Here is a 131,431-nt window from a genome sequence, read left to right on the forward strand (position 1 = left end):
TTTCTTTTCCTTCTCCATTTATCTTTTTTTTCCCTATTAAACTCAATAATTTAGGCATATTTTCAAGCCTGAAGTATTACTCCTTTGGGTATGCTCTCCTTCTCAAGGGTGGGGTTTGATTTGCTTTCAATCCTATTTTTTGTAAAAATCGATCTATATGTATGGAATGATTACAATAGAATTAATAAAAAAAACCAAATTCGAGTTTAATCTCATAGTTTATTTTGTTGAAATTTCATCTTTAATCTCATATTTTATTTCATCGAAATTTCAACTTTGATCTCAAGATTTTGACTTTTACCTCGTAGTTATTTCGTCGTTAATGTAGCACAGTGTAATCTTCATCTTGAAGTCTGTTTAATTTACTAGCTCCCCCCATCACTAACCATTGTACTATACAGTACAGCTACAATCACTTGACTTATTTAATTCAACATTCCATGGCTGGTTCTAGCACATCTATAGCCTTAGGCAACTTTTCCACTGTGCTGCTTGGTTAATTTTAGGATTAAGAGCTGAAGTGGGTCCTGTCAGCATAGACACTCGTACATCTGCAGACTGGGACTCTCCTCCCCACCCCTACATCGCTTATTATTCTCGTGTCTTTGCACACCCTTCATAGCTATGCACACTATTTTAATGTTACCCATTTTTAAACAAGAATTTACTTTGTATGCTGTGAAATAGGATTTATATAAACACCTCACATTTCACAGTAAGGAAAGTGGAGACTGTTAGAACTAATTACATTTCTGAAGCGGGTTAATTCAGTCTTACAGTTGCTGGAGGCTATTCCAGTAGCGTTGGATGCAGTTGGCTTCAGACCATTGAATAGTAGCACTTGCTTTCACTCCCAAACCCCCCCCCCCCCCCCCCCCCCCACCACACCAACAACTCATTTTAGTAGCACCAGTTAGCAGCCAATCTGGCTGGGTATAATGTGCTCACGCCAGCCATCAGTCCAGGCACAGATTTGAATCCACAGTCTTAGAAATGCTGTTTTTTTTTAATGGCATTTTATGACCCTTTACTGGGTTGTGTGGTTCCTCTTAGAGCACCATTTCATTCTGGGAAGGGTTCTGCATATGAAGTTGTTTTTTTGTGCTTTGAAAAACTTCCTAATATGTAGAAAAAAGCCTGAAATCTTTAATGTATGGTAGGCTACCAAGCAGGACACTAACAGATTAAGAAAACCTGAACTTAGCCTTTGTTATTTTATGTATGCAAGAAGAATCCATTTAAAGTCAGGACCTACTTGTATTTCACAAAGCTGTTTCCATCTATTACCTCTTCTACACGGTGGTGTGCTGGGGAGGCAGCATTAAGAAGAAAGACGCCTAACGCCTGGACAAACTGGTGAGGAAGGCAGGCTCTATTGTTGGCACGGAGCTGGACAGTCTGACATCCGTGGCAGAGCGACGGGCACTGAGCAGGCTCCTGTCAATCATGGAAAATCTACTGCATCTACTAAACAGTATCATCTGCAGACAGAGGAGCAGCTTCAGCGACACACTGCTGTCACCGTCCTGCTCCACTGACAGACTGAGGAGATCGTTCCTCCCCCAAACTATGCGACTCTTCAATTCCACCCGGGGGAGTAAACGTTAACATTATATAAAGTTATTGTCTGTTTTTACCTGCATTATTATCAATCTTTAATTTAATATTGTTTTTTGTATCAGTAAGGTGCTGCTGGAGTATGTGAATTTCCCCTTGGGATTAATAAAGTATCTATCTATCTATCTATCTATCTATCTATCTATCTATCTATCTATCTATCTATCTATCTATCTATCTATCTATCTATCTATCTATCGGTTATTCACCTTACGGGGCCTGTTACAGATCTAACGAAAGGCAGATTCTTTCTGGAACATTCATGCAGATGGATCAATTTGGGAAGCAAAAATGGTTCCCCATGTGGCTGATATGTAGAAAACGAACAAGACATGATGGCATCTGAACTAATCTGAATTGTGCTTTTACAGCTACATTTATTTGTTTAAGATTTTAATTAAAATGTAAAAATTACTTGCTTCCTGCCTTGCACCTGATCCAGCCGGGATAGACTTGCAACCCTGAATTAGATGATGGAGTTGGAGAATTTTATTACAAGTTTTTGCATAATTTTAAATAACTGTTTTGATTGTCCTTATATTTAATGTATCATTCCACTTTGCAAAATGATTTTAACAGTTTATTCGTTCTGAGCCCCATGACAGATAGTGGAGATTCATACAGTAAAATAATGGATGACTGTCATCTTCATTCATTACGCCTAAAGCAAATGTCACACTGTATGAGACAATATTAGAAAGTTATTGCTATTTTCACATAAGTGTGTGCTTAATTTGAATAGAGTAGTAGTTTCACATAGTTACTTAGTTGATAGTATAATCTCTTAAAACCTGAAAGTTAGCATGCAATAGCTAGTTATTCTGACCGTCTCCTGAAAATTTGGTTTACAAACTTTTACAGAACATATGAACATTTGAAGGTATTGACTGTATGACCATTGTGACCACTAGGTAGCATTGCAGCACCCCAAACCCCAGACACAACCTCACAACCACAAGTCCCGGGTGCAAATACCCGTTTCATTTATTTACAAATACCTCTCACAGGCTTCTTCCAAAGTTGCATAAGAAAAATTACAGAAAGTCTTCTTCCTTCTCACTGTCTCATCACTCCTTCCACTCCTCCCAAGGACGCTTTGTGTTTCTTCCACCCACTCGTTGAGGTTGAGTGGCTTCTTTCATGTTGGACCCAGGAGTACTTTCAGTGCTAGGGCACAGCCTGATGGAAGCACTTCCGGGTCAAACTGCAAAACTGTCCTGCAAAGTAGGGGTGATGGATCCCTGCAGTATTCCTGTGGCATGAAACCCGACAAGACTGCCCTAAGGGACTACAGTTGAAGCCTGCCTTGTGGGTGCCTGTAGCTTGTTGAGTTTTCTCCCCTTGACCTTCCACTACACTGGCCTTCCACTGTACTGTTCCAACCCTGCCAGGACGCCAATGTACCCACTGCCGCACTGGCATCTTCACACTGTCTCTTGTGCCATTGAAGACCTTGCGTCCCATCCAGGTAGGGAATTTTGGCCCATCCCAGGCCACAACACTCGCCCATGTGCACCGTCCACCACAACATATATACAGAGAACTTTAACAAAGTGAGCCTTAAGGAGAACATTCTTTATATAAGAACTTTTCCTCTTTTTGTAATATCAACTATTTGCTTTGAATGTTAGTAGTAGGGTGTTGTACCGTGTTAGCCATTATGAATGCAATGAGAAGTTAAGCAAAATGACACCTTTTATTGGCTAACTAAAAAGATTACAATATGCCAGCTTTCAAGGCAGCTCATGCCCCTTCTTCAGGCAAGATGCCAATAAAAGGTGTCATTTTACTTGACTTTACATTGCTTTGAATTTCACAAAAACGTTTACAAGGAAATACTTGGATTGTGGAATTATTTGAACATGCATCACACCACTGCCTGAATTGCTCTATGAGGTAAGCTAAAGCTGCAAAAACTCAAAGGTTCTGAACAATTGCAGCTACAAAATTTATACAACGTTTAGTTGGAGGGGGTGTCAAACTGGATGACTGCATTTGCTGATCTTATCACCTGGGGATGTCAGATCACACAACTAGAAATCACAGAGGATGATAAATTAGATGGTTTTCCAGCTTAGTTGCACATTTCCAAAGTAGGGTGAGCTCACTCCTTTTTCTGACAGTTAATAATGTGCTGCTAAACGGAGCCAGTGCTTTACAAGTAGAGCGAGTTTAGCTGAACTCTTGTACGTGAAACAAGAAACAGTAGAAACATAAGTTTCTCTTCTTTTTGTGAGGTACAAAACATCCACGTTCCTTATTCCTCGTCACATTGTACTGCTGGGTGGGCCCTCATTGGTTCTCAACTCTTACACACAGAGACCACGCCTACAATTTAAGAGAGAATCTAACCTGTTTCAGGTAATTGGCTGATGTCAAGGTCACATGACTAGAAGTCATGGTAGCATAATGAGACTGCCTCTGACTTACTAAGATTATTAAAAAATGAAGGCTATGACTGAAAAATTGCTGGAAAAGTCACGTAATGTGACAGGACCTTAAATTTCAAGAAGATGTGACACATCTTCCTGGCATGATTTGAGCAGCATGGTGGCACAGTGGATACAAGAGAAGGGATAACTAAACCCTTAGCTTGCATAAAAAGGCACGCAAAGAATTTCTTATGAATAAAGGATTTATTAACAAACTAAATAAGTAAGGCCAAAATATTATGCAGAGCATGAAAATAGCAAACAGTCCCATCCACAAACCAGAAGATGATGCCAATAACAAAGCGAAAGATAATAAAAAAAATGTATATCCAAAGAGACCACAATACTTACAAGAAACTCCTTGATAAATGAATGACCTCCAGCTCCTGGGTCTTCCCAGCAGACTCATACAGCTAAAGGAAGGGCACAGGAGAGGTGAGGTCAGGGTGGTCCTGCCTCTTGGGACTCCTCACACAAAGCACAAGGAACACATCCACATGTATGGGGGAGGTACTCAGAAAACAGTAATAAGCAAAATCAACAAAAGTAACATAAAAGTATGAAAAATAATAACACAAAGACAACAATATAATATCTATTATATAGTGTCTTTCATATCTATCTATTTATCTATCTATTAAATGGCGTATTTTGTATGTATGTATGTATCTATCTATCTATCTCTTATAGTGCCTTTCATATCTATTATATTGTGTATTTCGTATCTATCTATCTATTATATGGCATATTTCGTATCTATCTATTATATGGTGTATTTCGTATCTATCTATCTATCTATCTATCTATCTATCTATCTATCTATCTATCTATCTATCTATCTATCTATCTTTCTTTCTCTTATAGTGCCTTTCATATCTATCTATCTATCTATCTATTATATGGCGTATTTCGTATCTAGTATATGGTTATTTCGTATGTATGTATGTATCTATCTATCTATTATATGGTGTATTTCGTATCTATCTAGTATATGGTGTATTTCGTATCTATGTATCTATCTATCTAATGTAAATCCTCAAACTACAAGTGGCAGAGATTCAGGATTTAGTGGACTGTACTTACTTAAACAACGAACACTATAGCTTAGAGTTTGGGGGATCTATTTCCTGACATACACAGTGTCTCTTAGGGATTAGTGGTGGGGTTCCTAGTATTTTTCCATTAACGTAACTCCTCAAAACCCAGTCAATCTTGTTCATGGTCATGTGGAGCCAGAGCCCAACAACAATGGGCACTGTGTACTTACCAATCTACTCACTTACTTGTTTACCATCCTGGTACAATTTAAATTTCAATATTACTATGGAGTCGTGGTTACAGGGCTTAATTAATATTGACAGGAAGGTGATGCATTAGACAGGCTGGAAAGCAGGATCTGGCCAATCATTAAACCAGTGATTCAGAAGCAGCAATGCGAATTCCATCATGGCTGAGAAATGGCAGAGCAGTTCTTTCCCCATCTTAATTATGTGGTCATTAGAGTTTACACATTCTATTTGCACTTGTATTACCAACCTGGAGATGGGTTATGACACATTCTGTCAGAACATAGAGTTTGGTGCTGGTGTGATCTATTGTAGTACTCATGCTTGCAGAGCTGTGCCTGCATTCATGGTGCTCAGTTCAGGAATATGGTGTTTGGTCACATTCATTTAAGTTGGCTGAAACACTCCACCAAGGTTGCATGATGACTCTGTTGTATTTGTGATTTCCATGATCGAGATATCAAAGGGTTGATTCATATCCAGTATGGGACACTGAGGCTGGTTCAGGAGGATTCTAACCTTTTTGTGTCATCTGACTGTGATCTCCGGCCAACATTGGTAATGACGTGGTCAAAATGAAAGTGAACACCTACAAATCTAAGAGTACAGTCCTCTTCTAGAAAAAAAAGGCCAGCGTGCAGGCAAAAGAGCAGGGAGCAGCTGCTGTAAGTGGAGGAGTTTAACTAGCATGGGGTCTTGTTCATGAGTAAAAGTAGACATGATCATGAAATTGAACAGTCAGTGGGTATTACGGCAGACATTGTGCTGGAAGGAACTGAACAAAGCAACTGAAATGAGATTCTTCTTCAAGGTTTTGGGGTTCAGAATAGAGTAGGAAGATTGTTGAGGAAGAGATTAGAATGCTGGCACTGCTAGATTAAGAGAAGCCACTTAAAATGGATGAGAACAAGGGACATTTGCAAGAAATGTATCTTTGGAATGGTCAATGCACAGTTGGGAATTCCCCAGAAGAAACTGGAGGCTGTTTCTAGGAAAATGCAGTTAGGCTGAATTTAAATCAAGGGACATTATGCCTCGGCTCTGTGGTGCACTAGTGGAATCACTTCTGGAGTGATGCAAGCGGTTTTAACGAAATTGCTGCAAAGACGACATAGCAGTTTTATAAAGCTGTGGAGGGAAGAACAACCAAGTGCATTCTTAGACTAAAGGGGTGTCCTGGGAATTAAACTTCTTTAGTCCTGAGTAGTAAGGGCTACATGGTGAACTCGTCCTGCTTTTTAAAATTCTCAAAAGCATCCACAAAATTGATCCAGCAGCATTCTTTCAGTTAAACAGTGAATTACATATTTGAGGACACTAGTGCAAAATAGGCGGTCAAGGATATAAGAAATTAAACACTTATTTACACAAAGTGCTGTGAGAATCCAGAATAAATGATGTAGTGATGTTGTTAAGGAGAATACTTTTTAAAAGCAGCTGGATGACACAATGTAGTAATTAGCTAACCTGGCGAGCTTGAGGTCTCCTCTCGTTTGTAAAACTTCTTTCGTTCTTACAGTACGCTATTTCAGTGGCTCTCACAGAGACAAGGCACTACAGAGAACAAATTGAAATGTGAAGATTTACGCTTCCATCTGATCAGACAAACAGCAAACACAGAGTGAAGTCAGCAAATATATTTATTTAAGATTACACAACAAACACCAGAATTCTAAAGACTCCACATCCCTTTGGCTAAGCATAACAGTACTTTGATTCTACTGCCCAAAAATCACCAACAGCAAATCAAAATAAATTAAAAAAAGCCATTAATGTCAACAGAACAGACCAAATAAAGGGACATCAATTCCTCTGTGCTCCCCACCAAAATGAAGTGTGTCAACTGAATACCCAAATCAGTTCCTATTAATAAAGCTTGCCCATTTTATCTCAGTCATCCTAATATGTTTTTATTCAGAAAATGTGTTTAGTAGTTTTCTTCAACATTTCAAAGAAAATAATCTCTCCAAATTATTATTTTATGATAATAATCTGTTTCAGAAAATAATGTGTGTCCATACAGAACTGCAGCACAGGTGTAGTTAAGCATACATTTATATTTGACCACTTTTTCAAATTTAATAATGCACAAATCTGGTGTATTGCGTGTTAATTTGGCAAGAAGTGTCAATTCAGCAAATTCTGCAAATCGAATTTGATAAAACCTTAATACAAGAAGGGATTTATAATACCATTCAATATTAAAGTCTGCACAAACATAAAAGAAAATCCAGATGATAAACATACGATAATATGGAATTTAAGTGACTTGATGCAATCCTTTATCTTAAGTTTTTTTTTTTGTCATTATGGTAAACTCCTACATTTAATGTTTGATACGTTAATGCTGTTTTAACCATATTATTGATGAAGTACATCATTCTCTCATTTGGTGGAGTTTATATATATTTTTTTGCAATTTGTATTAGTTATCTACATTTCTGTTTATGCATCACACCTAGGTGAATTTGTAGGAGTTGGGTCTTAATCATAAAAATAAGGCAAAGTTAAAAGGATTTTGAAATCAGTTGCCGTTAACTTTGTGCTTCATTAATGCTTGGTCTTTTTGTTCTGCTGCTGGTGTTGCAATCTTCAATTAATACATGCCAAGAAGCAGCCACTGAAAGAAAAGAAAGGAACAGGAAGACCATTCAGAACAGTGATGAAGACGTGTCAGCTTGATAATAATATAACTTGTCCTAAGCACAATGAATAATACCAACTACTGTAAAGCCATATTATAAAGGTGCAAAGTATAATGGCACAGCAAGTAGATTGACTCTCAAAATGGTCCAGCATGAGTTAGTACAGTATGTCCTATGATGGACTGGCATCCCATTCCGAATTGGATGTTTCACTTCTTGGGAATGATGCAACCAAGGGAAACCCAAGTTTCTCACAACGCTACAATGGAATAAATGGCTTTAGAGAATCGATAATACAGATATTTCTAATGGACACAGGTAACATGGAGGTTTACTGAGAACCAGGCACTGCTTGTGTGAAGAACGAAAGAAAGCCTATGAGGAAAAATGTGAAAATTCTACCCAAACCTCACGCCTGGACAAACTGGTGAGGAAGGCAGGCTCTATTGTTGGCATGGAGCTGGACAGTTTAACATCTGTGGCAGAGCGAAGGGTGCTCAGCAGGCTCCTGTCAATTATGGAGAATCCACTGCATCCACTAAATAGTGTCATCTCCAGACAGAGGAGCAGCTTCAGCGACAGACAGCTGTCACCATCCTGCTCCACTGAAAGATTGAGGAGATCGTTCCTCCCCCAAACTATGCGACTCTTCAATTCCACCCGGGGGGGGTAAACGTTAACATTTAACATTATACAAAGTTATTGTCTGTTTTTCACCTGCATTATTATCATTCTTTAATTTAATATTATTTATTGTATCATTATGCTGCTGCTGGAGAATGTGAATTTCCCATTGGGATTAATAAAGTATCTATCTATCTATCTATCTATCAATCAATCAATCAAACGGTGTTAAGGATTTTTAGTGATTTCAGCCCAGTCCTCTGCTGCTTTGAAGATGATGCTCTAACTAATGTATTTAATATCACCTCATAATATCCTAGCCGTACTTATTTCATATACTGATCACTTTCAGGTGGAAGCTGAAAATTTATCATAACGGCTATGTGACCAGGCTAAGCGTATGGCTTTTTAACATTTAGAAAGTGACATTTTTTGTTAGATCTATCATTTTTTTACAGCTCTTTTTAATTATCTAGTATGGGATGCCCGTTTATCTCAGGGCATATTAGACTACACTACCACACTACATTTATCTAACCTGCACATCTTCAGGTTGGTGGAGGATTCCCTTGCAACTGGAGAAAATGTGTGTGTGTGAGTGTGTGTGTGTGTGAGTGTGTGTGTGTGTGAGTGGATGAGTGTGGGAATCCACACAAGCAATGACTAGGCCAAAGCAGCAGTCTTATGGGCATTTCATCTGTCTAGAGTTCTGGTGAACGGAGTGGTTTTCTTCTTAGGTACTGAGGAGTTATTAAGAGCTACTTCATTACAACAGTATAGCCATGCCTCATTTCTTTCTTCTTTGTAAATCTCCTGGAGCATTCACTCTGTCTGTAATCCTTTGCGATGCATGCTCAGTGGAGGCTACTCTATCGAACATACAGGGGCAATACTAGTGTTTTTTTCATTTATCTTGTAGTACTAAGGTGTTGTACCATGTTAGCCATTATGGATTTAATCAGAAGTCAAGCAAAATGACACATTTTATTGGTTAACTGAATAGATTGCAATATGCAAGCTTTTGAGGCAGCTCAGATCCCTTCTTCAGACAGGTTGTAATCACACTGCCTCAAAAACTTGCATACTGTGATCGGTTCAGTTAAATCTAAATTCTGAACAGAGTGTCAGTCCAGTGCTGGGTGAACATGCTCACACTCAAACACACACTAGGGACAATTTAGCAATGCCAATTCACCTAACCGGAATGTCTTTGGACAGTAGGTGGGCACCCACCTGTGCACAGGGTGAACACGCAATCTCCACATAGGGAGCAACCAAGACATGAACCCCAGTCTCCTTGTTGTAAGGCAGCAGTGCTACCACTGTGCCACCATATGTATGTATGTAATTATGACAAGTCAAGCAAAATGACACCTTTTATTGGCTAACTAAAAAGAGTACAATATGTAAGCTTTCGAGGCAACTCAGGCCCCATCTTCAGGCAAGATTATCTTGCCTGAAGAAGGAGCTTGAGTTGCTTCGATAGCTTGAATATTGTAATCTTTTTAGCTAGCCAATAAAAGGTGTCATTTTACTTGACTTCTCACTACATTTATAATAGTTGTTCTAGCAGCAATGGGCAGAAGGCAGCAAAGAGCTCTTGACTATCTATCTGATACATACACTGGATGAATTTAATATACCTTTGCTCCCATCAACAAATTTTATCTGATTTAGAAAACTCAAATTCAATACCCCAATCTCTGCCCTGTGCTTGCTTACTGTATCTTTTTTCATTTGCCATATATTTATTTTTGTTATTTTGTAGTTTTCAGGATCAGTAAATATATCCATAGACAATGAAAAATAAAACATAGAAAAGCAAGAGTAACTTACCTGCCCCAAGGTCAGCTGAATGGTTCCACTTTTAGTCGTATCTACTATGTTAAACATTTCTGTGAAGAAAGAAAATAAGGAAGTAATTTTAACCAGACTGTAAAAGGGGGACATGCATTCATACTTAAGTGGCAGCTTAAACATTAGTGATTAAAACATTAGTAACCCAGCCACAGGGGATCCACAAGCCAGTGTTTTTCTTTGTACCGGTCCCAAACCCGGATAAATGGGGAGTGTTACATCAGAAAATGCATCCGGTGTAACACTTTGCCAAATCAATATGCAGACAACAATACAAATTTCCATACCGGATCAGTCGAGCCCCAGGTTAACAACAACCGCCACCAGTACTATTAGCCAACAGGGTGCTGGCGGAAATTGGGCTACAGTTGGCCGAAGAAGGAGAAGGAGAAGAAGAGGGGGGAGACATGTCCAGAGGCAGGCGGAGAGGAGGAAGGTAAAGAGAGTGGAACTGAGGGTAGGAACTTTGAATGTTGGCAGTATGACTGGTAAGGGGAGAGAGTTAGCAGATATGATGGAGAGAAGGAAGGTTGATATATTGTGTTTGCAAGAGACTAAATGGAAGGGGAGTAAGGCCAGGTGGATCGCAGGGGGATTCAAGTTGTTCTATCATGGTGTGGATGGGAGGAGAAATGGGGTAGGGGTTATTCTGAAGGAACAGTATGTCAAGAGTGTTTTGGAGGTGAAAAGAGTGTCAGGCAGAGTGATTATTATGAAGCTGGAAATTGGAGGTGTGATGATGAATGTTGTTAGTGCATATGCCCTGCACGTTGGGTGTGTGATGGATGAGAAAGAAGAATTTTGGAGTGAGTTGGATGAAGTGATGAACAGTGTACCCAAGGGACAGAAAGTGCTGATTGGAGCGGATTTCAATGGACATGTTGGTGAAGGGAACAGAAGAGATGAGGAGGTGATGGGTAGGTATGGTGTCAAGGAGAGGAATGAAGAAGGTCAGATGATAGTGGACTTTGCCAAAAGGATGGACATGGCTGTGGTGAATACGTATTTTAAGAAGAGGGAGGAACATAGGGTGACGTACAAGAGTGGAGGAAGATGCACACAGGTGAATTACATCCTTTGCAGAAGAATCAATCTGAAGGAGATTGAAGACTGCAAAGTGGTGGCAGGGGAAAGTGTAGTTAAGCAGCATAGGATGGTGGTCTGTAGGATGACGTTGGAGATCGAGAAGAGGAAGAGAGTGAGGGCAGAGCCAAGGATCAAATGGTGGACGTTGAAAAAGGAAGACTGCAAGGTTGAGTTTAGGCAGGAAGTGAGACAGGCACTGGGTGGCAGTGAAGAATTACCAGACAGCTGGGAAACTACAGCAGATGTAGTACAGATGACAGCAAGAAGGGTGCTTGGCGTGACATCTGGACAGAGGAAGGAGGAAAAGGAAACCTGGTGGTGGAATGAGGAAATACAGGAGAGTATACAGAGGTTGAGGATGGCAAAGAAGGAAGTGGGATAGTCAGAGAGATGCAGAAAGTAGACAGGAGTTCAAGGAGATAAGGCGCATGGTGAAGAGAGAGGTGGCAAAGGCTAAAGAAAAGGCGTATGATGAGTTGTATGAGAGGTTGGACACTAAGGAGGGAGAAAAGGACCTGTACCGATTGGCTAGACAGAGGGACCGAGCTGGGAAAGATGCGCAGCAGGTTAGGGTGACAAAGGATAAAGATGGAAACGTACTCACAAGCAAGGAGAGTGTGTTGAGCAGATGGAAAGAGTACTTTGAGAGGCTGATGAATGAAGAGAACAAGAGAGAGAGAAGGTTGGATGATGTGGAGATAGCGAATCAGGAAGTGCAACGGATTAGCTAGGAGGAAGTAAGGACAGCTATAAAGAGGATGAAAAATGGAAAGGCCGTTGGTCCAGATGACATACATGTGGAAGCATGAAGGTGTTTAGGAGAGATGGCAGTGGAGTTTTTAACCAGATTGTTTAATGGAATCTTGGAAGGTGCCGATATTTAAGAATAAGGGGGTGTGCAGGACTGTAGTAACTACAGGGGGATAAAATTGATGAGCCACAGCATGAAGTTATGGGAAAGAGTAGTGGAAGCTAGGTTAAAAAGTGAGGTGATGATTAGTGAGCATGGTTTCATGCCAAGAAAGAGCACCACAGATGCGATGTTTGCTCTGAGGATGTTGATGGAGAAGTATAGAGAAGGCCAGAAGGAGTTGCATTATATCTTTGTGGTCCTGGAGAAAGCATATGACAGAGTGCCTCGAGAGGAGCTGTGGTATTGTATGAGGAAGTCGGGAGTGGCAGAGAAGTATGCAAGAGTTGATGGTCAGAATGCAGGGAGTAGAGTTGGCGAAGGTGGATGAGTTTAAATACTTGGGATCAACAGTACAGAGTAATGAGGATTGTGGAAGAGAGGTGAAAAGAGAGTGCAGGCAGGGTGGAATGGGTGGAGAAGAGTGTCAGGAGTAATTTGTGACAGACGGGTATCAGCAAGAGTGAAAGGGAAGGTCTACAGTACGGTAGTGAGACCAGCTATGTTATATGGGTTGGAGACGGTGGCACTGGCCAGAAAGCAGGAGACAGAGCTGGAGGTAGCAGAGTTAAAGATGTTAAGATTTGCATTGGGTGTGAAGAGGATGGATAGGATTAGAAATGAGGACATTAGAGGGTCAGCTCAAGTTGGACGGTTGGGAGACAAAGTCAGAGAGGCGAGATTGCGTTGGTTTGGACATGTGCAGAGGAGAGATGCTGGGTATATTGAGAAAAGGATGTTAAGGATAGAGCTGCCAGGTAAGAGGAAAAGAGGAAGGCTTAAGAGGAGGTTTATGGATGTAGTGAGAGAGGACATGCAGGTGATGAGTGTAACAGAACAAGATGCAGAGGACAGGAAGATATGGAAGAAGATGATCCACTGTGGCAACCCCTAACGGGAGCAGCCGAAAGAAGAAGATGATGATAATGTGACAAGCTCTCTTACATATCAAGGATTCACTTAGAAGATGCTTTTATCCACCACGACTTACGAAAGAAGGGAACATAGTCAAGCAAGCTCAGTCTGGGGGACTGTTCTGGAATTAGTGTCATAGGACAAGGCTACAAAAATTGTTTATCACAAGTGTAGAGCTTTGAACAAGACTGAACAAGAATTTTCACTTAGCCTGGTATTAAAAGTATAATCAATTATAAAGATATTCACAGAGCAAGAATGTCATGAAACACACTGAGGGAGTCACCAGTTCAGATGAAGGTTGGCAGCTTATTACCATACCAGCTAGGAACTACACATAAAAAGAACCATTTTAATCTATTTGAGTGATACATGCATGTATCAGAGGCGAAACTTCTATATATATATAGTTTGTGGTAGAAATAAACATCTTAAATAAGAAAAAGAAACTTATCCTCTAATGAGACAAGTCTGATCAAACCTTTTGGTCAGTAATCAGCCAGGAGAAAAGCCATTCATTTCATCATTTATTAATCTTCAGCTAATGCTCGAACAGGGAGCATTGATCAGAATGGCCAAAGAATAAAAAGAATAGAGGTTCATTTTATAAACTACTATGCATACATTTACTATGTTTGGGTCGTTGGTTAACACCCAAAAGATCAATATGAAATAAAAGTCTATTCTTATTCCCATAAACGGCAAAAGTGACACTACTCCGTTGGGCCCTTGAGCACGGCCCTTAACCTGCAATTGCTCCATCCTGGGTATGACGTTAATCTGCATACAGCCCAACTTGCAGGGAAACCCGGAGGTTGGTGGCAAGATTGGCACTCCAGCACGTTGCACAGCTGCACTCGGATCTCAATGTGGGTGGTTTACCATTTGGTGGGTGCAGCAACGTGCTGTAATCAGCGCATGCTCCCAACCCCTTCCTCTTATTCCTTTACCCTTTGGATTGAGCTACCACCCTTGAAATTTCTGTGTATGTAATAACTGTCCATCTTCTGATTTCTTAGTCATCTTTCACTACATTTTGTGTATGACATCTTTGTCTTTGTTGTTCACTTGACCTTTATCTGGTTTCCTGATATACCTGAACAGGTTTCTGACATTTATTAACCATTTATGCTATTTCCTTAAGATGAATGGTATAATTTAATATGGACAGCATATCAAAACACTTTATCCTAATGAGTATGTGACCCCATGTCTAATTTTTTTCCACAAATTTCACTAGAGGCAGATGCTGAGAGCTGAAGGGAGAGAAATCTGGCTAGGCTGCCTAAAGAAATTTTAAAAAAGAATAACACAAGTGAATAATAAAAAATAATACCCTTGGCTTGGTAAAAAAAAATCAAAAGATTCAAATAGGTAATGTTTTGTAGAAAAGCATTTTGATGGTCTTAACTATAAAAAGTGTCTCAAAAATTGTTAATGACTAAAGAGAAAGTCAAGAGTGTGGCCACACTTTCATTATTACAACAAATGCATCTTTTCATTTGCAGAAAGTGAATTCCTGGCATTGGAAAGCAGTTGCTGATATGTAAATATTGTACAAAAAAGGCCTTATACTGTATACAAGCAAAACATTATTTGAAAAAATTTGTTTTCATGGAAGGACTCAAGCATTTTCCACCAGAAACAAAATGTAAACAAACCGATAATTGTATTTTCTACCTTTGGAATCTCAGTATTTAGTTAACTGCATTTTAAATTTAAAGTTTGTGCCAGTTCAGTTAAAAATCTGGTTTACATTTACATAAAAGTTTCAGATTACTAAAGCTTGCTGAGTTTAGACCCTCTATCACATACTTTTCTCTCCTTAATGAAATATTAAAAATCAGCTAACTTTTGAAAATGCAGCAGAATTTTTCTCACCAGTTGGCTGATATAGAATGTTACCTTACATTTTTCTAGAAGTTGCACAGATAAACAGTAGTGAATTAAAAAATGAATACACAGTACAGTATTTTAATTTATAGCATATGAAGTGTCTCATTTTCATACCAAACTGTATACAAATTTTAATAAATAGCAGAAATGTACATACTGCATATATAGTAGACCTAAAATATCATGTACAACTTACTACTGAATTATCACCTCTGCCTACCCCAGGGTTACTGTGAGGAGCTTTACTCAAAGAAAACAACTCCACCGAGTTCTAATTCTGACCCACTGACTGATTGTGTGGGGTCTGCACATTCTCCCCACATAGTCACAAAATGAGGCTACATTGTATTTTTCTCCTGGTATTTTGATTTTCCTTCCACGTCACAAAGATTTTAAATTAATTGACCCTGTATGACTGAATAAGGATGATTACACATTAAGAACACAATTTAAAAATAGACTGTGAAAATAAACAATATACAGGGATATGTTTACTTCTTTGCACACTTTAAATAGCTAGATATACTTTATATTACAAGGTCTTTTTCTTTTAAGCATTTTATGTTTTAGTCAACAATTACCCTAATATACACATATTTAAGGAAAATTGGAGTAGTTACAATTATGTAAACTCATGTTGGCATGAAGGGAATGTGTGAACTCCTCACAGATAGTGCTCAGAGCAGCATTTTCATCCAAAAAATGGGGCTGTTAGGCAGCACCACTAAGCACTGTTCCACTAATCCGTCTATTTTGTATTAACAGTTCTATATTTGTAAATCTGTGCAGTATTTATGTGCTTGTAAATTGAAGTGTGCAATATAAAGATAACTGTGGTGGGTTGGCACCCTGCCCGGGATTGGTTCCTGCCTTGTGCTCTGTGTTGGCTGGGATTGGCTCCAGCAGACCCCCGTGACCCTGTGTTCGGATTCAGCGGGTTGGAAAATGGATGGATGGATGGAATATAAAGATAAACAAAAATTAATGCAATATTCTGACTGAGAAAAAAACTATCCAATTTAATAACGGACAAGTGTCTGGGTACCTGTCTGTCCATCTGGGCTATGTCTCTGTTATATGCCATTTGATATGGGATTCGTGAAAGTAGTGCTAATGTTTGTGATGCGCCATCTGTTGGAATGAAATGTGCAATGTGTTTTAATTCTACAAATATTTGTGATGCACAATCTATTGGATTGAAAAATGCAATTAGTTTTAGTCCTACATGCATTACAAAATAATTGATGGTACACTGCAAGTTTTAACATCGAATATGCTGAGGTCTGTGTTGATTACTTAGATTTCAACCAGTTTTAGACGGGCAGCACAGCTAATCTGAAATAATTTGAATGGCTTTCTTCATACACTCACATTGGGAATTTCTTTTTTTAATATAGTAATTTCATTTGGATAAATAACAATTATATTTCAGGATTAACATTAAGACTGTTAATTATACTGAGAGAAAGCTTTACTTTGTTAAGTAAGAATGGAAAATGGGTGTTGCAGTGATTCTAAACTAGGCATTCTGAATATTCTGCTATATCTGAAAGACATATGTTTTTGATAAATTGGCAACTTGAAATTGGCCCATTATGAGTGAGTAAGTGAGTGTGCACTGAGTTCAAGTTAAGTTTTCGTTTGCATTTTCCTCTTAATTTTTACTTTGTGTTTTAATTTTTTCCCGTTTGTGATTTGTGGCTTGGGGCCACCTTAGGCACCCCATTCCTGGTCTCATCTTACAACTGGTGCTGCAAGGATGACGTCTTTCAACTCTGAGCTGGACATGTGGTTTAGAAAATGCATGAATGAAGAAGGGAAAATGACAGAATGGTAACACATACTCTTTTGTACAGCAGTAAATAGTTAATTTCTAAAGTGTGGGGATGGTCACTGAAGAAAAGTGAAAAACAAGTAGGACACATGAATCACAACAAGGGAGACCAGGTTTGGTGTCAGACAGTTGCTGCAGGTTGTGAGCTGCCAATGCCATATGCATTTTTTTTTTCTTACAGTGGTACCACAATACTTTATAACAAAATCACAAATTATTCTTTGCTCAAAAAAGAAGTTAAGATGTGAATTAGGAATTGTTTTTCTATTATTAACTGTAACTAACCAGCAACTCTCGCTTTAGCCTTCAGAAAGAGCCATAGTTAAGTTAAAAATATCTTACTGAAAAGCATCTCCAGACGAATAAGACATCCCACAAAACTGTCAAAGTCAACGGAAAAAGTGTCATCCGAAAACCGATGAACAACAGCTTGTATTAATTCATTGTTGAGCTGGAAACCTGCAATTGTAAAATATAATAATGTACTGAGCACACCGGAGAAAAGTAAAAGATATATTGAAGTGCTCAAATGTTTACCATTTGAAATATAAAAATGAATTTTTTTGAGTCAGATATGGTTGGATTTAAAATAAAAAACTAAAAAACTTTTTTCCAGTTGTACATAAATACAAAGTTAACACTCTGATATCACTGGTTCTATAATTACCACTCTTATGGCTAATATGAAAGTGCCACAAACACAGATGTCAATGTCTCAGGAGAGTTTGGGTTCTAAGGATACTCAGTCATACCTGCTTCCAGTACTGCCCCTCTCATTTCATGAGAACTCATGGTACCAGATCCATCAGTATCAAATTTTTTAAAGATTTCCTGAAAAATTAAAAAAGTAAGCACTAACTTCTCATTTTTCAATATACAGTGCATTTAGAAAGTATGTAGACACCTTCACATTTTGTTATACTGCAGTCTTATACTAAAATTGGTTTAAATTTATTTTACTCTAATCAAGCAATTCTCAGTGCTACAGAATAACAAAAGGAAAACAGGATTGTGGTAAAGCTGCTCCTCACTGACACTCTGCTGGCCAGTAAGCAAAGCACCTCCATCCACAGAGTACTACAGACTCCGAGTAGGACAAATAAAAAAATAACGAAGATTGAGAAAGAAAGACAACAGGGGAGACAATTTGGAAAGGTGAGATTGCATCGGGAGTGTGAGCCAGTGTAGTGGATCGAAGGCAGCAGGCTGAGAAATGGCAGTCCATGGGCAGGTCGCTGCTGCTTAGGAATATGGAACAGGAGTGGTCAAGTGCTCCAGGGGTGCTGCTGAACCGAAGACAGGTGGAAGGGCAATGGAGACCGGCTCCAGAGGTGGCGGGGATGAGAGCCGGAGTGGGGATTATGCTTGCTGACATCTTGGCCCCACTGTGAAGACGCGATGGGTGAGTGGGGACGGAGGGAGAGAGGGACGCACATGGGCTTGTTGTCCATCCCAGTCATGACTATTGATGCCCTGGGAAATGGATGATGCCAAGGCTGCAGGCAACCCGGGGCATCACACGAATTTTAGAATTTTAATACAAATTTATTAAAAATACAAAACTGAAATGTCACCTATATATATATATATATATATATATATATATATATATATATATATATATATATATATATATATATATATATACACTATATTACAATTGGATCTATTAATTTCATTTGTTCATGATGTATAGTGAACTGCAACTTTTACTTACTTTAATGAAACATATTATGACTTCAATCTGTTTTTATTTCAAGTTGGTAATCTAAATTTAAGTATGGAAGTTAAAACTCAGAATACCACTAGAAGGAACACCTGGAAATGCAAATAGAAATTATTCTACTACATTAAAACAGTTGTCTAGTTGCACAAAAACAAACATGGAAATAATAAACTTTACCAGATAGATCCTAAGCTTCTCCCAAAGAATAGTAAATTCCACCAGTCCTAGGGTGCCATTTCCATCTTTCTAAATACTGTTAAAGAAAATGGTATGTAAATCAAATATTACAAACTGCGGTTATTTGCTTGCTGATGCAGTCTATGATGGAATATCTCTGACAAAATTAAATAAATAAATAAGCAAACAAATACATATATTGTGAAATGTGACAATATATAAATAAAACAGAAAGATACGTGAGCATAACTCTTTATGAATCTATTTAATTATTTCTTCATTTACTTATTTCAGTGACAATGGACACAACATGAAAGTTTCCTTCAAATGAAAACTGTGAGAAGGTGCCAGTCTTGACTGTTTAAGCTGAGAGGGTGGTCTCTAGTGAGTCCTCTGTTTTGATTGGTGAATCGTTGGTGGTAAGTAAAACAACGTTTATTTAAACAAGTCCAGTAAAATAGGTTCTCGGTCATACACAAAAGGACTATAGAAAAAGTGGCAAAATTCAAAAGAGCAAGAATTAGTACAGTTCAAAAAATCAGGCAGCACATTAAAGCCTACAGATCCAAAAATATCAAAGACAACAGACAAGAAGCTCTAAGTCCAAATGACAAAGCAAGATCCTAAAATACACTGGGACATTGCTAAAAAGCAACACATTGAAGGGAGCCTGAAAGCTGGCTGGCACAAATGCTTGAGCAATGCCACCACCAGAAGTTCTGCTTTGGTTATTTTGCGAGTGTGGTGAGGGCAGAAGGCACGTAGAAGGAGTGACTAGATGCAGAGCTCCAGCCAGTTCCTGACACATTCAAGTTATGCAATAAAAAAGCGCATTTAGACTATTCTTTTCTAGGTGCACATCTAGTTTTGTTCTGTCTGATAATATTACATGATAATGTCTTAATTTTCACTTCAAACCACAAAACCACCTTCTGTCTCTTGGGGTAAATGATAGATATTATTTAATCTGGGATACTTCAACATCAAGAGTCAGTTGTTATTTTGGGTATCCTGTAATCTGGTGCACATGTGATTAAACCAATGCTTTGTGTATGATGCCGCCAGACTCCAGCCATCTGTGAACACATGTGGAATTAAGTGGATTTTGGCTACATTAGGGTATGAATGGTTATGTTAATAAATAGAAATGCCAGTAATACAAAATGAATGTTAAAAACTAAAGGATACATCCAGAAGACTGATTATGTTTCGACATGTTTCGAGTGTGAAGCCATCACACTTGATGTCAGCTCCTGGAACACAATATTTGGTGTTAAAGCATGGTATGTGTTCATATTAACCCCAAGCATGCATAATCATTACAGAAAAAAAACAAAAGCCAGTATAGAACTTCTTACGTTGTTTAGTAACTTGGTTCAAAATCTGAATCAGCTCAAATACAGTGATTTCTGAATCCTGTCACGGAAAACAAATAAATATATAGGTGTAATCAATAATCAAAGAAGAGATGGAAGTTCATCTACAACAGTTTATCAAAAGCTACATCATCATGTGTGCTATTAAAATGATTGTTAACATTATCAGTGTGAATTTTGGACTTTCTTAAGTGTTTTTAAAATTAAAATTCCTTCATTGAACTTATGGCCATCCTTGATTTAGTCTGTAGATAAAAAGTAAAATGTCAAAAGTGTCAACAAGTTAGAGCTCTCTTTTCTTCACACAGTAGCTATTAAGATGTCAGAGTGGATTTTATTTTCACTAGAATAAAGACTTGAAATTAAAGTATTCAGCAAACTATTTTAAATAAATCTGTTCAGCTTTTAGTCACTCTCTGATTTTTCTGGCATGAAATTATGACTACTGCTTTGCAAGTGCTTTAAGGCTCATTAAAGTTACAAAATTAAGATTACCCCCAACATTTTACGAAAGTGACATAAGCTAAATTCTTTCTTGTCTTAAAGGCTATTCATGCAAGAGAAGTACATTTTTACATCATGAAATGGGAAATGCAGTTCCTGACTTTTCAAAGAGAAAGTGCGATACTAGTGATGGAAACACAACACTTACTTTGCCTGCTACTTGCATGAACAGCTGTCTGAAATGGGGATCAATTTCACGTTCTGTAATTTCAGGCTAGGAGAAAGAACACAGAAATGTATTTTGCAAATGTTTCACCATTACAGTTTCACTCCCATTTGAAATGATATACACTTCTCAAAACAATTAAGGGAACACTTAACCATTACAGTCTTACAAGTCTAACATCAAGTCAATTAAGCTTCAGGGATATCAATCTATCCAAATAAGAAGCAGAAGTGATTGTGAATTAGCTTCACCTGCTTTGGTGCAAATGAAAGTGACAACAGGTGCTCTGGAGAGGCAACATCAAGATATCCCCCAATTGCTCTCTCCTTATCCTTCCTGACTGACTCTTCTCTAGTTGTTCATTGCGCTAGTGTCCTTGTCACTACTGGTAGCATGAGGCGATACCTGCAGCCAATTTAGGTTGCACTGGTAGTCCAGCTCCTCCAAAATGGCACATCCATAAGTGCCCATTGCAAGAAGGTCTGAAGAGCATGGTGGAGATACCAGGAGACAGAACATTACACAAGGAGAGCTGGACAGGGCCATAGAAGGGCATCAACCCAGCAGCAGGACCAGTATCTGCTCCTTTGTGCTCCTCTAGCCACAGCCCTACAAAATGACCTCCAGCTGGATACTGGTTTGAATGCTTCTGACCAAACTGACTCAATGATAGTGGCATGAGGGCCCGAAGTCCTCTAATGGGACCTGTGCTCACAGCCCATCACCACGTAGCTTGATTGGCATTCACTGATTCATTGAGATGTATTTAACTTTTTACATCACAAATAATTTTTGGAAATATTTATGAGTGAGAATGACTTACACCAATAATCAACTCTGTAAATATTAACTGATAGTATAGAAAATGTATAAAACCTAATCTTAAAAGATGTAATTCATAAAAAATGCATTATACCTCAAAGATTTTAGCATCAATAGGATGTTCCATTCGGCTAAAAGAAAAGGAGCAGAGAGATAATTTAGACTTCACACTTTCAGTTAAGAAAAGTACTGATATCTAAAATTACATGGTGAAGTGATATGACTGTTTATAACTATTAGAAAAGTAGCCACATTTTTTAGAGCACAAAAATCTCATCCCACACATTTTCAGAGTGGTTGGTGATCCTAGGATACAGTTCTACGACAGGTGAACTGCGATGCTACTTCTATCGCCCTTCTTGTTCAGGCCCTGTGGTACCCGGCTGGGGTTCATGCCCGGCCAGGATGCCCAGGAGGACCGGAGGAGGGCTTGTGCCTCCTCCAGAACACAAGGGGGCGCCCGCCCTGGTTGCTTTGGGGGCCATGGGTACAGAGCTTGGGAAGCTCAACCCTGTAGGGGCCCGTGGTCACCGCCAGGGGGCGTCCCGATGCCTTGGGAGCCCTGGACCTCAGCGCTTCCGCCACACCCGGAAGTGCTGGGGGGAAGAGGATTGGGGACACCCGGAGGACTTCTGGATACAGCGCCAGAGCTTCCGCCACACAGGGGTGTGGCTACAGAAGCTCCTCAGGATGCACCTGGAGTACATCCGGGGTGTATAAAAGAGGCCGCCTCACCTCTGGTCAATGACAAGATTCGGATGGAAGTGGACGAGGCTTGGTGGAGAGGAGTGGAGGCGGACCAGAGACTGTGAGAAGGTATTGTGTTGTGGCCAAGGACTTGAGGGGTGATTGGTGCTGCGGCACTGGGTTTGTGCTCACTATTACTTGTACATAATGTATAATAAATGTGTGTGTGGTGAAACCATCTTGTCTACCTGTCTGTGTTCCCCACAGCCCATATATATTTATGTTCTTCCATAAGTGGGTGTTCATTCTGGACGCTGATACTTTTTTTTTTTGTAGATTTTATTTAAAGAATTTAACATTCCATACAATCGAGACTTATGTTAACAAAAAAGAAAGTAACATTACGTACAATCGAGTCAGACTTAGCAAACCTAAAATCAATCCCCACCTGAGAGTAAGACAGGACAGCCAACAAGAGCAATTCTTTAAAAGGAGAATATTGTTTCCCCAATATAAAAGCTTAATCTAAAATGTTATTAATTAGGTCTTGCCATATTTTAAAACAGTTCTGAACTTATCCTCGAAGTAAGAATTAAATTTTTTATAGAACATCAGAACGAACATCCTGGACCCTGATAATAAAGAGGTGGACTTCTATATCTGGCAGGATGAGATGCCGTCATTTTGAGAACTATTGTCTTATGTCTTGCTATCCCCTTATTTTTGTTTTTGATTGTTTAAAAATTCACAGTAGGAGCAAATGGACAGGAAAATAAACTAAGAGAACAGTAGTTCTAGTCACTGATCAGAGATGGTTTGCAAGTTGATTAACACACGCAAATAAGAATTTCACTGTACTCTGTACATGCGACAGTAATGAGCCTATTAACCTATAAAAAAAATTCTACTCTACAAATAAAAGAACTTATCAAGTGTGTAACATGACTTGTTGCATTTAAAGGGACACTTTCCACCTGCCTATATGAAAATCACTCATAAAAACAAGTTCTACTCATTTGTAATTTAAATAACTGCAATATAATGATACGTCAGAGTTAATCTTATTTTCGTCCTTACCTTGCAACAGCATTCTTTTCAAAACAGAATCGAAGAACGAAGTTGCCATTTTTGTGTGGCTCAAATGTCGATGGTACAACAATATACTCTCCTGGAGGAAGCTTAAAACGGTCACACTGCTCTCGTAGGTTGATGAATGCGCTGCTCATGGCTACAGCCTTCTGCCTTAAGAGGACATCTGCTCCCAAATGAACGTTTGAGCAACCCTTGAACTACATTAATAATTGGAAAAGTTACAAATCATTTTCAATTTTGCTATAATATTTCAAGCAAGCAAAAACACATATCAACTATAGTTATTTACTGAATTTCAGATCTGATATTTACATCCATAAGTGGTTTTATGGCATACATTTTGTTTTTGTCTTTTTAGTGTTCTTTGACCTGAATGACTTTCCTGTTGTTTACATTGTTATTTTTCTTAATTATACAGTAAAAAGTGTTTGCAACTTTACTTCATGTTGGTAAATGTTGCTCTGTTTATTTTGGTAGGTCAGGATACTTCGTGTGTATTGTATGTCTGTCATCTTGAAGGTGAGTTTGCAGCACTCCCAGTTGTGAAATTACACGTACATCCCCATAGCGATTGTGTGTAGCTAGCTCTTAGTGATCATTTTACTTTAAAACAAATTTTTTTCCAGTTTGCTTTCCAGTGTATTATAGCTTGAACAATGAGGAGGGTCATCAGGTAAGAACAAGTGAAATGTTCACTAGTCTGTTATTTTTGGTCACAGGGTGGTGTTATGCTTGTGCCAAAGATTTAGTTTGGACTTGCAGGGGGCTTTTAAGGGGAAATCCAGAAGAGTGGTCAGACAGCCTGTGTCAGATCTCACTAAGTTAATGTGGCAGACAAAGCCAAAAGATAGAAAAGAATCAGTAGCTGTCAAGATTACATTTTTATTTTATTTTGCACTCTTTTTTGGTTGATTGCATGTGTTGTTTCTCAACATAGTGTTTTTGTTTATGGAGAATTCACTTATGTCATTTATTATACTTTTGGTTTTGTTTTGACAAAGTTAAAATTGAAATTAATTTATGTCTTGCTGTCTGTTATCACATTCTGGGTTGCCCTTTTGTGCTCATTTGTTTATGGTTTCTGGCTTGGTTACTATGCTGGGTTGACTGGAAGCCCACAGCCCATGATTCATCATTGCAATGGTATACTGTATTAGTGTTTTGTACAGTATTTCCAATTTGTGCAAAATTCTCAATTTTTACAAAAGCATTTACTTTAGTTTTTACAGTGTTTAACTTTTGGCTCTGCTCCTTTTGATCTTGACTTTCTGTTTCGTGTTTTGGGTTTGGGGCTTGGAATTTTCTGTCTTATTGAACTACACTGCAAAAGTAAACCTAAAAATAACTTTACCAAAGTTTCTTTGTTAGATTTCTAGAGACAGTGCATTACTCAGGATTTGGTCCAAAGTCTTAGCAGGCATGCTGTGTGCATGGTATCATTATTTGGTATTACTTACCAAATAATTTTGCCATTATTATCAATTGTAAGAACATCCATCCATCCATTTTCCAACCCGCTGAATCCGAACACAGGGTCACGGGGGTCTGCTGGAGCCAATCCCAGCCAACACAGGGCACAAGGCAGGAACCAATCCCGGGCAGGGTGCCAACCCACCGCAGGACGAACACAAACACACCCACACACCAAGCACACACTAGGGCCAATTTAGAATCACCAATCCACCTAACCTGCATGTCTTTGGACTGTGGGAGGAAACCGGAGCACCCGGAGGAAACCCACGCAGACACGGGGAGAACATGCAAACTCCACAAAGGGAGGACCTGGGAAGCAAACCCAGGTCCCCAGATCACCCAACTGTGAGGCAGCACTACCCACTGCGCCACCGTGCCACCCTTGTAAGAACATATTTTCACTAATTAAAACTACTAAAACCAAATATAAAAGCATACTAACTGTTAAAAATCTTGGCAATGAATTAACTGTTGCAATATCTAGCATCTCAGTTTAAAACAGTAGTCACCTTGTTACTGATTTGTGCACTAAAATGCTATTAGTTATAACAAAAGATAATCATTCATTCCATCCGAAACTTCATGCCCCCTTGACAAATTTAGTACTGAGTTTGTCATTCATTTGCTTTGCAGAGGTGAGTGTGGAAAATAAATGGTTGACTAGACTTCAGACGTTTCTAGTAAAGGCATTCAGGTATCATCAGGGCAGCACTCATTTGTTATTTGCCCTGCTTTAAAATATATTTACAATGTAAGGATAAACATTGAGCGGCACGGTGGCGCAGTGGGTAGCGCTCCTGCTCGCAGTTGGGAGACCTGGGGACCTGGGTTCACTTCCCGGGTCCTCCCTGCGTGGAGTTTGCATGTTCTCCCCGTGTCTGTGTGGGTTTCCTCCCACAGTCCAAAGACATGCAGGTTAGGTGGATTGGCGATTCTAAATTGGCCCTGTGGTGTGTGGGTGTGTTTGTGTGTGTCCTGCGGTGGGTTGGCACCCTGCCCGGGATTGGTTCCTGCCTTGTGCCCTGTGTTGGCTGGGACTGGCTCCAGCAGACCCCCGTGACCCTGTGTTTGGATTCAGAGGGTTGGAAAATGGATGGATGGATGGATAAACATTAGTGAATTGTAAATATAAGGAAAAACTCTATCATGTGTTACAATAAAACTAGGTAATGCAATATGTTTTGCCTTTCTAATGTCATTGTGTTTTTGTAACATATGATACCTTACCAAAATAACCTCACAGGTTCAGTCTAAATGAATTAAAATGAACTGACCATTTTTAAAATCCACCCTTCTTTACATTACCTTCTCAGGAACCTGGAAATAAAAAAAAAAGAAAAGTTGTTAACATGGTGATAACGTGACATAACTTCATTACACACACGAATTTTATTAGTGCTTATTAAAAAATAATCAAAATGGATGAACAAGGTACAATACACAGGAGAAGAACATACCACAGTTGCACACGAGAGACCCTAAAACACATTCAAAATAACACAAACTAAGAAGTTTAAATGAAAGAGGCTAAATTAAAAATAGACTTTTGCATTTGTTCTTCAGAAGAGTCATGGAAAGATAAAGTTTAATCTGATTGCATTAAGCAAAAGACAGAAATCAGAACTGGGTGAGATGCAAGCCCCTCATGGGACACATACTGTATGCACCTGCAGAGCGGCAGTTTAGACCCACCAATTAGCCTGACATTTCAAGATTCAAGAGTATTTATTGTCATTTCATCCATATCCTGTAGTACAGCATACAGTGAAACAAAACAACGTTCCTCCAGGACCATGGTGCTACATAAAACACAGGACAACGAAGAATCCATGACACATAACATAAAGACACATAATATATAACAAGGTGCATGTGAGTCAAATGTGCAACCATGTGCAACACTGAAGAACAGAACACATATATCGGATATCAGTCCAGTCCACGAGTGTTCAGGAGTCTGACTGCATGGGGGAAGAAACTGTTACACATTCTGGTGGTGAGGGCCCAAATGCTTCGGTACCTTTTTCTCAATGGTAGGAGTGTAAACAGTGAATGTGAAGGGTGTGTTGGATCATTCACAATGCTGGTTGCTTTGCAAATGCAGCGTGTGGTGTAAATGTCCATGATGGAGGGAAGAGAGACACCGATGATCTTCTCAGCTGTCTTCACTATCTGTTGTAGGGCTTTGCGATCCCTGACCGTGCAATTTCCAAACCAGACAGTGATGCAGTTGCTCAGGATGCTCTCTATGGCTCCTCTGTAGAATGTTGTTAGAATAGCTGGTGAAGATGGGCTTTCCTCAGCCTACGCAGGAAGTAGAGCCGCTGCTGGGCTTTCTTGGCTAAAGAGCTGGTGTTGTGGGACCAGGTGAGGTTCTCTGCCAGGTGGACACTTAGGAATTTGGTGCTATTGATGACCTCCACAGTTGAGCTGTCAATGTTCAGTGGCAGATGGTCACTCTTAGTCTTCCTAAAGTCAACGATCATCTCCTTTGTTTTGTCTACATTCAGAGACAGGTTATTGGCTTTACACCAGTCCGTTAACTGCTGCACCTCCTCTCTGTACCTTTTTGTACCCAGTGAGCCTTTGGGCTGTGTGGGGTTACGATGTTGCCAAAAAAAAAACGTCTTTAGGCTTAGAAATATTTCTTTTAAATTTCTTCAAAGTTTCCTTTGGTTTTGAAAACTGCTCATTTTAGTGTGACTTTTGTTTTATTCCTCCATTTTGTTTTAAGACTTGATATTTTATTTTATTGTTATATCACAACACCATTTATTTATGTTATGGGCACTACCATTTTGCCGACTACATTGCCATGTCTCAGCCTCCTGGATGTCAAGGTACCTGACTTGAAAAACCTAACGCAATGTCACATATCATTCAGTTGTCCAAGGTGCAGATATCTGTCAAACACTTTAGTGGGCACTCCCAGATTTTGTGTTAACAACTTTCTGTCTAAGTGGTCTGACTTTGAATTTCAATTCACATATTAATTTGGATGAACGTTCTGCTGTCCTTCCTATTTTAACCCCTGCCTTTCCTTTGACTAAGATTTCATCTCCTGGTCCTATTTACTTTGTCGCCTTCGTGGCCAGCCAAGTCCATCTTGGCAGGACAGTGGGAGGCAATCAGTGAAAATCACAAAAGCCCAGGAAGAAAGTGCTTACTCCATACAGACAGTGACTGAGCTGCCCATCACACCCAATAACAGAACATACTGCATTACGTTATTTTAAATTGAGCAAAATTGACTTCTTTAGTAGTTATATCTATTTGTCATTTGGGTGAATGTTCTTTATGCTGTTTAGCTTTGCATTTTATAGCGAACAATTAACCTGAATATTCCTTCATGTCACAGCAAGCTGGATGTTCAAAAGATCATCTAAATGGGAGCCTTGCTTTAATTGCTGCTCTGAGAATCTTAATAGATTTGTAAATAGAGCAATGAAGAGAAATGATTCTGACATTTCTCTTGTTTGTATAATAATGCCTGAAGTCCCTCAAATCACAACCAGCAAAGGAATTCTATACGTTCCCAAAAAATCATGAGAGATCATGCTTACAGACTATATAGTCAATATAATTCCTTTCTTAAATTGACAGAAATTCCAACACATTTTGCACTCATTAGCAAAGGTAAGAACTTAAAGAAACCTTGTAGATTGCAAATCCAATGGTGTTCAGATCCCGTCCAAATCTCTTCTCCTTTCTGGTGTTTTTTTGCATGAGACCAAGCAGAAAACTGCATCCGCTCACATTGTCATAGTGTTCATCATCTTCTTCATCGAGTTTGAAGGTAAACTGGGGGTTGGAGCAGAAGGTGGCTGTAGAAAGACATGTTACTTATTTGATTACAGCTTCCAACCAGAGATGTGAAAAGCTGTTGGCTAATACTTAATAAATTAGTGTTTTTATATTCAATAACTTCACATATTATGACTGACTTAGTGAAAAAAGTGAGGTAAGAACTATTAGCTAAAAACATACAGTCATGAGATGCTTACATTTTTGTACATACGCAGGCTTTGTATATATCACTAATGCCCCCAAAAAAATGAAATCTAAGCAAGTGAAAATTTTATATCAAACCATTAAATCTTGCTTTCCTTATTGTAAGAGTTATCGACTTGACAAGAAATTTGTATTTAAGATTAGTTAGCTTACTTTAAGAACAATAAAAGCAGAACAACTTCCATTTCAAGTTTGTTTTTTTCCTTAAATTTTTGCATGTGCATTTTTTGCGGTGCTCATGTTTGCCAGTTTATCAGTTGACACTTGAAAACTTGTTTGGTTTTAAGGTGCTGATAAGGTGGTGATGTAAGTGGAACTACCTTTCCACAATGTATCTGTGTACCTGTGAAGCTAATCCTCCTTGCTGGACAAATGAACTGTGGTGCCTTCAAAATGGTAGGGCCGGGGCAGAGAGCATGCACAGGGCATTACCTTCCCCAGATCGATAGATGGCAGTCTCCCATGAGTTGCAGCGGTGCCCCATAGTCTCACAGAGCATCATGGGAGTTTGAGGTCTTCAGCTCAGCTGTGCTGGGTTCCATGGGTGTTGTGGGAACTGGGGAGCCCTACTTTGTTGGGCTCCAACCTCACCTGGAAGTGTTCCTGTGCCAGTCTTTTGGGATACTGGAAGTACTCCCAGGCATTGCATAAAAGAAGCCTGCTGCCTCAACTCAGGGAGCCAGAGTCAGGAGGAAGAAGGATGAAAGTTGCCAGGAGGAGCGGAGGAGGTAGAGGAAGAGAAGATAGAAAGATACAGAGTGCTTTATTGTCATTGTGCTTTGTAACTGTGGCTGTGGTGGGAAACACTTATTGGAAGGTTTTCCCACGTAAAAAATCCTGTTTGCTGTGACTTGTGTTTGCAGAGCTGGAGTGCCCCCTGGTGGCCACAAAAACAATATTTTAATTGTTCATTTTTAATATGTGGTATTTTTATAAACAACTACAGGTAACTTGTCTGCAAAAGCTTTTACTTATCCTGTAAAATTCCAAGTTCCAGAAGCTACCAACCTCACAATGTATAATATCACAAGGTTAAAGTTTTTTTTTTTACTGTTTATTCCAAGTTCAATTATAGAAAACATTAAATGAAATACCTGGGCTGTTTATGCACCCTCCTGCAGTGGAGCCTACTCGCCAGTTCCCCTCAAAAACAGCCATGGTCCATTTGTGGAGGCTGTCATCAGACAGGGTATCAGGAGAAAGGTTGCAGATCTCCAGTTTTGAATAATGTGTCAGAAAATCTGAGTAGGACATCCTGCAAATCAAAACAGATTTTTTGAATAAAATAAATAGCAAGTTGTTTTCAGTTGTACATCATTTTCTCTTTGCTTAAAATATTTACTAACTGCATGAAACAAGTTAGAGGCAAACAATCTCAGAGTGTATAATAAACGGTGTAAATTATTTAAGTATGATTGACTTACCAAAATTCGCCATCTTCTGCTTTGCAGTCCAGTTTTGATTTTTCCTCTGGAGTAACATAATTCCACTCTGGAGCACTAAATAAAATCATCCAAAATATTAGCCTTACAACTACAGCAGAAGCTTGTACAGTATGTGAATAGGAACAATCCAGTGAAGTTAACATTCACTTTTCAAAAACAAATAGCTATGGCAATACTGTAAAATACAAAAAAGGGAAATAAAATGAATCACAGTAATCAGTGAATAAATTCATAATACAAAATTGAGAGTGACAGCTGACATTAGAGTCAGAAAAGAATACTTCCATAAAAACATGAATAGGCAACTGAAGTAGCAGGCAACAGCAAAGCATACAATGTGCAATTGAGACTTTCAAAAAGCTTTTGACACTGAAGATTAATCCTAAAAACAAAACACGTTTGCTCCAGCAGTAACTTTGAAATTACAATGCATCATGGCCAATCGTGTTGAAAGTCCCCGATTGTAAATTTGTGTATTTGGGCAAGATCTTTGCATTAAATATGCTTATCACTTTCATTATTGTTACAGGGGACCTTTGGATTTTAGACTAATCCTTCAAGAATAACCCAAACACCTAGCTGGAATAGAATTAGACAATTAATCAAGAACATGAGCTCAGTGAAGGAATGGCTCACTGACCACAGCTGCTTTGTGATGCCGTCAGGAAAGACTCCTGCCCCTCACAACCTTGAATTGGATTAAATAGGTTTAGGACTGTCACAATGTAGCGGGGCCACATAGGTATTGTTGTTTATAGTGTTTGCACCCAGTCATGTCTTGTCACAGCACCCCGTTTAAAGTAATATGTGTCTGTTTAAATGTCGTCCCCATAATGAGAAACGAAGGATTTCGTGTATGCAGCGACCCCTGGACACATCAGTACTGGAGGTTTTTCAGTTACATCCGGCTCTTCATTATTTAAATGATCAGGAGGGAAAGAGGAGGAAGGAGAGAGATGGAGATTTCACTACCGACAACAGATCATCATTTTTCTGCAGTTATTTACATCACGCCTTGTTCCCATTTTACGTCTCATTCTGCCGGAATCTTTACAACACAGTCATCACCAGATACCCCGGGGTTGGACATTATCATCCACCATTCGCAGAGGAAGCACGGTGAGATTGTTCCATTTTTATTCTGGAGATTCAAACACAACCATTTTTGATCAGTCATCCGTATTCTGGACAGTGATTTACCCAGACTCAATTTTACGTTCATTGTCATTCAGTACTCATCCATGGCTATTATTTGTGTTTTGTGTTTGTTATACATTTGCAGGGGCAAGGGAGGTTTTGTTATTGTATATGTGGTGTTTTCACTTTGCTGCTTTGGTGGAGGGATATACATATACTGATATATTCTACGTTGGGTATATGTATTATTGTGTTTTATTTAATATATTTATACACTTATTTTACATATCTGCTTTTGTTTGCTTGTGTTTAACCGTCGATTGAGGGGAAAATATTATTTGTCAGAGGTACGGCTTGGTATAGGTAGGTTTTCTCAGTAATTCATCCAGGCCACAGGTCCTGGTAGTGTGGCTGCCAGCTGGGTAAGGGGTCGGCTGTTACAACATTACAGTATGTTATTAGGATTACAGAAGTCCTTATTCATGTACAATAAAACAAACATCAAACATGAACTGATTAGTTCTCTGTCTTAAAGATAACAAAATGTTACAAGTGGTTTTTCTTTTTAGTTCTTGTTCAAAGAACTAAGCATCTTTGGATACACCGTTTGCCTTAGAACCACTAGTACAAAGTAGTAATGATTCTTAGTCTTTTTATTTTTTGATTTTTAGCTAGTAACTGCCCTTTTTTCTAGTGGTTTTTCAGGTCCCATGGAGAGACTTTTCTGGTATATTTGTAAGCAGAGCTCGCTTTGTGTTTTCATCATTGGCCTCTTGTTATCTTGCTGTTCCTTGTAGTGTCTATAGTGTTTAATCTGCTGAGGGATTAGTGATCAGTTAGCCTTTTTCAATAACCAGATGAATGCACTCTTGTTATGTACTGTATGGTTTCTTTGTCTTTTTAGCCTTAATTCGTCACTGAGGACAGATTATGCAACACCAAAGTCAAAGTCAAAGTGAACTTTATTGTCATCTCAACCATATACAAGTATACAGATAGACCACATTGTGAAGCTCAGGGTCCACAGTGTAACAACATGATGTGCGAATAATAATTTAAAAATAGAATTAAAATTTAAATTTAAATTTAAAATGATCAGTGTATGATAGTAGTTGTTTAAGACATGTAAACAATGACAGGTCAGAATGTTTCACAGCAGAAGGATAACAAGAGTGTCAAAATACTTAAAGGTCAGTTGGAGATTTTCAGTTCTTTTCTACCTGCACACTCGTCTTTGCAGGACAGTGGCTCACATGTATAAAAGTTCTGTTTTTAGAGGTGGTTGAGGCCGTGTGGAAGGTCCCAGGGGGCAGCCTGGTGTTAAGGAGTCTAACAGCTTGGGGGTAAAAACTCTCCTGTAGCCTGGCAGATCTGGCTCTGATGCTGCAGTATCTTCTCTTGGATGGCAGAACTGTGAAAAGTCCATGTGAGGGGTGTAAGGGGTCCTGCACAACTGCTGCAGGCCTTGCGGACACTGCATTTGTAAAATATGTCCTGTAGTGAAGGGAGAGACACCCCAATAATGTTCTCTGCTGTCTTCACTATCCTTTGCAGGCGCTTGCGGTCGGATATGTTGCAGTTGCCATACCAGACAGTGTGTCTTCAACTTTCCCCTATGGAGTAAAGTGGTGCTTAACCCTTTTCCTCTGGACTGTGCTTTTGGGAAGGGAAATGTGCAGGATCCTGCTGCACAGCCTGCTGCATGAAGTTTTAAACAGAAGGAGGAACTCTTATGTTGGATTTGTTATCATATTCTGAGTGAGGAAAAATCCAAACTTTTGGGTATTAATTGATGCATAAGGTTGTCCATGGGCGGCACGGTGGCGCAGTGGGTAGTGCTGCTGCCTCGCAGTTGGGAGACCTGGGGACCTGGGTTCGCTTCCCGGGTCCTCCCTGCGTGGAGTTTGCATGTTCTCCCCGTGTCTGCGTGGGTTTCCTCCGGGCGCCCCCACAGTCCAAAGACATGCAGGTTAGGTGGATTGGCGATTCTAAATTGGCCCTAGTGTGTGCTTGGTGTGTGGGTGTGTTTGTGTGTGTCCTGCGGTGGGTTGGCACCCTGCCCGGGATTGGTTCCTGCCTTGTGCCCTGTGTTGGCTGGGATTGGCTCCAGCAGACCCCCGTGACCCTGTGTTCGGATTCAGCGGGTTGGAAAATGGATGGATGGATGGAAGGTTGTCCATTAAGGTGCTCTTCTTGGTGACCAGTTAAAAAAGAGTTGCCCACTCTGTCTGTGACTCTTTATTACCAGATATTGCAGGTTACATACAGTATGTACTGTATATCAGGAGGCCCAAGTTACCAACTATTATATTTAAATTACACTAGAAATTTCAGATAGAAGTAGGAATTGATTTTAAAAATGAAACCTGGAAAAATGAAATCTGCTTTAAAAAGCTGAAGAAAAGAGGCAGATGTCTGTTTGGTGCAACGCTGGCAAAAATCCAAAGAACAGATAGAAGCAATGGGTGCCTGCTTCACATCGGGAAGGGTTATCAATTGATCAATGGATAGTTTTATTAACTATCAAATTGAGATTTAGGTTCTAGCATTTACTGTTCATTTATGCAACAAAAATGTGAATTTTATTTACGCTTCTATCTGGATATACTGTACACATATAGACATATATATTTTTTAAGATAAAATATACTTTGTGCTTGTGTTTGTAACATTTCTTACATCTTAACCAAAAAGACATTTTAATAAAATGAAATATTTCTTATCACACTTGTAGCTGTTCATACAGGCTGTTCTGGACTTACTTGTCACTCCAGGCTCCTGTCCATTCCACTTGACCCCAGGGGTTTCTAATTCGAACAATTTTTTCTTTTCCACTTCGGTAGCTAACCTTTTAACATAGAAAGAGCAGGATGCATTTTTAGTACACTTATACTCTAATCTACCAGCCAAGAGGTGTTCAAAACCTCTTACTTTGAGTCAACATTATTTGATAACCAATGCCTTCAAATTTTATTTTGAATTTTGGATTTTGCTAGGAAGATCTGTGGGCTTTGTTAAATGTTACCCTGTCATTTCAATTATGCTTCATTATTACTGATAACAATAGGTTTAATTTTTAGTACATACTTGTACAATCATTATTCTTAATATGTACAAAATTATGCAGTACTTAACCCATTTCCGGCCTCTTTGTTAGTCTAGTTGAAAGGGTACGTGTAGGACTAATGTGTGGGCAAAGCAAAGCAACATTTTAGTCAGAGCAGTTTCAGAGGTATCTTTTCACATATTTCTTATTAGGTTCAAATGTTACAATGATTTGTTTTTTTAATACATTTGTAAACCTGTCTGAAAAAATGATTTCACTAGATAGATAGATAGATAGATAGATAGATAGATAGATAGATAGATAGATAGATAGATAGATAGATAGATAGATAGATACTTTATTAATCCCAATGGGAAATTCACATATGGGTTGAGTGAAGATTGATGGGCAAAAATGGCAATTGTATCCATTTAAAATTAAATCTACATCACAGTAAAGTGTGCAGAAAGTGAAGGGGTGTAAATACTTTCTGAATTCGCTGCATTTGTTCTCTTCCTTTTGCAGATTTCTGCCTGAATTGACATTATTCTTAATTTTATGTGATTTGCATGTCTGTTGTATTTGAATTCATACAAACCAACTACAATCTACAACTGTCCATCATGCTTCTATCTAAACTGATCTGAAATGTTTTCTTGTTTATTACAATAAAGAAATTCTAGGCTTGTGCCAGAGGGCAGCAATTAGTCCACTTGGCATTGCAATACGGGTCTCAGCATAAAACCCTGATCAAGTAACATACCTGAACTACAAGTCTGTGAATATTTACATTTATTTACTACAGCACATGTAAAGGGCTTTAGGATGATACTCCCCAAATAGTGGTATATAAATTAACAATGATGTTAAGGTACAGAGTCACAAGGATTACTGTGAGCAGTCAAAGAAATCAGGAGATGCAAAATAAAAAATAACAAAGTCAGAAAAGGCAAAAAGTAAGAATGGGGAGGTTATTCAGGAGATCAGAAACTGACAATCAAGAACAAAAGAGTGAGACAGGAAGTGAAATTAACAACTGAAAGCAAAGTTGAATCCAAACCTAATTTTAGGGCTTACTTGTATTTCAAACTAACTGCACTAAAGATCTTTAGGAAGTGGCTTTTTATCCAATAAGAGAGAGAGTGCATACCGAAGATGCCAGCATATTTATATCATCACATCCTTAATGTCAAAATCGCGCTGATTACAATCATGTGATGCATCCAAAAAATCGTCACATAAACAATGAAAAACAAGAACAAATAAAAACTTTAAAAACAAATCTAAATTAAATTTAAGCTTCAGAAACATAACCCTAATAATAAAAGACTGCTTATAGCGACAAAAATACACTTGAAAAACATGCTAATATCATAGATGAGATGTGTGTGTTTTTAAGATTAATTTTCATTTCACTTTGTATCAGTCATGTTAATAATGAGCTGTCCAAGGTTCCACAGTAGGACAGTGCAGCTTGCTTTTTCAAGAGGCTTTTAATAAGTTGCAGAGTTTCCAAAATTAATTGCCTTTGCACATATAAAAGTGTGTCTTTGCTTTGAGATATTAACAATTTCTGACAATGACAATTCTTCTTGCTAAAGGCAGATTATTAGCACGAAATCCGTTCTTTCCTAGATACCTGGTTTGCAAACATGCCATTGGCCTCTCACTGCACCCTGAACACTTTCTCCAATTGCTACCATTTTCTTTATAGATACATTCATGTCACGTTGACAGGTGACATTTTATAAGTAAAGGTTATATTCTAAGATTTTCCGGATAAGGAAGACAGTAGTTTAGAGGGAAGGAAGACAAACGTTTTGAGATACGATTATTATGCTCACTAATCATGGCAGCAGAGTATGAAAAGACATTGAATGTGGATTAGCACGTTTAAGTAAGAATTTCACTGTATTTCGTACATGTGACAATAATGACCCTGTAAAGCTACACTTTATAAACGTATAAACTTATAACAATACTACTACTATTACTATTCATGCAGTATAAATATCACAAAAGTCCACCTTACCTCCTCTGCACCCGTGAGGGAATATGCATGTCCTTTGACCAACTTCTGAAAGGTTACAGCTTCAGTGTCACGAGCACTGGTGATCTATAAAGAAATACAGTGTAAGCTTATTTAGAAATAATAAGATGTCATGTACCCAAGGGGCTTGCAGCATCTACTACAGTTGGGTCCTCATTAGATACTTCCTTTCAGATCATATTAGATTAGTTTGTGTTAACACTTATGCTTTGTTATTTCAGTCTTTAATAAAAATGACATAGTACATTTCAAATTTTTGGCCCCAGTTTTTTAAGAAGTCATGGATGGCCTGGAAGAAGATGTTTTCAACTATAGAAGAACTGAATTCCTTTGGAAAAGAATCAGGGAAGGCTATTGAGAAGGAAACAATCCATCTCAGGTAATGGTATTGGAATACCATTGAAGCTGCCAGCAAATCTGTATCTCCTTGTGTGCAACACCCAGGATACACACACAGCGAGGACCTCTATTGGTCAAAGAGGTCCAGTTTTCACAGGAGTGAACAACAGGGGTGACCTGAATGTAATTAGTAACTGAACCGGTAGCTTTTGACACAAATCAAGAGTGTATATTTCACTGGAGTTGTTATGTCTGACAGAGTCTAAGATGCAAGATGGGTAAAAAAAATAAATAGTGTAAAGCACTGTACTGCCATAAATGCTTAGAAAACCACCTCCATATGGAGCTCTACTGAACCTGAAACTTAAAAAAGAGTGGAAAAGCTCAAAGAAGAGAGCAGAATAAAGATAGATGGGAACTGAGATACAGAAAAAGTGGATATTGTTTTCTGCGGTTGTATCACCCTCCACTTATAAAAAGGAATTATACTGTTGATTTTCTTTTGTTTTCCTTTTGTATATATGCTACTGTTGCATGAAGCTATGATATAGTTGAGTGCACAAAACCAACTACAAGTAATTCAGCAAAACAAAGATTGTATTGCTGGTTTATCAGTTCCCTTAGTAACTGAATGAAATTACAATCGAATTTAAGTAAAGGATGTGGCATTTCTCATTTCTGAAATGCTCTTGTATAATTTATAACAAAAGATTATTGTATATCACATAATTGGCAAGTGCCTGTCTTTACACCTGACCAATGAATCAAATTTTGTGTACTTTCAAACATCACAAAAAGAGGATGTTAATTGTTTAACAAATACAGCACTAACTAAATAACTAATTGGTTAAGGACTTCAAACCATGAGGCTGTGGGTTCAAATCCCACTACTGACACTGTGCAACCATGAAAAAGTCACTTCACCTGCCTGTGCTCTAAAAGGAAAAACAAATGTTGCAAGTTGCCTTGGATAAAGGCGTCAGCCTAATAATATTTTCACTATAGATTTTCCAGGTAATTTTCATAATTTGAAACTTTTAAAACAATATTTGAACTGTTCTAACAGCTGTGTGAGACACAAGAAATTTCACACATTTGGATTTCTATTTGGTTTTGCGTTTACTCTATTTCAGAATGACGTCAAAGTGAATGCTGCTTTAAGATAAAACATCTCTCACAAATGGTGGTGGTGGTGGAGATGAGGGTGCATATCTAGTTTGACACTGTTTGAAACTTGCATGAAGATATTATAGATAGATAAGTTTAAGATTTTTATTAGTAATATCCATTCATAATTGATTTGTTTTTTGGCACATCACAAGCTTGTGCCCACATAAACTGTTTTGTGCTCCCAGAAATTAACGGACAGACTTTTGAATTTTGTCAGGTGGTGGTGCAGGCGTTAGTGTCACTACCCGCTCCTAGCCCTGTCACGGTCTTCTCAGCTGTTTCTCTCACAATACAAAGATGGCATGTATAAGTGTGCCCTGTAACTGTCTAGTGTCCTGTATGAGGCTGATTCTTGCCTTGCTGCTGCTAGTACTGAAATAATCTCTGGCTATGAGCAAGCTTACATTTATATTAAGTAGGTCTGGAGAACAGATAAATTACATTTGAATTTTTAAAAGTAGATAATATTACTAAGTCCGATGATTTTTTTTTCTCTGAAATAGGACAAAGTTGTACATTTAACAGACATTGAATAAGTTTTATTTTTTGGATTTTAACACAATATTTGACTTGATATTTAGGCTGAGGCAGCCAGGTGGCCCAGTGTTTAGTGCTGCCTCACAGCTCCAAAGATCTACATTTAAAATGCAAGCTATTCACCATCTGTGAAGAGCTACATGTTCTTCAGTTGGATATTTCTGTGGGTACACCAATTTCCTCCCCATCCCAAACAAATGCAACTCTAAATTGACCAGTTATAAGTGAGTGTGAGTGTGTGCCCAGAAACATGCAAGTGTCCCATCCAGGGCTGGATCCTGTTATATTTTTCATTGCTACCAATGGAAGTTACACCTTCCTGTGATCATGTAATGGAATAAGCAAAGTGGAAAATAGTGGAAGTAAAGAAGTGGGTACTTGGAGTCATTTCTGGTCAGTTAAAATTTGATCAGATTTAGTACACACACAAGGGCTTAAGCATTTATAGTCAGCTCTGCACTTGCAGCACTGACAAATGTAAATAAAAGGACTGCAGCAACATAATAATCATTCGCATGACATTAGCTAATCCCAGGATGGCACTATAGATGTCAAGTTAAACAGTTACAGAATTGCATTGATTGCGAGCAGAGAGATGTGTATTGTGATCCCTTTTTATTGACAATTATGCTGCAAAAAACATTGATTTGGTCAGTTAATATGGCAACTTGCTGATTAACTCAGCTATCATCCTTATTAGTAAATAATAAGTTAATAGTTCCTTATTGTAAATATTTGCATATTTGTACACAAATATAGGAGAAATAAGTATGTTGACTTTGGGTACATCACTAGATTTTCATCATAATATTTTAATCACCGTCCTAAGCAATGTGCAGAAGCAATTAAAAAGGCAAATAAACTGTTAGGTTATATCATAAAAACTTGAGTATAAATCAAGAGAAATTATGGTCATACTATATAATGCAATGATGATACCACATCTTGAGTGTTGTGTGCAGTTCTGGTCGCCACGTTACAAGAAATACACAGCAGCACATGAAGCTGTGCAAAGGAGAGCAACCATGTGCATCTCAGGCCATAAGGACATGTCGTCCTGTGACAGAGGAGACTGTGTAGGGACCTAATGCAGGTCTGTAATATCCTCAAAGGCATTGATAAAGTAAATCCAGCAGAATTCTTTCAACTTAAAGATGAATCACATACTTGTGGAGAACAGTGGAAATTAATGGGAACTGCACTTAAGACTGAAGCCAGGAAGCATTTCTTTACTCAGAGAGTTATGAGAATCTACAAAAAAACTACTGAGGAATGAGGCTGAAGCAGAAATCTTGACAGCCTTTAAGAAGTGTCTGCATGAGATATTGGGATGGCTTAGCTATCAGCTAAACAAAAGAGCTGAATGGAATGAATAATCACCTCTCATTTGTCAAATTTCTTATGCTTTTATGTGTGGGCCCAATGGTGGACTGGCATCCTGTTCAGGGTTGCCTATTCTATGTGTTCAGTGCTGCTGGGATAGATGCTGGTCCCCTCCATCCTGAATTCAATTAAGAGGGTTTGAGATTTCATGAAAAATCTGTGTCTAGCTTATGAGTTTTCCAACATAAAGCTGTGAGTTTGAAAATATGACTATGTCCTGATACATTCATCATCAAACTCCATTCTTCCTCCTTGTGAAGGCAAACTGGGGAGCACAGGGAAAAACCCTGGGCAATCACACAAGTAACTCCAGGTACCTTAAACACATCACAAATGGTCCGAATAGCACACAGCCAGTGAGGGAAGTGAAATTTCCTGGGAGTGGATCATCTTGTGAGGTTGGAAGTACTGTAAGCAGCATGGCCCTGTCTCTTCAGTACACCCACTATAACACAAGTAGCCAGATGCAGAGAGTTCAGTTTACTTTCAGCTATGAATGAATGAATAAATCTGTCCCACCTTAGGTGTAATTTCTCTAAGAGGGATCCTAGCCTTGGTAATTAGGGAAATTCCATAATTTTCGATGGGGAGAATGACATAGGACTATGAGGTACCCTGGCAACCGATGACTTTTATAAGCTCAGGGCAACACAATTACAGAGAAGTTTAATGAGTCTGAAGCTCTGAAAACTTCAGCAGACTTGATAACTTTTTATCCTTGTACTGAGGATATCTTCATTGTGATTTAATGAAGTCATGAAGCCGAATCCAAAACATTTACAGATTTCTGGAATGTGTTTGTACAACACAGGTGACCAAAACAGCCTGATGGACTGAATGGTCATCTGTTTATATATAAAATATCTTACAACTCCAAACCAGACATGAGGCTAAATACTCTTACTCTGTGTAGCCAATAAATTAGTGAATTAATTTTTTTTTTAAATACACATCATCTTCTAAGAAAAACAAGAGAAGAACAATTAGCAGATGAGGAACACACAGAAAAGAGAACAAAAGTAAAAAATGAGTTTCATGTCTGTGAAGATTTTCAGTTATCCAGGTCATGGCACTGTACAACAATTAGCAGTAAGTCATAAGCAATTGGACTGATTGTGTGTTCTTGAGAACTTTTCACCACCCATCTAAGAAGTGAAATAGAAGTGGCACTGATGAGCGGTGAAACATCCTCAAGAATTAATATCAAGTCAAGTTGCCACTGATTTACAGAGAAGTGGACTCATTTTGGACTTAAATAAAGACCTTGAAAGTGCATATCATACAGACCTGGAGAAATATAAACTATGCATATTAATTACCAGTCATGAAGAAAGTTCTACTTAGTTATGAAATTCTTACATCAATGGAACAGCCCAGGAGAGATCCAGCTGAAAGAGCTTTGCAGATGACTTTAAAGAGGTGTGGCGGTGCTTTGTGCAGCATATACAGCTCTGAAATTCCACCAGTGAAATCCTCAAAACCTTCAATAGTGGAGCCTCCACTCAGTGCTTCATAGCTGCCATTCAGCCTGTGGTAACAAGGCAAATGAAAGAGTTAAATGTTAAGAGGAGACTGACAGCTCAGTTTCAACCATGTAAGACTGTGAGGCACAAAGGTGCTAAGGGAAGTGGTTTATGCAAAAGATCCCATAAGCCCTGAGCAACCTGAACAGGTGGTGATATTAGCATTGTTGGGTCACAGTGGATTCAAATTCTAGCCTGGACACTGTTTGAGTGGAGTGGAGTATACCGCCTATAAAAAGTACGCATCCACCATAGAAACGTTTATCTTTAATTATTTTGCAAATTGAATCACAGTTGATTGAATTAGGCTTTTTTGACACTCATCAACAGAAAAAGATTCAAATGCAAATGTGAAAACAAACTAATAAAAACTAACTTATTTTAATTATTAAAATCAAAATACAGTGGAACCTCGGTTCACGACCATAATTCATTCCAAAACTCTGGTCGTAAACCGATTTGGTCGTGAACCGAAGCAATTTCCCCCATAGGATTGTATGTAAATACAATTAATCCGTTCCAGACCATAAGAACTGTATGTAAATATATATATTTTTAAGTTTTTAAGCATAAATATAGTTAATTAAACCATAGAATGAACAGCGTAATAGTAAACTAAATGTAAAAGATTGAATAACACTGAGAAAACCTTGAACAACAGAGAAAACTAACACTGCAATAGTTTGCGCTATAGCGCTACCAACTGCTGGCTAAAAACACTTTTTTTTTAAATGAGTTTTAAGCACAGGGAAAAAAATAAACATTTGAAAAAATCCGTAATTTAATAAACCACCAAGAAAAGTAACATTGCAACAGTGCACGCTACGAACCAATCGCTGTAAACAGAAGTGAAAACAAAATCAAGCCGAGTGCATTCTTTAACTGCCTTCCTACCTTATGAGTCCAGCACTCTCTCTCTCTCGTGCTGCCTGTGTGTGTACGTCTGTCTCTCTCTCTCTCTCTCCCACGCTGCCTGTGTGTGTGTGTGTGTGTGTGTCGCGCTCTCTTGCTCGCTGCACAGGAAATGCACAGGGAGAGACTGAACATGTACAAACCGAAAGGGAAACTGGCTTGTTTGTATACCGAGGTGTGTGGTCGTGAACCGAGGCAAAAGTTTGGCAAACTTTTTGGTCGTAAACCAATTTGTACGTGTACCGAGACGTTCGTGAACCGAAGTTCCACTGTAATTGATTTCCTAATTATTCGCCCCTTTACTATGATACGCCTAAATTATAGCAGTGCAGTCAGTTGGTTTTACAAGTCACATATTTAGTTAAATGGAGATCACCTGTGTGCATTCAAGACGTTCCTAGTGATTTTAGCACAAATACACCTGCATCTGGAAGGTCCAGCTGCTGGTCAGTTAGTTTCATGGCAAACGACTACAGCGTGAAGACAGAAGAAAATGCCAAACAACTTTGTGACAAGGTAACAGATGGATACAAGAACATTGCCAAGGCCAGATCTGTGTGTCCAGATATGCAAAGCTGATAAACACCTGTGCACACAGACTTAAGGCTGTCATTGGTCTACTAAATATTTACTTGAAAGGCGTGAATACTTATTATTTTGTTTGTAATGATAGTAAAAAATGTAGATCAATTTGTAGAGAGTCTTTTTTTGATGATGAGTGCCATTAAAGTCTAATTAAATTCACTCTGATTTAATACTGATAAACAACAAAACATGAAAAGGCACAAAGTAAGTGAACACGTCTTATAGGCACATGTCTCCTTAGGGCTTTCATCCTATATACTACAGAGATCTGTGTAGGGATGTGTTTAATTGGGCCTTTCAATGGACTGGCTTGCTATTCAGGGTTGTTCCTTGTCTTGTACCTGATGCTGCTGAGTTAGACTCCAGCTCCCTGTCAACTCACACTTGTTATGTTAGGTTCAGTAGACTTTAATTGTCTCAGACAGAAATTAATTTGCAGCAGGAAAGTACAAAGCATAAGACACTCTTACACAAATATAAGAAAATAAGCAACAACACAGCAACTGACAGTTATCTTAAGTATACATATTCAACTTAACCAGTACACAATAAAAACTCAGAATTCAGCTGCATCCCCATAAATAACAGAAATGCTAATAGCTCTAGAAATACAAGAACTCATAAATCTGTTGTTCTAAATCAGCGTTTCCCAAACCCGGTCCTGGGGACCCCCTGTGGCTGCTGGTTTTTGTTCCAACCGGATTCCTAATCAGTGACAACACCTGATATCACTGATTTCATTTAATAAGCTGGTATTTTTTTTTCTTTTATTCGACATTCAGAAAAGCATAGCAGCATGATTTTAATATGTACAAGACATTTAGAAATATTTCTGCTTTTGCTATAGATTTAAATGCTTAACTCTCTTTTGTTGATTTCATTATATTTTGCCCATTTTCTGTGCAGTTTTTCCCCCTTCGTTGTATCTTAATAATGACAATTTAAAACGAGCAGAGCAGACACCCAGGCAAACAACACTGAAAAATCAAAGGCTGCAACTACTTTAGAGTCAGACCCACTAATTAGTAAATAATGGATTAATTAAACAATTAGAACACCTAGAAAAGCAGAATGAAAATCAAGATGAAAATACTGTTAAAAAGAAAAAAAAAAATACATTATTCCTAAATAACTGCTTGGTACATTTTAATTTTTTTTTAGCAAACAGTGTTCTAATTTCTATATTGTTCCCTAAACACAGAACTTGGGAAATAACACATCACTTAATTAGCCCAGGAGTTCAATTAAAAACAGAAGCTGGTTGGAACAAAAACCTGCAGTTACAGGGGGTCCACAGGACCGAGTTTGGGAAACACTGATCCAGATCTTCAGCCTGATGGCAACAGTTGAAATTTAGGAAAAAAAGAATGGCTACTGTCTAACAGAATTTACTTGTTTGTAATACATCTCAGTGACAGAAATCTGCTGCAAAATAATAATTGCACTGCTATTTTTTCACAATATTGTTAAGATAGTATATATTCTCAATGCTGAGATTGCCAAACCAACATATAAAAGAAAATGTAACAACAGATTCAATAAAAGCCTTATAAACTAACTTCATTATGGTATTGTCCACTATAAAGCAACTGAGTTTCCTAAGAAAGAATAGCTGGGTCTCACCCTTGTTACAAATGTATTCTGTGCTAAGATCAAAGTTTAGCCTGCTATCAATGATTGCCCCAAGATATCTGTTGTGCTGTACCATCTCCTTTTAATTAATTTTGAGAGAAGGAACAACCATTGAACAAACTCAACAACAAAAGGTCCACAGCTGTCCTTCTTATCTTGTTAAAGACTCGTAATGACAGAGTCATCTGCAAATTTCAGGATATGTCTGTAATTGAGTGAACTCCTGCAGTCATTTGTATATAAGATAAACAGAAGAGGAGACAGATAGCCAACCTTGAAGTGAATCAACAGATAAGTTAAGACCACCAGAAATACAGCCTTTAACATTCACTGTTTGTGTTCTGTTATTTAGTTAGGGTCTCACTGGAATTTATCAATCAGTTTCTTAATTAAAATGTGGGGCTAGATTGTATTAAAATGACAAGAAATCTATAAACAGAAATAATAGAGGATTTTTTGTCCTTCCAAGTGCTCATACAGTAAATTCAGAACTTAATTTGTTCAGATAATGGCTAGCCGGATCACATGGTTGCCAATGAATATGTACACAGTGTTCTTTTGACTATTTCCCATTACCTCACGTCTTCACAAAAGAGGGCTCCTTTTTCATTTATTCGTGCTCGTACTAAAGGATGACTTATACTCAGGTGCAGTTCTTTTCTCTTTATGATTTTCTCCTTGTGCACTCATAGACAACTGTCAGCAGTCCGGCCTTTTTTTTTTAAGTCAAAAACAGGTTGGCTTTTACATTGTTGCCCACTTAGGTTCCCACAAACCAAATGCAAAGCTTTCATTTATCCACTGAACAAAAGGTGCCGTCAAATCTCATGTTTACCAACTGGGTGGTTTGATTAGATGTGTGGGCCATCTGTTCACTGATCTGAAGTCTTTGATTTTCTCTGGTAAAAGAACATCAAATATTTGATGCTTTGTCTTCAATTAACATGGACCTTCTGTACAGTGGTCTTTGTGGTATCTATTCAAACAAGAAAGATTCATACATGTTTCCAGTTTTAGTTAATGCAGCTCCTTTTTTTCAAATACAATGAAAAGGAAGCATTTGAAATTGGGAACATTAGGTCACCGTTAGGGTGGAAGACTTGGAAAACCCTGCTGTAGTATTATATTAATAAACGTAAGGGCATACACAGAGGCAAATTATACCAGGTCTTGTTTCTCCCATAATAAAGACAGAGGCTGCAACCTGGACATTAGGTAGCCTAGGAATTATCCATCCATCCATCCATTATCCAACCTACTATATCCTAACTACAGGGTCATGGGGGTCTGCTGGAGCCAATCCCAGCCAACACAGGACACAAGGCAGGAAACAAACCCTGGGCAGGGCACCAGCCCACCACAGGGCACACACACACACACACACCAAGTACACACTAGGGACAGTTTAGAATCGCCAATACACCTAACCTGCATGTCTTTGGACTGTGGGAGGAAACCGGAGCACCCGAAGGAAACCCACGCAGACACGGGGAGAACATGCAAACTCCACGCAGGGAGGACCCGGGAAGCGAACCCAGGTCTCCTGGGTTCCTACCACTACCACTGCGCCACCGTGCCGCCCCCTAGGAGTTATTATAGATGAATACTGTATATGACGTAAAAGAGAAAACAAGTTTAAACAATTTATGACAATGGCATAATTCAGGTGCGTTCTTCAACTAAGTTAACTGATACAGTATGTTACATTTTTGAGTCACAACTGATAACAGAATGCAATTCCATGTGTTAGTAGACTCAATTAATTATGCACTTTAGTTAAAATGGAGCACAAAGAATCTGGTGGTGGATCAATAGATTTCATACACAGCAGATTACAATGCAAGTGATGTGAAAATAGCATCTATCGATGTGTCTTAGTGGTCGAGAAACTGTGACTAATTGTTGTTCAATTTTCTTGAACGTAACATTTGTGAAAATATACCCAATAGAGTAGTAGGGCTGTTCAACTGGCGGCCCACCAGCCACGACTGGCCCATAAACATGCATTTATCACCACAGATAAACCTGTTTCTGAGCACCTATACACAGAATTTAAATTCCTGGAATAGTAAATGGCTTGTTCTCTTTGCTCTGCCCCTTGCTTTCACACCAGGCTTAGATGCCTCTGAAGTGCACAACCCAAAGCTTTGCTAGATGCAAAGATTCCACAACTTTTTAGGGTAGCAAATATCTACAAATATGTCTTTCTCAACTTTAAAAAAAAGAGAAGAGTTGACAACAAAAATAGGCAGTTTAATAATAATTGGAGTAAGATCCAAACAACTCTGTTGCTGTCACAAAAAATACAATTTGAAAGGGCACTTTAATATAAACCACTCAAACCTTGACACAAATTTTCAGATATCCGTGGACATAGAGTGCAATGTCTAGACAGTAGACAAGCTATCCTGGTTCTGTTTCCTGTTCTGAGCAGAGAAATGCTACATCAGCCTTCCTCCATATAGCATGGACTCTCAGAAAAAAGAAAAAACAAAAAACATTCACTGTCTCCAAGACTGGGAAAGAATACATGTTAGCTACTATAGAAGAGATAGTGACAGACAACAAAGTATGGAGGAGCCTAACTTCATCCATTCAGATTAATGCTAATGTCTGATACCACAACCATGAGAAGAGTTGAAGTACTAGCAAGTGATGTTTTCGAAACCCGTTTAGAAAAATTGAAAAAGGCTGATGTAATGTCACCAGCTGCTGAGGAATCCACCAATGGCGGTGACATCGCACAACTATTTCTATATATGTGAGGTTCATGAGGAGTGCTTTTGTGAGGACTTGCTCAGTCTAATTCTACTGGAGGGACAGACAACAGGAGAAATCATTTTTCAGAAAATTGTTTTATATTTTAATGAAAAGAGACTAGATCTGCAATGAGTAAACCTGCTAGTAACAGACGGTGCCCCTTTAATGACAGGAAGTGTATGGGGTCTGTCAGCCTACCTGGCTGAACTTGTGCCACAGATGAAATCTTTACATTGCCTGATACATCAAAACAAAACTAAGTGATGAGTTGAAAGACACAATGGAAAGTGTTATTTATGTTGATGATCAATTTCATCAGAACAACTTTGAGCCAACAATGTACACTTCTGTCTGATATGTCAGCCAAGCACAATTATTAACTTGTGGATAATCATGTTAGATGGCTAAGTAAGGGCAACGCACTTAAATAGGTTTGTGAACTCAGGTAATTGTTTGTTGCTTTTCTCTGCGGGTGTCATCTTAAAAAAGCAGAGGCATTTATATCCAAAATGCTAGACAAGAAGTTCATGGCAGAAGTGTTCTTCCTGAATGACATTTTCCAACATTTAAATGGACTTAATCTTGGTTTGCAAGGAAAGGACAAAACAGTCTATGATCTTTTGGAAAAACTTAACCGATTTAAAAAGAAACTGGACTTGTTTTCAAATGATTGAACTACAGGAAAAATGCTTTATTTCCCAACACTGAGTGATTTAATAAATAACTCAGCATCTGCACAAATTACAATCACAATGACAGAATTTTTAGACAAGTTAAGGGCAAACTTTGCTGTGAGGTCTGACAGCTTTGATATTCCCACTGATGTAATCAATCAATGATTAAAATGGGAAGAGAGTTTGCATCAAAAGCTAAACAGGTGCTTGTGTCACTTGATGAAGGTTTCCCTGCAATTAGAACTGATGGGCATGCAAGAATCATCTGAATTGAAACAGGTGCTTTGATCTGTGGAATGTGTACAATTTTGGATAGAACTGATCCAGGTGCAGCTCCCAAACACTAAAAGGTTCGCTATTTTTCTTCTAACAATGTTTGGTATGATGTATACATGCAAGTCAAGCTTATTGCATATGAATACAATAAAAACGAACACTCATTCCCCCCTTACAAGCACCCACCTCCATCAATGTCTACGAATTGCTCTCACTTCATATGAACCTAATTTTAATGCTCTTACAAAGTCAAGAAAGTGCAATTTGAAAACGAACATGCAGTAGTACTGGTTGTTAAATATGTACCATACTGTATATCAGGGGTGGCCAACTCCAATCCTGGAGAGCCACAGTGGCTACAGATTTTCATTCTAATTAGCGACTAGTTTTTCCTACTAATTGACTTTATTTAGTTTATTTGCTCTTTAAGACTCTCATGCTTTAAATCAGGGCTGAGCAACATCAGTCCTGGAGGGCCGCAGCGGCTTCAGGTTTTTGTTCCAACCCAAATGCTTCATGAGAAATTATTTATTGCTGATGAAGAATTTATTGCTCAAGTGACATTTTTCTGCTTCATTTTAATTTTCTCTCTTGTTAAGATTTTGAACCCTTAATTGCTTATGTTAGTCCTAAACAGACGTATTCGATGTTTTAACTGCTCCTTATTAACAATAAGATGCAAATGAAAAAGGAACCTACACTTCTACATCTAGCTTGTCTCCATTTCCACCTGTGTGTATTCATCATTCACTATTTGGTTTAATTAAGTACTCAGAAGGAAACTGAAGAGAAATTGAAGAACTTAAAATTACTCATTCATTTAGGCCTCAAATAACTTGGATGATACATGTATCATTAGAGAAAAAAAATAAAATCTATGATTTAAGAATAGACTGACATGGTTGAGTTAAAACACTAACAAGCCATGAAATTAAATAAGATCTGTTATTGATGAGGCTTGGCTTCTAATTAAGCAACTGGGTTGGAATAAAATCCTGCAGCCACTGCGGATCTCCAGGGTCGGAGTTGACCAACCTTGCTATATACAAACAAAATAAAAGAGAGATAAAGAAAAAAAGAAGGAGCGTTGACTGATATTGGGAACTTTTTTTTTTTAACATTTTTTCTAACCCTAACACCTAACCCTGTGGATGTATTTGGTTTTAACTAAAATGAAATGTGATTTTATCCAATGTATAAAATCTGTATATATAAACTTCATTTGGATCTTGATCTTTGTTTGTCCGCGAATTAATCAGAAGAAGAAGCACTAGATGGCAGTAGAGAGACAGCTAAAACATAGGCATTGCATTCAGAATCTCCTCCAGGCTTATACTACTGAAGACTGTAGTACTCTAGTCACACCTCAAAACACAGACATTCAAACTAAACAAATTGTTGTGCTTTAAATTAACTAATCTTTATATATAATCTTCATTTGGATCTTGATCTTTGTTTGTCCACGAATTTATGTTCCCCTGACACTGCCTTGGTTGTTACTTTTCTTTACAAACACTGTCAATACCACTCTTTGTGTTTAGATCTGACATCGACACCATGCTTTGTGTTTAGATCTGGCGTCGACACCTCCTTCGTTGTCGAGACTGTGGTTTTTTCTGTTTCTATCCACCGTCGTTGGCAGCACTTCGACCAAATCGAATGTTCCCCCGCTTCTTGGAGTCGGCAGTCAGAGTATATAAGTCGGACACACTTCTGTGATTTTCCATTAGTCGACATTTGGAGTTCAAAAAAGAAACATTAGTTCTTCCTTACTCTTTGGATTGCCACAAAGCAACCTGCGAGACTGGAGAAAGGTTGAGAAGAGATCGTGAGAGGAAACGACAGTGTCGTGAAAACGAGATGGACTGTGAATGGAGAGAAGCAGAAATGCTCCTCCACCACCACATAATTACTATTCGGACAGTGATTCCGAGTAGGCTGTTCCTATCGAATCAGTGTCCAAGGGTTTTGTTTTGTAATTTTGTTTCCCTTATAAAAAATCATAATGCTGTGCGATGAAGGGCCCAGTTCACGACTGGCAGTCGCGTTTAAACAGGGAGCCCTTCACAGACAACTTTAACACGTGCAACGTAGTTGGGCGCACATGGCTAGTGTAATTATAAAAATCAAACAAAAAGCAATACAGTATGTATATATATATATATATATATATATATATATATATATATATACACACACTGTATATACTGATAGTCCAGACCATTGTTACTCAGTTAAATGGCATTCCAAGGTAAATCTGTAAGATTTTTTTTGTGCCTGTGTAAATTACAAATCATATCTATAAAAAATATCAATAATAATAATAATAATAATCATAAAATGTTCAATGTTAATGTCAATAAACACCCTGTGATACACAGTATTATATTTAGTGTTGTTTATCTCATTCACATGTAAATTCTGAGAGCTAAGAATTATGCTTGGCCCTCCCAACATTTAACATTTGGTAATCTGTCCCTCAGGAGAACCCTGCAACAGACTATAAATTAGCAGTTGAAAAATATCTGTTAATACAAAATGACCTATACAAGCATAAAATCAGTATCAATATTAGCCTATGAAAGGAGAAGATGAACTGAAATAAGTTCCATGTTAAGTTAAAACACAGTAATTTGTTAAAATGATATATAGTAAGTAAGTAATAACTTGGAAAGGACCAGATTTATTGGAAAACAAGAATACCAGTTGTACGTGCAAGAAGGTCAACGGCTTGCTGCTTTTGTACGCGTATCCCTGGGACTGAAAAATCAGGGGCTTAAGCCACTGTAGCCACTCACCTACCGATGCCATTGTCCATTTTTAAACTCGTCCTCTTTTTATATCAGTTTAGGCAGGTGCACCTTTCCCATGTTATTAGTTCAAATGCCATTTAGCTGCAGGTTGATAACATCGGTTCTTTACAATAATAACCTGCAGATAATTGTCAATTGAGTCTTATACATGCTTACATAATTGCTTTCTTCTTCTGTTTACTTCCAGACTAGTGACTTTTTTTGTATTCTAGTAGTCCATTTTCCTAAAACAGTAGGAGAAGGATGCTGCTGTGTTGAGCAGTTTGGGCGTACAGTCTGCCTGTCATATGACTCGCAATGGGCATCCAAGCAGCTGTTTGACAGGTGAAAGTAGAAAATATACAAAATATACAATCTGAAAAGGACCACTCTAGAGGTACAATTGAAACAGTAAACAAATTCTTAGTTGAAATCGCACTGAATGTTTGTCTGTTTTAAGATGGACAGGTTTGTAAACTTGCCAATACTTTTCAATGGGAAATTTTAAAATTTTAAAAATTCATGCAGTGTGATCTGTTTCAGCTTTCCAAAAGAAAATTGAACTGTCTCAACAAATTTCTTTAAAGAATAACTGTGCCAAATCTCAACAGAATTGGTCCATGGGTGGCTGAATTGTTTCATGCGGACAGACAGGCAGACATTAATACATTCACAATAGATGGTTCGCACATTAAACGCAAACGTACCTAAACGCAAGATGCAAACCTGAGGATACTCACAAACTGCAGTGGATACTCAGAGGCCTTAAATAAAGAAAACTTCTAATATCCACCCATTTCCTGAGCATGTTTTATCATCCAGGAGAGCTGGAACCTATCCCAGTAGCATTAGGCTTAAAGAAGATGCCATTATTGAAATAAAGATAAAACTAGAATGCTTAAACATGAGAAGAATTTACAAACCCCACACATTAAAACCATTATTGCAAGAATGTAGACAAGTACAGCTCATTGGGCATTACAAACATGTCAGTCCTATTTATCTAATTTCTCCAAAAAACATCAGGTTGAAATCTAAAGGTCCCAAACTTCCTACACTCTAACACACTACTTATTTTATGTGTCTTTGGTTCTCCATGAAGAAAACGTTTCTAATGTTTGTGTGAAATTTACCCTTAAGAAGTTTCCATTTGAGTCCCCAGGTTCTTTTGGAGGTGACAGCTTGGGTCCACGTTTATGTATTAGCCATTGTTTCATCTATGGCTCAAGTACTTTTCCGTTTATTTAATCTTTTTATTGTCTTTTAAATATTATTTTGCATATTGTATTATTGGTTCTGTTTTAGGTTTTGTTCCTTATGCATGTTATTTATGCAATATTATGTTGTTTATTAATTATTTGGATATGTTGTATTAGGTTAATATATGTATTAGTTTTACTTGATTTCTATCCTTTCCCCTATCCTTTCTATCCTTAGCTTTGTGTTCCTCTGAGGTAAACCTCTGATAGTTTTTAAGATATGTAGCTACATCTATGAACAGCTTTAATTTTGCAAGTCTGTTTACCATAAACTAGTCATAGTTCTTCAGGCTGACAGCCCTGCCTTTCAGATGTACTTACTTAGCATAAGCTTTCTCCAGCAGAGCACTCCAGAATTCAGTTCCTTCAGCAGAGTGGACAAATAACAGTTCTCCATTTCTTGTGGGTAGTCGATCATCAATGACCACATCAACCCACTCCCCATACTGCCAGAACTGAAAAATAAATGTTACACAAAATACACTGTCATCAAATCACATCACATCAAAATTGTTTGACTGATTGATCACAATTTAGTATGGTTAAAGGACACTCCGAGAACATTCACTAGCAAAACTGGCATGGCTTTTACAATATTTTTAACCCCTAAGAAGGCAATTTGTCAATTTACTATTCACATAAGCATTTCATATGATGCATGCTAAGCAGCATTTTAACTTCTTCTGTGCCACTAATCTTTAACAGTAGCCAAATTTTCCCCATCAAACAAGATACCCCACACCACCCAAAAGCCAACAGTTGTCTCTACAGAACAGCATGAAAAGTACATCAAGACACATAAAATCCTGTATTTGAGAAAATATGGCAATGCTAGAAGATCAGAGAAACTATATATATACTGTATATATATAAACATCATTCAAAAGAGTTTTAGTAACATTTATGGGGAAAAAGTTCATGAACCCTTTGTATTTTTCTGGATTCCTACATAAAGGTAATCTTTACCTTGGTCATAATAATACATAAAAAGTTTGATTATACAAACAGAACACACAAAAATCGCACATTGTTTATTGTCACATCTTAGCCTGAATCTTTTACCTGGAAGTGAAATATTCCTGCATAGTTTTCTTGAAAACTTTGTCCACTGGGAACAACACGGGCCAGGATTTCCTCATCAAGGGTCAAGGATGCAATTGCAGCCAAGAGCCAGCAGTCACCTAGCACAGGAACAGACAGAAGCTTCAGACTTATTTATTCCATTTAGCTGTTACCATTCAAAGAAATGCATCCATTTTTATATGGTGTCTTTGATTTACTTTATCATTAATAGTATTGTTAATAAAAAAGCAAGCTTCATTATACTCTTAGACTAAACATGAAGAAAAGTGAGTGTCAGTCCCCTATTTCATGTTAGATGAATGCAAACAGACAACAAGACATTTGGGATGTGTCTTTGCCCTCAAATCTAAGCTCACTTGTGTCCAAACACTGTAAAGAAGAACAGAACCAAAGGAAAGAACTTTAAAAGGGAGGTTAAATGAATACTAACATGATCTCTTTAAATATGAGGATTTGCAATGCTGAGCTGAAGCTAAATTAGACATGAACAAGGGGCCATGTTCAAGCTGGCAAAAATCTTGGAAATGCAATCACAGTTAAAGAGCTGGGAAATTCAAAAAACAGGTCTGGGCAAAAATCCAAAGTAGAACTAAGCCAAAAAATGGCAACAATGGCCATAACAGAGCAGTGAAATTTGAGAGAACAATATAAAAGTTTGATGTAATACTAGAATGAAGCAGCAAAGCGGAAAGTCTGCTTAAATCCATAATTATAATTTTCTGTCAAACAGAGTGCATGGCCAAAGATCAACAATATGTGAAAGATACTACAATGACTGTGTCTAATGTGCTATGGGAAGTGTTTATAAAGACACAGTTTAATAAAGTCAGCATTAAAGCTCAGATCTTTAGATGTTTTACTTTGATGTTGCTTCTTTTCAGGGTTGTTTATTTGCTCTTCAGCCACTATAGTCATTACTACATTAAGTATAACTGTGACTCAGGCATATATTTACCATGTGATGTCTTTTTATGAAAAATAAAGTAATATATTAATGCAGCATTTCTTTTAAGAACACCTGTAGGTGGAAACAGTACTTATCTGTCTATTTCTGTGTACTTACTGACAGCCTGGCCTAGTGTTAAGATGTTGGGCTTTACATCTTAAGCTGCCATATGTATTTTAAAGGGGTCAATGTCCTTTAAAAAATTTTTTTTTTTTACCTAATGCTAGCTCAAAACACTTAAACACAACCCAAAACATCTCACTGCAAAGTTATTTACAACATTAGCCCAATAGAGGATACGATTTCATATACACCCCTCCTTTGGGCTCTGTAAAAAAGACACTCTGGTAAAATGACGCATTCTTTCACAGAACCCCATTCGCAGCTGATATAGTGTATCATATTACTAAAATCCTTATGAATGGGTTTAGACAGTATGTGTATGCTACAGCTATATGTAAATATAACAAAAACTCATATACATATCTGCATTTCAATTTAAAGCATAAATCACAGAGATATTCACAGTAGGTATTTTGGGGTCTTGCTATTTCAGTGCACTGTCCAATTAATTCATATAAAAGAGAATGTCCAGTATAAATAATCGCACACCCTTAAACTCTGATCTCTCAATGCACCTTCCACCTACTATTTGTGACATTTTGATACTGCTACGCAAGATCTTGCATGTTGCAAAAATAAGAATGTTAGTATTTATTCTTGTAGCCTTTGTGAAAGATGTGCACCAGTTCCATTCTGTACATTTTATTCATGCTTTGAAGAATGGGGAGAACCTGCCAGAGGGGACAGAATGAGAGAGGCATCAGGAAAGAATGAAAGTCTACTGGTGTGCATCTTGAGTAAAACAGTGCTGTCAGAGCATGCCATGTGCTGGCCGGCCATAGGTCAGTGAAGGAAGGTCTGTCCAGGGGTCAAAAATCCAATCTGTGTGTGTGATCTCAATGACTGGAACCTGGAGTACCATAATCACTAGCGTGTGATGTTGGGGAGACACCCTAGTGGTTCTACAAACATACACAGAAGCCCAAGCATGTTTGTCAAATGTACTACTGAAGCCCAGGTAGCACATAATTTAACTTAATGCTTTGCCCTTTCAGAGGCGTAGCTATAGTTTTCAGCGCCCGGGGACAACTGAAGACTTCACGCCCCCTCCTGTTTGCCAAAATGCAATGGGGAAGGGAAAGAAAATTTAAAAATGGCGCCCCCTGGATGCTGCGCCCGGGGACAGATGTCCCCCCTTGCCCCCCCTAGCTACGCCACTGTGCCCTTTTGGAAATTATCTGGGCTCAGGCTTGCAGAATTAAGCAGGACCAACAGAGAGTGCAGAAACCTGACAGCCCTGTATTTCTGAAGGGTTAATGTACTGGTGGGGTGGTTGTCTGCCTCCACTGTAATTCCATGTTTAATACAATCACCACAGGGCCATCCAGTGGTCACAATGTAAAAACGATTTCCTTTATAAAACAAACAAAAAATCCAACAAACTAACCAACAAACTCTCCAGAAAAACTCGCTCACACATGCGGCAGCATGAACACAACCAAAAAACCTCTTCTTCTTTGAAACTGAAACACAACACACTATGTTGCACGTTTGCTCTTGAAAAGGAACACAGAAGTTTAGGCTTAACATTTCAACAGTTAAACTCCTGGACACCTACTGCCAGATCTAGTGATGATACAAGTTAGCAAAAAGCAAATGGTGGTCACTGGCAATAAGGAAGGATAGACAGATACTTATGACAAAAAGGAAAATGTGACAGAGAGATGAGGAGACAGCGAACAAGAAGGCTGAGCAGACAAGCTGTTTATCCTTTTCCTTTGTGTTTGCACTATTCTATAAAGAATGCCTCAAACTCAAACCTCTGTCGACCTCTAAATTTATTTTGACATCAGTTGCTAGGTTTGGCCCATCCTGGTGACAGAGACTATTTTTTAGTTATGTTCATATGTAAAGTCATGTGCAAAATGTGTAAAGCATCTCCTGCAAATACCATGCCTGCCTGTCAGAGGGGGCTGGGTGGTCTCATGGTCTGGAACCCCTACAGATTTGATTTTTTTCTCTCCAGCCGTCTGGAGTTTTTTTGTGTTTTTTCTGTCCCCCCTGGCCATTGGACCTTACTCTTACTCTATGTTAATTAGTGTTGTCTTATTTTAATTCTTTGTCTTTTTTTTCTCTTTTCTTCATCATGTAAAGCACTTTGAGCTACATTATTTGTATGAAAATGTGCTATATAAATAAATGTTGTTGTTGTTGTCTGTCTGTCTGTCTGTCTGTCTGTCTGTCTGTCTGCCACCTGAAACAACTCAGCTCCCAGTGGACTGATTTTGGTGAAATTTGGTACACTTATTCTTCAGGGAAATTTGTCAGAAAAGTTCCAGTTTTGTTAAGATGTTTCAAATACAGTGCGCTGTACACATTTTTGCAGTTTCTAAAATTTCCCACTGAAAAGAATTGTTGAATTTGTGAACTCGTCTCTCTCAAATCAGAGGAACATTCTGTGTGACTTCAATTACAAATTAGCTTATTGTTTCAAATTTGCCTTGAGCGGGTTTACTTCAGCTTGTATGGTTTGTATATTTTCCTCTTTTACTCTTCTGACAGCAAAACAGATCTCACACGCGCGCGCATGCACACGGACTCACTCACACACACACACACAAGCCACATATCTGGTACACCCACTTCTACTTCTCCAGCTGCAACAGGAAAGTAGGTTTACTTCAAGGTTTTCCATTACTGCATTTATCTAATGACACTGGGCATAAGATTTGACATAATCCTGGATGGGATGCCTGTCCATCATCATGCTAGGCTAATGCTTTGCTTTTAACTGCTTTAGAATGTGGAACAAGATCATAGTTGCTGGAATAAACATACATGGACAGGAGTAGATTTTAGGCATGACCAGAAATGACACAATAAGCATTTTGCATGTCCTCTTTAGATTACCACCCAACATCCTTGTAAGGCAAATTCGATTACGTTAGCATAAAGCAATGCCAGTTGTGAGTGAAACAATGCTGAGGGTGACACAACACCCTTCTGGATCACAATTAAGGGAACAAATGTTAGGAGTAAAACAAATAAGACAGGTTTAATCCACCTATACTGATAAGGGCTGTTTGTGCAGGTTTTGAAAGGAATTTGGGCTATTTCTAATCCAACAAATTGAGAAAATATGGCTGTGGTTGCAAAGCTCAGTTGTGAGTAACACTGCGGTACATTTTCTTTGACTTACTAATAGGAATGTCAAGCTCCTAATATTCTCTGGTGAAAAGTATTTCCTACTGAAATTACGCCTGTGGTCTTTGTAGTGTGGAGTAATTACTATCAGCAATGGGTAAGTAACCTACATTTGTGTTTTAAAGGGCACACGGTCACATATGTCACTTGTTTGCTATACACATTTCATACCTTAGCTTACATTCAGCCACATGCAAAATTATTTTCGCTTGTATTAGGAGTATACAGTGACTATAAAAATTATTCACCCTGGAAACTTATTCCATTTTTATTGTTTTGTAAAATTGAATCACAGTGGATTTAAGTGGGCTTTTTTCAACAATTGTTAAAAAAGAAGAGACTCTTTAATGTCAAAGTGAAAACAGGTCTGTGCAAAGTGGTCTAAATTAAATACAAATATAGAGTGGTGACTCTGAGGCTAAGGATCTGCGCTGGTATCCCGAAGGTTGCCGGTTCGAATCCCCGTCACTGCCAAAAGAGATCCTACTCTGCTGGGCCCTTGAGCAAGACCCTTAACCTGTAATTGCTCCAGGGGCGCTGTACAATGGCTGACCCTGCGCTCTGACCCCAAGGGATATGCGAAAACGAACAAATTCCTAATACAAGAAATTGTATAAGGCGAAATAAAGAACAAAAAAAAAAAAAAAAAAAAAATTTCTCACATAAGTATTTACTTAATATGACACACCAACATCATCACTGGTGCAGCCAATAGAGATCACCTGTCTGGGTTCCAATTGATTGTTGGACAGAGGCACCTTATCTGGAAGGTCCAGCTTGTGGTGAGTCAGTATGGTGACCTAGTCTACACAATGAAGATAAAAGAACACTCCACACATTGAAACTGCAGGGACTGTGCAGATAACCACTGTTGCCTGGGTGCTTCACCAGTCGCAGCTTTATGGGAGAGGGGCAAAGGGAAAGCCACTGTTTAAACAAATGCAGAGAGTTTGCCAGAAGACAAATGGGAGACTTCTCTAGGGCAGGACAAATTCTTACTCTACTATGATTTTTAGTGCAATACCTAGGAGTAATTCTGAGACGCGGAGTGGTGGCTCTGAGGCTAAGGATATGTGCTGGTATCCCGAAGGTTGCCGATTCGAATCCCCGTCACTGCCAAAAGAGATGCTACTCTTGAGCAAGGCCCTTAACCCTCAATTGCTCCAGGGGTGCTGTACAATGCTGACCCTGCGCTCTGACCCCAAGGGGTATGCGAAAAAAAACAAGCAATTCTCTTCGGGATTAATAAAGTATAATAAAATAAATACAGGCACAGATCACAATCCAACTAAGACTGGACTTGAAAAAGGCTGTTCACTCATGATCAGCGTGCATCCTGACTGGTCTGAGCAGTTTTGCAAGCAGCCATTGGGGGGGGGTGGGGGGGGGGGGGGGGTTGCATTTGTAATCAGTAATTCTCTGCAGTACATTCCTAACAAAAGAAAAGCCATTGGTGGAAAAATGTTTAACTGTGTCATTATACCTGTATTTAGTGTCCAACACTGCCCTGCGGCAGCAGATCTTTTGCTTTTTGTATACATCCTTATTTTGTTTAGTTATTTTGTTTTGTTAGCTTCCTCTTTAGCTGTATGTATCTTTTGTAGCTCTTTAAAAACAATGTCTTCTCTTTATTACATTTAATAATTGTTTTCAATAACATGCAGTTTTCCTGGAAGAAATACTTTTTGCATGCAACTGTGTCCATATATTTATTTTAACCACGACCCAGTGTTCATTCAAAGCCATCCCGTAGTCTCACCACGCCCTTAACTAGTCCTCTTATGCAATGCTTTATTTGTTTCTGGTTTTGCTGAGTTTAATTCTGTCCTTTCTTACTGTCAGAAATTATCGTGGCATAAACTCAGGGCCGGATTTATATGAAAAGAGGCCCTAGGCTATTCCACTTATGAGGCCCTTTCACCTTCCATTTTTAAGTTTGTAAATTACATGAGAGATAATAAAATACGTAATACGCGTTGATCTTAACCAGTACATTTTTATGTTTGTTTATTAGTCATATGCGTAGAATTTCTCCATATTTTCGGTTCAGTGTTTTAGTGTTCACTGTTTTTAGAATAGTGTAATTTTAATTTTGCTAACAATTTGAATGTAGGCCCCTCTTGATCTTGAGGCCCTAGGCTGAAGCCTAGTTAGCCTATAGGAAAATCCGGCCCTGCATAAACTGAAAGAGTAGCCTGGTAGGAGCAGATTTTACAAAAACTCTTCTAGTCGATTGAAGTCTGGAACTTCAAAGGTTTAAAAAAACAACAACAACAGGGATTCCCATCTGTTTGTGTCTTAGTCTGAAATCTTGCAATTTTCTCTGCCCTCACATTCTTTCCTGTCTTTTCAGTGTTGCACCAGTGGCAGCCAACAACCAAATGTAAAGCCTTGCAGGGGAGCGACGCCCTGTAATTCAGTTTGCGTCTTATTGTTTGGGCTGTTGAATCAGTAAGGAGTGGAAATGGACTAACCACTGGGTGTGGAAAACGAGTGGGAGCAGATGAGAGGTAATGGGCTGTAAAGCTAGAGTGAAACACTGCTCATTCATAGGGCTGGGAATTCTTACTCACCACTCTGTATCTGGTGTTGTGCTTTTTCGTTTTGTTTTCTTTTACCCATCATCTCTTCTACTGCATACAAAACTCAGCGTGTTTGCTAGCGTTGCCATGGATTGTCACTCATTTACGCCCTACCTTTAAGTGCTACTCTACAAAAATTTTAAGCAGGACATAAAATGGCATTACGGCCTTTCACATGTGATATTACAGCATACTTCACATGTGTGTTTTTTGGGGAGCTCTTCATCATTTGCCATTAAATTTTAAATAACCAAAGTCCTATCTCGATTATTTGCAGGCAAAATGACAAGTGGTTTGTGCACCAATAATTATGTTCCAGGGCAGCACTGAGGTGCAGCGGTTAAACCTGCTATCTCACAGATCCAGTGTCCTGGGTTTGAACCCCACATCTGTTTGTTGTCTGTATGGATTTTGCATGTTCTCCCCTTGTCTGTTTAGGGATTTCCTATAACACCTCCATTTGTAGAAGGGGGGGGACTATATCATAACATAACAGTTGTGGTATTTGGCCGGCAGTTCATCCCGGCCAATACCCCCATGCCGCCAGGTGGAGCCCTTCTTGCAACATGGAGGTGCCCCGAGTTCCAGCTGGGTATCATGGACAGTGGAGTTTTACATCACAGCCCTGCTGGATACCATGGGGGCCTCCAGGGGACACTGCAGGGAGGCTCAGCAATTTATATTTTCAGTATACTTCCCAGTCACGAGGACGGAAGAAATAAAGTACTTCCGGGTTGAAGAAAACAAGGAGTTTTCATCTGATCCAGAAGTTCTGGAAAATCACGTGGACTGGGGGATCAGAAGCACTTTCAGGTCAGGGAATATAAAAGGACTCTGGGAAATCCCAGCAGTGAGCCGAGTTGGGAGGAAGGGTGACTGAGCTGCTGGGAGTGAAGGATTGTGTATTGTAATTGATTATTGATTTGTTTATGAGTATTGTGGAGTGGAGGGTGCTTTGTGCACTGTATTATTATAATAAAAATAATATTTGGACTTTTATCTGGTGTCTGACGAGTGGTCTGAGTGTTCAAGGGGATGACAGCGACCCCTATCTGTAATACATAATGTTATCTGATAATGTTAAAAAGCGTTTTCAAAGTTGATTTACTGTAAAATTGCTAAAAAACACAATGCAGTATATCAAAGCCTAAAACTACAAGTGCTTCATCATAAAATGGACTTAAATAAATGTCTACCAACAAGAAACCATAAAAATAATGCCTTCATCATTCATTATTTTTCTGCCACATTCTGTACAACAGCATTGGCTTTTTATTCAAAAATATGTAAAACTTGATAAAAATGTCGTGTCATCGGTTCATTTCAGAGTTATTGTCACATGTACATGCACCAGGTGGCCACTGTCCACAGGTTATATAAAACATGGTGTAGCAGTAGAGGCTGTTATCGACCTCTTGAACCCTCAGGTACCACGCCAAACACCAGGTAAAAGTCCAAGACTTCTTTATTTTATAATAATTACGTGCACAAAGCACCCTCCACTCCACACTACACATATAATAATCAATACTCTCTAATCCAATACCAATCCTCCTCTCCCAGACACTTCACCACCCTACCTCCCAGCTCAGCTCAGTGTCTGGGCTTTCCCACAGTCTTTTTATACCCCCTGACCCGGAAGTGGTTCCTGTCCAACAATCCATAAGTCCTCATTCCTTCCGGGTCAGAGTCAAAGTCCTTTTCTTCAACCTGGAAGTACGTCATTTCTCCTGTTCATGTGACCAGGACGTACTTCCAGGTTATAGGGCACATAACAGTCTGACAGCCTCCCTACAGCGACTCCCGGTGGCCCCCATGGTATCCAACAGTGCTGTTCATACAAACTACAAGGTCCATGACGCCCTGCTGGAATTCGGGGAACCTCCATGCTGTTGGGAGAGCTCCACCTGGCGGCTTGGAGGGGTGGGCCGGAATATTTACCCGGCCATCCATCACAATGCTCATCACAAAAAAATAATAAGAAATGATGAGCAAAAGATCCAAGTTTCCTGTCACGTACTGCTTTGAGATATTGATGCTAAAATTCATTTCACATGCGATTTTGCAACTGTGAAACTCGCTAAAAAGGGATTTTTTTGTGGGAGGAAAGTGAAGTAATATTGCTTCTTATGGATTTTGGTAACACTCTGCACCGTTTGTTGGCCCATAAATACCTCAGAAAAGGTTTTAGATGGGGAAAGTCTCTTTTGTAAATTCAACATGGCTAACCACCAGCGTGATGAGACAAAAAGACTTACTAACAGACAAAAGATGTAATCCAGCAAGGCAATGAAATTGTTATCCAGAATAGTTGAGAAGGAAATGCTGTAGCTGAGGTCCTTTTGCAAATGATATTTACACATTGTCTGTGCTAATAAAAGTGTCATCTCATTAGCTCAACACATTGCTGCCTGTAGTCCCTGTGCCAGCACTGCCAGAAGGCTGCAAATGAGATGAAAATATGGGAGGAAAATGGATTATACAAATACTAAACAACTATTATCCTGGGTCAATAGCATAAATTTTACTGGTCGCAGAGTGGAAACGTTTTGCATCTTTTTATTCTTTGCTCAATTGCTGGCTCGTCTCTAATAATAGGCTAAAAGTAATCCAAGTTCATTTGTAGGGGCGTCCCCAGTTTCACAGTTTATGGCATGAGCTCCAAAATGGCCATACACTTACTGTAGTTTCAGAGTGAGGCTGATGAGGGACACTTTGGCATCCAAGAGCTGCCCCTGATCTCAGTTATAGGCTCTGCAGGCTGATATGATCAAACATCGAAAAATCTCTTTTCTGACTCCAGTTTTCTCTAATGCACTCTAAAACCATTGCTTTTACATTTAATCTCTGATATTTCACTTTTCCTTTGTAATATTTTCTTGTTTTGTTCTATCAACCTTATACCTGCTCTGAATATAAATACTACACTCATTAGTCAACACACTGTATTATTAATTCTTTATGATCAACACTGAGGGAGTGACTCCTTTAAAAGTACCATAAAAGGATTAAATTTATGAAAAGCTGTGAAAGGTTTAACTCTGGGAATAAACAACATATACAGTCACTATTGTCACATGTACAGAGTACATACAATATTCCACCTCTCTCCAGTGACGTGGTTAATTACTTGGAAACTTTTATCCTTCTTAACTGAAAAATCTCAAAACACATTACAGAATATGTAAGGAAAGTAAGGCACAGGTGATTTAAAAACCAGACCCATTTTGACAGTTTAATTCTAAGATAGATCTAGGACTTTTACCATTGTCTGCTTATGAATAATAATATCATGCTCTATATATAACTACAGCTTGTGCTCTTCCACCTGTCATTACACTGGAATTTTAACATAAGAAGAAGCAATAATGATCTGTACCCATACAAGGGAACTAAATACAATACGATTCAGATGTTTAAAAAATGATTACCTGACCTGGCACCTGGTGCACTCCTCCTTTGGATGTCTTTGTGTTTTTTAGCTGTAGCTGGTGGTGGCCTACATAAAATAATACTCTCAGCCATACTGAACACAAATCAGGGTTGTAGGATACTGAAGCCTGTGTTTGTGGTATTAAGCTAGAATAAAGGGGGGCAGCACATGGCATGGCCCAGTCACACACACATACCTATGGTCACTCGTGTGAGTCACTATTTGATGTATATCTGATACTAATGAGGTGTGAACAGAAGAAGACACAAGGAGAACATTGAAACTGCACATTGACAATGACGGGGCCAGAAGTTAGACAGCACTGTTAGTGACTCTACCGCCACGCCACACTTTTGAAAAATAATGTCATTGACATATTTAGAGTGAGAGAGTGAGAGCAGCATTTAAGATTCCGGTGGAATTATGCCAATTAGTTTATAGTGGTGTGGTTGCTGGCAGCACTGATATTACCATCCTCACATGATGAGCTGTACTGGCAATAAGCCAGCCTTCCATGTGCAGAGTTGTAGATCTCGCTGGTCATGAAGCTCAAGCCCACACCCCTCTGCACGCTATGCCACAAAGACTTCATTTGTATTGGCCTGCTCGTCCATGTCTTTTTGAACATGTGACACCACCTAATGTTAAAGTGCCGTTAGCCTGAGGGGAGAGAAACAGGAACACCTTATGCAAAAGAATTAACATGTTTAGTGGGAGAAAAAGTGTTCCCAATGAGTTCTGAAAGCTCCACTGTTTAACTTTTCTAATTAAAAATGAAAGCTGTTGGCATATTTGAAGTAAAAAACAAAATCCCTCCTCTGTAGATTGTGGCTGTTTGACGCTACTTCCTGCTCAAATCCAGTTTAAAAAAAAACTTTAATGTCATTATAATAAATGCTACACATCCAAAGTATTAACAGTTAATAACAGTGATTATACTAATAAACAGAGAACAATGAACAGGTGACAAGATCCTAACACTAATATCATTTATATTTGGTGTATGAAATGGAGGCCATTCGGAGTAGCTCAAGGCTTTGTTATGGCAACACCATATGCTGATTTGCATCTGTAACTTCAAACACTAAGCTTTATTTATTTTATGTTTTGCGACAGTTGAGCCCTGACACCTTATCTATTAGTGTTGGGTACAGAATTGTTTGCTCTTCCAAGTACGACGTCTTGTATTTGAACATCTTTTATATCGTATGGAGATTAGAGAATAATACTGCACTCCTTGACTTAAATTCAGAAGTTTTTGCAACAGTGCAATCATGTTCTATCAATGTTAGTCGCTAAAGTATTTTTCCATTAGGATAAGAATCCTTAATCACAATTATCAAATTTTTAACCATCTTTTTCATCTACATGGTCTAACTGGTAGAAGTTTGAATGAAGAATGAAACTGGGAGAAGGGAAAGAGACGTATAAACTAACCAATGTCAAAACCAGTAAATTAAGAATCAATAAAAATAAGCTTGGAGCATGAAACCATGACTAGAAATCCTAAAGAAGGCTAAAGACTAGTCTTTACACACAGACTGAGCCAAATACACAAGCTGAAGGCAGAAGTTAAAAAGGACGGGAAAAAGGTTGTAACCAGCAATAAAATATAGTGAAGAGAAAATAACTCTAGGATTTTGAGGAGTATCCAGAGACTTGGGCAAAACAAAGAGTGCATGATGCTGACGTTTTAAACCATTGCAGTCATAAGATCAGAAATCACACACTTCTGCCAGTCCTGTCTAACAATGATAGCGCCTGCAATAAAAACAAAATGGCATCATCCATCCATCTATTTTCCAACCTGCTGAATCAGCGCTGCTGCCTCGCAGTTGGGAGATCTGGGGACCTAAGTTTGCTTCCCGGGTCCTCCCTGCGTGGAGTTTGCATGTTCTCCCCGTGTCTGCGTGGGTTTCCTCCGGGCGCTCCGGTTTCCTCCCACAGTCCAAAGACATGCAGGTTAGGTGGATTGGCAATTCTAAATTGGCCCTAGTGTGTGCTTGGTGTGTGGGTGTGTTTGTGTGTGTAGGTTGGCACCCTGCCCGGGACTGGTTCCTGCCTTGTGCCCTGTGTTGGCTGGGATTGGCTCCAGCAGACTTTACTGTTATGTTAAAAATGCATCAAGCTGGAATAGAGATATAACCATTATATTCCCTTTTTCCCAAAACCCACAAAACTATGTTTCAACTATTTCTTGAGACCAAGGATAAGTTAAAAAAATTTAAAAACATACACCAGATCATGACACACAGCCACAGAGAGTCAGAGCTTGTCCTGCAGCACTGGACACAAAATAACACACCAGGCTCCAATAAGATGCCAACCTATCACACAGCATATTCATATTCACACCCATATCCACTCCCACCAGGCCAATGTGAAGTCACTAATCAAACTAACATGGAGGAGATCTGTGGGTTGTGGAGTGAAACCAGAGTATCAGCAATAAACCCACAGGAGCCAAAAAATAAATGGGCTGGGATGCGAATTCAAGGCATTGGATTAGTAAAGTAGAAACTTTAACCACTGGGCCGCAATGCCATAAACCCCTCAAATGCACCACTGATTGACATGAGAAACACTAATAAACTGAACGTACAAAATAGTAAAAACTATATTAACATTTATGCATTTATTTTTTTACAATGTATTCTAATACAATGCTAGAAACTTTCAATGCACTGTATGAATGCACAAAGAATTTGGTCAGAATTATATTGATTAGCTGTAGAAACTACGGTGTTGTACCATGTTAGCCATTATGAATGTAGTGAGAAGTTGAGCAAAATGACACCATTTATTGGCTAACTAGAAAGATTACAATATTCAGGCTTTCGAGGTAACTCATTACATCTTGCCTGAAGAAGGGACCCGAGTTGCCTCGAAAGCTTACATATTGTAATCTTTCTAGTTAGCCAATAAAAGGTGTCATTTTGCTCGACTTCTCACTACATTGATTGGCTGGAATGATATTAGATGTGATTCAACTTACACACCTGGTTACTCCGACTCATGGTCTTCCAGTAGCTGAGGAGTAACCTGACAGCAGTGAACACAAAGCAAGAAAAGGCGTGCAATTCATTGAAGGCAGCAGAGATGTAATCATTACAACCAGGTTCCACTTGAATATATAAATGTATTTAAACCAGCTAAGATTTCTGTTTTTATTAATCTTGAAATCACAAATTCACTGTTAATAATTTAAACAGGTAATGTGTTGATCGCTGTACTGTCAGTATGGGTTTTCTTCTCACATCCAAAAAACATCCATGTTAGAAAAATTGACATCACTTAATTGGCTCTCTATGAGTGAGTGTGAGAGTGCCCATTGACAAAATGGCACCCCATGCTTGTCTGCCTTACACCCTGTGATGCCAGGAAAAGTACCAGTTTCTCGCAAACCTTAACTAGATGAGCAGGTTAGGTGGTTGGCGTGGAAGGATAGGTAATTATACCTGTCCATCCATCCATCCATAATGCACCTTATGCAGCAGAGTGCTTGGATGAGATTGTTCTGCAAAATAATGTTTGGTGAAAATCAATAAAGACAATCAGAAAGATTGTCCCCCATTTTAAGTGGCATATTTCATAGTGTGCAGTGTCATTGTTTATAGAACAATGAATAATTTCATATAAAAAAACAAGAATGTCTGCGGTGGGTTGGCACCCTGCCCGGGATTGGTTCCTGTCTTGTGCCCTGTGTTGGCTGGGATTGGCTCCAGCAGACCCCCATGACCCTGTGTTCGGATTCAGCTGGTTGGATAATGGATGGATGGATGGATGGATGGATGGAAAATATGAATGTAAAGCCATCATTAAAAAGCAGAAAGTGACTGAAAAACCAAGTAGCAATATACAGTATCTTACGAATACATACTTTCAAAGGAGAATCTGCCATACTTCATGACTCTAGCATTTCTTTGGGAAGGAGTAACCTTTTTAGAGTGACATCACCTCCTCCTCCAAACTGAAAAGATGCAATGGAAGTTTCCTGAACTAGAGAAAAGTTACTTTAGCTCATTTCTCATTTTGACTCAGCACTGGTGAGCTAGTTGGCATAAGGTCATGGGTTTCACACCAGTTAGGGACTAAACTATTGGAGCATTGGTGTGAGAAGTGGGATAGTTCTCATGGTATAGTCTACAAATACTGAATGACATAACCACAATACGTACCAGAGTCTATTAACCCACTTAAATTTTAGGACAACTACATTTTAACAGGAAATGTGCTTGTGTTTTAGGTGATAGTAAACTGAACCCTCTGTATGTCAACCGGCCATAGTTCAACAATTCATTCATGGAGAGATGTTGTCAGGCTCCATTTATGGTAAGTCAGTTTCAAACTGATTTGTTTCCCTGTCTTTTTAAAGAGGTTTGTGTTTTTAGATGTACTCATTATGTAATTAGTAATTTGTATAGTTTGAATTTGCAGTTTACCTGTGAACTTGTCACATAGTTTGGAGTCTGAACTCAGTGAAATGAGCTACTGTATACAAAATTACACCGAATTGAATTGAATGTACAAGTGGGGAATAATCCTACCAGTTGATTTCCATGTGTGATTTCAAATAAATTAAATGCCATGTGGTGTTAAAAACAAAAACAAGGCGTTTTGATGCAGTAGAAAAAGTATTTCCTACTTTATAAATCATTTTATCTGAACTTTATCATCTCTTGAGAGAGTTGTCTTTTTTCCTTAGTTTTCATCAGGACTACACCAGACTCTGTCCCTTTCTTTTTTGTGTTCCATTGTAAATATTTTGGTAGTTTTTGTGACAACTGTTTTAATTTGAGGTAACTGGATTTCATTTTTTAATTGAGTCATTTTGTTTGTTAATTGTCTTCTACTTCGATTTTCTTCACTCTGTAATGATTAGCTATTGTGTTTACTTTCTGGCCTGGGGGAAGGCACACAACACCCTAGTCCTGCAGGTGTGCGGCCATTAAGACAATCACTTGTGGCTGCCTTACTGAAAGACCTTTTGAGCCTTAGTCTAGCCTGAGGCATTGAATACATTCCTTTTTGTCTCCCCATATTTGCCTTAGTCATGTTCAAGTAAATTGAATTAACATTTTTTTATAAACTACCAGTAACGATGGACTGCAGAATAACATGCAGTGAATACACTTGACTTATAGTTTTCATCTTCCTCCTCTTTAAGTTTATCATTCATTTTCTCAGAGGTTGATGCGCTTGCTGCTTCGTGAGCAACTCATTTTCTCCACCCTAGTGGCCCAGTTCTTTGCGGCATCTTTTTGCATTAAAACTGATTAAGTCAGTGTTTGTGTTGCAATTACTTAGTACGTTTTTTCTTAATTTTTCACTTAAGCTGGCATTTAAGTCTTCAATCTGCCTCAAGAATGATTTAGCCGTACGCATGCAATTAAAAGAGTAATAAAAATCATCACCCCGAAAGCGGACAGTAGATGTCACGTAGTATATGTGTACCAAATGCCAAGTCAACAGGTCAAACGGTTTGTGAGCTACAGATGATTTAAAATCCTGGACAGACAAACACACAGCCACAGTTGCGTATTATATAAGAAGATAGCCATTTAACAGAATAATACTTTCATCAAAGTCTTCAGTTCTGGGGATTCCTTTCCCACCTTTGGAATAAGCTGAGTGATGTTATCAGTTAAGAGCTGGGATTTATAATGATGAGGTTTTTGAGGAGTTCTTGCCTTGGGAGGTTAGAATTTGAATTTGCTTGATAAGGTTGTCCCCGTGTCTGCATGGGTTTCCTCCGGGCGCTCCGGTTTCCTCCCACAGTCCAAAGACATGCAGGTTAGGTGGATTGGCGATTCTAAAATTGGCCCTAGTGCGTGCTTGGTGTGTGAGTGGGTGTGTTTGTGTGTGTCCTGCGGTGGGTTGACACCCTGCCCAGGATTGGTTCCTGCCTTGTGCCCTGTGTTGGCTGGGATTGGCTCCAGCGGACCCCCGTGACCCTGTGTTCGGATTCAGCGGGTTGGAAAATGGATGGATGGATGGATTGATAAGGTTGTTTCTTTACTTAGTTTTGATTCTCGTGAATGCTCATTATTCTTTCAGAGACATTTTCTTTAATCAGACTTTTTTCTGATAATAGTTGTTTTCTTTTTGTTAACACTTAAATACTTTTGTGCTTAATCAAGTATCGAATTAAATACATATTATAATGAAATGTTGACTGACTGAATGACGATAACCGAAGCCCATTGTCTTTTAATTTTATGGGTGATGCCAAGTAACACAGCTAGTTTTAATTAAAACTTTAAATGTTGTGTTAAAGTTCCAAAAGGCTCATCAGTCTAAACTATTGCAGAACCTTTAATTTCATAACAGTTTTCACCTCTTCTGTCTTATGAACTGTAGTAGATTTCTGGACACCGGTTATTTCACCATCCTAGCATATGTTGACATTATTGTGATATAGTAAATGTAAAAGAGAAACAGCATAAAATATTTGATATATTCAATATGTACTGTATATTTGGTGGGCATTTTATCCAATGAGAGTATAAAATGAGTATAGAAGAAAGTTGTTTACATACATTTCTTACAGTTGGCGCAGAGGCTCAGAGTCACAAAGGGCAAACACTGGATGATATACAATTAGACCACAGATTTGGGTAATCTTGTAAACCTATATTTAGTCCAAATCTCCATAAACTGATGTCACTGCACTGTGCCAGAGACTTCACTCCATTACATGTTCCCAATTTTCCTTTTCGGTTGGATACTGTATCCTGATTTAAATGGACACAAAGAGCATCAGGAGGAGATGACAGCCCCTAGTAACTCTGTTCAAAGGTGATTCTATATGTATAATCAGAGACAGACACAAATTAGGGACCACTGCACATTATGTCTGCAGTGGGCTGCCGCCCTGCCCGGGGTTTGTTTCCTGCCTTGTGCCCTGTGTTGGCTGGGATTGGCTCCGGCAGACCCCTGTGACCCTGTAGTTAGGATATAGCGGGTTGGATGATGGATGGATGGATGGATAATAATAATAATAATAATAATAAATTTTATTTATATTGCACTTTATATTTTAGCAATCCCAAAGTGCTACAGAGTAAAAATAGAATAAAAAATAAAAAAAAACAGAAGAATCTATAAAATACATTAACAAAATGACTTTCTAAAAAGATGAGTTTTTAGGTTTCGTTTAAAGGCCTTGGTCGACTGTGGAGCTCTCAGGTAATCAGGGAGGGCATTCCACAGTCTCGGTGCCACAGATGAAAATGCCCTGTCACCCATGCTGCTGAGCTTAGTTCTGGAGACTTGAAGAGTGTTAGTGTGTACAGAGCGGAGGGAGCGTAAGGAGGTATGAGGGGTAAGGAGTTCCTGTAGATAAAGAGGGGCATGTCCATAAATGCACTGATGGGTAAGAAGGGAGACCTTATACTCTATTCTGAATGAAACAGGGAGCCAGTGAAGGGTTTTCAGAATTGGGGTGATGTGATCATGCTTTCGCACCCTCATCAGGATCCTGGCAGCGCTGTTCTGAATATACTGGAGTCTCTGGATACTCTTGCCAGGAATCCCAATGAGGAGCGCATTACAATAATCCAGCCTGGAGGAGACAAAGGCATGGACGAGCTTCTCTGCATCTGCCAGGGTGAGTAATGGGCGGAGTTTGGCGATGTTCTTGAGATGGTAAAAAGATGACTTACAGAGATATTTGATGTGGGTGTCAAAAGTAAGTTGGGAGTCCATTCTAACACCCAAATTAGTAACAGATGTGGAAAGAGGAATATTTTGGCCAGAGAAAGTAATACTGGTGATGGTAGAGGAGCGGAGATGATGTGATGTACCAACTAAGATGGCTTCTGTTTTGGATCTATTCAACTGAAGATGGATGGATGGATGGATGGATGGATGGATGGATGGATGGATGGATGGATGGATGGATGGACATTATGTGTAAAATAAACCAACCCCCAAAAGTCCAGTTTAGAAACTCCAGTCACCTGATCTCTGGGAGAACATCTAATCTGTACCCAACAGGTGGAGACAATGGAGTCCTAGCCTGTGAAACTGTCGTACTTCACTGGGCTGTTTGGTTCTATCATTGTATTAATTTTGATATTACTATAGAGAACGTTGTGAAAATGTAACAATAGGAAAGACTAAAAAACTATAACATGTTTTTAATTGAAAGACATATTTTGTACATGAGGAATTGTAAAAGTTAGATAAACTTACCCAGGGCTCCTTGACAGACATCTGTTCTGGTGGCACCTCCAATAATAAATTGTGGATTAGCACACAACTCCTAAAATAATCAAACAAAATTATACAGTGTGAGTTTAAATTCGGGATATTTTAGTGAACAGATCCATGAATCAGAGACACATGACTTCACACAGAATTTTACACTTCCATTTTTACACTTTAAACATTCATTATGTTCATCCTGGGTGTAGTGTTTCCACTGCTGCGTCACATATCCACAGACAAGGCGTGTGTTGATTTTCTCCAGATACTCTGGTTTGCTCTTACATGCTTCTGTAGGTTAATTGGACACTTTAAATTGACCCAACTGTAAATGCTGGCATTTACGAATATGCTTTATGCTGCATTGCCGTGTCTTGTGCCCACTGTTGCTGGGATGGACTCCAGTCGTTTGGCAGATGGAATGAGAGTGAACAGATAACAGGCACGGTGTGAAAGATCCAGTAACATCTTTAAAGATTTATATTTCAAGCTGAAAGAATAGAGGTTTGATCTTTAAAGTGACATACAGTTCACTACTCTCTATTGTTTTTCTTTTCATGGATACAGAATCTGCCACATCACACTGTGACAGAGAAATGTTTTCAATAAGAGACATGTAGTAAAGAAACATTGCTTGCTGTGGCACTGAAAATTTAAAGTGTTGTAAGTGGTGGTGAGCACACACTTAAAAATTACAGTTCTTTAATGGCATTTACTGGGTTGTGTGGTTCCTCGTAGAACCTCTGCTTGACAAAAAAACCATTTCATTCTGGCAAAGGTTCTTTTCCATATGAAATGGGTTCTTTGGACTTTGATAAGGCTCCTCATATGAGGACAAAACAGGAATCAGAAGGCTACCTAGCAGGCTACTAACTGATCAAGAAAACCTGAATTTATCCGGCATTATTGACTGCAGCTAGAGTCCTTTTATAATCATGAGCCCACTGATATTTCATAAATCTATTATCATTTTTTCATGGCTATTTATGGAACCCTCTGTGGATACAGATAAATAAAGGTTCTTTCTGGAACCTTCATGTGGATGGTTCCCCTATGCTGCGGTGGGTTGGCACCCTGCCCAGGATTGGTTCCTGCCTTGTGCCCTGTGTTGGCTGGGATTGGCTCTGGCAGACCCCCGTGGCCCTGTGTTCGGATTCAGCGGGTTGGAAATGGATGGATGGATGGGTTCCCCTATGGCATTACTCTGAAGCACTACTTTTCAGAATCAGAATCAGAATTCACCCTAATGTGTACTACACTGAAAAAAAAAATGTGATGATTTACACTTAATATTTTCAATCTGAACCAATATAATTCTTTTTAGCTTATTGATCCCACAATTTTTAAGTTGAGGCAAATCATTTAGAGTGATTAGGAGCAATTCACTTGTTTTATACTAAATCTATTTTTTAAGTTGTTGTTCTTTTTTGGCAGTTGGAAAGCCAGCACGCTGGAAAGATCGACCAGAAGAATATACAAATGGCCCCTCAAACACAGCACACAAGCAAACTAAAATATTAAGTTAACTGAAATAGGATTTCTAAGTTTATTCCCTCCACCATAGCTTACTTTGGTAGAAACAATTTTTTTTACTTTGATTGAGATCTGAAACCAAATATTTCAAGCTACAACACTAAATGACTAATCTTAAGTTGCTTGAAAGAGAAATTTACGTTGAATGAACAACATCAATGTTATTTTTTCAGTGTAGGAATTTATCTTAAAAGCATTGGTGCAACATCCAAGGATAACACAGAATACAAAAGATAAATTAATATAAAATGATAAAATATGATGCAGCATACAAGGCCAATATAAAACATAAAAAGATAGAAGGATTAAAATATCCAGGCAGTCCATTGTGCAGGTAAGTATACAATACACAGATACTAAGTAGAAGCTCAGACCTGATTATTCAGAATAACTGCATGTGGAAAAAAACTGTTTAGGTGACGTGCTGTTTTAACTTTCATTGCATGAAGACATTTGCCGGAGGGAAGTCTTTGGAACAGGTGATATCCTGGGTGAGTCGGATCAGCGATGATCTTTGTGGCCCTTTTCCATATCCTGGACTCGTATTGGACTTTAATTTGTGGTAATTTACAGCCTACAATCCTTTCCCAGGCTTTAATGATGCATTGCAGATTGGCTGTAGCCTGAACAGAGGCAGCACCGAACCAGACATTTATACAGGAGGTCAGAACGGAGGGAGATTGAATTTCCTCAGTTGGTGCAAAAGGAACATTTTCTGATGGGTTTTCTTAATAATGCATGGGATGTTATTGTCACACGTAAGGTTTTGTAACAGCACAGCACCCAGAAACATAAATGATTCTGTCATCCCAATGGTTAAGTCATTTATAGCAAGTGATAGGTGAGTGCATGACTGTTTCCTGAAATCTATGATCATCTCCAGAGTTGTTTTGAATATTAACATCCAAATTATTATGGCTGCACCAAAATGTTAGATTTTCCACCTCTTGTCTGTAAATGGCCTCATCTTTGTTTGAAATGAGGACAATTAGTGTGATGTCATCTGCAAATTTAAGAAGTTTGACAGACGAATCACCAGAAGTAGAGTCATTTGTATGAAGTGAGAAGAGTAGTGGGGAAAGGACACATCTCTGCGGTGCAACAGTACTGAGGGGCAATGGGTCATACATGTGTGTGCCCAACCACACTGTACTGCTTCCTGTCTGTAAGAAAGTCTGTGATCCAATGGCAGATTGAGTTTCTTATCTAGGAGCTCTCGGATGAGTGTATTGAAAGCAGAGCTAAAGTCCACAAACGATCCTCACATCTGCCCCTGGCTTATCAAGGTAAAGCTCAGGCCTAAATTCACTGCATCATCCACAGACCGGATGGCTCCTTATGCAAACTGAAAAGGGTCCAAAACACCTTTTTTAGAAATCTTGAGGTAATTCAGAATAAGACGTTCAAAGGTCTTCATTACCACTGAGATTAAAGCTACTGGTCTGTTGTCAGTTGGGCCTATGACCTTTGATTTATTTGCTACTGGAATGATAGTAGAGGTCTTGAAGCAGGCAGGAACAGAGCACAGATCCAAAGATTAGTTGAAAAGGTCTACAAATACTGTAGACAAGTGGTCTGCACAGTGCCTGAGTGTGAAAGGGGAAATAAAGACCAGGCCTACAGCTTTTTTAAAATTTTGCCTTTTGAATAAGCTGGAGACGTCATCTGCAGTGATGACAGGAGTGGGAGGCCGAGGGGAAGAAAAGTGCTGAGCAGGAACAGTGAGAACGTCAGGTAGATTTATGTCTCACAGACTTTCAAAGCAGCCGTGAAACTGATTTTACTGATTAGTCGGAATAGGGTCAGCAGAACCGTGTGTTTGTTTCTTGTAATTAGTGACCAGTTTAAGGTATCTCCAAACTGATGTGCTGTTGTTTGCAGAGGATTGATTATTCCTGTAGCTTATCTGAGAATTTCCTTTTTGCAACTTTGACCCCTCTCTCCAAGAAATACTTGGCTTTCCTGTACTTGTCACGATTGCCAGATCTGAACGCACACTCTTTGTCTTGGTGCTGGGGTGAACCAAGGCTTATCGTTATCAAGGCTCTTTTACATCCTTACTTCTAACAGTGCAGCTGTTTCTGCTCCTCTCTACAACATCATACACACATCAAGTGTAAAGTGAGAATACTTTAGTTCCCTATTTTAAAGTCAATCACCACTTTTCTAGTTTTAATGGCATTTAGTTCCATGACATGTATGTAACACCTTTTATCCAGTTGGATCACCTCCTTCATTTTCTGCCTTATTAAGCACACTTTCTACGTGCAGGCTTACCGTAATTTGAGATGAGTCCAGCAAGACTGGTGTTATCAGCATACATGACAATTCTTACAGAGATAACATCTAAAATGTAGTTGCCTGCGTTTGGTAAATAAGGGAGTGGGAATTAAGATACATTCCCGGGGATCACACATTGTCTGGGTTAGAGACGGTATCATTAAAATTATGGTAATTATTAGGAATACTTAATAAAATACTGAATTAATAATAGCTAGCTACATTTCCTATCAAAGACAGGTAATAGAATAAATTTTAAAATATTTAATATTTGACATCCTTTGCCTTATATACCATATGTACTCTCAGCATTCATCCTACACTATTATTCAGTATCCTTTGGTGTCTCAGCCTGCCTTGTTCGTGCCCCCCATCACAATCGCGCTCCTGTAAAGCCTGCTTCTCCGACTCTTGTCATTTTGAGGTGCACTGCTTGCTGTCCGCTAATTGACTACCACCAATGGTAGACAGGCCCCCGTTACCTACTGTGTAAACATCTTTGTATTCCTGCAAATACTTCCTGTGCAAGCCTGATCATTCCAGCCACTCCTCATTGACACTCCGTTGGTCATTAAAGCAAGCACTTACACCCACCAAGTATAGAAACATCACAGTAGGACAGACAGTGGTAGGGAAAAAGAAAGAAAAAGGAGGAAAAAGATCAAAAATATGCATAGAATCTGGAGATCAAACCAGTGTGGTCGCTCCTATTGAGTACTTGTAGCAGCAGGAGCAACCAAACACTCCAGGGATCATCCTACAGAAGTCTAAAGATGGTGGTAGGATAATGGAGTCATGTTCTGGGCATCCAAGGTAGCTGGGAAAGACAACGAATAGTGATAAACGTGTGTGCTGGTGCCTCAGGCGGTCAGTGAAGACCGAGGGCAGATGACTTTGAGAAAGACACACTAAGCTCAGAGAAAGACAAAAGAGAAGCTCGTCCAGGTGGTCTTTTATTCTTGGATTATTGCAATTTATTTTTTGATCATTTTAACTTTCACATGTAATTAGTTTTATGGATAATTTATTTTTTAAAGACTTAGCATTGTACTTTTATTGGACAATAATTTTTTTAGAATAAACTGCCCTACGGTTGTTTACACCAGTATTGTTGTTTGTGTCCTCACTGCACTAGTCCATCCTTGGTACAGGAATATTAATGTGCTGGGAGACAGGAGATGCAAAGGCTGTGGGCACCTGGGTCATCACACCAACCTTGGACAGGGTGCCAATCCTTGTAGAGCCTATACACTCACAGCAGGCAACTTTACAATTACCAAGTAAACTAACAGGCACACCTTTTGGGCATGCTGTATGTACTGTATGTCACCTTACCACACAGACAAGGTGAGAAGGTGCAGAGTTCACACAGACAATGAACGGATGCAGGATTTAAAGCAGGATCTGTGAGGCAGCTATGGTAAGTAGTGACTGTAGTGTTAAATATACTGAGATTATAGAAAATAAACAGGCTTTCACCTGCCTGAGACTGGAAAACTGCTCCAACCGCTTCTAGCACCTTACTGTTGCCTTCATCAAATATTCAGTTGTTTGACAGGTAGATTTTCACCTTTTTGTGTTTTAAAATGGATAACTAAATTTGCCTAAAAGCTTTTTTCTATTTTCTCTTCTTTCTAGTTACTTAATTATGAAGACATTACTGTTATCAAAACTTCACTTCTGTTATTATTGATTAAACAAATAATTAAATATACAATCAGGCTTCAAATTCAGGTAGCTTTTCACATTTTGTTTTATTCTTTATTGCCCCTATTAGTAGATCCATGAATGTTAAAATTGCTTTACACATTACTTATTAATATTACTTGTCTGACACCTTTATCCAAAGTGACTTGGAACATTTCAGAGATACAATTGATTACATTTCTCCCCCCCGCCCAGTTGTAGCACAGGCAGGTGAAGTGACTTGCTCATGGTGACACAGTGTCAGCAGTGGGATCTGACGTCTAAAGCACTAACCACTACACCACATTGCCTTCCTCTGGGTTTGGGCATTTGTCATCATAAAGTTTATCTACTGTACTTCTATAACTCTAATTTTTAAAAAAAGTAAAACTGAATTGAATTAAGGTTCATCCTTTCCAGTAGAGTTCAATTTTAATATTGCGGGATTGAATGGCAACTCCTGTAAACACATTAAATGTCTCCCTGGTTGTAGAGCAATTTTCCACAGCTCTTTATCTTCTCAATTGTCATTTGAATGCTTTAAGGAATTTATTTAAAATTTATTTAAAAAAAAGAGAAAAAAATCTGTTTGATGATACGATACATGTACTGTATATACTCTTGGCTCAGGAATTCAATCAAAGCAAAGTGCCTCTCTCAACTATGAGCCTCGGAATTACAGGACAGCCTTCTTTGCCAGTTGCACTAAAGTAGAATTACTTTGGCCCAAGTAAATAAGCAGGTTTCTGATGTCTTAACTGTAACTGCAAAGGTTTCGTATCACAGAGCAGCGGGCTGTCTCTTTCTCTTTTCCTTTTTGCCCCTCTTTACACTCATCCTCCCCGAGAACAAAGTCTAATGAGCTCCCAAAAGTCACCAGCAAAGCAATCACTCCGGTTCCCAGCTCTTGTGTGTTTCACATCGTCATATGGAGAGGATCACCAGTAAGCAGCAGCTTATCAAGTTGCATTAAAAGAGAATTCAATTGGTATGGTGACGGAGAAATCCCACCGTTGCTGTCATGTACAGATGTAGCTGATACATTACGTTTCTCTCTCCATATATATTGAATTGTGTGGTGGCACAGTGATGACTGCGTGTCTAAAGAAACAAAGCACCCCGTTGGTCGTGTTGTGTTGATTGTTGGTACTGTTGTATTGTCACTAGTCTGTGGGAGACATGCAAGTAAGAACTTGACACTACCCAAAGAAGAGTCTGTTTTCAAATCAAGTTGATTTTAGCGTATATTGATTTGTGTCGAGTATATTGAGCTGTAACTTTCTGGACACACTTGCCTGGAAGTTCTAAGTGTTTAAAATACAAATTGCTTAATCTAAGTCACTGGGTATTTGTCATCATAATGTTCATCTACATGCATAACCTGAATAAGATCACCGTAAGGAGTTATAAAAGTTGTGAAAGTTGTTAAAAAATCATATGCGAACATAGTAGGAGACTGAACAAAAACTATGTTTAAAATATTTCAGAAAATACACAAAATTGTGGTTTACACAATTGCCTCACAGTACAGCTGCCTGTGTGGACTTTGCATGTTCTCCAGGTATTCCAGTTTTCCTCCCACTTCCCACAGATGCACAGGGTTAGGTAAGCTGGTGAATCTAAATTAGGCCCATATGAGTGAGGGTGGCTGTGCCCTGCTATGGACTTGTGCCACACCAGGTATGGTTCTTGCCTTGTTCCCGATTCCACTGGGATATTCTCTGACCCTTTGGAATTAAGCAAATTTGCAAATGGATGGGGGCGGCACGGTGGCGCAGTGGGTAGCGCTGCTGCCTCGCAGTTGGGAGATCTGGGGACCTGGGTTTGCTTCCCGGGTCCTCCCTGCGTGGAGTTTGCATGTTCTCCCCGTGTCTCCGTGGGTTTCCTCCGGGCGCTCCGGTTTCCTCCCACAGTCCAAAGACATGCAGGTTAGGTGGATTGGAGATTCTAAATTGGCCTGTGTGTGTGTGTGTGTGTGTGTCCTGCAGTGGGTTGGCACCCTGCCCAGGATTGGTTCCTGCCTTGTGCCCTGTGTTGGCTGGGATTGGCTCCAGCAGACCCCCGTGACCCTGTGTTCGGATTCAGCGGGTTGGAAAATGGATGGATGGATGCAAATGGATGGATGAATGGATATACCATATTACAATGTTTATCTTCATCTTTAACCAATATAAGGTGACATTCAGAATTTTGCAATTAATGAAGTAGACACTTTGGAAATATTGAAACCCATCAATTATACCCAGTTCTACACTTTATACATTAGATTAGATAAACTTTATTAATCCCAATTATAATTGTAAAGTATATAGAAAATATTAGTATAAATTTTGAAAAAGTAGAACTGCTTGAGTACGTCTTTGAAACATTTACATACAAGTACATTTGATTATGTACTTTATGAGTATTAGCTTGTTTGAATTGTTTTCTTAGATTGAACATTGACTTCCATTATGCAGCTAAACACAGGGTTAAATATTAGTCACAAATACAAACACTGGACTGCTGTGTTTACGGTAGTCCTATTACTATTTACTAATGATATCCGATATTTACTACTTACTATTTAAGCAGCTTGTCCAATATGAAGTATGCAGGCTGTTAGGAGTCTGACTTTGTAGGTCTGCCTATTTATAAATTATAGTCAGTTAGAAGTATTTGACTTGAAATGTGAGCCTTTCATTTCACGGCATTCCATTGATTAATCATATTATTTGTCAAATTCCTTAAGAACACGCAGCATATATATATAAATATTAGGACGACAAACAAGACTATATGGATGTCTCTCCATAAACAGAGCTAGGAAGTGCTGTGCTCCTGTCTTGTTATTTGCTTTGTGACAAAGAGCTATACAAGATAAACAATGACTGACTAATTAAATAAAATAATCATCCTTTATTCTAGATTTTATCCCATCCCAAGTCATTTTACAGTACACAAACTCTATATAAATTGCAAGTTGGAGCACAGGCAGATTAAGCAACTTACTCAGAGTCGCACAGTGATATGGGTGCAGGGATTGAACTGGCAACCAAGTGATTTAATGACCTGCATCCTCCCAGGCTGCTTAATCTGTAAAATAATTAACAGCAAAAGCTGCATGCATTTGGCAAAAAATGAAACTTGAGTGATTTCTTAGGGAAGGCTGAAGGTACATTGAAAATCACAGCACTTTGACCCCAGAAAACACAACTTGAAAAGTCGCTTGACCCCACAGTTTCACATTTTTTTTTCACAACCTTCCATCAATCACAAATTTTTATAAACTGCCTTAGCACAACCACAAAACACGTTGCAAAGCAGTTGACCAAGACTACAGTTTGACATAAATGATTTTAAACTATACTGTTGTTGTTTATGTTACTCTTTAATGGAACTGGCTGCCCTATTGGCACATCCCTTAATAAATGAGACAAATCCAACTGTACAATTTCAGTAAGATGCATTAGTAAGGGATGGAGATATAACAATGATTAAATTAAACTTACTTTTGGCCTCTTCCACACCACACCTCGGGTTTTGGATGAGTAAGGTCCCAGCTCATTATAACCAATGGACTCTGGCGCGGCAGGAAAGATGTCATCTTTAAAGAGTGTGCCAGCCTTCAAGCACTCCCTCTGAAGCACCTCATAGTCCTGATTCAGATATTTTGAAGCCTGGTCATTTGTACCAAATCCTGCACAAAGAGCCTTCTGCCTGGCTACCCGATCTGCAATTCCAGACATGCTGAATGCTGAGCGAATGTGCACACAAGCAGAAGCCACTCCAGCTGTTAGGTGGCCCTAGGTGGGTTAAGCCCTTCCTTATAGGGTTTCGTTAACACACATCAGGAAATGCACCAAGGGTGTGTTTGTGAAGGGTGGAGCTAGTCATGGAGGGAGGGTGGGTGAGATTAAGCATGAGAAGAGATTTTCTAAGGCTCACTGGAATAGTGATATCAAGTTTCAATAAACCTGTGTGCCCCCCTGTTTTTCTTCCAGGTATATCATGAGGTTACTGTTTATACTCTGGGAAGAAAAACAAAACACTCTCTATTTTACAAAATGTAGTCCTTTCTATGGTGTCCATCATAAAGTTTTCTGAAAGAATAGTATTGTTCAAAAGTACAACTGTTTTCAAAAGAAGGAAGCACCAGAATGTGTAAAATAAGTAAGAGAATGAAAAGATCTGTACACAAAATTACATAAATAGCTGGAACAGTACTAAAGGACTGTAGAATATTTGACATGGTTGCTAATCACAACTTGTTGGATTTTATCCGCACCAACTCTGGGTCTGAGCTTTTTCTTACAGGATTTGGAAGAATGGGCGGCATGGTGGTGCAGTGGTAGTGCTGCTGCCTCGCAGTTAGGAGACCTGGGGACCTGGGTTCACTTCCCGGGTCCTCCCTGCGTGGAGTCTGCATGTTCTCCCCGTGTCTGCGTGGGTTTCCTCCGGGCGCTCTGGTTTCCTCCCACAGTCCAAAGACATGCTGGTTAGGTGGATTGGCGATTCTAAATTAGCCCTAGTGTGTGCTTGGTGTGTGGGTGTGTTTGTGTGTGTCCTGCGATGGGTTGGCGCCCTGCCCCAGATTGGTTCCCTGCATTGTGCCCTGTGTTAGCTGGGATTGGCTCCAGCAGACCCCCGTGACCCTGTGTTCGGATTCAGCGGGTTGGAAAATGGATGGATGGATTTGGAAGAATGCTATAACCAACACTACATGTACACATTTTTCCACCTATGTCTACAAAACTGCATGGAGCCTGAGCTACTCCATGAAGCATGAGGCACAGAGCAGGAATCAACACTGAACAGTGAGCAGACCACCACAGGAAACACGCACATTCACAAAGACCGCACCAATCTACTGAACAAGGCACCAGTCCACCATGACACCCACCCACACCCACTCAGATACTCATTTTTCTGCATATTAGAAAACCTCAGTATATTTCCACAAGAATTCAGGAGAATGAGAACATAACTGATATCACTGGAGAGCACATAATGTAAGCTGATTTATTTTTATGATTAAGTAAAATAAAGTTCTACATTTTAATACCTTCTTGTTTATCATGGCGCCATTAAGTACCAATGTGTTGCATGTTGGTTGGACATGCAGTGAACAATTTCACTGCACTTTGTACATGTGGCAATACTACCAGCAGATCTACTAATAAGAAACACACAGAAACAGTGAGAACACACACACAGTCCACGTCCACAGTGACCGAGTCACCAATCAGCCTAACCTGAATATCCGTAGTACGTGGGAGATAGCAAAGTACTCCTCAGAACCTCTCACAGACAACAACAGATGTTCCTGGAACGGTGAGATGGCAGCACTACCAACTAGGACACCATGCTGCCCTCAAAAAAGCAGTTATAAACTGCATGCTCTTAATATAAAACTTTAAGTCACACAGAGCAATCGGGCACTAACACAAAATAAAACAAACTGGTAAGTGTTTTTAGCCTTGTGGTCTAATGGCAGCACATAACTGGTTTTGGTAGTAGACTTTCCAAAGCTCTCATTCATTGATTCTGGGGCAGATTGATCAACAACAGTGGGAAAAGGTCAACTCCCCACCTTGAATTGCCCATAATTACCACAATCAACTCAACTTAGGTGAAGTAGGAACCTGACTGAATTAAAACAAAGTTCTGTTTTTTAATCTTGTTTAATCATTCTTGTTCATCTTGGCACTAGAGACCGGCAAATACGTGGCATGTTGGTCAGCCATGAAAGTAAGAATTTCATTTCAGTCTGTAAACGTCACACGACACTATTGCTAATGTCTAGTGTTCTGAGACCTGGTGCAGAAACTCTCATCACTCTGACAAAGGGAGAGCAATACATTGATGGCTTCATATCAGTTACAGTTCCTGGATGAGTTGGAAGTTCACTGATAATATTCCAGCTGAAATGAGTCCATCCATGTATCCATTTACTAAACCCCTTTCTTCAATTACAGAGCTGCAGGGAATTGGGGCCCATCCAGGCATAGGCAGATGGGACCTAAGGCAGAAACTATCCCTGCATGGGACACCAAATCAGACAGACAGACTGATCTTTATTTGTCCCCAGCGGAAATTGTTTTTCTTGTACAAAAGCTACTTAAAAAATAAATACATAAATAGATACAGCAAACATGTTAAGATTTACTAACAGTATGTGGAGTTAATTATCTTGATTTGGTCACCTTTAAAATCCATCCATCCATCCATTTTCCAACTCGCTCAATCCGAACACAGGGTCACGGGGGTCTGCTGGAGCCAATCCCAGCTAACACAGGGCACAAGGCAGGGAACCAATCTGGGGCAGGGCGCCAACCCATCGCAGGACACACACACACACACCCACACACCAAGCACACACTAGGGCCAATTTAGAATCGCCAATCCACCTAACCTGCATGTCTTTGGACTGTGGGAGGAAACCGGAGCGCCCGGAGGAAACCCACGCAGACACGGGGAGAACATGCAAACTCCACGCAGGGAGGACCCGGGAAGCAAACCCAGGTCTCCTAACTGCGAGGCAGCAGCACTACCACTGCGCCACCGTGCCGCCCTCATCTTTAAAATGTGGGAGGAAATTTGAGAACATACTAAGCAGGAAATGAATCCAACTTTGTGGAAAATTGCAGACACCAGCACTAACCATTGTGCCATTCTACTGACCATTCAAAAACTAACACATTAATGCATTGTCTTAAATAGCTTATTTCAAAACAGGGTGCCACAGTCTAACCAGTCAGAATAGGGTGCAGAACAGGAACCAGCCACACCAATTAGATTCATCAATCACCCCAAACCACACTTTTTTTGGGATCTGGCAGGACAATAGTGTGCAATGAGAAACCTCATAAGTACAAATACAAAACATGCAAATTACAAACCCTTAGTGGCCAAGCTGGAAAATAAACTCCGGATTCTGAAGTATAAAAACAGCACTCTGAGCATGGTGCCGCAAAGATTGATGCATTGATTAGAAAAGTGGGATAGTGTCGCATCAAATGTTTTCAAAACCTTAACTCATCTCTGATCTTTAATAGACTAAACAACATGGGATAGGTACATTTGCCAAATAAAATTCCCATTTAATGTCATGAGATGATTCAGGTAAGTTTCAAGGTGAGGCAGTTCTGCTCACCACTGGAAAATGGCGTCGTCTTGCATGTTGATTAGCACATGCCAATATGAATCTATTCCTTTGCACAAGAGTTTTAAAGGGTAAGTAAGTATGTCTGCCACTTGTTTTATGTGCTAGGTTACTACTGCTTTGTGTGCGTTAGTCACATTGCTTCTTTTATCACGCCTCAGAGTATGCATTCAAGGGAAATAAGTAGAAAAGTCAGACAAAGTATTCACTCAGAATGTGGTGTATTGGGAAGTATTTGGTTTATCCTGAAACTAAAAGTCAGGGCTACCTTAGATAAGTGAATATTCAGTACACGGAGGGGGGTCCATGTCCCCTGCCCAGGGTGATTCTTTGGATTTAGCAAATGCTTCAGCGGTAGATGACTCTAGACTCATGTTGTATTATGCATACCACAGGTTTACTTAGTTTTACTGTACTCTGTACATGCAACAGTAATGATCCTAGTACACCTACAATGTTTGAAGAGGCAATCCTTCAAATGAAAAGTGTGATCCAGCTTGACTGCTTATATTTCCAATGAAATAAAGGAAGTTGACAGTGTATCATTTTTATTTAACTCACTTCATCCATCCATTATGAATCCTACTTCCTCCAGTTAAGAGTTACAGTTGGAGATGCTTATCTCAACACAAACAGAAAAAAAAAGCAGGAACCACCTCATCACAAGGCACCATAACGCACGTGCCCACACTCAGTGGCCAGCTAAAATAACAAGTAAGTCTTTGTGAGAAAAACCCAGGCAGACATGGGGAGAACATGCAAAATTCACATGGATACTCCCAGGCTTAGATCTGAGCACAGCACTCAGGAACTATGAGCTGGCAGTGCTAACTACTGCCCGATTCATTTTTATATAAAATTATTTTCATTTTTTGTATAACGTACTATACTTCATTTTTAAAATTTTATTTAAATAGGTGTGTTCAGTGTTTTTCAGACAGTGCTCGGCTCTCCTTGCATTGAGTAAGACCAAAGAAAAGCAAACATGCTAATGCCGCTAATTACTAAACAAACATATTTAGAGTGGTTTCATAATCTCATGATCCTGATGTGACATAAAACATCTTTTTGTGGAGTTACAGATGATCAGTTTTAACTGGTATTGCTCCACCTGGCTAAACCAGAGAAATTCTAAAACAAGATTATGTTATACAGTACACAAATATTTATGCCACAAAACTGACAATTTCAAAGATACCACAATTGTGAATACAACATTCAGACATTTTTTTAATCGTATCTCATGTATCCATTTACTTTATAATGTCTGGATGGAATGCCGAGCTATCATGGGGCACACTCACTCCGATTAAGGCAACATCTTTAGGATGTACAACAAAACAAGAAAACCCAGAGAAACTCAAACAGATAAAATAAATGTTCAAGCTTCATGAAGCCAGGGATTGAACCAAAGTCCTTCAACCTATGAGGCAGCAGCTCTAAGCAGGGTGCCACCATTTACACCTCAAATCAAAATGACTCATTTAGTGGATGTGTTGTTTTTTTTTTTATTTCTGGTCACTGGGAACCACCACCAAACGCACAAGCAAACGATAGTAGGTGGGCATCTGCCCTGGACATTGCATGAGACACATCTTCAACCTTGTGGAATCTGACATTTCCATTTATAAGTAGCCAGGAGTCATCATTCTTTTTAAAAAATCCATCCATTATCTTAACCTACTTATTCCAAATCATTGATGTGGAGATGGTGCCATCATAGTGTACTGAGTCACCTGGGCAGCAGCAGTATATAAATAATCATAATAATAGTAATAGTAGCAATATAAAAAATAATGATAATAATAATATAAATTATCAGGAAGAAGATCAGGGTTTTTTTAAGAGGCAAAGGTTGATACTGGAAAGACAATACTCTAATAAATAAGCCCAGAACAGGAAAAGCAAAATCATAAATCAAAGAATATAGTGGAGGAGTTGATTGTGGTATAGCAGGTCCGCGGCTTTAAAAAAAAAAAGAAAAAAGGCCAGGTTTTAAATCTGTATAGACATGTCATTCTCCATGGGCGCGATTGCACGACCGCAGGGAGTTAATGGGGTAGTTGGAGCGAGTCGCACCTGCACGTGTCGGTGCGATCATTCTCAATTGCTTCATTGGCTTCCTGCGGTGTGTGATTGAGGTGCTGCGGCCATGGAGGCGCGGGGAGACAGGGCTATATATATGGGTCGACACCAGGAAAGGGGAAATATAGATGGAAATGGAGAGATATATAAATGGATGGATAGATTGATTGATCGATGATAAGACAGAGGAAAAAAGAGGTTAAAGAAAGTGAGGAGCCGCCTTAGCAGCTACAATCTGGCCGCTTGTAAGGAGGAGACGGCACGAGCTGGGGCCCCGAGAAGGAGCGTTAGGTTGTGGCGCTCTAGGGGCTAGTTCGCCCTACTGAATGGTCTATTGGAGTGGGCTGAGCAAGGCAGGGATCTGAGGAGCGACTGCGTGAGCACAAAGGATGAAGGGAGGAGAGCCGACCTCGGACGGTCTGGCAGTGATGTCCTTAATGGAAGCCAAGACGGAGGTCAGCCTGAAAGGAGCTCGTGGCTGTTGGGTCTCCTCTGGCTGCGGGAGCAATGGGTGAGCCGGGGAGAATGAGAAACGGAGGTGGGCTAAGACCGGGAAGAGTGAGACTGCATTTTTAACCTCGGGTTTTATCGGATTTATTTATTGTTGTTTTTATCCCTACTGGACAATTGTTTTTATGGATTATGTATTGAAACTGATGCACTGCACTTTTTGTTTGGACACTGTTTTGTTGGTTTTAATAAAAGCACTTTGGCACTTTTTGAAAATATCCCCTGGCTTCATTTGAGAAGTGTCCTCACTTGTCAGCTCATCTCGGTGACATTACCGACGGTGTTAGGTTCAGGGCTCCCATAAGGACGTTGGGAGCATGGAGCGAACCTGCATCGTCACATTGATAATCAAAATTATTTTATGTAACAAGAACCAAAGTGTAAGATTTTTTGCTATTTGATACACTGCAATAATGGCCAAGGGGAAATTGTCTTTTTGCCTGACCTTTGGGGGGTCAAAGAGCAGGGTCAGCCATTGTACAGCACCCCTGGAGCAATTGTCAGGTTAAGGGCCCAATAGAGTAGGATTCCTTCTGGCAGTAACAGGATTTGAAATGGCAGCTTTCCAAATACCAGCACAGATCCTTAGCCCCAGAGCCACCACTCTGATGAAAACTTTGTCAATTAATAAAATAATTCATTGCCAAAAATAAGATTAAACCACTAATGAAAAATGTAGTCTTTGTTTTGTTGCATCCACTAGGTTGGACAAAAAAGGAAGTGCATGATGCTCACCTTTGTACACTTGACCTGTTGATGTCATGTGACACACACTACTTGACAAAGAGAATGCACAAAATGGCGGTGCTCATATCACAGACAAAATACATTTACTTTTAAATGTTACTAAAAAACATCTATAAACAATAATAAAAAAAATGAACCCACAGTGCTCCTTATCTTCCCAAATCCATCCATCCATTGTCCAACCCACTGAATCCCGAACACAGGGTCACAGGGGTCTGCTGGAGCCAATCCCAGCCAACACAGGAACCAATCCCGGGCAGGGTGTCAACCCACCGCAGGACACACACAAACACACCAAGCACACACTTGGGCCAATTTAGAATCGCCAATCCACCTAACCGGCATGTCTTTGGACTGTGGGAGGAAACCAGAGCACCCGGAGGAAACCCACACAGACACGGGGAGAACATGCAAACTCCACGCAGGGAGGACCCGGGAAGCGAACCCAGGTCCCCAGGTCTCCCAACTGCGAGGCAGCAGCGCTACCCACTGCGCCACCGTGCCACCCTCCCTCAGAAATTGACTTGGTTATTTTTACAGGCCGTGGAACATCTACAAAAAATGTAAATACTAATACAAATCATGACACACAGCAACAATGGTAGCGTATCAGGCATGCTAGTCTATCGCCCCTGTGTTCCCAGCCACATACATATCAACACTCACTTTTGCCAAGATAATTTAGAGTTGCTAAACAGCCATATCTGCCAGGCTTTGTGATTATTAAACAAGTTATTTATTTGTGTTTTCACATGAACTCAGAAAAGTTCCCATAAAATTGCTGTATATGAGTGTAATTGTCAAATGTGTTGTGCCTCTGGGTATGGCAGATTATATGCATCACTTTTAAGCCTGGCAATGTCTGCTGCAGTCACAGTATGGATGCCTGTAGCTGAATGATTCTGGCACCCTCACAAGCAGTCCGTCTCAGCTCACAGACTCCATTACAGCATAGGTTCTTGAACTATGGGTCACGTCACATGTTGTCTGATTATTGGTTGCACGCAGTCATGTTTCACAACTGTAATCCTGACACAGACTGACAACAGCGAGCACATCACAGCCATCCTGCTGCACCTTCACTGCTCCCTTTGTCTTACAGGACTGAATATCAAATTCTGTTATTAACCTGCCCACTAAGGTCCTCTGATTCTGTGCCCCACACTAACCTGGACGCTATGGGTGACAGCAGGATCTTCATCTGTATTGTGCCCAGACTTTGGAATGACCTCCCTAAATTAATGACATCAGCTGACTCCATTCATTTAACAGACCTGACATTCTGCCCCTTCTTTCAGTTTACCCCCTCTATCTGTCCAGGTACTCAGGGTTTGCATTTTTATCACAATTTATGTTTTTTGTTCAAGATTTTTTGTAGTATTATACTGTATGTTGTATTTTAGTCTGGATTATTGTCTTTTATTCTGTTTGAATGTTTTGTATATCCTGTATTTATCTTTATTTAGTGAAGACATTATTTGTAGCCAATGTTATATAGGTCCTGTTGTTCTTTCTGAATTTAGGACATAGGAAGGGTGCTATATAAATAAATTGTGTTCTTATTAGTAATTTTATTTTATTTTTTTCTTTTGATGGTCTATCATTTATAATAATAAGTGACAAAAACTAGAGCAGTTCTATATAAGGCAATTAATATCTATGTTACTAAACCACAGTTAATTTATGCACGGCGGACGCACCGAGGTGAAAGCGCACTGTAGCACAGCGCCCCAGAGTCAAACGCAGCGGCTTCCCAGAGTCAGTAAGTGGCGCCCAAATAACATGGATAAAAACAATGAACGAAGGCACCCACACAAAGAAACCGCTTTAGTTCAAATGGGGTTATTGAATTAAATGGAAACTGTACCATGCCTACGACCTGTGAACTAAACCTGAGGTAAAGCGTGCACGCCAGGTTGTACAGCCGCCTGGACGCGACCGCACACACCACCGCGTATACGACGACACAGCCATAATAACAGAAGCGCGTTGAAATGAACTATCCCAGGACGCACCCACCCTCCATGATATTTCATCATGCAGCGGCTTCCCACCGAGGCGCATACGTGGCACCCAAACAACACAACCTGTACACTGCACTTGCTCTAATCCACTGTGCCAGTAATATAGATCACATAACGGTCACAGACTCAAACCCAGCGGCTTCCCAGACTCAGTGGCTGGCACACGAACACCACAACCTGTGAACTAAACTTGCTGTGCTCCACTCTGCCAACAGTCGGTGTCAGCAAAGGCAACGGAATCACGTCTCCACAAAACGAAACCACTTTAGTACGGATATGCTTATGTACTTAAATGACATTTCCCCAGACGCACCCACCCTCCATGATATGTCATCCATCCAAGTATCGGACAGAACAGAAACTGATTGCCATTCTTGGATTTACGATTCTCTAGAGAATCGCGGGCTTACTTGTATAGCATAATTCAGTGTAGAATATGTATTGCCGTTTTCTTCACATATATGTTTAAAAATATTAGAATGGCTTAAATGTTCACTAAATTGGCCCTGTATGAGTTATTTGAGTAGCTCCTGGACTGGCACACTATCAGTGATTGGTTCCTGCCTTGTGCCCAGTGCTGCTGGGAGAGGCTACCTCCACTACTGAATTGTCTTTTGAATTTGACAATTTGAATCTCATGGTAAAGGACATGAAAATATCTGTGGTAAAAGCCAAGTCTGTATTCAAACTTGGGAATGCAATAATTTTGTTTTATGTACAGGCACAGAAATGATAAATCTGTAAAGAGACAAACAGGACAGCTTATTTTTTCCGCCATTAAAGAAAACAAACTTATTGTTTGTGAGAGCAGAATGATGCCTTTCTTGACCACCAAACTATAAAATGTAATATAAGACTTCTGTGATCATTATGTTCTGAACTACATGCTGTTTCTCCACTCCTTCATATCTTATATTTAATAAAATGATAGACTTTGGCCCAATGAAAGACAGTTTAAGATCAAAAAGTCTTGTGACTTGATTTAGCACTGTTTATTGTTTTTATTTTAGTTTTTGCTTGTGACGACACGTTTTCTATGTGACACTCCGCAGCTTCTGGTTCGTCTAGTCTTGGTCATAATTATGAAGAAAGGCGGACTTCCTGGTGCTTTGATCAAAGGGGGACAACCATCTCTATAGGTCATGTTTCTCATCCTGCCTGGTCGTGGATGTTATCAGGTTACAGGCTTGGGGTTGCGGAAAAAAGACACACTGAAATTTGAGATTAGTGAACACAGATGTTTTCTTTGGATTTCTGAACTTTTTGCCTCAGCATTGATGGAAATGTTTGATGTTGTTTAGTAAGATTTCCTCTAAGTGGCTGCTGCTGCCTGCCTTCCTAAGGACGTGGGCTTACTGTTGATACTATGGTGCATCAGTATGTACATCGCTATTTAAATAATAATAATACAATTTATTTATATAGCGCCTTTCCCATGCTCAAGGCACTTACAGAATATAAGAAAGAACGGCAGGGTATACAGTATATAAGATAGTAAATTCAGAGAAAAGCCTAACAGACAACATAATTGATGGTCTCACACGCACACACACAGGTTACATGAGCATCTTGACATAGAAGTAAACTGAGAGAAGGGTAATAAAGTCAGGTAGAGCTAAAAGCCTTCCTGAACAGATGAGTTTTGAGTTGTTTTTTAAAAGAATTCCTGGAGTCAGCTGACCTGATTAATTTTGGTAGGTCATTCCAGAGTCTTAGTGCTATACAGCTGAAGGCCTTGTCACCCATGGAGTGTAGATTAGTGAGGGGCACAACAAGATTGCCACAATCAGAAGACCTTAGTGGGCGGGCAGGCACATAGTGATGGAGAAGGTCACTGATGTAGTTTGGCGCAAGGTCGTTTAAGGCTTTGTAGGTTATTAGTAGGATTTTATATTCAATTCTGTAAGACACAGGGAGCCAGTGAAGACGGAGCAGGATGGGTGTGATGTGCTCGCTGCTGCTGGTCCGTGTAAGGACTCTTGCGGCTGAGTTTTGAATAAGCTGGAGCTGTGATATAAGATTAGAAGGGGCACCTGCCAGTAGGGAATTACAATAATCGATGATTTCAAGTGAATCAGCTGAACTGCAGCACCGGTCTGTGTCTGTTTAGGCATCGGTCACCTTAACAGGAGGGAGACGGTCAGCCATGAACCTGACTTAAAACTGTTGGGTGATTTCTTTCAGATTCTTGGGAATCATGGATGAATGTGATGAATTCAGAAGAGACAAGCTGGTCGTCTTGGACTCCTGGTTAGACATTCTCCATTGACTGAGCTTGCAACCATCACACATGAGTATGCTCTGCTCTTGGACCATACTGATGATGATGTCCATGTTAATAGTGAGGAACTACTGAATAATTACGTGCATAGAATTTTAAGATAAATTTCTGTTCAGAAGTGGTGGACAGGTTATTGAATGCATCATATGTCCAAATTTCACTTTTTAAATTAAATTTTACTAAATGTTGCTTGCTTGACTTAAGCTGGTGGCACATAACATGACTTTTAGTATACGGGGTGTCAAAGTTGATGATTGCAGTTTCTGATCTCATCACCTGAATATGTCAGATTGCACAAGAACATATAACAGAGGATGACAAATCAGACAACTCCATGATTATTATTCCAGCACAGTTTAACTGTTGTGAATATGTGTTTATATTAGAGCTGTCAAACATTTAAACATTTTACTCACAATCAATTACAAAATATCCCTCAATTAATCTCATGTTTAACCACAGTAGTTTAGCAATGTCCAGCAGTCCCCTGTAAATGTGACTTTTGTACAGCTTCTTAGCTGCTCAGACTGCGAGGATTTGTGTCCAGTGGTGCACAGTACACTGGTAGAAATGGGGTAGAAATTTGTCAGCCAGGAGACATTTGCGTATATTATTTTTACTGCTGTTTGGCACATCAGGAAGCTGCCTTTGCTACTTGTCACACAAGTAATGCGTATGTTGTATTGGCATGATGGGAAGTGGGCTTTCCGTTACCATCTAACACAATGTGGAATGTGGCAGTACAACTGTGGAGATGGAAAAAGAATGTGAACAGCAACAACAATATTTATTTCTATAGCACATTTTCATACAAATGATGTAGCTCAAAGTGCTTTACATGATGAAGACAGAGAAAAAAGACAAAATGAATAAGAAAATAGAATTAGGGAACACTAATTAACATAGAATAAAAGTAAGGTCCGATAGCCAGGGAGGACAAAAAGAACAAAAAAAAAAAGAACAGAGTGGACTTTCTTTGGGGAAAATGGACAGGCCGATGAATCCTGGTCCTTGGCCATGAATGAGGAGCTTTTTAGAAAAAAAATACAATTTGAGTACATGTATGAAATCACATACTGCACACACACTCACATGGATTGAATGCTGCTCACCAAATGTGAATTGCCGCCTCACTCTCCTCCAGACAACTATACAAAATTCACAGAAAAATGATCACTTCTAATCAATCTTATTTTTTTAGTGCATGTAATAAAAGGGACCGTACACTAATCTGAAAACTATAAGTACTCCAGCTTTTTTTGTTAGCTAAAAAAAAAGTATACAAATGCATCTGAAACTGCATGGCAATGTTTTCGCACACTTGGAATACAAAGTACACTACAGCGTCAATATGACTTGGAGAAAGAAGAACACGCAATGTGGAGTGAGCTGCATGTACAGAGCACTCTGACAGCTCACTCGCAGTGCTTCCTCAGACCCAACAATGTGTGCAAAGTGTATGAACGGTGGACGTTCTTGGTGAAAATGGAAGGACCAATGCTAATGTGGTACTTGGCCAGTGATGAGGTACATTGTAATATTTTAACACACCTTGCAATATGAAGTACACAGGTAGCATCAATTTGAAGTGTTCTGCACTCTTGTTCCGTGCACAATATGCCATCTTGTGAGTTCTTCTTTCCCCACATTTAATGGGTGCCGGCTGTGTACTTCACATGCTGACAGCTTTACTGCTCTAAGGCACACTTTAATCCAGGCTGCGTACTTTGGATTCCATGGAGTGTGAAAACATTTCATGTAAGGTGGCACATTTTAGACTTTTTATTTAACAGATTTTTGCACTGCTGGAAGACAGGCTTCATTCTAAAATTGTATTTGTTGTTTGGTAAACTTTCTCTCTGTTTGATTTGTTTAATAGCAGTTTGAATGATGTCTCCTTATATCTTTGATTGCATTTTTATTTTTAATCCATTCAACTGCATTAGTTAATGCTTTAAATTTAAAGTCAAGTTGTACATTCATGGATTGTAGCCTATCACAGATATTGCTGCCTATCGTTCGAGCTTTTCAACAGCAACATCATGTATTTTTGCACTTAAGTGATAAGCTAAGGATGTTGTACAATATGCGTTTGTCCTTTGACAAACTTAACTAATCATCACTTATTTTTATTTTACTGTGATGGTGTTTTAATCCATTATGGGCACTGACTTTTTGTGCATGGTCCTGACTGCAGGTTGCAAGGTTACAGTACCTAGAAGTCACACTGGAGCAACGATATTTAAACTGAACTACTCAGCGCATTCAATGCCTGAGTTTGACTACTTCTAGCATGATTACAAGTGTTTCAGATTTTAAACCACTGGTTATGACCTTATGATTGTTTTCTCACTTTCATTTTGTCCATGTTTTGGGTTTAGACTTTTCTTAGGCTTGCTTTCCTGGTTTTGATTATGTTCATTTCCTGACCTACGATGCATCCTCACAGCCATTTTTCAATTTTGCTCCTGTGGCCTACTGTTTTTCGTTTCTCAGCAGAATATTCGCATTTCCAAAATATTGCAAGCTCCCCCCATTTTCTGACAGCCAGTGACATGCTACCCAACCACACTGGTGCTGCGTGAAAGCTTTCCAGGTACATTCAGCCACAATCCTGCCCCTTCTGTATTCTTTTATCCATTCTGTTGTGATACATAAAATATGAGACATCAGACAGACAGATGTCTCTTCTGTTTTCATTCCTTATTTCATGTACATATATTGAATGCATTGTGGTACATTGCATTGTATAATGCATCATATTCTATGCATTGTACTTCCAGATGAGCATTCACTGGTTGTCAGCTCTCATTCATGCACACAGAGCCTGTCCCTACAACTAAAGACAAAATGTTTAATTTTGTTGGGACAAGTCACAGACTGGGGATCTCAAACTGATGACTGGCTCTTGACTCTCTAAGATCATGTAAATGAGGTCAGCGAATAAAAATCACTAGAAGAGTCAAGTAATGTGACATAGCCTTAAAGCAAAAGTAAGAATTCTGTTATTCTTGTGATAATAAACCAACTAAAAAAGAGAGGGTCCTGTCTTCTGTTATCTTGTCTGCAGAGATAATGAAGTTATCCACTGCAATAAAAAAGCGGTCTGGCAGGTACTGCTGCACCTCTTCTAATAACCAACATGAAACAGTTTACACAGAGACCGAAGTGAAAAAATGACAAGTCAAGTTGGCAGAAGGGCAGCTCCCATCAGAGGCGTAGCTAGAGTTTTCAGCGCCCGGGGACAAGTGAAGATTTCACGCCACCCTCCTGTTTGCCAAAATGTAATGGGAAAGGGAAAGAAAAGTTTAAAATGGCGCCCCCTGGATGCTGCACCCGGGGACAGATGTCCCCTCTTGCCCCCCCCTAGCTACACCACTGGCTCCCATTTGCCTCCTCTGTGATTTACAAGAGCCCAGTTTCAGATAAACATATCAATATCACTGTAAGCACAATAGGTCAATGTAATTATGGAATTATGGTTGTGTTACTTTTTCATTATATAATTTTAACTTCTAATAGATGTTTGTCTCCCTTTTCTTTTAATTTAAGGGTGTAAAGCAGGATGAAGCCCTGCTAATTCACCACAGGATTCTAATGACATATGCAAGTGATAAAATGAAGCCTATAATTCAACTCATATTTAACATTAGGAATGTTATCAGTGAGCACGACTGCAGAACCTGTCGGGGGATTTCCAATATATAACCGTCATGTTTTTCCCTGATATTTTTCATAGATACATGACTGAAACTTAAACTGAAATAACTAAATATTCATCTGTCCACTCAGTGAAGCCATTGGCATGGGGAACTAAAGCCTGACCTAGCAGGGACACAAGAGTGCAACTCACAAAGCAACTTCATCCCATGGCACAATGATGAATGCACTCGTACTCAAATCGGGGCAATGATCACCAATTGCTCAGAACGTCCTGTCTAAGGGAGGTGATTAAAACCCACACGGACGTGGGGAGAATGTGAAAGTCTGGGCAGAGAGAAAGGCAAACCAAGGGCCTGGAACTCTGAGGCAGCAGTGCTAACAAGTACAATATGCCACCATGTCACCCTAGCAATGAAACAGATGCTCATTTATTATTTATGTTGTGCGCATTTTATATTTTCAAAAAAACATGTCTATGTCATTAAAATATTAATCTGTACCAGTAAATTTAAAATTACACAGCACCATGATATACATCAGTTCTTTTTTGCCACTTATTATTTCATTAACAGAAATGTCTGTCATATTTAATGTGTAATATGCAGAAATGTTGATTATTATGAATTTATTATATTTTCTCTTGGGTGGGGTTTAATTTTGGTTTGCTAAGTTTCACTTGACTGTATGGAATGTTATTTGCTTCATCTAAAACTAATAAAAAAGAACCAGAATTTATTACATTTTCTTATAATTTTTCCTCATCTATTATGATTATAAAACACAATACTGTATGTTAAAATATTTTATACCTTACAGTATACACACTGTATGCATGCAATATATATACATAATCATACAAAGAAAAACAATGGTTGAAGCAAGATGGCATGGCTTGCTTTGTCAACGTCTGAGTACTCGCGACATCACTGCCGTGGCTCGTTCTTACCTTTGGTCTTTTCCACTCTATACCTCTTGTCTTAGCAGAATGAGGTCCGAGCTCATTGAAGCCGAGCGATTCGGTTACAGCAGGGAATGAATCATCTTTAAAAAGAGTGCCTGATCTCAGGCACTGAGCCTTAAGAGATTCATAGTCCTGCTGCAGGTATTTTACTGCCAGCTGGTTAGTGCCATGGCCTTCTACTCTTGCCCTCTCCTTTGCCACTTTGTCTGCCATTGACGACATCTTGACTTCCAATGCACGTTTCTGGCCCCGGGCTGAAGGTAAACCACTGACTTGTTACCTTGCAGATGCCCAAGTTTTGACTTATGGAAAGCAGAGGGCGGTGCCAGTGAAGTCAGCCAGGTGACGGTGCCTGTTCTGGCAGCCACCATGAATAAGAACACACCCGTAACAACAAAAAACAGGTATCATGTGTAAAAAGAGCAATTGTAAAGAAAGGCAGGACGTATGAAACAAGATATGCTAGCTTAGCACATCTGAAAGACGTTCACATTTGTACAGAGATGTAGGTAATTGGGTTGCACAGAGTACTGTGTACATTACAGAGCGGTTAGGCTACCATATCAAGTTGTGACATCTGCCCATCCCATAACCTATCGCAACATTGACTTCCAAAGCATGTAATTGAAAGAAAAATAACGACATGCTCGGAGTGAGAAAAAAAAATCTACTTGGCAAATTCATTATGACCCGCATCCTTCACACTTTTATTATTGGTAGACAGTCCATGTGGAGAAGACAAACTTGTTCTTTTTAAATATCAATATGAAGGGTATTTGTTAAGAAGCACATGCATTTGAAAATGCTGCTGTCAAATGCAGTTACTAACCAGTCAGACACACCTGCTATGCAGTATGTTACCTTATCAATGTAAAGAATGAGACTTTAAAGACTCATGGGTGGAGTAACTGAGTCTTTTAATCTGAACGTGATAAACTACTGTACATGTAGGCACTTTGTTTGTTTGTCCAGCTTGATGCCAATATAACACTAAAAAGTATGCCTGCTATGGTGATAAGCTGAATTACTCAGTTTAATACACTGGGCCTTCAGGTCTCTCACATTCTTTTTATAGGCACTTCAGGCAAGTTAAATCCAACTCAAAATACTATTACAATTTCTTTAAATTAATTGGGGAGATGGCATAGTGGCAGTCTTAGGGATCTGGTTTCAATTCCTAGTCCTGTCACTATCAGTTTGGCATGGGTTTTCTCCTAGAACTGCAGTATCTACTCACATCTAGAAGAAATGTGTATTAGCTTAACTGGCAACTAACAGTGGCTTAGAGTAAATAATTGTGCCACGTGATGGACTGTTTTGCACATTATTCTACCAGTATTCAAGTTATTTGTGACACTATCATTGAATGCATGATTTTTACAGGTAATACACAGGCATAGTGGTTAGCAGCACTGGTCCAGTTCCTGGCATTGGCTCTGTCTATGTAGAGTGTGCCCGTTTCCCCTTGTATTTGTATGGATTTCGTCCTTGTACTCTGGTTTCTTACCACATACCAAGGACGTGTCTGTTAGTTAAGTGGTTTTCTTAAATTGGCACACTATAAGTGTGTTCAACAATTGGCAAATGGCCCTTCCAGCATTAGTCTTGGCTTTTACCTGTTGCTACTACACTGCTCAAAACAATTAGGGGAACACTTAAATCACACATCGCATCTCAATGAACAAAACGTTCAAGTGGAAAATCTTTACTGAGCAATACTGTGCAATTTGTTGTGAACAAAAAGATGTAACAATGATCAATGGGAACCACAATCAACCGACAGAGGGCTGGAGTCAACATCACAATTAAAAATCAAAGTAAAAAATTTGAGTGAATGTTAGCACAGCAATTCACAATGTGACTCAGTAGTGTGTATGGTCCCCACGTGCCCTCCCAACAACGTCTGGGCAAGCTACTGATGAGACAGCGGATGGTGTCCTAGGGGATCTCCTCCCAGGCCTGGATCAGGTCATCAGTGATCTCCTGGCACTACTTGATGGCGTCAGATGCTCCGATACATAACATCTCAGAGGATCTCAATTGGATTCAGGTCCAGGGAATGTGTAGGCCAGTCAGTGGCATCAATGCCTTCGTCATCCAGGAATTGCCTACACACTCTGGCCACCAACACTAGCAAAACGCAAAACTAGAATCAGTCAGGAAGGACAAGGAGAGTGTGATTGTCTGTGGCCACAATTCCCTTTTTGGGGGTTGTCTTGCTGTTTCCTCTCCAATGCCCCTGTTGTCACTTTCATTTGCACCAAAGCAGGTGAAGTGGACTCACAATCGCTTCTGCTTCCTAACTGGACAGACTGATATTTCTGAAGCTTAACTGACTTGGTCTGAGGCTGTGATGATTAAGGTGTTCCCTTAATTTTGGAACATTGTAGTATAATTGCTGACTCACTGTGACTTAGCTGTTGAGAAAGCTAGTTTAGAAAATAGATGGATAATTCCAAAAGGAGGCGACAGTCTTGCAGTGCCAGGCATCTAGATTTCTTTTCCAGCTTGGCCAATGCCCTAGTTGAGTTTTCATGTTTTCCTTGTGGGTTTTCTCTGGGTACTTTAATTTAAAGTTTCACACATCCCAAAGGCATTCAGGTTAAGTTAAATGGGAATTCTAATCTGACCTGATATCACAGAATATGAATGGGACATAACTAGCTTCTCATCCACGGCTAATTCAGGCAAAAGGCAGAGAGTTTTTAAATGAGATTTTGCACTTACTCTTTAATTCTAAAAAAATAAGGTTTATTAAGTTTTCATTTAAAAGTTTTCAAATCATCACCTACTGTATGCTATAGAATACATGCATCCATTTTCTGGACCTCTTTATTCCATTTGGCGGTCAAACAGGGCCACATGGGGATGATGGAATTTGCCAAATTCATTATGGGTTGGCCTACTCTTGCACCCTAAGCCTAACACACACACACACAGACCCTATTTGTTTAAGCACAGTTTATGAGCACTTGTCACTCATGTCACTCCTCAGTACTCCACATACAGTAAGTACTCACTAACCTAGACCTAAAGGGTACCTTGGCCATTAAGAATAACCTAGGCACAAAAAGGCTGACACACCTTCACAGTGTCCACAGATATAACCTTGAACTAAATGTTGACAGACCTTGATCCCTGAAAATAACCTAGACATGTAGACTGATACACCTTGGGCAATAATGCATAACTCTCACTGTGTGGTCGTCTCCCTCAGTATGACAACCCTGGGGGAAAGAAAGTGACAATATCCCCACACCAGGTGCCCTGGACCTACTTTCTTATTTTAATCACACAACATATGCAGACAGACTACAGTATACATGTAAAATGCTAAGGTCTATCCATCTGTTATGCGATTACTCGGGACTTACTGAGGCTAGAGCTGTGGTCTTGGCCTTAACTGAAAGCTTATGACCTTATACGTTCTGGAAATTCAAACAATGAAAGGTAGTGGCAACCACAGCAATGTGACCTATGGTAGTTGTTTTGTCTTGGTAGAGTTCTCTGTTGCTCTACTTTCCCCTTTTGTATTATTAATATGTAGCCTTGTCAGAATGCCTCAAATCACAGACTTACCACTGTTTATAAGGTATTGTGGTATATAACTTCTTCCCACATTCCCTTCCACTTTTATAACCTCAGGCAGTTAGTTGTAGTAAAAGACAAGCAGGAGTTAAGTTACACTTTAAATAATGTATTATTGATAATATTCATAAATAATAACAATAAGCAAAGTACAAGTGGATATTGGCAACCATACAACCTGATAAATGGTGATGTCTAGTTTCAGCCGGCACACAGACTTGTTTGACACTTAAAATGTCTCTAGTTAAGACATCATTTTTGGTCATCTTTCTTCAGAACAGGCCACATGCCTTTTTCAATATGGCTGCCAAGTTGTGCTTCTCAGTGTGGTATTTTTCAGTTGATGATGGGTGAGATGCTCCTTCATCAGTTGGTCAGAGAGAAAGGGAGGGATAAAGCAAGCAAATTTACAGATTCTCTGTCCAAACCCTATAGCCAATAGGGCATCATGGTATTTAATGGCTTCAGGCAAATTTAGACTAACGGGGCATACAATACTTTTCACACCTGCCCCCAAAACCATTTGTTCAACTGATGCTTGCCAGCCTGATAGTATGGCTTTCCTGTGGGGGTTGATTGAGAGAGTCCTGCAGAGAATCGCTTACCAAACTGGTCAAGACAAGACTCTGAACCAAACTGACAAGCAAGAAGTAATCCTGAATAAAGAGCACCTAAGCAGCAGAAAAGTACAATGGCTCACAGGCAAGACAAAGTCCAGGATACCGATTGTAAGAACGACCCAGGCACTGCCGAATTAAGACCACCACAGGCTGCACAAGTGACTTAGCTCCTTAACAGAGAGCTGATTCATCAGGTCAGCACGATACTCAATCGCTTCATCATTTCAGCAGCACTCATATACAGTCGACCCTTGATATACGACCGGCCTGACATGCGAACAACTTGCTTTACTACCAAAATTTTTGTTTTGAATTACGACCAACATCTTGTGTTACGACCAGAATGCGTTCACGTGTATCCACTTGTGCGATTGTAAACAAACAGCCGAGAGCGTTTGTAAGCATCAGTCAGAGCCCAGATACATGTGTTTGTGGACGTAATTTTGTCAGTGCAGTGATTTATATAATTTATTTTAATAATTGCTAAGGAAGGAAGCAAAGGTAAAGAAAGCGATCACAATCGAAACGAAGAAGGAAATTGTGTGGAAATATGAGAGTGGCATTCGTGTGACCGATCTCGCTAATATATACAGCATGTCGAAATCCACCATTTCGACAATTTTACAAAGAAAAGATTTGTATAAGGAAACTCCTTCCAAACAATAACCACCTTCCATTTCATTCTCCTCCTCCTTCCTTCCTGCAAGCCAAAGATGTCAACATAAATGATGAGTACAGTATGAAATTGTCGTTTCTGGTAGGCTAGGCACTTTTTATAACTTTTTGGTTAGTACATTAGAAAAAGTATTGGTGTTTTTGGTAAATTATGCACATTATACAACCCTTTTCTATTAAAAAAAGTTAAGTGTTGCTGTGGGCGGTTTGGAACACATTAAGGGCATTTCCATTGTCCTCACAGGTGGCGCAGTGGTAGTGCTGCTGCTTTGCAGTAAGGAGACTGTGGAAGATTGTGGGTTTGATTCCCGGTTCCTCCCTGTGTGGATAGCACTTTGAGTACTGAGAAAAGCGCTATATAAATGTAATGAATTATTATTATTTCCATTATTTCATATGGGAAAAATAGTCTTGACTTACAACCAACTTGAGTTACAACCAGCCCTCATGAACGAATTGAGTTCGTAAGTCAAGGGTCCACTGTACTTGATCATTTTATGAAGTGGGGGAAGTAACCCTTGATCATTTCGGCAGCAAGCGCATACTCAACCATTTAATCAATCGGGGGGTGTCCCCCTTCTTCAACAGAAATACTTGGTGACAATTGAGAAGACTGTCAATTGGTCAAAACCTCTGAACTTATTTAAGGATTGTTTTCTTACATCTCTTACATAGCAAATTTACATCAGCAACGTGATTAATGTCCAGCTTTACTTTTTACTGTTGAAAACAAACGAATGTGTTGACAAAACAGAAAAGTTCCCCTTGCCCTAGATGGACTACCACAGGTAATAAAATACATCAGAATATCTCAACAAACTAAAATAAGTAACCATTTAGGCTGGGGATATTGTTAATGCTATACGATGTTTGTGCTTGTGGAAGCTGCTGCTACTGAGTAGACTTGCACACATACTTAAAGTAAATTTGGAGGATTCCACCAGGTGGCAGTGCAATAAATCATCACAGTGAGAAAGCAACAACTGATTTCGCTGTTGTTTTGAGTTGAGGGAAGAAAAATGTTAAAGATAAAAATTCTTTGCATTCTAATGCTGTTACAAAGATACAAAAAAAACAGCGAGCCAGCAGATGGTGTGTGAGACCTTTAAATGTACTGCGTCATTGTGATGAGGAATATGCAACGCTTAAATTGCCTATGCGAGAAATGGATGAATACTTTCACATGTCAGCATTTAAGTTTAATGATTTGCTTCACTGCATGGAACTGTTCATCAAATACTGAAGCACACAGATTTATTATGTTGGAGCAAAACAAAGCAGAACTTATTAAAATAGGATAAATGCAAATTAAATAAATGAAGTGGATAACAGTAAAATCTGAATGTGAAACTCCAATGGGCCTTTGCTATAAAGTCAGAACAATCCTCTTTAATAAAATCCCTGTGTGCGTCCAGGTGTCTGTGTGTGTGTATCTTCTGGTGAAGTGCGCATGCGCGGGGCACGGTGCGATGCGCAATATTACTGTCAGAGAAAGTTAGAGGCGTTTTACGGAAATACAAACCAGTATTACTGCGAGAGGAAATTAAAGGTACATAATACAGTGACGCATATTACAGCCACATACAAGCCAGTATTACTGTCAGAGGAGATTAAAGGTATATTACTGACGCGCACGCCTGTATTACCGCCAGAGAAAATTAAAGGTATATTATGGACGTACAAGCCAGCGGACGTACAAGACAGTATTACTGTCACAGAAAATTAAAGACACACAATACACGGCGGCAGCCCATGAAGAACGGTCAGCTCAGCAAGTAAACATCAAGAAAAGAAAGGCTGGAAGAAAGAAAAATACGACCAACAAAAAGAATGAGGTCAAAGTCCCTTGCCATTTAATATAGACTGTTCCTACTAATGTTTATGCACTACTGTTCTAGCGCCCATTATTGTAATGGGCTAAACTGACTAGTACTTTCCATAAAGATAAAGGTAACATCTGCGTCAGAGGAGACATTATCTTCGGCAGCTGTTAGATTCAGCACAGTGTCTTAAACATTCAGATGAATGGAGTCTCTCTAATGGAATGGAGAGCCTCTCATCTCTTGGACAGGCATTTCTTAATACCAAAAGGCACATGTAAGTTCTGCACCTCGTGATGTTACACACAGATAACTGGCTAGCTGCTCTGGTGATGGTGCCGTTCTGCCTAACAACTTTGATCACTGAAGTCTGAGAAAAACAGTTTATCTTGTCAAGGGTGCTTCATCTGTTTTTGCTCCAGCTACCTTGGAAAAAGAATTTCTCCCATCTAATATTTGAGGTATGGAGTATTTCAACATCTAATCTAAGATTAAAATGTAGGTAACAATGAAATAAAATGTCCATAGACTTAAAAAGAAGACTATACTAAATACATGGATTTGAAACAGCGCGTTTACAAGCTAAAGGTTTACCACATTGGCCATGCTCTCTTTCTCAGGGGTGGGAGTCGATCTGTTTTCAATCCTATTTTTTGTAAAAACTGATCTATTTGCATGGAATGATTAAAATAATACAATTTAAAAAAATAAATAACCACGCCTCTGACAGCACTGCTCTTTTGAACTGCTTTGTGTCCAGAGAGCTCAAATACAGGTCATCACAGTCCATCTGAGCACAAACTTTTAAATGAAGCAGCTTACAGTTTGCCTTTACTGTGGTGCCTGCAGTCCCAGAAGGAGGATTGTCAACTCTGTAACAGATGGTAACTAGACCTCGATTTAATCTGAGGGCTCAAGATGAGAAGAGACAGCAGAGCTAACCACTGCGCCACCATAATTCCCAGTAAACAGAAATTGTTCTGAATCCACTTGGTACAGCTCAAGGTCAAGAGAGCTGATGCTTATCTTAACAGGAGTGGGCATCAGGCAGCCATGAATCCTAAACAGTGTATCAGTCCACTGCACACACCCACACTCACTCACACTTTGTCAGTTTAGGGTTACATATTAACTTAAAATAAATGCTTTAGGGTTATGGAAGAAAACTGGTGTTCCTTGAGTAAAGTATGTGCACTACAATCAACAAGTAAACGTGTATAGGAAAAACTGTGGAATTAAAGTTGGTACCCAGTTCATAAAAATGAGCCAACCACTTTTTTTGTCCTGGTTGACATTCAATACTGTAAAAGAAATGGCTGACTACACAATGTGGCGCCTCCTACTGGATAAGGATCTAGGTCTGGGAGAGAAAAGAGAACAGGATCACTTCCAGCCTCAACTCACTTATTCTAGGTTTAATGAGAAACTCACACCCCACAAATAATGAAATAAAAGAGGTGAAAGATGAGGTCTACGTTGTTAATAAATTATGTTGCAGGCTTACAATAACCATGTAACATGGCTACACCTCATTCAGGAGTCCACTGATACATTATATGGCCTAGAGAAATACAAAATATAACATGATATCTTCTGGGATGATTCCTTCACCTGCTATGACGACTGCTGGATGACCTATAAAAGTATGGCCATAATTTAAATTCCTCCCTGCATTTCAGATGTAAAGGACTATGGTGGTCCCGTTAATGGACAACACACCTAGATGGCCTACAATGCTATAAGATTATTTTTTCTGGGCATATTCAAAGAGAAAAAATAAAATAACTTGCTCAAATTTGCTCATCCAAGTTGCAGCAGATAATGTCAGCAGTTATCAACGTCATGGGCAGTTTTACAACTGTCCACTGTGTACATACAAACATTGCAGGCTTGTAATATATAACATGAAGACAGACAGATAGGAAGATAGATGAATAAACAGATAAGTATTCAACACTTCAACATTTTTCTCATTAAACATATTTCTATTGCAGTTAGGCACATAAGCCAAGACATTGGTATTGACTCAATAAAGTGAAACAGCCAAATAAATTGTAACATTCCAATCCATAAAAAAGGTTATGTGCATCCATCCATCCATTTTCCAACCCGCTGAATCTGAACACAGGGTCACGGGGGTCTGCTGGAGCCAATCCCAGCCAACACAGGGCACAAGGCAGGAACCAATCCCGGGCAGGGTGCCAACCCACCGCAGGACACACACAAACACACCAAGCACACACTAGGGCCAATTTAGAATCACCAATCCACCTAACCTGCATGTCTTTGGACTGTGGGAGGAAACCGGAGCGCCCGGAGGAAACCCACGCAGACACGGGGAGAAAATGCAAACTCCACGCAGGGAGGACCCGGGAAGCAAACCCAGGTCTCCCAACTGCGAGGCAGCAGCGCTACCCACTGCACCACCGTGCCGCCCCAAGTTATGTGCAATAAAGTGGAATGACACAGGAAAATGGTATTGAACACAATAAGAAAAACCACTAAAGCAGCGGATTCCACTGCTGAGATCTCCTACCTGTGATATTTAGAATCAGCTGGGTCAGTGCATGTTGGTAGGTTGGAACTTTCACTCTTTGGAAAAAACGACTATCCACCCCTAAATGCAAATTAAAAAATAATTTGTTATTACCAAGCTGTCATGCAAGAAACATCCCATGATGGGTAGAGGCAAAAAGCTCTCTTCCAACAAGATTGTTGAGCAATATAGCCATGGCACTGGTCACCGAGGAACTTCTCGACTCTTAAATCTTCCTATAAGCACCATTGGGCCCAGTATCCACAAGTCAACCAGCCATGCACAGGAGCTCCTCACAAGATAACTGCACAGAGAAAACACTAGGCAATGCTCTCCACCACCACGGTGTCCATGTGCGATCACCCTCCATTAATGGAGTCTTGCAAAACCCCATGGAAGGCTCCACTACTGAAGAAAAGACATGCTGAAGCTTGTGTGAAGTTTACTGCACAACATTTGGAGAAGCCTCTAGATTACTGATAGATAGATAGATAGATAGATAGATAGATAGATAGATAGATAGATAGATAGATAGATAGATAGATAGATAGATAGATAGATAGATAGATAGATAGATAGATAGATAGATAGATAGATACTTTATTAATCCCAGGGGGAAATTCACATACTCCAGCAGCAAAAATATTAAATTAAAGAGTAATAAAAAATGCAGGTAAAAAACAGACAATAACTTGAATAATGTTCAACGTTTACCCCCTCTGGTGGAATTGAAGAGTCTCATAGTGTGGGGGAGGAATGATCTTCTCAGTCTGTCAGTGGAGCAGGACAGTGACAGCAGTCTGTTGCTGAAGCTGCTCCTCTGTCTGGAGATGACACTGTTTAACGGATGTAGTGGATTCTCCATAATTGATAGGAGCCTGCTGAGTGCCCGTTGCTCTGCTACGGATGTCAAACCGTCCAGCTCTATGCCAACAATAGAGCCTGCCTTCCTCACCAGTTTGTCCAGGCGTGAGGCATCCTTCTTCTTAATGCTGCCTCCCCAGCACACCACTGTGTAGAAGAGGGCACTCGCCACAACCATCTGATAGAACATCTGCAGCATCTTACTGCAGATGTTGAAGGATGCCAGTCTTCTAAGGAAGTACAGGCGGCTCTGTCCTTTCTTGCACAGAGAATCAGTATTGGCAGTCCAGTCTAATTTATCGTCCAGCTGCACTCCCAGGTATTTATAGATCTGCAAATGTTGTGTGGTCAGATAAGTAAAAATGAAATTTTTCTGCAACAATGACGCACCATGTTTGGAGGAGACATTGCTCTGCTTGTGACACTAAAAATACCAAACCTACAGTGCAGTGCAGAGGTGGAAATATCATGGTGTGGGTATGTTTCTCGTCTTATGGTACTGACAGATTCCAAATTATCAAAGGTACTACAATTCTTCAGAACAATCTGTTGCAGTTCTCCAGGATGAGGAAGATGACACGTGGGTGAACCTTCCAGCAGGAGAATGATTCTAAACAAACTGCAAAGGAGACTCTCTAATGGTTTCAAAGGAAGAAAATAAAGGTGTTGAAATGGCCCAGTCAATCACCAGACTTAAACCCAATAGAACATTTGTGGAAGGAACTGAAAAATCAAGATTCACCAGCAGCCCACCACCTGGAATGTTCAAGATTTAAAGACTAGAAAACTAGACATAAAGACTTAAAAGGCAAGACTGTGCAGAAAAGGCCAAAATCCCACCTGAACATAGAGAGAGAATAGTTTCTTTTTACAGAAAGCACCTTGAAGCTGTTACTTGAAACAAGGGCTTCTCCATCAAGTAATAAATAAGTTTCAGTTAGTGTCTTCAATGCTTTTTCTAGTGTCATTCCACTTTATTACACATAACCTTTTATAGATTGGAATATTATAATTTCATAAATAGATAGTGTCATAGATTCCCAGGGACATGTCCTCGCCGGGACACCGGAAGAAGCAGGGGTCCGGAAATGGGACAATATTCTCCCTGGAGCGCAGGTGGGTGGCCTCCCTGGAATGCATGGGGGTCAGCCCTCTGCGAAGACAGAGTCACCGCCAGGGATGCCTGGACGTAGTTGGAACCCTGGATGGCAGCACTTCCACCACACCAGGAAGTGCTCCTGGAAGAAATTCCAAGGACACCCGGAGTGGTTCTGGTTGCCCTCCTGACACTTCCGCCACACCAGGAAGTGATGTCAGAACGAGCACCTGGAGCCCATCTGGGTTATTATAAAAGGGGCTGCATCCCTCCAGAATGGGAACTGGAGTTGAGAGGATGGGGATGAAACATGTGAGGAGGGAAGAAGAGGTTATTGAGAGAAGGAGAAAGAGACTGAGACTGTTGGAGAATAAGGCATTGTGGTGCTGTGTTTAATAAACGTGTGCATTTTGGACATTCTGGTGTCTGTCTGTCTGTGTCTGGGGGCATGCTTTCACAAAAGATAGAGTCAAAGGCACTGTATAACAATTAGATCAATAGATAGATAGATATATAGTGCCTTTGACTCTATCTATCTATCTATCTATCTATCATATAGTGCCTTTGACTATCTATCTGATAGATAGATAGATAGATAGATAGATAGATAGATAGATAGATAGATAGATAGATAGATAGATAGATAGATAGATAGATAGATAGATAGAGTCAAAGGCACTATATAACAGTTAGATTAGGAAAGGGTCCTGGCCATTCACCACAAGATATATAGCTGTGGAAGGCACTACATACTCATGTAATATTCAGTTTTTGGGATCTGTTTAGTAGTAAAATAAAAATTCAACTGTTGCCTTTGGATGGACATTACAGGGTCAGATAATTTCCCACATCAGAGACATTTAAGTGTGGTCGACTTTGCAGTGGACCTGGTGCTGCATTGACGTTTTCTGCAGCAGACATAGACTCACACAGAGGTTTTACAGAAGACCTAAAGCACAATATGGAGGCCACTTGCTATCTGCCACTCTTCTCACTTGGGTGGGGCCTGCTGCTTAATGGGGCTGCATTGCAATCAATCAGCCTGCTGGGTCAAATTACTCATTGTATGGACCACAAGATAAAACTGTAGGAAAAATGTGAAAACCGATGTGTCAGATCTGGAGTTCATAACACTACAATACGCCCTAGCTAAACAGGAGTGCAGCAGTTAATTTCATTCAATAGAACTGGCAAACATTATTGTGGAACCTGATGACTGGTACAACAGTAAAAGGTGAGCATGCACAGTATAGGGTCCAAGAGGGAAATGATCCACAAAATATACATAAACTATAGAACAAGAACCACAAGGTCCAACTACAACTAACGTATGTTTTTATTTTAACACTTAAAAGTGAAAGCAACAAAGTATGTGTTTGCCCATGGGGACTGTGTGCCCCTCTGATTTCTAATTTCCTCTTTTCGCAGACAGTGGCTTCTCTTGCCAGTGGACTGACTACCACTGGCACTGCCACTCCATAAAGAACCACCCTCACGAGCGGTCACACTGTAAATACTGTATAAAGGAACTTGTGGAGCAGGTTTGCCTAGAGTTTACAGATTAACAATGGGTTTACAGTTGCAGTTACGCCCAAAGCCAATTTTTCCAGCCAAAAAAGATCGGACAGGTCCTGTTCCTCATTCTTAATGTATCACAAAACAAGCCCACAAATCCTACTTCAAGCTGTCATTTATCCTAGTTCTACAAGTTGACTTTTTAGTAGGCTCACATACACAACAACTGGTACAGAAATCCCTCCTTATCAACTACAGAACACCCATTTGTTCAATTATAGTGACACTTCCAGGAGGTGGAGGCATATTTTACAAAAAATTGAATACTCACATCTTCAAAAGATAAAAAAAATTTGGTAAAAGCAAGCAGAAGTCTCATAGTGATGTGTGTTAGGCAGGGCCGGATTTTCCTATAGGCTAACTAGGCTTCAGCCTAGGGCCTCAAGATCAAGAGGGGCCTACATTCAAATTGTTAGCAAAATTTTATTATCTCTCATGTAATTTACAAACTTAAAAATGAAAGGTGAAAGGGCCTCATAAGTGGAATAGCCTAGGGCCTCTTTTCATATAAATCCGGCCCTGGTGTTAGGGGTCTGAAGCAGTGTGTGAGATTTTAGCTGGAACAAGGAGTAGGTGAGTGTAGTAGTGCAGCCGAGCAGCTCCATTGTGTTGATAGGGAAATTGGCTGATCGCACATTCAGACTCAGATAAGGTCAGTTCAGCCAATTTCTTTATTAGCACTCTGGGGACTGCAATTACGGCCCCTGCACCAATTATAGGATAAAAGACAGCCTGAGTGAAGACAGAATGAAAAAGAAGACAAATATCAGAAAGAAACTTCTTGGAGATGTGGAGTGGAGTGGAATGGAATGCAATGTGGAATGTGGAGACTGGCAGCATGAGCCAGTGCAGGACAGAAACCTGCAGGCCATAATGGCAAAAATAATGGATCAGGAGTCAAAACATATTCAAAAAGATGGACCAAGGGTCAAAAACCAAAACTCACAGTCGCAGAAGGTCTTATACCAGAAATCTGAAAACGAAAGCATACACAGATGTTTTTTTGAGAAATTATTCAAGCTTAAATATCATCACAGAGATGATGACAATTGCAACTTCTGACACATATCACCCAGTAGCGGAACACAAGAACATAAGAAATTTGACAAAGAAGAAGAGACCATTCAGTCCGTTTATTGCTTGTTTGTCTTGATAATAGCTAAACTTTCCCAATATCTTATCTGGATACTTCTTAATGGTTGTCCAGGTTTCTGCTTCAACTCCATGTCTTGATAGTTTGTTCCATATTCATGCAATTCAGTATAAAGAAGTGCTTCCTGGCTTCAGCCCTAAATGTATTTCCCCTTAATGTCCGATGTTTAGGTAATGGAGTCACAAAAAAGTGGTTCATAAAGAAAAAAATAGAGCATCACAGCTAAGAAAAACCACAAAGTTAAAATAAAGGAATAAGTCACAAGACAAAATAAAGTGATAGTTGGAAACTACATGATTCAGAATTTATAAAAAAAATAAATATATATACCAGCAACGGCGCCATGCAGTGAAAACTCTTGACTTGATCATCCTCTTTCTTTCTCTGTACGTTTACCATTCGTTTGCTCAGAGGTTGATGCGCTTGCTGCTTCCTGAGCAGCTCTTCTTTTCTGCACCCTAGCGGCCCGCTTCTTCTTTTCTTTCATCGACATCTTTTCACGTTAACACTGGTTAAGTCGGTGTTTGTGTTGCAATTACTTAGTACGTTTTCTTTCATTTTTTTCTTCAATCTGCCTCAAGAATGATTTAAGATATGAAAAGGTAGGGGAAGTGAAGGCGAAGGTGGTAGGGAATGAGAATGGCACCCGTACACATGCACCGCACAGCTGCTCTGCTGGCCCCTGCCGAGAGTTGATTCTACAATAAAATAAAATAAAAATAAAAAGAGGAATAACCTTGGAGGTCAATCATCACCCCGAAAGCGGATAGTAGACGTCACGTAGTATATGTGTACCAAATTTCAGGTCAATACACGGCTTTACGGATTTGAAATCTGACCCTTTTTTCTTTGAAGCCACGGACCCGCTATACCACAAATAGATCAAACGGTTTGTGAGCTACAGGTGATTTAAAATTCTGGACAGACAAATGAACAGCCACGGTAGCGTATTATATATAAAGATAGTACCAAGGAGAAAATGCAAGGTAAAAATTTAAAACAAGACGGAGATCATAACAAATGTAACATCTACAGAAATTAACTGAATGAGGAATTAGACATGTCTAAAATAAGGGACAAATAATGAATTTTTAACAATATGCTGGAAACCCCACATTGAAATTAAATACAATTCCCCAGGTACATATGGGAGGTCTGGTCAATTTGGTATAGGAGATCCATGATCCACTTGTTCCACATGACTTAAAAGCTGTCTTCCTCCCACCTCCTCAGTTCATGCATGTTAGATTATACTGGGCCTCTTTAGAGTTAGGCCTAGCAGTACTGCAATGATCTTTTTGGTCAAACACCCGCCTTGCACCTATTAGTCTGAAATTGGAAAGGGATGGAGGGATGAAAACCTCAGCTCTTCTTCCTTACATTAAGTCTCTTTAGGGATCAGAGGAACTTGACACCTGTTACAGAAGGTCATGCCAACTTGACTGTAGGGATGGTGCATTGTCACCAGACCTTAAGATAATATTTTAAATATTAGCTCAATGGATAGCTATAGATAACTCAGACATAATTAAAGGGTTTAATTCCTTCAGCTCCACATATGTAACACATAGGCTAAGTTTATTAACACACAGCGCTCCAAAGTGACTAATCATACTGAATACAAACTAATCATTCTCCAGAATGACTGTTGCATTGCACTTTTACCTTAATTCTAAGTAATTATGGTTTGGCATCAGTCCACTTTCTGGGGTGGTGAATACAGCGAGGTAAAGCTGCCAAGACTTGAGCACTGTAATTAAAGCCAAGTTATTTCCCAAATTTCCAAAGGGCACTCTTTCACAAGAAGATATTGCCTACCAGCCACATAGGTGTTTCAGTCAGTCTCTGTTCTGATTGACAGAAAATAAAAAACAAAATAACCTACATGGGAGGGGAAAACTCACACACACACACACACACACACACCCACACACACACACCATTTTTTCCATTAAAGCCCGATTCTGGGGACTATGTAGATTTTAATGCAGGGTAGGTCTACAGCACCTCCTTATCACTGTACAATACAGTAATCCCTCACTTATCGCGGGAGATAGGTTCCAAGGCCGACCGCGATAACTGAATTTCCGCGAAGTAGGGACACTATATTTATTTAATTATTTAATGTGTATTTGGACGTTTTTAAACCCTCCCTGTATTGTTTACAACCCACCATTTACTCTATTAAAAACAGGGACAACTGCTAAGCAATATGAAATCGGTAGATAAGTTTACACTTACTGTATAGCGAAGTACACGTAGCAGCTTATAGGCGGTCATGACGTCGTCGACCTTGTTGCAAAGATTCCTAAAGCAGATTCCATCCAGACTACTGCCTTATCACGTCCACTTGCAACTCGTTTTGCACCCTGGTTAAAGGACACTGCGGCCGTAGATCTTATATGCTTTTCCTCCTTTTTAAATAAAAAGAATCGATGTCCTGCAGCGGTGTAGCTGTTCCCTTCCTTCAACATATCCAAAACTTTTACCTTTTCTGCAATCATTTGCATCTTCTGTTGGTGCTTGGACACGGCCCCTGAAGCATTAGCACGTTAATGATGAATGAGTGAGATGAGACTTCCTGGTTAATGCAACACTCCCGTCGCTGAGCCAATCAGCAGCACACAGGAACTTAACTGCGTGCTCTGATTGGGTAGCTTCTCAGCCATCCGCCAATAGCATCTCTTGTATGAAATCAACTGGGCAAACCAACTGAGGAAGCAAGTACCAGAAGTAAAAAGACCCAATGTCTGCAGAAACCCGCGAAGCAGCGAAAAATCCGCGTTATGTATTTAGATATGCTTACATATAAAATCCGCGAAGTCGTGAATCCGCGAAAAGTGAACCGCGAAGTAGCGAGGGATTACTGTAGTTACTTTCATGGGGACTCAATTTTTGGTCCCCATGTTCACTGACGTCCCCATCTTATTGGTGTGTATCCTGTCAAAAGTCCTAAGTTTAATAGAATTACGAGAACACACACACACGCACGCACACACACATACAGTTGGCGGCTGCCACCAATTTACTCTTTATAAGGTTCAATATGTATTGTTTAATTGCATGTTTAATGAGGTTTCCCTTCAGTTATGATTTGGCCAGGGTTTACTACTTATTTATTTAATATTCTGATGTTTTTGAATTATTTTTCTGATGTTTTGTTATTATGCAATTTGTGTTAATATTGTTATGTTTTATTTTGTGTTTATGTATTGTGAATGTCTTCTGTTTTTTTCACTCCTTGTGTTTTGTGGGAGGAACTCAACGAGGGGCACTACCCTGAAGCAGAGCCCTCACACTTTATACTCTCAGACTGGATGTTGGTCCTTCAGTGGTTCATTGATTGACTGTGGAAGAGTGTGCATTGTGGGTCCAGTATTGTATTCTGTTTTCTTTTTTAACTTTTGCTTCTGTTACTGCAATTACTGTTATTTGGATCGTGGATTAGCGATGACCACAAGTGACCTCAAGGTGGTGCCGTTAAGCCCCAAACCACAGACACAGCAATACAGTGCACAATTTATTAATAAAATAAAGGATTTTCATTCCACAAGGCACTTTTTTTAACCAGTATTCGGCCACCAATACAATTAACAAACACAATAGACCAATTCTTCCTCCTTCTCCACCCCTGCTGGGGTTTGCCTTTTGCCGCTGCCTCTGGACTCGTGACTCAAATAAAGTAAGGCAATGGACTCCTTTTAAGTCAGACCCGAGAAGGTTACAGTGCCACACCATGTCTTCCAGGAAGAACTTCCAGGCCATAAAGATAGCTGGGAGATTCCCCCCTGGCCCCCTTAAACCAGGCAGTGCCCTCTATCAGCACATAGGGACCCTGTCAGGGCTGCGTTTTGTCACCATCTCCAAACCACCTATGTGGTTGTCCCAAATTGAGTGCCACATGAGGACCACTGCCACCTGGCGTATGGGAGATGGAAAATCTCCCGATTCTCAATGTCCATCTGTTATGTCATACGAGCCGGGCACAAAGTTATTCATCTGTCCCGCCTGCCAATTTGCTTAAGTCATCATATTGGCATCCCAACAACAAGATTTATACTCCCTGGATGTAATTTACTTCACAATACATGAAGGACTAAACTTTTTGGGTAATTTACAAGTATTACTGACACATTTCCAATAGTCTAGGTTAAACCAGCTTAATCATTCGCAGTTAGCCACACTGACAGGTACCAACCAGTCCGTAAATACATGGGGAGAATGAATAAACGTCATGCAGACCCTGACACTGTGAGGCAGGAATAACATCTCTGCTGTACCATTATGGCTTCATTAAAATATCTGAACTAAATTTACTGAAGTTTAACCTGATTAAAGCTAAATGTTTTCCTACAACGTCTGTTAAGACTAAACTTCTTTGTGATTTTATTTAAAAAAATACATTTTTGTGAAGAATAAATCTTTTATATTTTATAAAGAGTGACCTTATTACTAGCCAGGGTTTGACAGTGATATTCCCCCTCTAGTGGGCATTATTAGAAGTGTTTGTGACTATTGCTTTGGAACTCTTTGTGCCTGGGACTCCTAGATCATAACTGGACCCTTCACCTCCATTTTAAAGCACAAGAGCAGGCAGGGTTTTTTTTTTTTAAATAAAAATTGCTTCACTTCGGATCACAATTTCATGTGGCAAATTATTATATATCCAATGACTGTGAAGATATACAGAATTTATCCTTTAATGGTACTATAACTACTACTACTTTACAAAAAAAAATCCTTTCATTTTTGTATAAATCCCACAGCGAAAAATTCTCTCACTTTTGGCTTTTACTTGGCTCTAAATATTTGTGAAATTCAGACCACCTGACAATCCTGCTCTGCAGTTATTGCACGTAATGACAAAAGACTAATGGAGGGTGTGAAAATGAGACAGAGGCATGTTTCACCTTTAACAAAACATGACTCCACACATACAATTCTGTCTCTGCCAGTACAAACACAGACAGCTTAGAAACACACGTCACTTACAGTGAACAGGACCGGTCTGATGACTGGCTGGGTTGTCTTACTTGTGTAGTTTGCACTTTATCTTCATGTCCACGTGCATTCCTTCCAGACACACTGGTTCCTTCTCACAGCCCAAAGATTAGCCTGTAAGGCGGACTGGTAACTCTCTATTTGTCTTTCATGTTGGGTCCTGGTCCCTGTGAGCCTGTAATGAAGAAAAGAGGTTCAGAAAATGGATGAACAAATGAATGTCAAAATGGTAGGTTCAACAAGGGTAAGCAGGCTTTTCATATTTCAGATGTTGCTGTAGCTGAGCCCAGGGATTAATGGGACTGCATAAAGCGCCTCTGTGACTAAACCAAATCTCATTTTATATGGAAGCCCACATCCATCCACCCATTTTCTTAACCCACTTATCCAGTGTTGCCCATGTTTGTCTGCATAATACTATGAAAGGAGAGGTACCTTGTGACAACACTCCACTCCAGAAGTAATGCCAAGGAGTTCAGAAGTATAAAAATGGTTTGTGTGCATGCATGTTTTTCACTTTCTCGTATACAAAGTATTGTAATCGTCCAAAGATTCGATGTTGAGATTTTGATGAATCTCGACGTTTTAGACCTCCCTGACTTTCTCAAATACGAAGTATAGAGAAAGTACTGGAATCCTCCAAAAATTCCATTTCGATATTTTGATGAATCACAATGTTTTAGACCTTAGAGTCCGAAAATACCATTTTTGGAATTATACCTGTGTGTGTGTGTAAACATGATAACTTGAGTATGCCTTCACTTAGGTCAACCAAATTTTGTATACAAGTATTAGGTACAAAAGATATATTTCTATCAACTTTTGGGCTATTTCCATTAACCGGAAGTGGTATTTTACCTTTTATTAAATACATTAACCTCCTTAGCATTTGACCCGAGTGTCACTAAAGCAACCGTATAGATGTGTCTCGCATCCAAGGAATACTAAGGCTGTAAAAGTTACAACAGCGTTAGTGCTGAGCGTTGCTCTGGGAAGGTATAGGCGTGTCTTACATAAGCGACAGGCCCAAGTGCTACCCAGGAAATGGTGCAGAAACATCTTCTTCTATCCTCATAATGGCGTCTCTTAAGAAATGTTTCCTCAGCAGCCCAGGTGTTGCACACTTTTGACAGTGATACGACCAGTGATGACGAAGTGAACCTGTCTTCAGGCAGTGAAACTGAAATGGACAGTGAAATCGAAAGTGATTCTGATGAATCCAAAAGTGACGCTCTTCTCAATCGCACACGTGCAGTGTGCTGTACAAAAGCTGATCATTCTGGAAAGAAAATCCGCAAAGAATCACGCTGCTATTGTCCTGACTGTGATGTTGAATTGTGCATTTCAAGATATACCACACAAATGACACATTTTGACAGTATCAGCATTATTTTTATTATTATTCTTCATTATTATTATTTACTTTGTACCATTATTATATATTCTACATTTCTGACTTTGTACTTTTTAGTGTTTTGCACGTTTTACAGTAGAAAGATCAGATTTCATAAATATGTAATTTTTCAAGCCAAAAAATGCAACACTTTCGACATATTTTTTAGAGAAAAAGTGTAACACTAAAAAGGCCACAAACACAGGGAGTATATAAAAGTGAACAGTCAATAAATGGAAATGCCATCTTACCCGTCTCCACCTTAATGTCAAAATCGCTTCCTTCTCTCCCCTTCCTTTTCTCTCTTCTCTCTTTCATTACTCTAGCCTCCTTTCTTATTGACACTCAGCACTTCCTTCATCTCACCTACCCCTCTAAAGATCTCGTCTAAGCTACTAATCACTAGGGATTAAAGTCTCTAAGCCACCAAGCCATAGTGCCCTCTGTGCTCTTTTTTGTAGACATTTCAGCGTCAGGTCTTTTCAGCAGCTTCTGAGTTGCCTCATTTAAAGGGGCGAGAGACTCCCATTCCATTCAGTCAGGGATTGTGTGCTGGAATCTAATATGATAGACAATAATGGCCAACCTTCTGACAATCCTCTCAGAACTCACCCCACCTTTAAGAGGGCATCAGAGAAAGATGCGTTATGGAAGGAACCACACTGGCGGACAGGCAACCCAGCTATTTAAAGAGATGTCTGATCTTTCCTTAGAGTGAGAGTTAAGGCCAAGAAAAACTTACAGATGACAACGCCTCCTGGCCACTAGAGGGCACATGGTCAAAAAAAGAATGTACGAGACTATGCTGTTCATCTATCAGACTAGGCAATTGGGGAACTGTCTTGGAGACTCATCCTCTCTGATCACAAACTGCTGAGATTTAATAATTACTGAAAGAGGCAGGTTTTGTTAAACTGATGCTAAAATTCTTTTTACAATTGTTAAAATTCAAAGTTTGCTAAAAAGAGTTATTTGGAGGTTTCGAGTTTATTTTTTTGGTAGGGTATAAAAAGGAATACTGCACCCTAAAGCCTTATTCACACATACGACCATGTTCTTTTCTGATGTACAAGGGGGCTCCGCCCCCTGCTCGCTTCGCTTGCTTACCCCCGGCGTTGGGTATCCTGAAATACATTATTCGAGCTCGTTCGTTTTGGAGCCGTGCCCGCTTTGCCCACGGCATTTCAGACGCGCATTGTAGGCGCCTGCGTCCATTGATTTTATCCAGACGGGCTCGTGTTTGTATATCCGTCAGTCGAGGTCGTTCGTTTTGAACCCGTGCCTGCTTTGCTTCCGCAGTGTCAGACGCGCGTTGTAGGCGCCTGCGTTCATTGATCTTATCCAGGCGGGCTCGTGTTTGTATCGTTGAGCTGTATTGTGTTTGACTTTTGTGTAAAGTGTTCAGCGTTTTGTACAATCCCAAGCAGCACATTATTCCTAAGTTCACTCCGCAGTAGTGCCACTCACATTATGGCGGTCACGCCTGTGCCTTCCGTTCTATCTTTATGGACCTGTGGGGCCCCCGTAGCCCCTTCCGTTTGAATCTGGGCTGCAGCGCAGAATCCTCTTTTTTGTGTGTCCATGTCGGTATGGGCGCGTTGTTGCTTCATTTCTCATTCACGTCATGAGCTCTTTTCGTTTTTGAGCGGTGACTCCTTCGTGCGCGGTGGATCACACTTCGCTGGCAGTTTATGAGACGCGCGCTGTCGGCACCTGCGCAGTACGTCTCCTGCGTCCACCACCGTGTACCTGGGTCCATGCCATCCGGTTTACCATTCTCGGTTAGTAATATGGACTCTGTCACACATCAGTTAAATCAATTCTATTTATATCTCTAGCAGAGAAACACAATGCATTTTTATTTTAAATGTGACATGCTGCATATTTTCCACACAAAGACACAACAACATGCACCACATTTTATTACTGTGTCCCCCTCCATGGGAAAACTCACTGCATGAAAAGCTGCCTCCATTACCAAGCAACTACCTCATCCTAATTTAGGTTATACAGAACACCCTTAATCCGCTGTTGAGCTCAGAATTTCTTTTCTGGATCTGATGCATCTTTAGGATTGCGATCATCAAAACTGCCATCTTAACTGGCAAAGTGGACATTGGAGTACATACAACCAGAAAAACTGCAACACACAGCTGATGGCTCTACAAAATGTCTATGTGACAGGAAATGAGTCTCTTTTTTCACTAAAGATCTTTATTTAAATCCTAAATGGCAGACAGACACATGTAGGACAGGAGCTAAACTAAACTTTCTTCTAGTATTAATAGCACACATTCACTAGAAGTGAAACACCAGTTGTTTTGAAAAATGTTTGAGCAAAGCAAAACATTAAGTTTCACTGTGGACCAATGGTGTATTAAGTGTAGAATCAAGAGATTGTTAATGATTACTGTTTTTTAATAATTTTTAGTGTGCTTTACTAAGCATAATCTGAATTACTCTAAATCAGGGGTGTGCAAACTACAGCCAACTGCGGCCTGTGGTCCATTTGTAATTGGCCCACAGCAAATTCTAAAAGTATAATGAAATATGGCCCATACACGAAACTTGTTCTTAACTGTATTGTACTTCTTAGGTTTAACACAAGGCAGAGCTACTGTCTTGATCAAGGCAGCGTCTTCACAAACAAGCGCAACCAAAGAACAATTTTGCTACGGGTGACCAAAAACGGCCGAACCAAAGAAACACACAATAGCAAGTGAGTGCAGAAAATTTCAGACACGGTGGGAAAATTAATATTTCTTCCTAGAAGTCAAGGGCAACTGTGACTATTTGATTTGCAATGAAACTATTGCAGTGAGGAAAGAGTATAATGTGTGTCGACACTACGAAACCAATCATCTGACCTACACGTCCTACACTGGTGCCGAGGGAGAACAGAAAGTTAAGCAAATGGCAGCTAGTCTGCTAGCTCAACAACAGGATTTTTTCTTTGCTAACAAAACTAGGGAATCCATTCCTGGATGGGTTTATCCATTCCCGGGAATTCGTGAATCCTGCATTTCATTCCCGGGAATTCCGGGCATGACACAGTGCACGGGCATCTCACATGTGAACGGTTTTAGAATGACCAACACTTATTTTTAATAAAACTACTGCAATATGTTGACACCAATAAAAGACTAACCTTATCTACAAGCAGTTCATGCTGTCATATAAGTACATGTATCTTTAGTTGTAGTAATAAGAGCATAGAAAGCACAACGTCCTCACAGGTGGCGCAGTGGTAGTGCTGCTGCTTTGCAGTAAGGAGACTGTGGAAGATTGTGGGTTCACTTCACAGTTCCTCCCTGTGTGGATAGTGCTTTGAGTACTGAGAAAAACGCTATATAAATGTAATTTATTATTATTAACGTGTGCGGTCGTCCAGGCAAGAATGCACCTTCGTGCAGAAGTACGCCAGCCGCTGAGAAAGCACACTCTGCCTCCACTGAAGTAGGTGGCACAATCATCAGATACTGATATACTTGTTCTAAACAACGCCTGCGCTTGCCGTTGCTCTGAAACACCGCCATTTCAGCTTTTACTGATGCATCCAGTTTCTTGTCATCATTCTGTGATGGCAAGTTTCTTGGCACAGATAATGCGGATGCAACAGACTGACGCATTGCAATTTCAAGTTGCTGTTCAAAGCTGTTGTCTGATGGAAGTGCAAGCTGCAGCAATGGCGCCACCTTCATTATTTTCAACTATAACTCTGTTATTTCTTGATCGATTTTTACACGCTATATATGCGAGCTTGGCCATTCCCGCTTTCCCGGGAATTACAGCAGTTTTGTTCCTGGGAATCCCGGGCTCCCGATTACCTAAATTGGATTCCCTAAACAAAACACAAGAAAATACCACATTAGCCAGTTACGAGGTAGCCAACTCACTGCCCGTCATGGGAAACCTTCCTCAGATGGTGACTTCATAAAACAGTGCCTTACAAAAGTCGCAAGAATAATGTGCCTGGAGAAAATGCACGAATTCAACAACATTCGCTTGTCCAGAAACACAGTTGTGCGGCGAATTGAAGATTTGTCAGCTAACTTACAACATCAAGGGTCAGATAAAACTTGTGCTTTTGATTTTTACTCAATTGCATGTGATGAGAGCACTTCATAATACAATAAATGAAAACCCATCAATGGAGAGCTGTGATGCTGTTTTTTCTTTAAGCATATTCAATTATAAAGCATAATTTACGTATATTTGATTGATTTTGCTAGCTTAATACACAGGAGATGAGGCAATATACGTCACCTCTAGTGGGTGGCCCAGCCCTTCATATATTTCTCTGTATGTGACCTCCAGTGAAAAAAGTCTGGACACCCCTGCTCCAAATGCTAAGCTCATTTTTTTTGGGTTACAGAATCCAATCCTGATATTTTTTTTATCTAGTGTAAGACACTACAGGTGGCTGTTGCCCATTTCAACCCAACAGATTGACATACTGAACACAGGGTAAAATCATCAAGAAGGTATTTAATTATTCTTCTTTCTGTTATGGTGCCGTGAAGCACCTCCACCACCATACACAGGCAATACCAATAATAATAAATGCAATTAACCAACACAAATCTCTCCTCCACACCTCCCAGCAAGCTCTGTCCTCTACTTCCCTTGCTGGATCTCCAACAGTCCTTTATGTAGTGTCTGACCCGGAAGTGCTTTGGTTCCTCCATCCATGTGACATTCCTGCATTTCCGGGTCAGCTGGAGAAGTTGGGTTTTCTGTCAGTAGGGAAGTACTTTGGAACTTCTGTCCCCGTGACTCGACAGTACTTCCGGGCTATGGAAAAGATATGAGTCTCCAAGTCTCCATGCACCGTCTCCTGGCAGCACCCATGGCATCCAGCAAGGCTGAGAAGCCAAACTCCAAATCTGACGGTGACCTGCGGGAATCTGGGGTACTGCTATGCTGCAGGGACATTGCCACCTGGCGTCTTTGGGGACGCATTGTCCCTTCGTAGCTGCTTTCCCCCATCTTTCTCCTCTTTGGGCGTCTCGGTCGGGTTGAGCAGCCGGCCCTCCGCCACATTAGCTAGGGTTTTTGTTTTCAGATAGTTACAGATTTGTTGCATCTCTTCCTGGCGCTATCTTTGTTGTTATGCTTACTGCCATTCTGAACAACAATTGCTACTCAACTTCATCCAAAGATGCACAACGTTTACGTCACCATTGGATAAATAGTTGGTGTCGTGCACTTCACGGTCATTTGACTCTGTAGATAATCTAAAGATTTTTCTGCATGGTTGGTACTAGTGTGTCATTATTTGAACCCCTTCTCTGGCTTCAACATTCATTTTAGTTTAGCATTTTCATTTTGATGAAAGGGGGGACTCTCAATAATGAACTTCTCAACTAGCATTTTGACGTTTCCTCACCTGGTCACCTGCATTATTGCAAATTTGTCTTCCTTCACAGCATGCATGACAGAGATGAATTGTGGCAAGCACTTTATTGGAAGGAGCCAAGGATAAGGAGCAATTGGTACTTTGAGGTGAGCAGGCTACACACCAGGCAGAACGGAGACCAAGAGTGGCTGTCAGTGTTTACTTTTTTGTTTAATTTGTACTTTTCCTTTGTCTCTTTGCTCATCCTGCTGTGTGTATTTTATTTATTTAATAAGGACAATTATACAATCAGAGGGTGGCTTTATGTCTAAATAATGACAGCACCACCCCCTTATGGTCACACTTGATATATATATTTATATAAATGATAAAAAGATTAATTATTTTGTAAGTGGCAGTGTGAGAATGTGGAAGCAAATTAAAGTCAGGCTAAAACTGAAACCCTTGTTGTGGCATCCTACCAATTCAGGACTCAAAGTGCAGCAGAGCAATGAAAGCTTTCACTTGAGCCGCCCGGAACATCCTTTACGTGGTGTGGTGTTTTGTCCTTGGTTTTTTATTGGTTGCAATTTTTTGCTCTTCGAAGACCTTCATTTTTCTCTATGATTCTTCTATTTTTCCCAGTGGTTTACAACTGCGTCTTCAGAATTGTATGTTTTTTTTCTCTCTTTGATTCTGATTTTTTTGAAAGTGTAATGATGTGATTGATCAGCTACAACTTGTAATTGTAGTGTCACGACTTTGTAAGAGGAGGTAAAATGATAGCAAGATTAATCGCTTTATAATACAGTGTGTAAATGGAACCTAAAAAAGAACAGAGGCCTTGCATGCATTTTCTGATTGCAATGAGCATTCCTACAGATGTCCATCCAAGAATCCATCAAGTCTCTAACCAGTTTATACAGTTCAGGGTCGCAGGGAAATCTAACATGCATCCACAGGTGCATACTGGCAGTGCTAACCACACATGTAGTAAGTATAAAATCTGAAGCAAGCTTTACACAAAGCTGCTATTTGGCTTGTCCACACTGACAAGTTTTTGTTAATACTGAAATTAAATTGATTTAGTGCCTCAAAGCACAGAGCCATGAGATTATGCCAGTTAGCAGGAGAGGCAAAATGGCATGCTTCATTGCTAAATACGAACATGGGAAGTCTAGAGCACAGATTTCATCTCCCTATTAATGCTACATGTACTACTTTAACAGACTATAGCCACCAAGTTTATTACTATAACCCTTAAAATGTGACAAATGTAGTATGTTGGTAAATGTACCGCAGTCTACCAGTTACATATGAATGGACTACAGGTAGCAAAGTGTTATCTGTGGTTGGACAGAGTCTCTGGATTTATTGTGATAGATAGATAGATAGATAGATAGATAGATAGATAGATAGATAGATAGATAGATAGATAGATAGATAGATAGATAGATAGATAGATAGATAGATAGATAGATAGATAGATAGATAGATAGATAGATAGATAGATAGATACTTTATTAATCCAAAGGGGAAATTCACATACTCCAGCAACAACATACTGATAAAGAAAATATTAAAGAGTGATAACAATGCAGGTATACAGACAGACAATAACTTTGTATAATGTTAACGTTTACCCCCCCAGGTGGAATTGAAGAGTCACATAGTGTGGGGGAGGACCAATCTCCTCAGTCTGTCAGTGGAGCAGGATGGTGACGGCAGTCTGTCTCTGAAGCTGCTCCTCTGTCTGGAGATGACACTGTTTAATGGATGTAGTGGATTCTCCATGATTGATAGGAGCCTGCTGAGTGCCCGTTGCTCTGCCACAGATGTCAAGCTGTCCAGCTCCATGCCAACAATACAGCCTGCCTTCCTCACCAGTTTGTCCAGGCGTGAGGCGTCCCTCTTCTTTATGCTGCCTCCCCAGCACACCACAGCGTAGAAGAGGGCGCTCGCCACAACTGTCTGATAGAACATCTGTAGCATCTTATTGCAGATATTGAAGGACGCCAGCCTTCTAAGGAAGTATAGTGGATTTATTTAATGTGAACCAGATTTGAAATAAGTACCAGGCAAGGTCAAAACCAAGTCAAGTCAAGTTGGGGAGCATGCACTGGTACACTACACGATGAAACAGCTCGGGATCACGGTTTGCAACCCCCCAGGCCAGGTGTTACGTGGGCGACCCCTTGGCCTGGTCCAGCCACTCGGGTCCCCAACAATGAGGATATTACGAGCTGGATCACCCTTGGGGAAAAGCACCACATGACCGTAGTGCCGTAACTGATGCTCCCTCACAATGCAGGTGATGTGCCTCATTCGGGACTCCATGAGCAACCGCTCATTCAACACAAAGTCAAACCAGCGGTACCCAAAGATTTTCCAGAGAGACACAGTACCAAAGGAGTCCAGTCTTCATCTCAGGTCACTGGATAGCGTCCATGTTTCACAACCATATAGTAAGACAGGAAGCACCAGGACTCTAATGACTTGGACCTTCGTCCTTTTGCTGAGATATCAGGAGCCCCACACACCCCTTTCCAGTGACCTCATGACCCCCCATGCTCTCCCAATCCATCTACTGACTTCATAGGAAGAGTCGCCAGAGACATGAATGTCACTGCCAGGGTAAGTAAACCTCTCGACGAGGTCGACAGTCTCTCTGCAGACAGACACACAGCTGATGGACGTGCCCAAGAGTCATTAAAGGCCTGGCTCTTTGGTTTTTATCAGGACACTCGCAAGCCCAGACACTCAGACTCCTCGCTCAGTCTCTCGAGTGCCCCGATCAGAGCCTCCATTGACTCTGCGAAGATCACAGCATCGTCAGCAAAGTCAAGATCCATGAATCTTTCTTCATCAACAGATGCCCCACAGCTGCCTGACCCCACGACCTTGCCCAACACCCAGTCCATTAAAGAATTGAACAGAGTAGGAGTAAGAACACACCGCTGACGAACCCCAGAATCAACTGGAAAAAACGCAGAGGTCCTGCCTCCACTCTGCACAGCACTCACAGTACCAGTGTACAGGCCGGCCATTATATACAGCAACCTCGAGGGGATCCCGCGAACCCTCAGGATGTCCCACAGGGAAGCTCAATCAACTGAGTCGAATGCTTTGCGAAAATCGACAAAGGCTGCAAAGAAACTCTGCCGATATTCGCATTTGCGCTCCATGAGAACCCTCAGTGCCAGGATGTGGTCGTTGGTAGACTTCTTAGGCGTAAAACCAGATTGTTTTACTACTCGAAAAAGTAGTTTATGAGCAATTAATTCACCACCTACAGGACCATCAGGTAATGGACCTTTTTCAGTCAGGCTTTAGGCCCCAACACAGCACAGAAACCACGCATTTACGTGTCCTAAATCATGTCCTTTTTGCATTGGACTCAGGACTCTACGTGATTATGGTTCTTCTCGATTTATCTGCTGCCTTCGACACAATCGACCACGACATCATGATCTCCCGACTCGAATCCTGGGTTGGTGTATCTGGCTTAGCCCTCGACTGGTTCAGGTCATATTTCTGCAACAGGACTCTTAGAGTCATGCTAGATGATTTTTCATCTGAATCAGTCCCACTCCCATGTGGTGTCCCCCAGGGTTCCATTTTGGGGCCACTACTTTTTTCAATTTACATCCTGCCTTTAGGTGCAATTTTTAGAAAACATGCAATCTCGTATCACCTATATGCTGATGACTGCCAAATTTATTTCTCCCTCAAGTCAACTGACTCCACTAAACCTCTTCTCAACTGCTTATCTGACATTAAGGACTGGCTGGCTGTAAACTTCCTTCACCTGAACGATTCAAAAACCGAGGTCATTGTTTTTAGTCCCGACCGCAAACAGACCCTACCCCTTGACCTCGACTTTCTTCCCATTCCAGTAACTTCGTCTGTTTCCAATCTTGGAATCAAAATGGATATGGTCCTGAAAATGGATGCTCAAGTCAACAGCACAGTAAAATCCTGCTTTTTCCATCTCAGGCGAATTGCCAAACTCAAACCAATTCTGCCTTACCACCTCCTGGAATCAGTAATCCATGCATTCATTACGTCCCGGCTCGACTATTCTAATTCCTGCCTATATGGTATTAGTAAAGCCACTCTTTCGAGACTCCAATTGGTTCAAAATGCGGCTGCAAGACTTTTAACTGGAAGCAGCAGAAGCCAACACATTACACCGATTTTAAAAACCCTACACTGGCTGCCGGTTAGCTTCAGAATTGATTTTAAGATACTCCTCTTAACCTATAAGGCACTAAATGGTCTAGCCCCTGCCTACTTGAGTGTCTTGCTCCATCGTCACAATCCCCCTCGTGTTCTTAGATCCGCAGATCAGCTGCTCCTAACTGTTCCCAAGGCACATTTTAAAGCTCGTGGTGAAAGGGCTTTTTCTGTCTGTGCACCTCGGCTCTGGAACTCCTTACCTTTAGTGGTTAGGCAAGCCGCTTCAGTCGCCACATTCAAATCACACCTAAAAACGCACTTCTTCACATTGGCTTTTAATTCTTAACCTGTCTTATTCCCACTTGCTTTTTGCTATTTCTCTGTTTTATTGGGTCCCCTGACCTGTTTTTTTTTTAGTGTCTCTGTTTTAATTCTCTCTTAATGTTTGTTTTTTTTAATATTTTGCTTTTAGTCTTGCTTGTTTTAACTGTACAGTGCTTCGGTCAGTTGTAATGCTGTGTTTTTAAGCGCTTAACAAATAAAAATGGTATGGTATGGTATGGTATTGTTCCGGTTGCTGGTAGGTGAGCAAGTGTTCACGGATCCTATTGAGGACGACCCTAGCAAGGACCTTACCCGGCACCGAGAGCAGTGTTATCCCCTGTAGTTGCTGCTATCCAGGCGATCACCCTTCCCTTTCCAGATAGGGGCGACAAGTCCCGTTTTCAGTTGGGATGATGCCAGTCTCCCAAAACCAAGAAATTAAAAATATATCGAGCAACTAAAACACTGGGGTAAATCAAAATTCGATGACAAAGGCAAAGAATGAATTAAAGCTGAAACGACCCTGGCACTTGGCCTTCTTACAAATGAAACACACAGCAGTCTTTAGTGTGCGCTCATTTTTTTTGCCCAACTGAAGGATAACCTCCTCTCATGTTACGGCCATATTCATAGCGGAAGTTCTAGTAACTTTAAAGATGCAACGACCGTGATACGTGTCGCATAACTAATAAATGGGAAAAACAAAAATAATTACAGGTTGTTCCCAAATGAGTTTCCAACACTAAAACAGACAGAAATGAATGTGTAATACGACACTAATTTCTCACATAAGATACTTTGAAAACAGCCAAACAAAGGAGTTCTGAAATAATAACAAGTTTGATTTCACACAGAAAGACTTAAAGTTTTACACATATAATAAACGAGGGGGAGGTTTTGGAAAACTAAAGCACCCAGAGGCAGTTACATTTGAAATTTGAGTTAATTTCACAATTTCGTATGTTTTTTAAACAGCTAATGATACAAATCTAAATCTTGCAATGGCAAATGTTGCAAACTTGACAAAGGGATTTTCTGACAAACCAGATTTGAAAAGCATGTTATTACAGAAACAGCTTTAAAGAGTTTGTTTACATGAAAATATCCTGAATTATCTTGAAATTCGCCAATTCAACAGTACAAATATGAAATGTTTGATTTTTTATTTTTAGTATTAATTTTAAGCAATATTTCCCAGATTACTGGAGAGAAAATTTTAAGAGAATACGGTAAGATAAATCAGGTATGATACCATTCTTTATAAACCCTGTGCTGGAATCCCCCTAAAATTATAACACCGCCCCCCCCACACTTGTTGTTACACTGGAGAAATCCACATGTCTATCACATATTAAAATTAAATCCCTGCGCCATATATTTATATTTATGAATGATACATGGGTAGCTACTTGATAGATAAACCAGTATTTTAAAGCTGCCATTTCTGTTAGTATTTATAAATTGTATATTCCATCTTAATACATAATTCACCAGCCTCCTCACTCACTCACTCACTCACTCACGTCCGTCCGAAGCCGAATGCACAGTCGCCTTCTGCGCAGCTGCCCGTAAAACCTTACGAGACCGACATCACGGCAGGTGGCGGATTTACGGCCGCGAAAATTCAAAGAGAAAGGCAACTTCGATTAAAGCTCTAGAGGCCTGAAAGGCGACTGACTACAGCTCGAGGCCTAATTATGCATTCATTCAATACACCTATATCAGGTTTGTGGTGCTTATACTTATTACTATTCCACTTGTGCCCGTTTCATCTTACGTTGTCAAAACGGACTCTTTGTCTAGTTATAGAATAAGACACAGTATCGTTCACTTGAATAAAGGATTGCTTTCAGTAAAAAAATGGTGAAAGATATTTTTGCTTTTGCCATGGGATCAAACAGGCATCGACTACTGAAAAATTTCACTAGTATTGGTATCAGATACAAAAATTGTGGTATTATGGCTTCCCAGGCTGTGACACAGCAATGCCATCCACTTCAGTGCCTCTACTGTGATTGAAATTAGTGAGTGGGCAGCTGAGGAAGGGATAAAGGCATTGCGACATTTAATCCTGAAGCAAATTAAATGAATTTATTAAGTCTCTGTGAATATCAGAAGGGGGAACACTGCAGCTTTCACTTGGTGCTCCTGTTCGTATTCCAGCGTTCTTTACACCGACTGGCTACCAAAATAAGGCTCTCCTTACAGCACACACCACGCACAGCTCAATACGTGACTGTGTTCAAACTCCGAAATAATCTTTTAATTAGTCATACACTGCAACTCCCTTAAGGAGACAACACCAGTAACTGAGGAGTGGCGACACTTTAACAACTGCAGTTATTAAATCAAAATCAGAACTCGTTTTGAGATGTAAATCTGGCACTGCCCTCAGGCCTTAACATTACACCCCCTTGGTCCTCAAAGAAAATACACTCCTGCAAATCTCACCACCCGTCAATAATTTAACTTACAGTGCAAAGCAAACAACAGTGTCCAACTTATTACAAGTTAGAAAATGTAGCATGTTTTTAGTGAAAGTGGTTTATTTTAAAATTTGCAAGGAATCATTTTTTGTGGATGTGCTTTTATTGGAAGTCAATTTAAAATGTGTACATATTCCTTTGTGTGGGCGGCACGGTGGCGCAGTGGTAGCGCTGCTGCCTCGCAGTTAGGAGACCCGGGTTCGCTTCCCGGGTCCTCCCTGCATGGAGTTTGCATGTTCTCCCCGTGTCTGCGTGGGTTTCCTCCCACAGTCCAAAGACATGCAGGTTAGGTGGATTGGCGATTCTAAATTGTCCCTAGTGTGTGCTTGGTGTGTGGGTGTGTTTGTGTGTGTCCTGCGGTGGGTTGGCACCCTGCCCGGGATTGGTTCCTGCCTTGTGCCCTGTGTTGGCTGGGATTGGCTCCAGGTGACCCTGTGTTCGGATTCAGCGGGTTGGAAAATGGATGGATGGATGGACATATTCCTTTGTATTGAAGGAGCCTGAGTTGCCTCTAAAGCTTGCATATTGTAATCTTTTTAGTTAACCAATAAAAGGTGTCATTTTGCTTGACTTTTCTCTATATTGTAAAATTAAAAGACTTTACGTTATTCACTGTGTTCTGCAGATTTGACACTCTTCGTGTTTTAAATACGTGCAGACCTCTAGTGCCACCTAGTGGCACATTGACGATTTTTTTTTTTTTTACTGTATTAAAATCAAAAAACTAAGGTGGTCATCCGCACTTGCGACTCCTATAAAACAACACCTGCTTATGACACTTAATAATAGAACTGTTAATAAAATGAAACATAATAATATATTACCTGTAATTCTGTGCACTCTGTAATAAGAAAATAAAAGCAGGATCTCATGGCTATTAGCAGCAGTTTTTGGGACCGTGAGAGTGATATTTATTCACTTGTCTGAATGATGACATCAATGCGGCCCACAGATAATTACATTACATTCCTTGAGACCATAATAATGCACTATACTGATCAGCCAGGAAAAACAAACAGGAGGAACTGGGATGAGTGCCCCCTTCAGTCACTGGCGACTGGCTCTTAAAAACAATACAGCTGTGGTCTGATGCGTCTTTGGATGTCTTTCAGGGCAGGACACCAGCCAAAGAGACCATGGAGTGTTCCTTCAAGGAAAGAGAACAAGGGAGCACAGAAAGGGACAGAACCTCAAACATGAAGTCACCAGCTTTGTCGGTTTTCATATTACTGATCTCTTTGCTGCTCCAGATGAGAAACTCTGCTGGCTACAGTACACCATTTCCCCCAAGGCTCAGTTAATAAAAACCTCCAAGGGCAGAAGACGGTGCTTTAAAAAACTGGTAGGTAGTAGGAACAGACATCTCGAGGGCGGGAATGAGAGAGACAGACAGAAAATTCAAATGTGCTGCACTTGGAATTATCTCAAGTATGAATGGCTGTCAGCAGTGCGCTGTACTGTCTTCGTATTTCCCCACACAAGATTATTAGCCAAATAGTAAGAAACCACAGTTGGGTTACCAAATTTTTCTTTTTGTATTTTTGCAGCTTTTTTCACAACACATACAGAGCTACAGTATGTTGCTAGTGGCTATTGGAGCACACAGTGATGGATTGATGGATGGGAAAAAAAATCAAATGCGCCTCTACATGAAAATGTTCACTACAAGCATATCACATTTCAATGGTAATTTG

General features: G+C 39.8%; 1 protein-coding gene across 1 annotated transcript; it reads right to left on the reverse strand.

Moving 5' to 3' along the window:
• Positions 1-6,957: 6,957 nt before the first annotated feature.
• Positions 6,958-81,495, reverse strand: capn8 (calpain 8). The gene is made up of 21 exons (XM_028820864.2): positions 81,166-81,495; positions 72,164-72,233; positions 53,719-53,837; positions 52,978-53,111; positions 41,603-41,771; positions 36,797-36,880; positions 34,481-34,566; positions 30,561-30,635; positions 30,231-30,391; positions 28,780-28,949; positions 26,431-26,442; positions 23,638-23,849; positions 21,968-22,004; positions 21,034-21,099; positions 20,364-20,421; positions 20,194-20,258; positions 19,006-19,074; positions 17,855-17,933; positions 17,445-17,561; positions 10,441-10,499; positions 6,958-7,955 (listed from the first exon to the last, which is right to left on the reverse strand). The coding sequence occupies exons 1-21, from the start codon at positions 81,400-81,402 to the stop codon at positions 7,932-7,934; spliced, it is 2,103 nt and encodes a 700-aa protein (XP_028676697.1). The 5' UTR covers positions 81,403-81,495; the 3' UTR covers positions 6,958-7,931.
• Between the last annotated feature and the right edge of the window lie 49,936 nt (positions 81,496-131,431).

This window comes from Erpetoichthys calabaricus, chromosome 15, assembly GCF_900747795.2.
Source record: "Erpetoichthys calabaricus chromosome 15, fErpCal1.3, whole genome shotgun sequence".
In the NCBI taxonomy this organism is placed as follows: Eukaryota; Metazoa; Chordata; class Cladistia; order Polypteriformes; family Polypteridae; genus Erpetoichthys; species Erpetoichthys calabaricus.

Bases quoted from the DNA above. Each gene is read 5' to 3' on its own strand.
- capn8 (XM_028820864.2), bottom strand. From the start codon at position 81,402: ATGTCTGGAATTGCAGATCGGGTAGCCAGGCAGAAGGCTCTTTGTGCA. The intron at 21,100-21,967 runs GTATAATGCATT...TCTTTCTCCTAG, and splicing joins TTGATGCTAAAATCTTTGAG to CCTGAAATTACAGAACGTGA. The intron at 7,956-10,440 runs GTAAGTTACTCT...CTTTTCTTTCAG, and splicing joins TTCAGCTGACCTTGGGGCAG to TGGCTGCTTCTTGGCATGTA.